Here is a 144,179-nt window from a genome sequence, read left to right on the forward strand (position 1 = left end):
GCTCTACACTGGCTGGACACGCCACCATCTGCATAAGTGTTGAAGGACCATGCTGGTGCTTTTCCATATTTTTTGCCCATAAACTATAAATGGCCTACTTACTGCCAACCGTTCTCCAAACCAAAGCATATGCTTGTAGATTGATTTCCTACCTTCCAGGCAGCCGGTGAACTGTGCCGAGTTTCAGAGCATCGACAGTGAGCTAAGAGGAAATGTTGGGATCTGGAGGCTCTGCTGGGCACTAAAACAGAATCATTATGCTTGATTGTTTTTGAGATTCTCATATTGAGAAGCCTCCCCCCCAGCTTCCTTATTGCTTTGCACATATCCATCAGGTTTCTTTAGTGTATGCTCTTTGATATGATGTTTTAATAGTGCAACCATTAAACAGGTGTAATCAAGTATGCGTTCATTCTGTCTTTTTTTCACATTAAGTGTTTTAATACATGGCTTTTGTATTTTCCTCTTTTGTTATTCCACTTTTTCTAGTTAAATTATAATAATTTAACACATTCTTACCAAACCCTAAACTCTAATGCTAAACTAATTTCAGTTTGATCCCCTAATCCTCACTCTAAATCCAAATCCTAATCTTGAACTAAACCCTTTAAAATGTGAGGAGTGTTTTCAAACTGGTCCTCACAAGGATGGAAAAACAAGAAACACACACACACACACACACACACACACACACACACACACACACACACACACACACACACACACACACAAACTGTCAAGCACAGACGGTTGTTACTGAATAAAACATTTGAAACACGAGTAAACTGACTTTTTCTCGCCAGCTGAAGCCGGGCTGCGGGAGCGGCGTGAGCCTTGATGTGCAGATGTGTCGGGGAGTTGAATGAACAGCTGGAGACCTTCCTCTCCCAGTTCACGCAGTCAGATACGTTGCCTGTCTCACCACACATGGTACCTGTGAGACGGCGGCTGGTTGGACCGGGATTTTGGTTGCATGCAGGTAAACAATCTGTGTGGAGAGAAAAAGAGGTGGCATGCATTGATTGAAATGCCACCAGGCGGCAACTTCCGGTTCTGCCAAGTGAAGCCGATGTGGCCAAGTGAAGCCGATGTGGAAGTGTCTTAAAAGTTGCATTCTCTCTACTGACCAGTAGGGGGCGACTCCTCTGGTTGAAAAAAGAAGTCTGATTGTATTTTCTCCCTAACCCTCACTTGATTTATTCTCTCAGTAAATGTGAGATATGGTCTCAATCTCTAGTTTCAAGTCTACTTCAATACAGCATGATGTTCATTTAGTAAATTCAGTGGTGGGCCGTGCATTTTATACCTGGGCCTTCTGTGCTGTCCGACTACAGTTGAACCACCTCCTAATAACATCATTATGACGCCACACCTATGGTTATTATTTGTTTCTAGGGGTGTAACGTATTTGTATTAAATCGTTCGGTACGAGGCTTACGACAATACGTTTGAATAATACTAGTGCATTTGGAAAATGTAGAAGCTTAAATTGTGGGAAATATAATGTTTTCAGTGGAGCCACTGCGCTCAAACTGGCAACCCACATGACGTAACAGACAGCAAATCAACGTAATTAACACAATGACAAGAACAAACTCACACGAACCAGTCACATATTCATATGACAACAAAGCATGATACATCACTCCAGCAACACTGCAGCGCTAAAACACACATTCCGACACTGAAGAGCACGAGCCATTCAAATATTATTCACATTAGAGGGAACAATATTAACCATATCATAAAAACGACACGATAGACAAATGAACACAGTAATAACGCTACTGTAGATGTAAAAACAAAGCACTTCACTTACCAAAGCTGCTGTTCACTTAAGGACGAAGTATATCCCCTTTCAACAAAGAACAAACAAAAAGTGAAGAAAGAGTTAAATACCGCGGTTGTACAGAACATCAGTGTGGTTCAGTTCCAGCCAGAGGTCCTCCTGCAAACGTGTTCGTTGAGTTGTAGAGCCACTTGGGTCTCAGCAGAAGTGTTCAAAAGCACCGTACCTTGTAAGTGTCCTGCCGTGCTATGGTGTCGTGTAGTTGCCTTGGTTAGCTTAGCGTAGCTCCAAATACCAAGAGCTCAGTTGCAAATAAAACGCATTCTTAGCCATAAAATGTGCAACACTTCTCCAACGCTGTCAGAAATACCGTTCGTTACAAATCCTTGTCCTGGCTGGGTCAGGGCTGCTAGCTGTGGGGTTAGCCGACCCTTTGATGTCCAGCTTTTCCTGAAATGTCCTTCTTGAGAAAGCTATTTCTCCTCCTTCAACCATTGGGTGTTAAAAAAACAAAGCTAGATAAAAAAAAAAATCTAAACCAAGCAAAACGCTAAAAATGTCATAACTTCTTACATATCTTTCAACTTCAACTGTTACTACCAATATTAACTACTGATAGCTGCTTCAGGCTCAAGACAGTCACGCTAGCCCACTGACCACGCAGCACGTTAATGCTGGACGTTAATGTTCTTCTTACCTAGAGACAGCATAGGGGTAAAATCTGATTAGATAAAAGCTCTACTTAAAACAAGCTGCACTGGAAACAGCGCTGCAGGCTGCAGCTTGTTTTAGAGCAACTGAGGAGGACAGTAGGTCTACAATGAGAAAATTAGCTAATGGGGAAAAAAATTATAATATATGTAGTGTATTTATGAAAAATTATTGAATTATAAAATAGCTATAGAGTCAAATAAACCATAAAGCAGAGTATGCTTTAGAGCAGGCTTTCTGTGATTAACAGGTCGCTGCCACTACCAGAGCCGTATACGGCGTCTCTACGTCTCTCCTCCGCATTCCAAATATGGCCACTTCTGTTCATTGGTTGCCAAAATCAACAACCACGGCGACGGTAGTAATCCAAGATGGTGACAGCAAAATATCCGAACTCCAGGCTTTAAAACGGCAGTCCACAAACCAATGGGTGACGTCATCATGGCTTCGTCCACTTCTTATAGTCTATAATTGGTAACCGATTCTTAACCCATTTAACCCATCTTCTGAGATGATTTGGTTTGGGTTTTTTTGCAAAAAAATAAACTGTTAACTGACTGTAAATTGGCTACTTTTGAAACAATCCAGTTGTAGACATCGTCTTTCAACTCCAATTCGTGTTATCCGTCATTTGGATATTCAAGGCATTCAAGACAACACTTTAGAGACGAAATATCTACAATTTAATTTTTTTAAATAGTTTTCCCCCGCTGTTGGTCTTGCTAGGGCAAACTAGCCTACAGCAAACCAGGGATGTGTGGTCAGGGGAGGCAGGTGAGTCTGAGCCTCACCTGTCATCATGACAAGTAAAAAACAAATAATGCTAAAATAAAATAAATATTAATATTTCTCTACTGATCTGTGCTATAAATGTTATTTCTGTATGATTCCAATCATTTCAAGCATTTTTATAATCAAACTCGCTGAATTAGCGCATGTCCTGTTCAAACAGAGGAAACACGTGAGGTGAGGCAGTGACGAGCTGTGCCTCACCTCAGATTGCGCAATCCCTCACAAACTGGGTTGAGCGCGTGTCTTTTGCTTTGTCATTGTTTGTCACCACTGTAATGTTTGTAGACACTTTTATTATATGTCCTTTCTTTACATAGAATAGGTAATGTATTTCACGTATGTGTAGAACATATTTAGTGTTGCTGATCTGACAGAAACCGCAGTGAAAAAGCACACAGGGGAGGCAAACACTACCTCTGCCTCAAAGAAGAGGGTGAGCGAGAGCCCACTGGTCGGGTTTATGCTTGTTCTGTCGTTGCTCTTCTTCTACTCTTCTCTTCTTCTTCTTATATTTTGCTTTGACCACAAAAATGTAAGATTCTATATCCAAGCTTAAAAATGTCTCAAAAATAAAGAAATATGAACAAATCAACAGTAATTCAACGTCGGACAGGTAAATCAAATATGTATCTTACCTATGTGTGTGTAAAGAATGCTGATATGAAAAACCACCAGTAGTCAATGTGCAAGCTGCCAATTGAATGGTGATTTAAGCTTCTCTATTGGGTTCATGTATTTGTAAATCTGACTTATGTAGTGTCAGTGCCTCACCAGCCACGAACCTCACCGCACGTCACTGCAGCAAACATGGGGATTTACCAAAATGCCCGACTCGTCTTTCAAGGATCTACAGCCTAACCATATGACTCAATCAGGGATGTAATATTTTAGATACAAAATTCAAAATGTATCTTTTCAACATATTGAAACTAACGATATCCATCTTTCTTTCTCTGTTCCGGCTTCTAACAGATGAGCATTTATGTGTGTGTGTGTGTGTGTGTGTGTGTGTGTGTGTGTGTGTGTGTGTGTGTGTGTGTGGTGCAGCAGGAGTGTGTGGAAGCCAGGCCAGACACACACAGGTGGAGAAAAGACAGAGACGGCCTGTAACTAAAACAAATAGCTCAGCTGAAAATCAAAGTCAGCGGTACGGCAGCGTTTTGCTTTCCCTATAAGTTACTGTATAATGCAGCTTTTTGCTGTCTGAAAAAATAATGTTTGTGACGCTGACAAAGCAGCAGTCTAAAGCAGTACTTTATCCTGTGACAAGCAGAACAACACACGTGGCAGTGCATAGAGAAAAAACTCCTCTTTGTGGTGAAGGTTAGGCGACGTCCTCAAACTTCAGCCCTCTTCTGTGTAAACTCACCAAATTGCACTAGTAAATGTTTTATTTATTTATTTGAGAAGATTGGCCATTTTTATATTGTAATTCTTAAAAGGTAGAGTTGGTAGTCTCTTGGGGTTTTTTTTGTCGAAATGTGTCATTACATCTTGTCAGCAATTTATGAATCAAATGCTCTGACAAAAAAAGAAAAACATCTGGTATGTGGCTGATACAGGGCTGTAATAAGCCAGTACAATCATTTAATTCTGTTGAAATGAAGGGCCGATATAAGTCGCCAAGTAGTGTTGTCTACTTGCTAGATTTAACAACTTTTGGAGCTAGTTCTGCTAGTTACTTTCATTGGAAAATAGTTGTTCGGTTTGATGATTTTTTAAATCTAGCACACTAGAAAATCTAGTTTCTCACAATTACTAACCTTGACTTGTTATTGGTGCCACCAAGTCAGACTCCAACGAAATCATGCAAGTTAACCAGAAACTTCTTCAGCTCAGACTCCAGCAGGCCTTCAGCAGTGACCTGCCCTCTACAGACATTCCATATGATATGCCTTCACTGCGACCTGCAGTAGGAACTCCGGTGGGAGGAGGAGAGCTCCGCCCCCAGCAGCAGCAGCTCCTTCTCCACCCAGGAGCAGAGCTTTGCCTCGCTGCTCCCAAATTCGAGGTTTTCTATAGGGACTGGTGCTCGAGTAAACTACTTATTTTGTCAACAGGGACTGCCAAAATCAATAAAAAATTTGCTTCCTCGTCGCTTTAAGTGTATTAGATACTCAATAATGATGCAAGTTCAAACTTAGTCAGGCTTTATAAGGTTGAATAGACCTAATATTAGTTTTAGAAAGAATGCTACAAAGAAGGTGGATAGTGTGCACGTCCGACCTCAGATGAATAAAGGGGCAGTACAAAAGCAAAGCAGCATGCTGTATAGAGAGGTCTATGTCAGATCAATATCAATGTGAACAAAAATCAAGTTATATGTACAAACAAACAATGACGACTCCATCTACAATAAGCATGTGAAAGAGGCGGGGTTTGTAGCTAACAGCATATGCATCAACTTATTCAGAACAGAATATTTGAAATCAGATGAAACTGTTGATTCCTGTTGCAAGAATGTGCTCATTGCAACAGTAAAAAGTAGAAAGTAACATCAACAAAACCTAAATGAGTGCTTTTTAAATAGGAACATTTATAAGCACAATTATCATGTTTTATAAATGAAGTAGCATAGAATGTAAGAAAAATAATGGATTACTGAATTTTTCTGTCTATTTCTTATAAAATGAATTTAACATAACAACATTCATTCATCACGTTAGTTATAAACTGTAATGCTGTTGCTTCAACTGTTGATGAAGAAGACATTTGTGTAACATAAATAGAAAATAGAAAACTTGACGAAAGGTGTATTAGACTAAAATGTTCTGAGAATAATTTACTGAAGGCAGAATTGTAGAGTGAAGAGAATCTTCAAGCTGGTCACAGTGTACTTTTTATTGGTTAATTTAACCATTGCATCTATGCAAGTATTTTAGTTCACAGGGTGAGCTCATGTTCCCCAGAGCTGGTGAAGGAATGAGCACAGTCTGAATGTATTACTGTATTTATGTCTAAACCAACGAGAATAATGTCTAGGTATTTTAGTGTAATTGATATGGGAATGGGAATTTTATGCATTACTGATATATTTATATATCTATGTGGTGTTTTGTCAGAAACCTTGTTGCAAGTAGCAAGTTAGTGCTGGTCATGGTCTTCTTATTTGTAAAGCAACACTCTGTACATTTTGCTTCCAAAATATGTCTTCTTTCAAACATTCAAAACACACATTTAGTTGTTTATTTTATTACTTTGTCTATTTGCATCTGTAGGTTTAATTCACTAAAAGTTAGCATTAGATAATGTCTCATTTGCATATTTAAACATAACCTTGTAATAAAAAAAATGTATTTCTGTAAGTAATAAACTGGGTAAGTTTGATGGTGATATTTATTAATAATTTTCTTTACCCTCTTAACCTGTAGCATCTCTGCTAAGCAATCCGTTTCTCTTCAATGATTGCCAATTTGCGCACTGACTGCTTTTCTCCAAGGATGGAGTCACCGCTTCAAGAACCTCGTCAGTGCCGACATGTATTGGCCTTTTCGCGGGGAATGGATCTTCACAACACATACTTCAAGTGCCTCTGCAAAGACCATGCAGAGAGAGTGGTGTTCAGAAGCCACAGGTCTGCCCCGCCTGCCAAGCGCTGCCCAAGATTCAATGCAGTGGTGGGATTATTTCCAATGCTTCGATGTGATGCTCTGCTGTAGGGAGGACCAACCCTAACCCTGCCGTTAAATTATGTAAAGACGTGGATTGGTCTCTCTGGAGACCGTGTTCACATGGCGTGCAACATGGCAGACTCCGTGAAAAAGGGACCCCAATCTAGATATAAATGGCCTTTTCAGATCTACCAAAAACACAACAATTCTTATTTTTCGGTCACTTATGAAAATATATTTATGAATATTATTCTCCATTTTATCTAGTAAATCCCCTACATTTTACACACTGTTCCTTTAACTAAAAGTGAAAAAGCATAAGCGTAGGTTAATCTAAATCTGCAAAGCAACTAGTAACTAAAGCTGTCAGATACGATGATGGTGGCTAAGTGGAGAGCAGGGCCGTCCTTCAATCAGAGCCCTCGGCTCCGGCTCCACTAGTCGCATGTCAATGTGTCCTTGAGCAAGACACTTAACCCCAAAATTGCTCCCGTAGCTGCGCCTATGGTATGATAGAATCTGAATTGTAAGTAATGTAATAAATGTAATGGACTAAAAAAGTACAATATTTGCCTCTGAACTGTAGTAGAAGTTGTGTAAAATGGAAATACTCATGAGTACACCTCCACATTCTACAGTGCAGTACTTGAGTAAATGTACTAGTTACATTCCACCACTTAAAACGCAAAATTCTTTGAAACATCTATTACTTTTAAGTTCTAATACTTTTTTTCCAATCATACATTCAGTCCTTACAACAAAAATATATTTTCTTCAACCCATACATCTGGAATGGGTACAAAGTAAATGGATTTTGGTTGATATCAATACAATCAAAGTGTTATATTTGGGAGATTTTTTAAAATTCTAATTCAGGAATTGAATTATCGCAAATAGTAGTGAGATCATTATTCTTAACATATATTTTGCATAAACTGTGGTTCATTAAGCTCTCAGCAGTTTTCCTACCGCAGGGGAAACAGACATGATCCAACACTGACACCTTGTGGAATTGTACTTACTGTGATGGTTTAAAGTCACGTGTCGGTTTCTTTTTGTATGCAGAAAACCCTTTTTTTGTCAAGTTTATTATTGGTGGTTTTCTATGGACTCTTGCATGAAAGCTTCTATGGTGGTGTGATTATATTAAAAATGTATGAGTCAATAACAGTCTCCACAAAAGGTCACAGTATGACTTTTGTGGAGACTGTTAGTATAATGTTACACTGACTCCTTAAATTTTGTTCCCTCTCGTTTACCATTATATCTTTACATATTTGTATTTTTTTATATTTACTTTTTTATATTATTTGTTTTATAACATTTTCCATCCTCTGCTTTTAGATTTATTTTCACTTTACTGGATTTAATCTAGTTGGTTAAGTTCAAATTTCAATCAGGTGAGGCATGATATTATTCAGATTACAAGCCATTTTCAAATAAATACTATCCCTGTGCTCAACCATCTGTAGATGATAAAGATGAATATTAAAAATACAAACTATTCTAAAATTCTAATTAACACATTGCAATTTAAAAAACTTGGCAGTGCTGGCAGCAGCTTTACCACAGGTCCTACAACTTCAGATACAAATTAAATTAGGTCTGCGAAAAAGCTGACTAAAACACTGCAAGATGGGAAAAAACTTTATTTACCACTAACTGTTGCTGCATCCTGGCACCAGCTGTAAAAGTACCACCTGGTATGTCCTCTGACACTGGCCGACTGGAGTACTGGTAGATGGAAGTCAGGGGCATCTCGAACCACCTTGAGTCTTTTTTTTGGCTCTGCCCTCTCCCTGTTTTACAGAGTGCACTATCACAAAATTATATATAATTATTCTTTTAAATTCCAAATTAATGACACTGTAGACATGGAAAAACATGAGAAAATTACATTTGAGGAATACTTACGCATATAATTTATTAGCACTTAGACTTTTTTTCTTGTTTTGTACACATTTGCCATATTGCCTTTGGTCGTAAGCAGCCATTAAACTCCCCATAACCGTCCATTATTAGCTGCTCCGCTGCAGAGAAGGATGGAGTTTTTCTTCAGCCAATTTTGCTGTCCTGTGAGACGGATCATCATGATTTCCTCTTTCTACTTATAAACCCTTTTGTTAAAGAAAGGTGTGTGCAGTAATCAGGGACACAGCAGTCCAGGTTTGATAAATCAATCCTCCAATTGCTTTCAAAAAAACAAATAGCCAGATCCAAATGATGACGCCATGATGCTCCACGTGCCCCTCTGAAGTCAGTTTTTCGTTTGCAGGTCCACCATAGTAATTATGACGGGAGTAAAGGAGGAAGTCAGGTGACGTAGTATAAAGACCGACAAAGACAAACAAAGGACTTTTAACAAAGGGGGCTGCTGTTAATGTCCTTTGTGAAAGTAGAAGTCAACATTGACTTATTTTAACATTGTTAGAGAACAAACTTAACTAACGTCATGAAAGTAAACCTAAAGGGGTACCCAGTGTGCTAGAAAGGGACACCACGGTTTCTGAGCAAGCGTCCGTCTGTAACAAGTTAGGTGTGAAAACAGGTTGCCCTACCAGTGCTACCCCGGAGGCAGGTGTCCCAACCAACCAGCAGGGTCAGCAACAAGGATGAAAACCCTAACTGGCTTCGCACCCTCAAACAAACCATTTTGTCTCCTCGATAGATAAACTGAGCTGGAGATTCAATGGTGGAAGTGAATCATGAGGCAGGAACTACACCTTTGCGCCATCACTCCAGTTTGTAATTTATTGTATGTAAAACTAACTTGCCTGGTTAAAGAAAGTACATATAAAAACTATGTATTGCATTTCATGTGATGCCTGCATAACTGATTAAATGACATGTTCATTCTTCACAGTAAAGTAAACTGAATTGAAAATGTATTTTAAGTTCCAATTTGCGACTGTAGGATGTATTGCAGGAGAAGTACTGTTCATAATAGTAGAGCCTCTGATTGCCTCATGAATTGTTTAACATAGGGCGTATGTGTGTAGCCATAAGCACCGCCAACCTGTCTTGAAACGGATGTGAGACTGGTGTGGGATCATGCTCTGTACTGTGCTCTAGTGTCTGTAAGGAACCGGCCATCTATTAACATTACTAATGGAGGAGATGTTAAACCGTATGCTGTTGGCTAGGTTGCATAATTGCTGGTGGTGATACAGTTGTGTGTAATCAACTTGCAGTAACTGTAATGTTGTTACAGAGTTGGAATAGCCATCAGAAGCTTTGATGCTGTTGTATAGTCTGGTGTTAAGCGAACTGTATAATTGTGACTGTATTGTTCCATTGTGTTGCCACCTAGCTTGTTGCTGACCATTAATAATCTCAAAAGAAATATGATTGAACTCTTGTTATTGTAGTTAGTTATTTTTTTACAAAGTTACTATGTACTTCAATACGAAAAGTAATTTCCTTCTTGGGACAAAAAGCCTAACTATCAAGTAACCTAACCTATCTATATGATATTTTTCAAATAAAGTGTGGACCAAATTAAAGGAGACGGAAAAGAACTGTGACAAGCCTGAGATTTATCCTATTCATCTCCCATGGTCTCTCCAAATAATTCCTGAGTGAAAATCAGTTTCTCTGCATCAAAAAATCTGTTTCTGTTTTTATCCTTCTGTACTAACCAACATATTGCTTTGAAACCAGTAAAAAAGAACAGCAGAAAAGAAAATCAAACAATTTTTCTTCATAATTGAGAGGACACACGTGCGCTAATGTAACACAATAGGGGTGTTTCAGTCCCAGTGTGTAATGCAAATCTATGTTCAGACTTTTAGTTTAAAACATTCAAAAAAAGAACAATTATAATCAACAGAATGTGTTGACTTTATTTTAAACAAATCCATGTATTGTATTGCAGATATATCTACTGAAATGAGCATGCTAACCAGCTATCCCGACCCCTCCTGTCTTGTAATACCACTTGTACCTGGAGGGGGGGCATAGTGAGTCACAGTAGCCTCCAGTCTGCCCTACAAAGAAGTAGAGCTGTCCTGAGGCTTTGTTGCCACTAGGGGACTACTTTGTTGGGAGGAGGGCGGGCTGCAGCTCCATGAGATGGACCTTAAGGTAGCTGGTTGCTCGAATTCAGCAAGGGCAAACCCCAGCAACGGGGGTCTTATCCCGCTTTTCGGTGTGAGGGTTTGGTCTTAACAGCTGTGAGTACTAACAGTAGCCATGTTAGTTAATTAAGCTCATAATTTTGATCATTTGGAGGCTTTGGAGGCAGACCTGAAGGAAGGGGCTGTCAGTGTTGCCAACTAGGTAACTTTAGGAGTGACTGCTGCTCACTACTTTCATTGGAAACTAGTTGGAAACACTATGCTGGGTTTTTCGGTTGGATATTTTTTCTAATCAAGCATTCTCCTGCTAGTTTCTCAAGATTGCCTACTCTATCTTTAAATCATCAAAACAAAACATAATTAATTAAAAACTGACTTGACTTGCCAAGCTGCATTTGTTTTCCACTAGCTGTTTGTCATGGTATGTGTTTTGTGTTAAGGCTTATATGGAACACATTTTTATTAGACTACCTGTAATACTTTTTCAGTTTTAAACTAGCCCTCCATACATCTTCCAGGGTCCACTGGTTAGTCTCCTTGAGGCTACTTTTGTTACAGAGTCGACCCAGTTCCTGTGAGTATTTTTTCTTTTTGCTAACATTTGAACTGAATGCGCGCCGAGGAGGTGGCCTACAGTGAGAGCTGACCGTGAAGGCGGCGCGGTGTCAAGTGTAATTTGCTAGCCAATAGTGGGCTCCAGGTGCGGCCTGGGGGGGCTACAGAGTGGCGTCACCGTCCGAGCGAACACAACACCGTTGGAGACGATGGAAAGCAAGCAGAGCCAGGTAACCTGTTCACTTTACGTTGTTTGTGTTCCATTATGTATTTATTTATTCATTTTTTAATGTGGCTGCTTTTAAAGTAAACAAAAAATGGCCTGTTTGAAGAAAATCGAATGTTGGCCTGGGGCATTTGAGCAAAAGCTCCACTTTTGTCGGCGCGAGGCGGTTCCGCTTTGATTTGACAAACTAGTTAGTTTGTTTCGCGCTCCGCCGTCTGTTTTTAAACACGCACGCATGGTTGGCTACATTGTGGTAAGTGTCCTCCCAGGTCTCGTGCTCAGTAATGTCACTTGTTTGTCGTGTTTTCTTGTGGAAACCATTGTTTTGTTGTTTTTCGTGTCTTTTCTTTTTGCCGCTTAGTTGAGCCCCACCTGCCGCTCATTACATTGATAAAGAGCCCCCCAATGTTTTTCCAAATATTTTGTGGATTGTTTTTCTAGAAAGGACAGAGATATAACCAAAAGTAAACCGTTGTGTTTTAAGATATTTGAAATGGTTTACCAACTTGGAGTTAGCTATGTTTCCCCTCCACTTAAGTTTCGTGTGTGTCTGAACCGTAGTTCTGTAAAAGCGCCATTGCTTCTGGTCATACACATGATTCTCACAGCAGCAACTTTGACAGCAATACTGGAGCACATTTAAGTCAATGTAGGAGATTTGTTTAGTTCTGCAGAGAAATGAATAGTTCACCTCAATGGCTACTTTCAGAAATCATTAACACTATATCATGCCTTTGGAAATGGTCAGTTCAGCCAACTGAGTGATTTTGTCTTAATCGATTGTGAGAAATAGTTTTTATGTAAAAATATATCAAGGCAAAACATAACGTTTTCATGCACAGGTCAATTTTGAGATTTTTGTCTCATTAACTTGTCTTCTTTTACACTAGTAGAACGAAAACATCCAAATGAGATTATAGCTGTTAATTCTGCTACTTAGTCTATGTGCGTCTGTAGATTTTCTCCTTAATTTACCAAAAGTTACCATCAGATAATGATGTTTAAACAACATACAAGCTTAATTGTTTTAATCTAAGTAATCAACTGAGAAAGTAATGGGGATGTCTATTAGTTGTTGTTTTTTAAACTATTCGCCTGTAGTCTTTTAAATTTAATTTTACAAAAGCTCACACACATCTGTTTTCTCAAAATTAGTTTTTCTTCAGTAGAAGTCTTAAATTGTGAATGTTTTTACTGAGAGCTTTGTTCAGAGATCATTCGTAGCCTGACTTATAGAACTTTTTTTTACTAAAAGCTATTATCTGGTTTATGAATTGATACAACGCCTTTGACTCAGAGATAGCATTGGCAACATAAATAAAATAAGAATTAAACCAGGCTTTGTCCACTCTTCAGTTTTCTGTCCTGGAAATGTATGCAAATTAACACATTTAATAAGATAGAGATACGAATGTCACACTACTTGTAATACCAAAATAATTATATAGTAATAATAATGTTAGAAATCAACTAGTGAAATTTCATGGCGCTATCTATTTTTTACCCTATTTATCCAGAATGTCTCCCCAACAGAAAAAATCAAGATGATGTTGTTTTGTTGAAAGAGCTCCACACATTAGGCCTGTAATAATCTCAACATGTCCAAATGCTTATGAAACTTCATGGTTTGTTTTTAAACTGTTCTTTATTCTGGTGTTTGAATATATATTTTTTTACACAGAGTAAATACAATATTAGAAGCATCTTACTTTTACCATTGCCTACTTATTGGTAATGTTTTGTGCTATGAAATAAATTGTTACAAGCCATAAATGTGTCAATAAACAATTTAATGATCAATTAACGGTCAGTATTTAAATCCTCTCCACAAACGAGTGAGCTCTACATGTAAGAGTAGTGTTTTCCAGCAGCTGCACTGAGCGGTGGTGTTCTGAGCTCACCGGGGCACAACTGGTTAATGATGATCATACAAATCATAAAAACACATGACTGTTTCTGTCCGTTTCATTTTTTTTAAGGATTGTTTTTCTCAAAATGATTTCTAAAAGCTATAATGAATTGATGTTGACAATGTCAGACATATGATCGTCCTAGCAGTCTCATGCAGAAGGCTGTGTTTCATCATGAAGTGATAACCATCTCCAGAGGTTCTGCAATAGATTGGGGATGGTATCATGAGGGTTTTATACTCCTTCTCAGTTCTGTTTATCGATACTCTTGTCAGTTCTTCATTATTAAAAAATAGCTTTTTCACATGATATAAACAAGTTTATGAATTCAGAAACCGGATTAGAATTGAATTATTTTGAAATGGAACTAAATGATATTTGCCTGCGGGTACAGCAGAAGTTTACACAAATTTGTTGATTTTTTTTTTTAAGGTGTGTGTGTGTGTGTGTGTGTGTGTGTGTGTGTGTGTGTGTGTGTGTGTGTGTGTGTGTGTTAATTAGGGCTGGGCAAGTTAACGTGTTATTATCGCGTTAATGCATTAATTAATTAATGGCAAAAATTATTTTATCGCACATTTTGTATTATTATTAAGTGGACATTTTGAACACACCCGATCCGTAACCCTCCTACACTCCGTCACCGTCGGTCCCTCCTGTCTCACACACGCATGTGCGATTGTCTCGTTACAGGATCAAAATACATATTGTCGTGTTTTTAATTAAACCTATAAGCGAAGAACGGCAACGTTTTATTAGCATAACTTCCCAGGTTCCCATGCGTCACCTACTTTCCCCGGGGTCCTAAGTCCCTCCTTGTACATCTTCTTATCACCCTCTATTTGCCAATGTACATTTATAACTAATACCACACATATTACACGGTAATCAGCTTTGCATATGTGTCTGACCAAAACGTATTTAAAGTTTTTTTTTGTTTGGAATATGTATAATAAGCATATTATTTAGCTTTTGCTAAAATTTACAAACAGTAGATAGGTTTGCAATTTTCAAGGTGTATATTTCAAATTGCATCTATTACACACATGAAAATAAAGCTGAATATCTATTATCAGAATAATTTTAACTGCTTCTGTGTAAAGGGAATACTGCTGTTAAAAAGCACCTTATTTGTTTAAAGTACACTCAACACTGTTACTCTTCAGATAATGAACAGCAGCAGTCGGTTCTTGTCCTTCATATTTATAGTGATATTAGCCAGCTTTAGTAGCCTAATGTGCTGCTGAAAATGAAGCCATGCCATAATCTGACCAATGTCAAAGGCTTTCTGTTTATGGTCCATAAGGGTAAATAATGTGTGTGTGGTCACCACATTTCTAAAGGCATCAATTGCTCAATTCACTCAGTGTAGTAATACGTTTGGAAAATGGAACCAGTTCTCTGTCCTGGACAACAATATTTAAGCTGTCACACAATATAAAATGTCCAAGAATCAGGGTGAACTAACTGTTTAATCTACTGGAGTATACTTGATTTTTTTTAATAAATGGGCACAGAGATATACGCTGATTTATCCCACTTTACCCCCCTCCCCCCAGGTGCTGAACCTCGAGCGGGTGCAGGCGCTGGAAACATGGCTGAAAACAACCAATACAAAGCTGACTCAAGTTAATGGCCAGAGGAAGTATGGAGGACCACCCGAGGGTGAGGGAGGCGTTATAGCATTAGCTCCGTGGAGAAACTGAGAGATGCAAACATGTGGAATATAAGATGAGTTTCAGTCAGGGCTGCACAGTAAATCCTTTCAGCATCGACATTGCAATCGCAGGACGTTCAGTGTCGGCACATTAGTTACATTACGTCAGGCTACAACTTTTGCTGCTTAATACAAAAGGAAAACGCCAACGGTTCTGATTTCCATTAATTACCTACAGATGCAGCCACCTAGACTCCCCTCCTCATTCTAGATTCCTCCGACAACACTTTCAGACTTACAGTAGTTGCTGGAACTTCAATGAAGTTTGCAGTTCAGTTTTCAATAGTTATTATTCACCTATTTTTAACTGCATAAACCCTGATTTTCTGTGGTGGAATATAACTACGTAATAAGTACATTTGCTCATTATATAAATATGAAATACAATAACAGATATTGCATATGTTAAAACTTTAGTTAGTATTTACTTCAGTTTATTTATATTTTCTATCAATAGATAATATATTGTAATAGCTTAGGCCCTGCCTTTACCAGCTGCAACATTATAGTGAACACAATAATTATAATTGAATAATCTCCGTAAAGGGATATTATCCATAATGGACACTGTAGTATTACTCGGCCTACTTTACTCAAGTAGGATATCTGAATACTTCCAACACTGCTAATTTTTATTTCACCTTAATGACTTTTAAGTTCACAAAAAGAAACGATACTCTGACAGTATCTCAATGATTAATTTAATAAAATGTTTCATTTAACTAGCTATTTGCCTTGATGATACCTAGACAGATTCAAGTAGGATCAGTGACCTCTGTAAATGTCTAAAAATGCTTGACTTTAAACTACACTTGCTGTGTTTGTTGTAACTGAAAGAGACAAACTGACTTACTAAATCTTGCCATTTATCCCAAAATGCTCAGTCTTCAGAATACACCCACCTCTTATTAACACAATGTACCAACATGTTAAGTTACACATCTTGCTAATTGAAATGTAGCCGAAGCTACTTTAAAATAGGATAAAATGTTAGATTTTTCATTCAACATGATGAAACGTGTTAATGTATCAAACAATCGGGTAACATCACCAACTCCCCTCTCCTCTCCATTGTGCTGTCAGTGTGGGATGGCCCCCCCCCAGAATCCCGCTGTGAGGTCTTCATCAGCCAGATCCCTCGGGACACCTACGAGGATCTGCTGATCCCTCTGTTCAGCTCCGTGGGGCCCCTCTGGGAGTTCCGGCTCATGATGAACTTTAGCGGCCAGAATCGAGGCTTTGCCTACGGCAAATACGGCTTGCCAGCTGCGGCTAACGAAGCCATCCGCCTGCTGCACGGTCACATGCTGGAGCCCGGCTCCCACCTCAGCGTCCGCCGCAGCACAGAGAAGAGACACCTCTGTATCGGAGACCTGCCAGCCACCACCAGGCAGGAGGACCTACTGAAGGTACAGTTCTGGGACTCGACTTTTGTCTTAGAAATATGTTTTTTTTTTTTTTTAGCTGAAGTGGAATAAAATTATTTTGAATTCACTGCCATCTGAAAAAACCCCAACAAAGATCATTTACCACTGCCATAAAGAGCTGAAGTCCTGTCATCACCTCCAGGTGAGCCTCTGATAAACTTACTTGTGTGTGTGTGACTGTTTTCCCTCTAAATCCATCTATTTATCCATATTCGAAGACAAACAAGTAGTACTTGGTGTTAAAATGAGAACCCCTTTGTGAGGTCAGGTTTTAAAGGATGGTACGCAATGTTTGAAGCGGGTGTTGTATGAGTTACCTATCTATAGTCAATGTGTTGCCTACTGGTCGGCACACCCCAGTTTGGACGGGAGCCAAGGGGGGGCAGCAGCAAAATCTATTTTATCCACCTCAAAGAAAGGTCCACCAAAATCAATATCAGTTTATATTTTCACTGCTGTACATTGTCATCAGACAGCTATTCCTGACATGGAACTGAAGCCATTATATCCATCTATGCTCTGCTCAAGCCACTAGACTTTATTTTGTCTCACAAAATGCAGAAGTTGCTGATGTTGAAGCAGCTGCAGTTCCCTGTCAGAAAGGGCTGTATGGCGGCAAGGTAAAGCGGTGAACATATTCTATGTATGGCGTACAGAGGAATAGTTTGGCTGTTTTGAAGTGGGATTGTATGAGGTACTTAGCCATAGTAAGTGTATTGCCTCCAGGAGATGGTGACCAGTTTGTAGAAACAGGCAGGAGTGTCAGCACAGCAGCAAAGCTATGTAATGCTGTGAAGGGGGGAGCAGCAATACGTTAAAAGGCTCAACTTAAATTTAAAATTCCTTTAAGAATTATATTTGCGCTCTTCTTTTTTCTAAATAATGCATACATATAAACTGGAACTGTTTATTTTTTTTTGGTGGGCCTTTCTTTATGGTGGTGCGGCCGTCCACAGCAGTACATTGTTTTGCTCCTGTCTCTTTCTCCAAACTGGGGACGTGCCAACTGTCATCTAACATAGGTGATACCCCAACTACAACCATGCTTTAAAAAATCCAAACTATCCCTTTAAGTTAAAGGACAATTCATTTAATAGCATACTACAGTGCAAAGTACTGTATTATAACTTTTTAGTCTGTACTGTGTAAAAAAACAAACATAGACATCCTTCAGTCTCCTTCCCTGTCCTGGATTGTGCATACATTCATACCAGCTCTGACCACTCCACTGGCTTCTTAGGTTGAACTGGTAACATTTAACCCACGAAGGTCTGCAGCTTATTGGAAGTGGTTCCTGCTGTGTTTGGGTTATTGTCTTTGTGTCTGACGTTTGCTCCTAGGTGCTGCATGTGCTAGCCGATGGAGTTGAGAGACTGTCCCTGAAGGCTGGGCCTGGTATAGAGGGGGTGTCTGCTATAGTGGCCTTCTCATCCCACCATGCTGCTTCTATGGCCAAGAAGATGCTGGTGGAAGGTATGGTGATGGACTGATACATGGGATCAGTGTATGTCTATAAATGGTCCCATTTGTTGTCAAACAATGACATAATGCAGATGCAAGAAGTCAATCGGTGGACTTGTGACAATTTGTACAGCTATTCCAATCTAATGCACACTTGATACTATTCTTTTAGGTTTTTTTGTTGCTATTTATCATTGATATATCTTTGTAGCTCTGGCCATGTGAGACTTGACTTGACTGCAGAAAGCTAAGGAGATTGGACTTGGCGACCCAGACATTCTGAAAAGTGCTCCACTGAACCTAATTTGTAGCTCTGCCAAACTGTCACGAATAATAACATTACTAGGATGCATTGTCTCACACTTTCAGTTGCAGCTGCTGGCACCCGAATTAAATGGAGAAAGCTCTAAATTCAGATGAGAGGAATGAATCTTTTATTATAAAATGAGACCATATACGTAAATGAGTAGCTCAATAATAGTTTCCCTCCTTTCCAGCATATCGCCTATTTTCCTCCCTGTAGCCATGGAAATCACTGTGTTAGTTCCTGCTATTGGTCATTAAAAAAAGTAATTTTCATATTTGTGAAATATTTAGGATGAATATGTTTAAGGAAGAACAGTCACATAATGTCAGTGTAACTAAGCAAAGCTATTAAAAGACAACTTGGTTGATTGTGTGTGTGTGTGTGTGTGTGTGTGTGTGTGTGTGTGTGTGTGTGTGTGTGTGTGTGTGTATGTATGTGTGTGTGTGTGTGTGTGTGTGTGTGTGTGTGTGTGTGTGTGTGTGTATGTGTATATATATATATATATATATATATATATCACACATTAGGCCTATGTATACTATAAAAGCAAAATATTGAATTAAAACCAGTTGTACACAGGTAAAGAGCCTAAATAAATTACTGTAACGAGACATTTTGTCCACCTGGCCAACTGTAGAATGTATGCAATAATAAAACTAAGAATACTTTCATAATATGCCTTTTTAAATAAAATAAATTGGATATTTAATGTTTTTTAGTTTTTTTAACAAAAGGACATCTACTGTCATAGCTGGCTAACTGTGAACTATATTATCTGCCAGTAATTGATATGACATTATGACATTCACATTGAGAAGATACAGCATAACTTGTAATACAGTGCAAGATTAGATGGTCAGACGTCTCTTGATAAGGTTATCGTGAACATACAATCTCCCTCTTCCTATAGCTTTTATTTATTTATTTATTTTGATTTTATTTAAATCAAATACAAATTACAAAATACTCAAAAGTAATTGAAATACGTATTTCAAATACAAGTAATAGAAATACTGCCCTTCTCTGCCTACAGAGAAGTTTTAAGGGAGGAGAAGTCTCGTTGTGAAACCTGACAGGTGACCTGCTGCCTGAAGACAACAGTGGAAATGTGAGAGTTGGAGAAAAGAGTGCCAGGAAGAGTTTTTTGTGTTGAGTACAACAAGCGTAGCATAGTGTTATCTAAAACGTTTACCAATGTCATGGCTGAATATCTGGAGAAGAGTGGGACCTGCTGCTGCCCGATATTCAGGTTTCACAACGAGACTCCTCCTCGAGCAGGACTTGGACACAATAACAAACAGACCGGATCAAGCGAAAGGTAAAGAAAGAGGGGTTTTTTGTATTCCTTTGTAGGATCTTTTACTTGACATTGTCAGACACTTTATGAATCAGTAGCAGCAAAGAGAAGGCAGCCATTCAACTTGTACCTAAATAAGTTAACATCAATTAGGCTTCGAACCCTCATGTTATCTGAACTCAGACACAATATCCCTAGCAATGCATGAACAACTAAAACATACAAGATGGTTGGAGCAGCTAGTACTTAGTCACTTTATTTAGGGAGTTAACGTTTCAAATTGATCTAATCAACTTAGTCTTACAGGTAACTCATTCCATATAACTGCTGCTGAATATAAAAAATACTTCCCATACAACTTTCAAGTCCGCATGGCACAAAATCAGCGGAGCTCCCTCTAGAGCAGGGGTGTCAAACTCATTTTCACTCTGGGCCACATCAGCATCATGGTTGCCCTCAAAGGGCTGGTTGTAAATGTAAGACTGTATAACTAACTACTCCCTAACATATTGTTAAATAACTGTCTCTGCATTTGATTATTGTTTATTCAAGTGTAAAAAGACTGTACATGCAGTTATATAAATGTAAAATTATATTTAAGCACATTTCTGTTATTATAACATAAATCCTTTTAATTTAGGGTTAAGAAACCCATATTACTCATTACAAATTTTTAAGGAAAATAACAAAGACAAATATCAAGCACAACTTGATATTTAGCATTAACTACGTTCAAAGCTATTTTTGTCACCTCTGCATTAAAAATGCCCCTCCCCGCCATCGTCCCGTGAATGGGAGCGACATCCAAGAGCTCCTCGATGGCGGTCTAGTCTGCCTTCAGCCTCTTATAAACATTGATAGATGATGTATGTTGTATCCGTGTTGTCTGTGCTTTCATCAACAGCTAATGAAGAAGACAACTGCTTCGTCTCTCCGGCTAGCTGTGTTGTTAGAATGCATGCTAGTTTCTGAACTCGGTCTGATTTGTAAAAGTCTGTATCTGGTCGGAGCTCACCTGCTCACATACCTTTAAGCATGCACTGGGCTGTAGCTTTTGTAAATATATTCTGCTGCGATTGCAGTCTGCCCTTTAATTTTTCTGACAATTTTATGTTTTTCTTGGAGTCTAAATTTAGCTCAGTGTTTGAGCTATTCCTTCATCACAGACACTTTCCTCATGGCACAGAAGACAGACCGTTTTGAAGCTTGAAGCACAAACATGTATTACCTTTTCCATCTTTCATAACATTTTCTTCCCTCTGCATCAATTTTTCTCTTCGTGGACATTTTGGGATTATTTGTCGATCATTTTCAACTCAATCACTTGTTGGAAAACCGCTTTACCGTTGCCTCTCCTGTCCACCTGTTGTGATAGTTTTAATGTTGGCACACAGACAACATGTCATCTCATAATTTCGACCATGGGGATATTTTGATTTTCAAGTCTAACTTTTAAATTTATTTTATTTTTTTGCTGGCGGATTCGTTGGCCACATAAAATGACGTGGTGGGCCGGATTCGACCCACCGGCCTTGAGTTGTGGGAAGACTTTGGACATCACTAACCGGAGAAAAATACATAAATACAACAATATTGACGAAACATTTTAATATATTGTCTCATCCACTCTGAGCAACTTCAGGCTAGAATAAGCAGGGAGATGTGTTTAGGCATAGAGTTTACAAATCAACCCCACTAGTTTGTTATGAGAGGTCTCAAACTTATTTTGAAAGCTCTTTGAATAAAATACTGTATTGCGATATGTATCGTAATATATATATCATACAATGACAAGTGAATGGAGATTGTTATGGTATTGTGAGGTGCTTGCCAATACACAGCCTTAGTATTTAGACTATCACATTTCCCCTTCTCTGTGACGACTGGCTTTTCTTTCCACCTGCAAGTGTGACCGGTTGTACCAGCTACTTTGCCACTTTTGATTGGAGTGTAGGCAGTAAGATTCAGTTCTTTTGTAGCATAATTCAACCCTTATCTGCACCTTGAAAATGACCTCTTGGAGGTGTTTTCTTTGACTAATTATCTATTTCTAGTTACTGAAAAAACAACCTATTTTTTGTTTATTTTCTTCGGGGAAGAAAGGATTACTCATTCTCAGCTTCTTTAGAAAACAGCTGTGGGCCTTACTAATGTACTTATATTCTTCTTGTGTCCAGCATTCAAGAAGCAGTTTGCATTGAACATCTCAATCAAATGGCAGTCCACGGTGAAGCCGAGCTTGGACGAGCAACTGTCTCCACACAAACCGTCTAAGAGCCTCCTGCCGTCAACCCTGAAACCGCCGTGCCACATCCTGAGCTCTCCGCAGACCTCGGCCCCGCCCTCTCGCATGGTCCGCCCTCCATCTGTCCCCCTGGGTTTCTGCAGGGCAGTGGGGGGACCCACTGTCCCCCAGCACCCTCCCCCTCCCAGATCCTCCACCTCTTCCTCCCAGGGTCACTTTGTGTCCACAGTGTCCCCGACATCCTCCGTGGTGCTCTTGTGTAAGCTGTGTGAGGCAACCGGTGTTGGTCAGCCACTCTATGAGATGTACTACAGCCATGCGGTGCCTGATGGATTCCTCTACTTCACCTATAAGGTGTGCATGCCCGGGATAACCACGGTCTTCAAAGGGCTGGTCATGATCTTGCCGGGACCCACAGCCACCGCCACGCTGGAAGAAGCTCGGCAGGCTGCAGCCCAGCAGGTCCTGCAGAGGCTGTACAGTAATCAGCTCGCCCACTGACGAGCCTATCAGATAATATACAGTACGCCTACCTGCATTGTTTGTTTTGTTAATGTTATATCTAAAAAAAGATGTTTAATCTTATATGTAGTTAGTTGATTTATGCATGCTTTTATAAGTAGTATTAGTAGACTCGTTTGTCTTGTTTCATTTTGCATTGTTTGTTTTATGCATGTTTTTTTTAATGTGTGTTACTGTTTGATTGGTTCCTCATTTTAATTAAATGAGATTTGAAAAGAAAATATGAAGTTGGTGTTACTTTATATAAATGTTTAATTTTGTGGTCATTGTCATGTAACTCTTATTTCTGTGTTGTTAAAACCACATCATTTTGTAAATAGATTTTTGTAATGTGATTTGTGTTTTTTTTTTAAATTACTATTTGGACTGATTGGTCCAGCTTTGGGTCACACCTTATAGGCTCATTGTGGTCTTGATCCCAAAAATAACTTTGATTATTAGGGATTGACAGTCAATTGATTTAGATGTGGTATTTGTTGAAAGGAGGAATAAGTACCCAGCATTCCTTCCCCTTGCTGCACGGTCTAGACTCTGGAGAGAACCATCAGAGTGCCCCAAAAGGAGCTCCAACCACCAAGGACAATTCCCATTGTATAGTATAACAGATGAGTCAGAGTATAGTATATGTAAAAAATCATAGTTTACGTCATTTAAGTCATTGCACAGTATGTAAAACAAGTCAAAGTATGGTCGGTCTAAAACGTCCTAGTATATAGTATGTCAAAAAAAGTCATAAAAACCATAGTATGTCAAAGAAGTAATATGCCAAAAAGTCATGAAAGTGTAGTGTAGTATGTGACAAATAAATTACAAGTCATAGTATAGTATGCCCAAAGTCATAAAAATCATGAAATCATATAACAGAACTACAAAAAGTCATAACATGTGGAGTATAATATGTCCTTAAAAATACACATTGAACAATGTAAAAAAAGTCATAGTATAATTTGTCAAAAATGCTAATGTTTTTAAAAACATTAAGAAAAAAGTAAGTCATAAAAATATAAAAGAGTCATAGTATAGTATGTCATGAAACAATTATTTAAAATTATGACAGTCATACATTATGAAAAACATAGTTTATCACAAAAAATCTTAGTGTAGTCATAAAAGGTCATCAAAACAGGTCATAGTATTGTATGTCACACAATTCATAATATCGTGTATCATATAAAATGTCATAGTATACTAAAAAGTTAGTATTGTATGTCGTAAGTCGTACTAAAATATGTTTTAAATAGTAATTGTATAGTATGTTAAAAACAGTCATAAAGAAATCGGTATATGTTGAAAAAAGTCGTACTATAGTATGTCGTAAAAGAAAATCATAATAAAAAAATCCACAGTATAGGTTCAGTGTTGAGTGGCTCAGAGCGGGAAGAGTACAAACGCCAGAGCAAATCAATACAAGTCCAGGTGCGAAAAACAAATCAGTCTTTTTGTGTTATCCAAAAGAGAAGGTTGCATTTTATTTTTATCAAACCTCACGTTAGACTATTTTTACTGATGGGAAGAGAAGCAGCTCCCTCTTGTGGCAGAAAGTGACAGCACTGAGGGTAACAGTGCTGATCTGGGACCTGGTTCATCTTTCAGGTAAAACAAAATAGAACAGAAGGCAAAGCCAGGGTCACATGACTTTATTCCTCATTCATCCAGTGATATGTAGAACTTACACAACAAACAATACTTAGAACACACACACACTACTACCTGCTTTTTAAAATCTCAACAGAAAGGGCCTAACTCACCAAAACTACTCTGGTGTTTAGAGCGAATCCAACGTTTAATCATGTTTGATCCAAACACCATGACCAACTGAAGAAATACTTCATCTTGAACCTTTAGTTCTGAGTGAAAGTACATATTTTGTCCTCATCTTAAAAGGGGATTCCTGTCAATGAGCACACTGAATTGTGGCCACTTATGGTTAAACACCAGATTATCTCTGCACGCAGATGCAGCCAACCATACCAGGTTTCTGTGAAATTACATCCTGGCTGGCACTAACAAGCAGTTTCAAGGTGAGCTAATCAAGCTCTTTTTAATGGATCTATTTTTATGTAAGGCTCTGGTCAGAAATGGAGAGTTTGGCAAATCTGTCCACAGGCTGACACCTATCAGTCAACTGAACACAGAATCAATGCATTGAAGGAGAAAACAACAGATTTTTTTTTTGTGTAAAAACACGTCTTATCTGCACTGCACATGTGCTCAAATGGCAATATGTTTAGTCTTTTGAGATTACGTTTTGTGTTCAGTCTTTAGAGGCTGGGCATCAGAGTGGTGGCTTGTTGCTCTGTGTCTCATTCACTGATGTGATACACCTCTGGTTGCAGCCTTTCGCAGGCCAAGGGAGGGGCACCTTCAAGCCCCGACACTGATAACTAATAACTTCAGTTCATTCACGTACACTGTAAATTAGAAAGCAACCTTAAAAACACACATTAGACTGAATTCATTCCACAGCAGAGGATTGGGGCAGCGAGTGACATCTGAGCTCTCTTTAAACTATCCGATTCCCTCTTCAGTTAACGGAGCTCTACGGACACACACATCATCAGTAGCAGCAGCAGCAGCAGCTGTCACTCAGGGACAGGAACACCAACTCATCGTCATTCAGCCGGAGCGGATGAGACAGTCGTCAGGGTTAAAGTGCAGCGTTAGATGTTTGCAGTGTTGCACTGTGGGTACTAGTGATGCGCGGGTGTGTCCACCCGACATGTTACGAGAGTCAATCTGCAGAAATGTACATGAATCAACCACCCGACCCGCAAACCGCCAAATGTATGCATTATAGTAGCACAATCGTCACAATTCGAGACAAGTGGACTTGAGGAGTGTGTGTGTTTGAGAGAGAGATCTATACGTTTTTAATAATTTAACGCTGCTTTGTCACTCTTTGACCCACCCGCCCAAACCCGTGACATTTTCTGGTAAGTTAAGCCCGAAACCCGCCCGACCCGCGGGTTGTGGGTCGACCCGCACATCACTAGTTCGTACTGTACTCTCAGGTTGCTTCCTGTTTTTCTAACCCAGACCATGGAAGAGAGCAAGAAAACCCTTCCCAAGAGGTACTAAATGACCCTGTGTGCTGTTTGAGATGTCCTGTCAGTGTTCTGTGGGGAAAACAGAGGATGTTTGCATTGCAGTCTTGTAGTTGGCCGCTGGGATAGAACTGGCAGCAGGTCTGACTCTGCCACACCGTATCAAGGTCTATGAATAAATCCATGACCTAGACACGCCACTTTAGCTGAGAGCAGAACAGACAGGCTTATAGGCGTTTACCACACATCAGCTCTGCAGCCTTTAACAACACACAGACAGGCACAGTAGTGACAAACAGCAGCAGATGGGCAGCGTGAGGTTATTTTAACTCATGAGGCACTTGAGTGTGGAGACATTTGTCGGAGTAGCTACTGAGTGCTCCTCATGGCGAGGGTTGTTGTTTCCTCAACACGTAATCATCTAACGGGTGGAGCAAATAAAAACTTTTTATAACAAAAAAAAGAACAAAAACCATATCATAGTTTATGTTGAAGGTTTTCCCTTTAAATGTACCTTAATCTTGAAAACGTAATTTCTTCAAAATAAAACTGTAGTGATTATAGCACAATAACAGAACCACAGTGTTGTTAACCTGACAGGCTTTGGCCTCACAAGTGTTCTGCGTCCTGGTCTTCTGCGATCTGATCCAATGCATGATTAGTACCAAACCTGCCCTCCAGATGACAGCAAATACAGCTTTACACTTGTGAGATGTGCCATCGTTATCTGAGGATGTGACTGGGTTGAGGTGGGGGGGGGGGGGTCCTACAGCTCCTCGCTCTCATACAGAGGGGCGGTGTGCTGGGTGGGGCTCTCCGCGGTCAGGGCGGGCACGTGGCTCAGAGAGGACAGCAGCTTCAGCGTCTTGGAGCCGGGGGGCGCTGTTTTCATGGGCGGTGCTGTGCGAGCTGCAGGTGCAGAGAAGAGGGGTAGGGGGGGTCAGTTAAAATGAGCCTTTATTCATCAATGACACATTTCTGACAGCAAGCACTTTGAAACGTAGAAAAACAACTGTGCAGTGATTATTACCAACAATATTATCATTTTATTCCAGTATGACCTGTTGTAATTTAAAAGCCATGCCTAATATTAATTTACATTTAGAACTAATTGAAAACTTTAGGTGCAAAGCTAAAGTTTTCAATCTAGGAGATTACTTCAATGTACAACTGGTTTTCTGATATTATAAGTACATAAAATACTTGAGAGTGAAGCTGTAATGCTCCACTATGGGGTGAAAAATACTTTTTTTATTAATACAGACCTGCATCCTTTTATATTATATTTATATTAATAATAAGGAATAACACTACTGGATCTTACTGGTGGAAAACTGGCTTATCATTCCTTTCATGCCAGGTGTCTGAAAATAGCTCTTCTGCCCTGCACCCCACAGCACGGGACAGCCCAGCACGGCTCAATGCCAGATATGGAACCAGCACACTGGTTAGTGAGCTCCACGGATGTGTGAAGTCCTCTGGAGAGAGTCATGCTTCAGAGTTATACTGTATGGTTGTCGCTGCAAGTACTAATTGTACTTACCAATAAAGTGCCATTGTTTTCACTCATTTTGAATTGTGTGGCTGCTTACTCTGCAGGCGCTTGAGGGAAGTTTTCTATTTTTATTATTACACCAACTAAAAGTCCTTAGTGTTCATGTTAAAAATGTTAAGTAATTCCTCATCTTGCATTGTTACGTGGTGCTGTATGGAGTGGTCTGGTTGCTGAGGTGCACTGTCCAGCTCAGGTGGTTTGTGGGTCCTCTCACTCAGCTCCCTGTCCACACAGCAGCTGGCGTGTCATGTGATCGAGCAGAAACCTGATAGCTGTGGTGTACTTTCCTCCAGTGAGCTCTCATCAATGGATGCTCTCCATACGCATCGCTCTGACTCAGTGATTACTGCAGTATTCTTCAGGAAAGCTCCATGCGTTCATCAAGTTTCCGCTCGATCACATAACACAACATTTGTTTGGCGCGTTGCAGGCTGCAGAGCTGGATTCACTGTAGCGTGGAGCGCTCAGCGTTCTCCATATGCTGTTTGATTTTACTGCCTGTGCTACTATGGTAACCAGATAACACACACGCTTTACTTACTGCCGACATCCAGCCTGGCGTTGCATGTGGACATGCCGGCTTCATTGATGGCGGATAGAGTGTACCAACCGGCATCGGACTTCATCAGCCTCTCCAGCAGCAAGCACTGGCGGCCTGAACCGTCCTGATACAGACTGTGGAGACACAAAGAGCTCATTTCATCACAAGTTATTAGTACATGGTGGTTTAAGTGGACTGACGCAGGCTGAGCATTCAGACAAAAAAAGCCCAATTTAAAAAAACAATGGCACCAATAATATGATGATTTAGTGCAGATTACATATAGTTTCCCATGTGAGATGATTTTGAAAACTGTGCAGTAGGAACTAGAGACTGTATAAACTGTTGAAGTGCAGTTATCTATTAAAAGTATAGCTGTGACCTGCCATCAGGAATCATTGTCAATAACATTAAAGCTCACTGTGCACATCATTCTACCTGTGCACATTGCCCATAAATACAAAGGCACCCTTTCATGGGGATTATTTGTCATGGCAAACGGACCTCGGAGGCAGCAGAAACAAGTTGTGATCACTAACGTTCTCTTTTTAAGTAGATATTGGAACAGTTGCTTATTTACACATCCAGCACACATGGAGCAACGTTCATTTGGAGTTCTGATCTGATGAATGCAGGTCCAATACCCACTCTCTTTTGGCTCTGTTTTTGGTCTCTACTAGCTGCTCCACTATGTTACACCAGCTAGTAGCAGACTGTGTCTGTCTGTCAGTTGGTGCTGGGCAGGTAGCGAGCAGGTTTTTGAAGTACCTCATTCTGTTGGGATCGATGCGCAACATGTCTTTATCTTTCTTCCAGAAGAGCTGTGGGGGAGGGGAAGCGTCCACTTTGCACTCTAACCGAACTGTGTCGCCCTCTAGAGCTCTGGAGTTGGACATCTTCTGGACGAAGGTGGGAGGACGGAGAGCCTCCTGGGCTGCAGAGAGAAGGATGCACAGCTCAGGGGTTCAATTCTCTTCCACCGCCAAGAAACACTTTACAAAGCACGACTGGCATAGTTTAATAAATCAATCCCAATCATTATTAAGCTACACTTTGATGATACAATTCCATTATAAAAAGACACTACACTGTACTGTAGTGACATTTTTTACCTAACACATCAAGCCTCATGGTAAATCTGCTCTCCCCTGCTCGGTTCCTGGCCACACACTCATAGACGCCGGCGTGGTGCACTGTGACGATCTCTATGAGGAACGAGTGCATCCCTTTTTCACACACCAACATCTTATGGAAGTCGTCTGGACGAATGGCTTTACCGTCCAGGTACCAGCACACGTCTGGTGTGGGGAGGCCTCCGACCTGGATTGAGAACACGACCGCACCATAATTGCATTGATTCTTTTGGTATTAGCTATACTAACATGAGCTTGTTTTAATACAGGCTTGAGTGTTCACCTTGAAGTCAATCCTACAGAAGCGTCCCTCCTCTACAGTGAGGTCTGCAGGGATCTGCATGAAGCGAGGAGCGTAACATTTCTCCTGGATAGCTGAGCCCTCGTTTCCCCTCTCATCTGTCCCTGTGTGGCGCCTCCCCCTGCAGGGAGAGGGAGAATATTTAACCAAAACTTCACCTTACCTCACTCTCAATGACAACCAGTGACGGAACAGGAATCAGCATCAATATGGTTGCTTGTGTGTGAGAGAGCACAGGCTGAAATGATCCTATTTCTACCTTGAATGCCATAGAAATGGTGGAATGTTGCAAAATGATTAATTCCATGCTTGGGTTGTATTTCAACCGGTGACTCCTACAGTGCAAAAATCTCATTTCATCATTTAGTTTGGCTTTAAAGGGACAGTTCACCCCTAAATAAAAAAATAGTATTTTCTTCTCACTTGTGCTATTTATCAATCTAGATCGTTTCTGTATGAGTTGCTGAGTGTTGGAGATATCGGCTGAAATAATGTCTGCGACTAGAAGATATCACACAGTTTTAAAACTAAAACATGAAATCACTGTTTACATGATTCTGTGATATAAGCTGCAAAGTATCATACATGACTGTTTAGAGCAACGGGCAGCACACTCAAATGTGTCAAATACTCAGGAGCTGGACAAATGACTAATATAGATCATAATCCACTTATTTTTAAAGATTGATTTTGTTTTACAACTGGATGGAGTGAAACACTGCTGGATCGGAGTAAAATGTTATGAGCAACATTTGTACATAAGTTATATTTATTTACCAGAGTCCACCTGTGTGTCTTCCTTCTGGTGAATCTGGCTGCAACAGAAAACAGACTCATATAAGCAGAGGTAATCACAGGTTTGTCAAAATGCCAGGAGGGTAACTCCCTGTGTATGTGTGTGTGTCTGTGTGTGTTCTGACACAATAGTCCTGTTGTCACCAGTGAAAGGGGCTCGTTCTCAGAAAGCAGGCAAGAAATAGCAGCTGACAAATCTGTGTGTGTGTGTACATGCACGTGTTGTGTGTTTGTGTTGTGTGTGCAAGAGAGAGAATAGATGGTGCAAAGCCCTGTGAGCGACAAGAGACTTTTCTGACAGAACAATCCTGCACATGCACACACACACACAAACACGCACGCACGCACGCACGCACACACACACACACACACACACACACACACACACACACACACACACACACACACACACTCAAAATTTCCAGAGACCCATCAGGAGGCCCTGAGAGGGAGGCGGGCTCCCTGTGCAGCCATTCAAACCCAAGTGACTGTACTAATGTGTGCTCTTTACTTAATAGATAAATGACAGCTAATGGGCTTTGGACCAGAGCCAACATAAATGTCTGTGCAGCACAGTCAGCACCACAACACACATCAGTACAATGCGCTGTTAGAGGGCTTTGAGATGGAAGGGTTTCTGTAGTAATCATGAAGTCCACTCACTAAATGAAGAAGGTTGTTGTCGTACCTGGTCGGGTTGGGAGTCTGAGAGACTGTCTTGGTCCAACATGTAGTTGGCGTTGTCTGGACCCAGCAGCCTACGAGCCATGCGTTCCTCGTAGGACAGTTTCTGTTTGAAAATCAAGCTGTAGCTGGAGTTAAATTGTCATTTTTCTCGCACAGACATTGCGTTTGTTTTGGTAAACTATTTTAATTATGTATTTTTTATGTTAAAAAAGGCACACAATGTGCTGTAGTGTGTGTGTTGGTGGAAGGAATGTTTTCTATTATTTTGTATTCTTGCCCTTCCAACACAGTCTGCAGAACACACACACACACACACACACACACACATACACACACCTGGCTGTTTCTCCTCCGGGCCTCCTTTGAACGCAGCTTCTTCTCCAGATCCTGCATGAGGGCGTCTTTGGAGCCCTGGATGTCTTCGTCGGTGGAGCGAGAGGAAGATGGCCGAGGAGCTACAGACTTCTTCAGAATGGGCTTGGGAAGGCTGAGGGAGGAAAGATAAAAAGGAGGGAGAAACAGAAGTTAGATAGATTAACATAAGGAAGTAAAGATGAAAAAAGAAACTAAAGGCACTAAAGAACTTTAATTTAAACAAACTTGTATCCACCCCTTCTGAAAATAAGCCCTTGTCTGAGCTGACCAGTTTAAACCTGCAATGACCTGTGCAGATGAACATCTGGGTGAACTTTTTTATGATGCTATTAAATGCATTTTATTTATTTTTTATCCAAAGCGACTTACAATTCAGTATCTATCTACCGTAGACGCAGCTACGGGAGCAATTTTGGGGTTAAGTGTCTTGCTCAAGGACACATTGACATGAGACATGAGACTGGGGATCGAACCGCCGACCCTCTGATTGAAAGGCGGCCCTGCTCTCCACTTAGCCACGGTCACCCATTCCCACCCACTCCCCAGATTTTTTTTAGTGTGGATGCCCAATTGCCGTATACTTTGACTCACATGCTTGGTGCTGCCTTGTAGCTGGCAGGCAAGGAGACCACAGCAGGAGGTACTCTGTTCTGACCGTTGGGAGTGGTGGGCTGAGAGGAGAAGGAGGAGGGTGAGAGAGGGGAACGAGGGAGGGACGGTGACACTGGGAGAGGCTGCTGGGCACTCATGGGGAGGAGAGGGCTGCAGGGGGCGGGTGGGAAGCAGGAGGGGGAGAGGTGGGGACGGTTGGAGTTGGGAGACAGCTTGGAGGAGGAAAAAGGGGAGAAGGCGGACGGGGAGGGCAGCACCGAGCAGAGGTAGGCAGCAGGCGCCGACATGGCGTCCTGATTGGCTGGCAGGGTGGCGCTGCCGAGGCCGGTGGCACTGGGGATGCTGGGGGTGAGGGTGATGGTGGAGCGCATGGTGGTGCGGGGGAGAGAGGCTGAGGAGGCCAGGATGGTGGGGGCAGAGGGACTCAGCATGGGGGCAGTGGAGGACGGAGGAGGGGCAGAAGAGGAGGCCGGGGTGGAAATGGGAGAGCTGAGACTTGAAGAGGAGGGGGAGGACTTGCCCGTGCCGTTGGCGTGGGTCTGGATCGGGACATGGGTCTGGGCCTGGGTCTGGGCGACAGATTGGGTCTGGATCTGGGTCTGGGTCTGGGTCTGGGCCTGGGTCTGGACCTGGGTCTGGGCGACAGACTGGGTCTGGCTCTGACTGAGGCTTAGGGACTGAAACTGTGCCTGGGTCTGTGACAAAGACTTGGACACTGACTGAGTGTGAGAAAAAGACTGACTTTGAGTGGACGTCATCTTAGCTTGACTCTGTGTCTCTGTGACGTTCGGACTACTTTGGGACCGCCCGAGGTTCTGCTGGGAGTGGTTCTGGTTCTCCTGGGCCTCCTTCAGAACGCTGTCGTAGCTGGGGGCCTGAAAGGCCGGCTGCGATTGGATGAAATGCCGCGGTCGCTCATAGTTGAAGGCGCTGGGGGGGAAGACGCTGGGAGTGAAGGTCGGCAGGTCGGACAGGTTCATGTTGGGGCCTCCTGGCTGGGAGGTCTGGGAGGGCTGGGAGGGAGAAGACACACACATTCATAAAAACTGATTAAAGGTCTGATGAAGAAAGGACATTCACACATTTCAATTCGCTGGAATGAAGCTACTTAACATGCTTCTTGAATCCTATTTAACCTGTTAAGTCCCACTGTGTTTCAGCTTGGTGGCAGCTATTACCAAGTGTAGCAAAGGGTTCTCCAGAGAGCACACAGCTGTGTGTAAGGCATGTTCTTACAGTGAAGCTGAGCTTGGATGGGGTGAACAGCTTGGCTGTTTGGGCTTTCTCCTTGACCTGGGTTGGTGGTGGAGGTGAGGGTGGAGGTGGAGGGCTGGGCGTATAGGCTCGGGCGGGGAACCCTGGTGACCTTTGGCCCCCTGAGCTCAGGGCGCGCTCCTCCTCGCTGCAACCAAAGGGTTCTTCAGAGGAGTGGTCGGCCGGCTGAGGCTCGGGAAAACTGACAAAATGAAAGTAAAGATTTGAATTTATTCCTAAAAAGTACCGGCTCTGTGATGAGCAACAAAGAGAGCATTTAAGTTCAACTGTTCAATTGTTCAATTGTTACATTTCTTTAGAAGGAATTATAATGCATGATATGGTCAAATGTGTTTGTCTCTGTCTGTTTATGACATGGTAAACACAGACTGAGGAAATTATTTCTGTTTTATTTCCATAATGTCACGTTTGTTTCTTATCAATTCCCACAGAAAGTTTCCCCCTTTCATCTCTCTGTATCTCACCGAGGAGTTGGCAACCTCGGTGAGATACAGAATTCCTAAAGCTAAGCGGGATTTCATCTGTGAATGATCTCCAGGTAGTTCAGACCTAGTGTCAGAAATATGAAGAAATACCAAAATATCAAGATCCTCAGATGCTCTAACAATCTCCTATTATATATTCAACGTCTGTTGCAGATTTCAGTTTAAAATCACTTATTTAAGAGTTTCTATTTAACCTAGGTTTTTTCGGAGAAACAAAACGGTTGCTCCTAAATACAGCGCAGAATCCAAATGGACAAAAGAGGAGTGATTGCATGGAGGACTAGAACGAGATGCAGGGTCGTCTTATAGGTAGATTCAAGTTACAAATAAAGCTTCAGCAGGTTCACTTTTAGGAACTCTGACTAAGATGAGTTCCTGTACTGTTGTTTACCTCTATGGCTGCCATCACACTATAGGGACTGTCTAATGACAGTATCACATATCAATAGTTTTATTCCTTGCCAAACCTGGCTGGTTCCCTACTTTTATTCCAGGAAAGAATGTTTTTCCCATGACTACCATGTAGTCTGGGCACTCATTTAATTACCCACAATGCTTTTCTGCATTTCTCCTGGTCCCCTGAGGGCACAAGCCAGCATCAGCTGACTCAGAGTCTGAAAGAAATACACCGACCTGACGAGGGGTTTCTAAATGTGTGTGGTTGGAAGTGGCCTTCATGGACGGATACATGTTAGATCAAGCTGTCCACAAAATAAGATTTTGGATTCTATTCCATGCAAATAATGAGCAAAATGTGGAGCGTCTGAGTTGCCAAAAGTCAAAAAGACACATGGAAACCTAAAACCTACTTTATGAGATGGACAGATTATGTTGGCTGATATTCTTCTTTTTTTCACAGTCAGTATGAGTCAATCTTACATACACAGAAACCAGAGTGTTTATCAGTTTGTGTTGTACTTAATGTTCTTTAAATACTACTATAATAATAATAATACATTTCATTTTTATAGCACTTTAAAAGGTACTCAAAGGTAATTTACATGGTAAAAACCGAAACAATAAAAGCGAGAGAGATGGCATTATCTGTTTCATTAAGAAATGAAACAGAAACATACATCACAGGTTAAAAGCAGATTTAAACAGGAGAGTTTTAAGTGCAGTGTTGAAAGTGGCGAGTGACGGAGAATGTATGAGGTGCTGGGGGAGAGAGTTCCAGAGGGAGGGGGCAGCAATGGAGAAGACCCTGTCCCCCCAAGTCCAATGCTTGTACAGAGTGGGGGGTAAAGAGGCTGGCATCGGCAGGAGGTCTAAAGGTATGAAGGGGTTCAAGGTTATGAAGGGCTTTGTGTGTGATGAGGAGAATCTGGGAGTGGATTCTTTGCTGTGGAGCCAGTGGAGGTTCTGAAGGACTGGGGTGATGTGATCTCTGGTGGAGGAGTGGGAGAGCAGACTGTGTGTGTGTGTGTGTGTGTGTGTGTGTGTGTGTGTGTGTGTGTGTGTGTGTGTGTGTGTGTGTGTGATATTTAGTATGGTGATGGTATACAGTATGTGTATTTGTGTTTGTATGATTAAGTGGGCAAAGCTATATTGGTCTTGGAATTCGGACATCAGCTGGCAGGTGCAGACACTCTACTGGTGACCCAATCCTTTTAAAACACACACACACACACACACACACACACACACACACACACAAGATCTGCATGGCATTGTGGGTAGGAGAATGCTAAGCTACCCTAAGTCCTCTGTATGACCGGCGAAAAACAGGAGGGACAACACCGTGAATACTGAAACAGAATCTGGTAAACTTTAAAAATATAAAAGTCTGTGCTGGATTGTGAAACGCTGTAGTGAGAGACGTTATTCATACTGGGTGAGAGATCTAATATATAATTCTCACCAAAAGACAGATTGAGATTGTATACAAATGAAGCATCTCACTATGTTTCAGAATAGTACCCAACAAGGTTAGACAAATACAAACAGCGGTAAGTTACCATCAACTAGCAATATATGGATTTTATAACAATATCATGAAATGAGACTATACATTGTGTTAGATTTTGGATATTGTAATATCATAATATGGCATACGTGTTGTAGTTTCCTTTTTTTAAAGGCTGCATTACAATAAAGTGATGTCATTTAAAGTGTCTGTTAGCTGTTCTATTATTTGACTTTACCCACTTAGTCATTATATCCACGTTCTTATGATTGTTGAATAAAAATGTCTTTCTGTAAATATTTTGTGAGAGCACCAATGGTCAACCCTACAATATCAATATTGACGTAAAAATATCACAATGATTTTCTCCGTACTGTACTCTAAAGCCTATATGTCTCCAATAAACTGATCAATCAGGCTGAATAACTTTTTTAAGACCATTTTTTGGTGAAAGACAGTTAGAGTTCCTTAGATGTGCCAAACATGCCATACGAAATGCCTCCAAGAAAGTTTGTTTTCACAGCTGACGTAACCTTTAAACGACAACAATAACTGTCAACACCTTCTCGTCAGACATCATTATTTTTGGGACAACGTCCAAACCAACAGCTTCACTCTACAGACAGTCTTCCTTGTGTAATAATTAAGTCAATACAACAGAGAAGCTCAAAGTGACCTTAAAGGTCTGAGCGGTGTTGAACTGAGGAAGGGGCTTTGTGAAGGACGCCGATGCCATATGTAGCTCTTCACATGAGATCACAGCTCTGGACACATCACACAAACATCCTCATGTAACACCATGACACACTCACGGGTTACCATTAAAGACACACTCGCTGGACTTAATCAAACAGCAATGACACAAAAAGCTCAAGAGATAAAGTATGACCTAATATTAAGTATCATCCGTGGAATTTACATGTGCTGTGATATTAATGCACTGTTGGTGGGATAGTTTTGAATATCATATCCAGTTTTTCTAACAAGCTGATAATTTAACTGCAAAAAATACCATTGTATTCAAAAGCTTGTGTCTGATTATATGCCTGCACGTGAATGCAATTCAATTCAATTTATTTTTGTATAGCCCAAAATCACAAATTCTCCTCAGAGGGCTTTACAATCTGTACACATGCGACACCCTCTGTCCCGGGACCCTCACATCGGAACAGGAAGAACTCCCCCAAAAACCCCTTTAACGGGGAGAAACGAGGAAGAGACAGAGGAGGATCGCTCTATCAGGATTGACAGACGTGTGATAGATGCCATGTGTACAGAATGAACAACATAACAGAGTTACAACACATTCAATGCATATGACAGTTATGATTCATAATGCACCATTCCAGCAGACTAGTTTATCTAACTGTTTTCACTATTTCCCTTACACTAAATACAAAAAGAAAAGCACTTAGCTAAATGATGTGCTGTCTGCTATGCTGCAAACACAACTCCACAGCACAATAAAGACCTGAAGCAGCGCCACAACATCCCAAAGAGAGAGAGAGAGAGAGAGAGAGAGAGAGAGAGAGAGAGAGAGAGAGAGAGAGAGAGAGAAAGAGAGAGCGAGAGAGAGAGAATATCATATTTCAGCTGTAACGTTACGTTACATTAGATGTATCAGTAAGTTACCAACAGGCGTCGGATTTACTGCCGCTTGATATAACAAAACAACGTAAAACTTGCTTCTTTTGACAAATACACGTGTTGAATAAAAACAGGACTACCGTCAGACCGTCATTGTGTCCCGTTAGCTTCATTAGAACGACGTGACACTAACGCGGTGTCCTCCTCGCTGGTTAAGATGACACAAAGCCCCAGAATAGACTGAAGTCCACTTCACTAATGCTCTAAACATAGTTCGACCTTTTCAGGAGGACAAAGCTAACGTATTACTTTTCCATGATATAAACAAGTAAGCAAACAAGTACAAATTAGCTTGTTTAAACACTAAAGTTAATGTAGAAGTACACTACAGAGGTTAAAACTATGACTCCAAATAACAGAAGTTCCCGGTAGGTTGGAACGGGACGATATTTCCCGAGACGATATTTTCTTACCTTGTTTCTGCGCCACTTTCCTTTAGGTTCAGTACTGGATAAATAAAGTGCACTTTCCCCGCGTGAAGAGGAATCCCGACACCGGTTAGAAAGTGGGAGGCTGGATTGTAACAGGTGACACCGCACGCTCACGAGGCATAGAGGCGACAGGGTCGCGCGGGTCCCGCTGATTGGGTAACTCTTTTCCAAAAACTCAGACTCGTCATCATCACAACTGCTTGCATGGGAGCTCAGTGGTTCAGTATACACATAGCTCCTCTCTAACCGGCACGCACCTTTTTAAAATGTTTTCCTTTTTATTATTACATTTAGTTTGACATCAATTTGTATTTTTACAGCCCTTCTCAAAAGCTGCATTTATTTTTCACATGAATACGCCTAATCAATACACTGTACTAATTATTATTATTAAGATCTCACTTGCTCCCATTAGGTTTGTCTCGTGAAAGAAAGAAAAACAGACAAAGAAGGATGAACTTGAAAATGGTCTTGTTCTTCAATTTTAGAATGATATAACAGCGACCTCGTCTGGAATTAAAGAGGAACTACAACAGTTTTTACATTTCTTTGAAACGTGTGCTCCTGAACCACTTACTGAAAGTAAATAGACACTACATTGTAACAAAAAAAGTGTGTGAATGAATGAATAAATGAATACGCTTATAGGCCTGTTCCATAAACTGAAACGATACTTTGTGTTTCCTATAGATACAATAAAGCCAATACAATTGACCATCATTTGCAGTAATGACAAGACTGACTGCAATAAACTATTAATAATAAGGTCAGGGCATGTGGGGAATGAGTGCAGGTAAAATAAAGGATTGTTTTTTTACTCCACAATAAGACAATTGTAGAGCAAGTTGGAGCACCACATGCACAATACCATACATAAGGATTAGCGCCACAAAAGAAGCAGCACATTGCTGGTATAAAAATAACAGTTTGTGCATAAACACTGGGGTCAGTGAATAATGTTCATAGACTGATTGACGGTGTGTGTTTTACATGTGTGTGCCATCTACTCACTCTGCAACAGGCATGTTATCCTCTACAGGGCTGTCGGGCCACTCAGGAGGGGGGAGGGTCATGGAGTCGGGCAGCTCAGATGGAAAGTCCATGTCCTGTTGGAACATTGCCTCCTCTTCCTGACGGAGAGAAACCGCTTCCTGCTGACCAGCGGCCTCCACCTCTAGCTGCTCCTCCAGGTCTGCATGACGGGGTGCAGAGCAAGAGATGACTTACTCTATAAGCTGATCACTTCTAATGTTGTACAGTGAGCTACAGTGCTGTATGAATGAGCCATCTGACCATTGTAAACTTCCAGGAGCGCTGAGCAGGAGACCGTGCCAAAGGAGTTGAGGGCCACGCATTTAAACAGGCCAGAGTCTTCTGGAAAGGCCTCCGTGATCACCAGGGTGCACAGCTCCTCTGCAGCCGGGCGACACCACAACATAAATGTCGTTTTTTAATAATTAAATGAAAAGTGCACACGGGATGAAAGCTGCAAGTCTTTGTTGAATGTTTGCTTCTAGAGCCAGAGGCGACAAATCAAAATATGAATTCTCTCTCGATGAATAAAGAGAATGCAACATTTACCAATGATTTTTTTGTCCCTTATTCCGTGATACACTTACGGAATTGTACATGACTGCATGATAATTGAAGTTAAAGCTGTTTTCAAGTTGTTCCTTCTGGCTTCCACACGGAGCCGCCAGCGTGCCAAGCGGCAGAGTTCTCAACATCTACAGTCCTGTTATGAAATATATGTGTGCAACAGTTTACTTACTATTGGTATAAGTATTATGTTTGGGGATATGTTTGGTATATTCTACATGACATGATGTGATTGGATCCAGTTCATCCCCCCTGACACTAATTATGAGCACTAAACTTAAAAATGTAAATGTAAAATATGAAATCATATACCATTCAAATAGCTTTATACCAGAGGTATACCCTCTTTAGCATGGGACCCCTTTAAATGAAGCAATATATATATATATATATATATATATATAAACCCCTTATCACACGAATGGCCTTAGCCTGGACATGAGTTGTGAGCTGTTCAACCAGAGATCATGTTTTCATAAACAATTTCCTTTATAACAATTATTGAACAATCAATACTCTACCTGGCACTGATGCAGAGCTGGCCTCTGGGAAAACAAGAAGAGAGAAAAGTATTTTCCTTGTGAAGTGAATTCATCACTATTGATATAAATCAAAGCTGCTATACGTCTGAAATGGATCACGCTTTACCTTTATCCTATAACATTGCCGGATATAGAGTTGTCATATAATGCAGAAGTTACTGCTTCAAAAAATACTTTTGATTCGGTTATTGGAGCTATAATCATGTCCAAGTGACCCCCCCAGCCCAATGCCAAGCTCACTCTTGCGCAGTATCCTGAAATCGTCCGAGTCCAGCACTTGCTCGTCCTCTCTGTACCACATGACCTGCAGGGGGGGGGTTCCCCTCAGCCTGCACTCCAGGACCACCAGCTGACCATTCACCGTGGACACATCATGGAGGCACTGGCAGAGGAGGACAGAGAGAGGATAGAGGAAGAGAAGGACCAGTGTTAGAGGAACCATTGTGATCAGTAACCTTTCATGTATATGTCATACGAACATTCTCTTGATTTTCATCATAATTTTTGCTTTATACTAATTTACAGTTTATACATATAAGACATGAGACACTTTATCATCATTCAACAAAATTAGGTTTGTTAACTTTCAGTGACCAGCAGCAACAGAGAACAAGACAAAAACCAGATCATAAAATAAAATATATGATAAAGATGTGGTGCATAAGATAGATCTTTATAATAAAGTGCTGGGTTGCATTAGCATTGTATGTGTACGTAGATTAAAGTGTGTTTCACCTTGACAAAAGTAGGGGCCACTCCATTCCCTGAATACTGTTGATTGTAAATGGGACTCTGAGTCTGGGAATGGAAAACAATACATTTAATTCAACTTGTGTAACAATCATTTCACAAAACGCGCGTTTTGAATCAGCTAACTACATGTTGAGCCATTGTTTCATCGACAAGTTAAGTCCATCCATCATCGTGTCCATCAAACGAGGGGATTTATTGGAGCTGGATGCAGTTACCCTCTGAGGGCTGACACACAGAGGCTGCACCAGGCTGGAGTGTCTCTGGGCCAGGACAGTGGAGGAGGAACTGGAGGGACAGGAGGGGAGCCCTCGAGAGGAGGATGCAGAGGAGGAAGAGGAGATGGTCAGGGACATGGTGCTGGTCTTCTTCTGCACCCTCTGGATGCTGCACAGTCACACATCGCCACAGGATACATATCAGCAGCGAACAGGAAACCATTATATCTGCTTATGCTTTCTGCTTTCTTTTGCACTTCATGTTGTATCTCTTAATTTTGTTATTCTAACAAAAGGCAAAAAAAAATACTGGAAATTACTTTTAAATTGAACCAGTCTGCCAGAAAGTGTGTCTCTCTGTGTGTGTGTGTGTGTGTGTGTGTGTGTGTGTGTGTGTGTGTGTGTGTGTGTGTGTGTGTGCAGGTGTAACTCACTGAGCCATGTTTCAGGCGTTCCAGGAGGAGTGACGGAGGTTGTTCTCTAGAAGCAGAGAGACAGACATGTTACTCGCTCTCCTCCCCTCAGTTTTCATCACAGTGTTGTGGAAACCTGTGCTGCTGCCGACACCCAGGTGTGAATACATTTAGCTATTTAAATATTAAGTAGTGTCCAGAGAGCATGCATGGTCAGCTGAATCCCTCCTTGGATACTAAAAGTTTTGTTTTGCTTTTTAACTGCAGAGGTGTTGGGACATAGCAGCTGCATGATGCAGGAGTTCTCTGCACACACAAAAGGCACCGTTGAGAAAGGGAGTGAGACCTCAATGTCCCCCCCAGTGGCTGACATTACATGACACTGCAGGCTCTATGAGTGAAAGTGTTCATGGAGGTGAACAGGTGTGCAGCAAGTAGACCCCGACGAAGAGCATACATGAGCTGCATGGGATAACATCTACAGTGTGTGTTCAGTCTAAGTAAAGCAGTCCATTACAACGCCAGATTACCGCCTTATAAGAACCAGAGTTAAATCATCACCCTTCTGAAAAAAAACAAAAAGAAAAACATTTTAAGGTTCACAACGGTCTGATTTATTGCAGTGTCTACAGAGATATATTTGTGCCTCACTTCTGAGAAAAGAAAGAATGTTTTGGAAGCACAGAAATTAAAAAAAGAGAAGAATTCAAATAATTTAATTTCAATTTTGGAGTAGGTAAGGTCTTGATTGGCTGTTTTGTCTCCAGTGCGATTGTTAGTGCTATTGTTGGTCACAGTAGGGAAGCAACAGAAAGGTAATGGAAAGTTAATTCAAGCAAGTTTCTGAGGGCTCGAGATCCCACAGATCAGGGAGTATAAGAATACAACCGAGTTAGAGGTTAGTATTGTGCACTGATGTGATTATTAGAGCAGAGAACCGCTCTAATTTAGGTTTTCTTTGCAGAATAATAATTTCTCTCCAAAAAAACAACAATTTATGTGCATGCATAAATATGCAATATACAAGCCATAGCCTGCACTATGCTCACTGAGATGCTAATCTCTATCCTATTGCTGTTAGATGTATTGTTGGCAAAATGCTAGTGTGAAAACTTTATACAGTGCATGTTTGTAGATTTTATGGTTAACACTAAACTAAAAGAACTAGGAGAGACTATAGCTCTTTGTTGTACCTTTGTATATTCTGTAGTAGCCATCTAACAAAGGCTGATATGAAGCAATGTGGTTAATTGATTGACAAACTAGATTTTGTTCCTGAGATTAATATACTTGCAGTGTGAATTTGAACAATACACCGAGTGGCAGAAATCCTCAAAATCTGAAGCCTGCAAAATTACAGTTGACTTTTTCTGTACCTGTCCATCATTAAAATGAATGCAGCGCTAAAAATATTCACCAAATCCTGCTGTCACCACAGTCTGCTCCTTCTGAAGTGTTTCAGAGCTTAGCGGAACAGTTATAGTGCAAGAAAAAAAAAAAAAGCTTGTCTGCTATTCTATGGGACATCCCTGTGGGAGCAAACACATTCCAACAGATGTTCTGGAGAGAACACCAGGTGGTCGATTTCATTTGATTCTGTAATTATAAATATGTAACACACCAAATATTCATGACACAAAGTAAAAAAAACAGAAAACACAGATTGAATCGAAAACGGACATATGAAGACAAAACATGTACAATTCAATTAAATAAATCAAATTATGAACAGCATGCACAAGGTACAGACACAGGATAGAAACACTATAAGTATATATTTCTGTGGTACTTCTGATTTGACTTTTCAGCTTAAGTCTAATATCTGCAATTACACAATGTGTTACGAGTGAAGAAGAATATATACATATATTCATACATATGTGCATGTATCCAGTCCAACCCAGATGTGCGCTTTAACAAGCATGCGCGCACGCACACACACACACACACACACACACACACACACACACACACACACACACACACACACACACAGAATGTCGCAGTTATATCAACTTTCAGGTCAGGAGGGGGAGTGAACCATTCAGATCTAAACGTGGAATGTATGATGATGAGGGGTCTAGGATACTAGGATTCACTAGGATAGTGAATGGAGAATGGATTTGTATAGCAACCACTCAAAGCTGCCCAAAATTGCCCATCAGGACCGTGTGAGCGGGTCCACCCCCATCAGGACGAACCGCTCTCCCTCTGAGCCACAGCCTTTCCCTGGCGGCTCTCAGTCTTGCAAGATGTTGATCGTCAGCTGATGAACCTGAGGCCCGGTGTGGTTTTGGCTCTAAATGCTCACTACTTTAACATGGGCCTCTTTTCATTGGCTGACACCTGGGTGCTGTTTTGGTTTTGTGTGTTTCAGACATTTTCACACACATTACTGATTATTGACGTTCCACATTTGTTCTGTGCTTTTGATGTACTTTGTAAGTTAATGTGTTTAGCAGCGTTTGAGTCTGCCTGTAACATAAGGGCTCTCGTCCAAGATCCCAACCTGTTGTCTGAATACCTAAGAGATCTGAAAATCTAAGAGATCCCTGCTCCTAAATGCTTAGGATGGGTTAAACGTAGAGGTCAAATGTTATGTATGTATATGACAAATCATGGTTTAACTTTGTTTAGCAACAGTTTGAGCGATTGCAGCTAATCGTTCATTTCACACCCATAACACCCCCACATATCCCAGCCTGCATGCAGCCCTCTGGGGCTCTGCCCTGGGCCCAGAGAAGGAGCTGACAGAGGAGGCACCGGTTCAGGTTTCTAGGCTAAATTAAACTCCGCCACCTCCTGAGCACAGCAGAGTCTCTCTGACCTGAGATAAATCCGCATCCACATCAACAAGACACACACAGACAAGTAGCGGAGGGTAAACCTCTCCTTCACACCAGGTCTTTAACCTCCTCCATTTTAATTTTCCCTCTGTCTGTCTGTCTGTTATACACTAAAGGGATCGCAACACTGACATCCACCCAGACTAAACACTGTCTAAACCGGAGCATCACAGCTTAAGAAGAAATAGCCGCAGCTTGTGGACGTCCAGGTTCCCCCTCAGATAATCACTCAGCAGGTCTGCGTGTACCTCGGTTGAAGCCTCCTGTTGATAAAACAACAGCCGCAGCTGAACCCCTCGTATCAATTGTCTCTCCGTTACATAACCAAAGGATTTATAGCAGCGGCACCAAGCTGACAATCGAAGCAGCAGCAGAGATATCCTGACTTTTAGTGACTGATCGCATACCGATCAGAACCGGCAACTGTTCAGCTGATGGGCCATGACCGTTTACACAACTAACTTAGTTAACCTAATCAGACACTTATTATACTGTAACACATTCCCATGCATGCTGCTCAGAATAATCTCTCATTGGCACTGTCCTTTATTTTAACGGAGCTAACAGCTAACAGTTAACGAAGGTTGCATTGACTTGCACTATAATGCGTATAATGCGTACTGTAAATTTGTATTGAGCGAAGGTAAATTAAAACATTATCACAATGTGTTCAAATGTATCTAGTAAAACGTAGTTTTTGGTGAGAAACTAAATTCCAGTTGATTGAAGGAGATGTTTTCACAGCAATATAAAATACATGTTAGAGAGAATTTAATGACCTGTTTCACTTGCAAATACTGGCTCTAAGCAGCTTAGAATAAATACGATAACTTATTTCCTAATCATTTCAATTGTTCTTATGCAAATAACCACTATAGATGACGATAAAGAAGTAAAAAGATAATGTGGCATGACTTTGGGACGGTGGTGATAAAAGTTTGTCCGGAGACTTGCTGTAAATTATGGTTCATTGAGAGAAAATTGGAATTGTAAAAATCCTGAATAGGCAGGTGGGACTCTCCACTAGAGACCCTCTCGAACTGATTAACACCCATGTGTTTCACAGGGGGGTGAATTGCGTATTTCATGATCTATTAACCACGTAACTACTGTTTTATGGTGTCATCCATGTGTGAAATCTAATGCAGAATTGGCATATTATCAATTAAGATTTCATAAAGTAAATATGATTCATCTTATTTACAACAAGTACATCAGGTTTTGGTCAATTGAGAGGTGGACGATATTGGCTGAACCAGATCTGTCATTTTGTTTTTTAAAAGACCAGTATTACTATTACTATTATACCCACACCTTAATACATCAGTACAAGCCCACTCTGCATCTGTGGAGGGACTAAATTAAGTGTACTACGGTCCCTGACTGACCCAATAAACTCCACCAGTGACCTTAAGTCATGTGTAAAGCTGCCGTCTGCTTTTGGATCTTGATCCCTAATTTAAGATACACATTGTACAAACAGATTGACACCACAAATAGCTCTTAACATACCCTCCTGCAGGGTTTATATTTGCCTGGATGGTTACAGCAGCTGTAATTGTTACAATATAATCTATAATTGACTCATTTTAGACTTAGTATTAAATGAGTGTGACCTTTGTGTTGTTGTTTATAGTAGACGAGTCAGAAATGAAAAAATTTAGTTTTAATTGACTTCAGTTTACGTTCTTAAATATTACATCTGCCTGTAAAGGTGGATAACGATAACACAACAAACAGCTGTTCTGCTATTGCAGAGCTTTTGGCTGGTGTTTTTAACACTGGGTATCCTCCTGGTACGATGTTCATCATCCCACATATTCTGCTACAAAGGCTGCACTTTCTCTGACATTTGGAGTTGCATATCACTGCCACCTGTTCCTCACCAGACGAGAGAGAGTTAGACGTTCAGTGTGAGTCACGATGGGGAACTTTGTCATTCAGTTTCCTCTATGCCCGGTAAAGTGTTCACAATCTGGCAGTATATGTGGGTAGAAAGACAGAGGAAAACACTGCAAGGTGATTCACGTGTCAGCTGTTGCCATGGAAATATCCTCTTGGCTGCATCATTTTTGGCTTGTGCAATGGACTCTATACTAACAGTCACATGAATTCCCTGTATTTCCAAATCTACACATTACAAAACACAACATGCACTGTACTTCTTAATTTAGATGTCTGCATTGTTATTATTCATTACAGAAAGATGAACTGTGCTGACTTCTACTGACAGATTTCAGGGGAAAAAAGGAGGATACCAACATGAACGCCTACCCACAATCCACCTTGTTAAATTGAAACAAACCACCCATGGGTAATTCTAGCCTTCCAGCCCCAACAGCTCTCGGCTGTGGACAGAGCAACAGCATATTCCAGCGCCAGAGCAGGATGAGTGTTGAAATCTAGCAGTGAGCAATCATTACGTAAGTCTGTGGGGTCTTCTTTGATTGACAGGGCATCAAAATCTATGGAACAACAAAATCAGATTCTGCAGGTGGGCTTGCATCCAGTGACCAAACAAGAGTCAAAAGCATAAGAACTGTGCATATATAAATATGCACAGTGTAAAACTGCTGTGCACCCTTCATGCATGCATATACTGTACATACATCACTGTGAATCTAAACAGTACACAACAGTAGCAGAGCTACAGCAATTTGCATGGTAGGGGTGTAAGTTGGGAAAATACTATACTGACTGTATTATAATGGGTGACATTCTGGATTGTTGTCAGCACAAACTGTTGCTTTACTCAATGCAAATGTAACAAAACTAGTGTTTCGTGGTACATATATATATATATATATATATTTTTTTTTTATTATTCAGTTTTTTGGGATTTTGAAACCTCAAATGAAACCCTTTGTTAAATTAAACCAGACGGAATAAATTGCGACTGAATCGTTGTGATAAAAACAATGATTTTATGTAGGAAAATGTATATTTTGAGCATAGAGGGCAGCAAATTGCAAATCATTATATTTATGCAACTTCCTCATCATTTTAGTTTCCTTGCAAAGAATTCTGTAATTTAGTACTAGTTATCGGTAAAGTTGAGATTTATCTTGAATAAAAATTGTTTAAAGTAAATATTAATTCATTCTCAATCTCTTATTGTAATTTTAATTCTCCATATAGGTCTAATCGCACACTCAATGACAAGTTTTTACATGTGACCTGCTCTGCATTGACTGAAATAATCTCTGGGTGGCACTAAATTGGAATAATATATATAACATATAACATATATACACAATATACTGTATATATATACTGTTTTAAATAACCGCTATTCCGGCAAGACCAATTTTGAGAGGGGACCGTGTGGGATTAATGTAAACTTTAATTTATATAAACTTTATTTCAATCATCATATACATACATGACATTTGACCTCTTCGTTTAACCCATGTAGGGGGTGAAGTTTAAAGTAACAGAAATAACATAAAAAAACTAACTCTACACTCCTCTAACAAGTTGACTGCTCTGCTAGCAGCTCTGTCAGGCTGTATCATGGACTGAATAAAATGGGCTTTGAGCTAAATGCTAACATGTAAATGACAATGACAACATGCTGATGTTTAGCAATAGTGTGTATCATTTTCATCATCTTAGTTTTTTTTCAGCATACTAACCATTGCTAAGCAGCTTACAGTTGATGAGTATGGGAATTATATTAGTTTTGCAGGTATTTGGCCATAAACCAAAGAATTGTAGGAATTCAAACTTTTATCTTATGATGCGTTAGATGAATGGGATCACTAAAGTCATTAGGGTTCACCGTCTGGAAACCATGACTCTCTGTACAAAATTGTTGTCCATCGAATAAGATACTTGATTGGATATGTTCAAACTTTGACCTGTTGGCGGCACCTTCACCATACAGGCCCCACTTTCTCATTTGCATTATTCTGAAAAAAGCTCTTCACCCTCCACCATCTCTCCAATTCTCCTAACTCAACTTGTCTGCCAACGGGACCGATTTAGCCCAGACGGGATCAGCTGATCTCTCTGTCGACCAACCAAGGCTCAGCAGCTGAACACTGCGTCACACTGGCATGCCAGGCTCGCACTGTGAGCCCCCCCGCTCACTCAGCTGTGGCTGGGATGTCTTGTGTTGCCTCACTCTGCTGGCTATATAACTGACACACTTTTTTCACTTCTACCCTTTTAACGGATGTAACAGATTGACGGAGGGGGACACATATCAACACACATCGATACATATCAACACATATCGATACATATCGACACATCGATACATATTGACACATATCGATACATATAAATACATATCGACATATCGATACATATTGACACATATCAATACATATTGACACATATCAACACATATCGATACATATTGACACATATCGATACATATAAATACATATCGACACATCGATACATATCAACACATATCGATACATATAAATACATATCGACACATCGATACATATTGACACATATCAATACATATAAATACATATCGACACATATCGATACATATAAATACATATCGACACATCGATACATATCGACACATATCGATACATATAAATACATATCGACACATCGATACATATCGACACATATCGATACATATAAATACATATCGACACATCGATACATATTGACACATATCGATACATATAAATACATATCAACACATATAAATACATATCGACACATCAATACATATTGACACATATCGATACATATAAATACATATCGACACATCGATACATATTGACACATATCGATACATATAAATACATATCGACACATCGATACATATTGACACATATCGATACATATAAATACATATCGACACATCGATACATATTGACACATATCGATACATATAAATACATATCGACACATATCGATACATATTGACACATATCGATACATATAAATACATATCGACACATCGATACATATTGACACATATCGATACATATTGACACATATCGATACATATAAATACATATCGACACATATAAATACATATCGACACATCGATACATATTGACACATATCGATACATATAAATACATATCGACACATATAAATACATATCGACACATATAAATACATATCGACACATCGATACATATTGACACATATCGATACATATAAATACATATTGACACATCGATACATATCGAGACATATAAATACATATCGACACATCGATACATATTGACACACATCGATACATATTGACACATATCGATACATATTGACACATATCGATACATATAAATACATATCAACACATATAAATACATATCGACACATCGATACATATTGACACATATCGAGACATATAAATACATATTGACACATCGATACATATCGACACACATCGATACATATTGACACATATCGATACATATAAATACATATCGACACATCGATACATATCAACACATATCAATACATATAAATACATATAAATACATATCGACACATATCGATACATATTGACACATATCGATACATATAAATACATATCGACACATCGATACATATTGACACATAGACACATATCGATACATATTGACACATATCGATACATATAAATACATATAGATACACATCGATACATATAAATACATATCGACACACATCGATACATATCGACACATATCGAGACATATAAATACATATCGACATATCGATACATATTGACACATATCGAGACATATAAATACATATCGACACATCGATACATATTGACACATATCGACACATATCGATACATATAAATACATATCGACACATCGATACATATCGACACATATCAATACATATAAATACATATCGACACATATCGATACATATTGACACATATCGATACATATAAATACATATCAACACATCGATACATATAAATACATATAGATACACATCGATACATATAAATACATATAGATACACATAGATACATATAGATACATATCGACACACATCGATACATATCGACACATATCGAGACATATAAATACATATCGATACATATTGACACATATCGAGACATATAAATACATATCGACACATCGATACATATTGACACATATCGACACATATCGACACATATCGATACATATTGACACATATCGACACATATCGATACATATAAATACATATTGACACATCGATACATATCGACACATATCAATACATATAAATACATATCGACACATATCGATACATATTGACATATCAATACATATAAATACATATCGACACATATCGATACATATTGACACATATCGATACATATAAATACATATCAACACATCGATACATATTGACACATATCGACACATATCGACACACATCGACACATATCGATACATATTGACACATATCGATACATATAAATACATATAGATACACATCGATACATATAGATACACATAGATACATATAGATACATACCGATATGTATAAATACATATAGATACATATAGATACACATCGACACATATCGATACATATAAATACATATAGATACAGTACATATAAATGATAGACAGACAGACAGACAGACAGACAGACAGACAGATAGACAGATAGATAGATAGATAGATAGATAGATAGATAGATAGATAGATATATGGACACATGACACAGCATATAAATTTAGCTCCAAACAGATCATCCCAGCTGTCCTCTTCTCTCTGACTTCAAACTCATTCACCACATTCAATCCAACACTTGCCCGCAGTATCAATAACATGCAGTATCAGGAACATGGCCCCTGACCAAGTGAATTACAACATCTGATCATCAGATTACCGGAGCAGTATCTATCACAACAGAACCATGACACAGAACTTTCCTTCATTGAATTTTTCACCCTTGCCAGAACTTGTTGTTCGTACTCTGGTTAATGTGCAACAAAAAAAAACAAGCAAACATCTGGTGTGTCAACTGGATCAGACCGGTGCCTCCACTCTGCAGTGAAAGGATCTCGGTATGATTGTATCTGACAGTTGTGTTGCACTTCTAGTATCAATCCAACCATGCGCAGAACAGCGAAACAGGCCCAGCTGCACCTTCAACACACAGTTCTATCCCAATATGTGGACAACTTTAACAAAATGTTCTCCTGCTTACCTGTCTGGCCTTTTCCCAGCACGCTAAAAAAAAATAAAAAAATGTATTGATCCAAAAGGAAAGTGTGAACCATCCAAAAGCAAAATGCCAAAGGGCTAAGTGACTGTGTGTCTGCCAGTCATGGCCTGGTCGCCGGACTTTCCCTACTCTGGGAGAGCTGACACACACATTTGCACACAAACACACAGACAGGGGCATGTGTGCGTGGAAGGGGGGGTGGGGTGGGGTGGGGGGGTGGGGGGGTGCAGTGGGGGAATCTGAGGCTGGTGAGAGGAGGGCAGGAGGGGTTCAGTGGGAGGGGCATCAGATTCAGAGCAGAGTGTGGTGACAAAACTGGAGTGAAGCTCAGATCTGCTCCAACAAGTCCTTCCAGAGAGGGATCATTCGTTGCACGGATCACGAAAATCAGTGGATTTCAAAAGATGACAATGTGGCCGATATGTGGCAGCTGGAGGCTCAGTGATCCTAACTTCATCCAAGAGTGTGAGACAGGAGCCAGGAAACCTGTAACTGGTGCCAGCGAGTCTTCAGGGGACACGTGAGATGAGACCTTTGGAAATGAGAGATTCAAGAGACCGAAAGAGACCTTCTTTAAAACGCTATCTTAAACACAGAGAACCACCAACACAAACAGAACCATTAGAGTGTAGTGGAAGGTATAGTGATAGTAATATTTCATTTAGTGCCATGTCCTACTCATAACTGATGCCTGACCCTGACCCAGATCTCAAGCTAACCCCAATGAAGGCAGAAACCAATTGAGTTAGTGCTGAATGCACCTGCAGTGCAGTGGAACACATAACAAAATATCAGAAACAACTAGAAAAGGCATTACCTGAAATGATATTGCAAACCCCTTAGAGGTTACTGACCCATACAAATCTGAAAGTGCATGAGAAGCTGTGAACTTACAGTAAAATAAGACAGAAATAAAAAGACAGAAACAATGACAGACAGAGAGAAGGAAAAGAAGTAAACTCAATGAGATTGTATTTTAAAAGTTTTCAGCGCTCCAGAAGCCTACCTGTACGGTCTGAGAGCTTTTATTTTGAAACTCCTGCCTACTAAAGAGACCCCCAGTAAGCTCCTGTTACCGGGTGGAGACTCATAAGCTCCACCCGGTAAGCTAAATAGCATACTTATTCTTTTTTCTTTCAGTACATACTGCAGCTGCCCTACACAAAGTACGCACTGTTGAGCCAATCCCGAAGTGCCTTTAAACCTGCATTCTCTCTAAAGTCCATCAGGGGGCGACTTCTCTGGTTGTATAGAAGTCTATGAGAAAAGGACTCTACTTGTCACTTGATTTATTACCTCAGTAAACATTGTAAACATCAGTTTATGGTCTCAATCTCTAGTTTCAAGTCTTCTTCGATACAGCATGATGTTCATTTAGTACATTATGGTCCATTTAGAGTCAAACAGCCCATAAAGCAGGGGATGCTTTAGGGCAGGCTTACTGTGATTGACAGGTCTCTACCAGAGCCGTATACGGCGTCTCTACGTCACTCCTCCTCAGTCTAGATATGGTCACTTATGTTTACTGGTGCAAAAAACCAAGATGGCAATGAGCAAAATGCCAAACTTGAGGCTTCAAAGCCGTATGGTTGACGTCACCACGAATACGTCCACTTCATATATACAGTCTATGAGTAGAACATCCTGGTCTTTTTTTGAGACTGCGTTTTACATAATATGTATCAGGTCATACTAAATCTTTCTCCAGCATACTAAATAGTATGGTAGTATGGGTATTAGAACACAATTCCCATAATTCAGTGCTGGTCAAAGCCCATTTGGTCTGATAGCTAATGTTTAGCCAGTGGTCCTAACGCAAACAATGTAACTCTTGGTCTCGTTTTATGTTAATTTCCACTTGCAGAACTCATGGCAAATGTACATTCAGCAGCATTTTAATCCAAATCATGATTGGCCATCATGAGTTTGAAGGTGTTGGGTCCCAAATCACTTAGTGGGTAGAAAGTCTGATCAAAGTAATAGAAAACTACAATTCCCTCCATAGAAATCCTTGAGGATGGACGATGAAGAAATATGTTTAATATGCAGTTTTCCTTACAATATGTAATCACACTGTAAAGTATTATTTGTACTGGCAGAATGATAACAGGTAGCTTTGAAGAGACCATTTCACAGAAAAAGTACAGCGTGTTATCATAAGGAAATCTAAATAACAAATGCTTCTGCTGTTGCATCAACAAGGTCAATCCTTTGTCACAATGACAGATGCTGGGTTCAGCAGACCACTGTGTTTCAGAAGGTGACTGGATTTAAGGTTTCCGTATATTGAAATAAAGATGCAGGAAGCAATAAACTACAACAGCACACCGCTTATCATATTTATTGTTGTCTCACCGTCTCTCATCTCAAAGCAGGAGGGGTACAGTACACGATGCATCAAACAGAGGTCCAGTGCACAGAATAAAAACACAGTATGCAAGAAATGATATGGTCAAGGGGAATATAAACTCTTAAATATATATTTGTCAATACAATATTTGGTGTCTTTAGAATTTACAACTTAATAAGAACACAACTGTGTGTCGAATGGCTTGAAAACTCCATATTGCAGAGCTGCAAATGTGCAGTTTGGCGCCCTCTGGTGAAGAGCAGGCCCATCTGTTAGCAGGTTAAATGAATTGCTTCTTTTCCCCCCACCGTTTTCTTAAATTGAGCTTTCGATGAGGATCGTTTGAGGCTAAAGCAAAGAACTAATCAATAAAAAATATTCAAAGCAACCTCCATGTTCCTTCTGTGAACCGACACTTGACTCAAGCCACCGACTACCTCCTCTAACTCTGCCCTTCCTTCCCCTGCAGACTGAATTTACTGCTTGCTGAACACCTGTTCCCATCTACATCACACCCTCCCACGCAAACACACACACACACACACTTTCTTCAGAACTGCACAGCTCATCCAGACATTTGTTCGTACACAGGCTGAAAACAATAACAGCAGTAGCGCAGAACGATCTCTCAAAAGCAGAAATAACGCTTTTTTCCTCTAATTAATAAGAAAATTGACACACTGGATTCCTTTACAATACTCAGGTATTTTGTCTCCTTACCTGGTCTGGTATGACCAGAGGATTATGGTGGCCAATGGTAGCTAATGTTAGCAAGCTTCACATAGCCATTTCATTTATGAGTCTTTTTTACTTGTGCCACGATTATGCTGTTCGTCTTGAAGTCACAGTTCAGCCAAAGTTACATTGTCTTGCTTTAACACATAATTGCGGACGTTGTACCTCAAATTCAAGCTGCTTCGTGTTAGCGTTTTATCTGCATCGCTCTTCATCCCACCAATCAGGAAAAACCAGAGTTGGGCCAATTCTGTGGTCTGATTTAACACTGTTGATACTTTTAAGTTGGTAATCGATGGAATATAGATGGGTAATGGTATGTTTCACATGGAAGAATTGAAATGAATGTTCAGAATGTTTTAACAGGGCTGGTGGTGGATGGAGAGAAAGAGAGACAATGGACAGCCATAGAGAGAGTGAGACACAAGGAAAACACAAAAACATGTCATTGTGTCTCCACGTGGACTAACCCACATGCATAACGCATCGCTGGGCTCGCGATAGTGGCGTGGGACAGAACTGATTTCCATGTTGTTTCTTAAAGCAGGATGAAGAACGAAGCAGAGGAAACATGAACGAAAAGCTGGCACATTTAGATTATGGGCTTTTAAGTGAAACAATGTAGAGAAAATCAACTTACAAATCAAACAATGTAACATTTGTTCTCAGCTTAAACTCCATAGTATAAGGACAACAACCTGTTTTTCAAAATTCATATACTTTCATGTATCACTCATTACAAGACTGAATTCATGAATTTGCCAAATGATACCTCATCTGATGGTAGCTATATAACTGCATAACCATTGGTGCTCAAACATTTACATTGCTGCTATAGAAAGCAGGGAGATGGAATCAGACTGTGACAACACTCGCACAAATTTGGACTTTGTGATGAAAAAGTTAAATCAAAAGGCTGATTAATGAAAGGACAAATTTGTGCAAACATGTACTGTTGACCACCAGACATCTGGGAGAGAGCGTGTTAGATAGTGGAGTGCAGCACATACAGGCTAGCTACTGTACATTGTCTGTGTAAATGTAAGCTAGAACTGAACACAAGGTGGAACCACTGTGGTAGTTTAGTTTCCGGTCCTGTCTGGACTATCATGGCCAGGGTCTTGGGTCAGGAACCTGGCCAAACCTGTCTGTGCTGAGCTGACCCCAAGCTAGCACAGTGTCTGATATCATTCACAAGATATCGGAATGCATTTATGTGAGGATTTTATAATAACAATTTCAACACTTGTGTCTTTAGTGACTTTCACTCAAAATGTATTTTGAGTGGTAAAAATGTATTTTAATCACATTTAACTGCAGTTGCGGTCAGCTGCACATATGGATAAATTCCCTTCCATCATCCCAAAAATATGTTTGAAATCAATGTATTTGGAAAAATATCTTTTGCCATCTGACATATCTTCAATTACGGTGTTTGAAATACAGTTGTGTCAAATTGTACACACAGACAAGCAACTGCGTATAAAGAGAGAAAGTATTTTGTTGCAGCTAGCCAAACCTCTCTACTATCTTAGCCATGTTAGCTAGCAAAGTTAGCTAGCATGTAAGCTAGCTTGCTTGGTTCTGAAATGTTTAGCCCCTGTTAGCTATCAAGTTTAGGTCTGCTAGCCTGTTAACATTAGTTTGCCCTTTCCATGCTCTGTAGCCATGCTAATGATCTATCTGCTCTGGTTTCTCACTTTCCCACCATCAACGAACACTGTGTGAAATTTGGTAATAACAGAAAGTTCATTGTCCAGTTTAAAATATGCTCACAGAACCAGCTGCAATATTTCTATCAAGTTCGTAGAAAAAAACTCAAAGTATCACTGAATATAAAACATTTGGCACAAACATTCAAGAGTAAATATGAGATATGAGGATAATGTGACATAAAACATAACGAAGATGAACAAAATCTGATGGATGAAACAGTAAAATGAAAATGGATCAGAAATGGACAAGTTGCAAATTCACATTTGAAGGTAAAACCTATTATTTCTTCACTGCAGCCCTCTCTAATGCATACATGCAAGCTATTAAATATATGAACAAGAGCAACATTAAATTGCATATATTTTTGTTGTGATGTAGCGAGACCCATCGTTGTGTCTGATGTGTTGGTCTAGTTGGCATCTTTTGTATAGTGTATATTAATATATACATTGAACTTTCGAAATGGATCGAAATCAGTCAGTTGTGATTTGTTACACGGTTGGATTCAAGGGAGCAAATATATCAAAGCCTTTATCTTGGTTCTCTTGCTTTGACGCTCTTTGTGTAACAGAAACAAACTATACAACAGGCCCAGATCATTGCATCTCATCACATCCAGGCTAAACTACAAAGTGTGGGAGTCCCATGTTGGGTAGTGTAAGAAATACTAATCCAAAGGCTATCAGTTATATCTTCAATACTGAATACAGAATGGCTTGAACTGTTTCCACTTTAACCCCCCCCCCCCAAAAAAAAAGTAATTTCAAAAGAGGATATGTTACAGAAAACATGTACAATGTGGCCAGTGTGCAAAGAGCCAGACAGAAATTTATATGATACATGACCTGATCTTCAAGTTCACCATCAACAGCTCATGTTCATGTTCACAACCTCTTCTGTTGTTTTCATAGGTCGTAAAAACAACATTTTAGGGATGGATGGAGTTTCACATTCATAAGCACTGATCATAATTCTGTACACATACCTAAAGATGGCTTGTCAATTATAAAATATTTCGAAAACAGTGCATCTTACAAGAATATAGACATCCAAAGCTGTACAAAATAGATGCAGAAAATAATTCTAAGCCTGTTACGGTGGAGCTGAGTTGTATCTCTACTTGTGTCCTTATGATGGAACAATACAAAATAAAATGGTCCAGATGTGTGGTGGACAGAATTATCAAACTGGGACTGGTGAGGTACTGTTTTAAGATTATGTTACAAAAACACCTACTCAAATCATTTTAATGCAAAGTGTGCAATGCAGCAAGTATCCCAAGAAATCATTTAGGCCTAACTGCCAACTGATTTCAGGCTCGACATGGAGAAAAATGGACTTCCGGGATGACATCATGAATAGCCTAGTGATTCAATTCTGACATTTTGCCTTATTATAAGGCTCACGTGGAAGGTATAGTGACAGTTAAACATAACTGACTGAATCTAACCTCAGTCAAGAAAAAAGGGAACTCTTCTCTCAATAATATAACATTTGATAGAGAATATCATAACACGGTCTAATAATATATGGAAATCAACCGAATAAAGATTCAGTATAGTGACTGACTAATCTGTTTGGGTCCTTGATGTCTGCTTGTAGCAGTGAAGAAGAAAACACTGCTGAAGGCCTTCATGAATAACACTGCTGAGGTATTGCAGACACGGGTGGTTCATGGATATGGAAATTGATTAAAGAATCATTAGGGAAGAAATGGCATGCAGTTACAACGACATGTGGAATGACATGGAGTAGTTGTCCTTCTTGGTCCACATTTAGGTCTCGACCCAGTTCTGGAAATGCCCAGATGATGTCCATGGAGCAAATGAAGGACTTGTGTTCCTCTGCTTTTTTGAATTTGAACACATTTTGCTTACATGAAGACAAACCAGCTGGACAGCTCTGGTCTGTACTGGGAGAACAAGACTTCATCAGATGATTCAGTTGATCGAGTAACACACCACTGCCAGGCCTTGTTAAAGCTAATATAATTTAAGAACTGACATTAATAGCTGAGCAACTGATTTTCTTTAGAGAAAAGAAAAAAAGAGGGTTAAGTGATCCGGGAGAGATGTGAGCTGAATGTGGAACAAACTGAACTGTGGACTCCAGTGCTCACAGATGAGAGTAGGAGGGATGGGATCTTGAGTCCAGATGTTCACTGGCGTTCATTAGAAGTCGCCACGCAATCAACTCAATCGTTTTTTGCTTCCAGGTCGATATGGATGAAACAGGACATGGTAGGAGTCTTTACTTCTGCCACGCTGGTGGTGGTGATGGTTTTGCATCCTGAATCCTGCCGGGAAAAACTCCGGGGTAACTATGGAGATCAGGCATGAGAACATTCCTCTGTACGGACGCTGACACTGCTAGATGTACCCACTAGTGCTTGTGTGGATGGTTGAGGCGGCAGTGAACTTCAGGGTCCAGGTTTTGGTGTCGCTGCAGTATTCAAGGATAAAGAGATGGATTCAAGCTGGAGTTGTGATCAACTCATCTGTGGGATCCAGGAATATTTCATTGATCTTTGTTTGGGGTCAAGCATCCACGGAGATGAGCATCAGACGGCGCAAATATAAAAAGGCATCGCCAGGAAAACCCCCGAATGATGAAGCCAGACACCACCAGTTGATCCCAGAGTAACAGGTCCAGTCGTTACCAGTTGAACAGTGAGTTCTGTCCCAGAGTCATGAAGTAAATCTGACTGCTGCCCCCTGACTGCACAGAGGCAAAGAAGACCTGCAACCGAAGAGATACACAGGTTCAGGAATTATGTTACACGTTTTATATTAATACAGCTGTGCATTTAAACTGATATTTAAAGACTTGAACTCCTACTTTGTCATTCCTTTCACAGAGAAACTTTAGTTTCTGGGCCTTTTTGTGCATGAAAACTCCCTCCAGGTTCCCTGTGTTGGCCGACCTCAGCTCTATGGCCTTTTCTCCCCAACCCATCACCTGGTTAGACTGAAGGTAGGCTGGAGACAGACAGACAGACAGACAGACAGACAGACAGACAGACAGACAGACAGACAGACACACACACACACACAGAATCACTATTATTGTATTTTTAGCCCACCATGTCCCAAATCCATCGTCACAGAATCTGGTTCAGGGTAGGTTGTCAGTGCTCGGGAGAGCTGCTGATCTAGAATCAGTAAGTTACAACGATGAGTGACCCTTACCGACCGACGCAGGCATCTCCCCCCACTGCAGCACTGTGTCCTTGGTGATGCGGCCATAGGTGTCGATGTAGACGCCCTCATCCTCATAGCAAACTAGCACCTCTGTTCCAGCGCTGTTTGGCAGAATGATGATGGCGTGGGGGCGAATGGAACCCTGGATCTACAAAACAAACGCACAAAATCAACACTATTTCAAACTTCCCAATAAAAAAAGTAATAAAGAAATCAATCAAATGAGTGCAAACCCAAACAGTTAAGTGTGTTTCAATCTTTGGACACTACTATCTGGAATTTCAGAACAACCCTTGTTATTAATGACACTGGTGGCTGTTCAGTGAATTGCAGCATCCTGTTGTTCCCACTCTCACTCCATTGACCCATTGAAGTTACAGCTAGCTGGCTAACCTTAGCTTAGGTAACATTTAGCTAGTTAGTTGACCCTGCCTTCCATCACTCTTGGCTAGTAGAAAGCAATTATTAGTTATATACTTTTGCTTTGTACCGTTACATAATTTATTGTTGGCTGAAATCAACACCATTTGTCATAAAACATAAATTAGTTAAATGTAATATGTTAGCTGTTGAAGTGAATTGGCAAGCTAGCCATTGAAAAACATATCCACTTAGCAAGCTAAGGTTAGCCAGCTAGCTGTACACGCACGCACGCACGCACGCACACTATAGCGGAGCTGAAGAGCCACAAAACACTCTATAAACATCTGTCGGAGAACGTCTCAGTTTTTAAGTTACGTTATAATCCGTTCACACATCGGCAATACAAAGTGATAAATACATTTACATTTGTAAAGAAAAGAAATACAAAAAAGTTCAGAGAGGGATGGATTGGATTTTCCTGAAATGCAATGACATACACTTTTCTGAGTAGATAGAAAAAGAGTGACATGTGGTTCTGCTGAACAAATATGAGATTTAATAAGAACTAAAATGAAGTTTCTGACTGAAGCCCAAAGGTCACTTGTATATGAATTTCAATGATATCCTGAAGGAGGTGACTAAAACTCTCCTACTGCTAGTTTATTATTAGGAAATGCAAGTCTTTTGCATTGAAGCATGGCAACACTCATCTGAGATTTCATCCAACAGCCACTATCAAACATGTCTCTAACCAGTTCACAAACATGTCTCTAACCAGTTCACAAACATGTCTCTAAACAGTTCACAAACATGTATCTAACCAGTTCACAAACATGTCTCTAACCAGCTCACAAACATGTCTCTAACCAGTTCACAAACATGTCTCTAACCAGTTCACAAACATGTCTCTAACCAGTTCACAAACATGTCTCTAACCAGTTCACAAACATGTCTCTAACCAGTTCACAAACATGTCTCTAACCAGTTCACAAACATGTCTCTAACCAGCTCACAAACATGTCTCTAACCAGCTCACAAACATGTCTCTAACCAGTTCACAAACATGTCTCTAACCAGTTCACAAACATGTATATAACCAGTTCACAAACATGTCTCTAACCAGTTCACAAACATGTCTCTAACCAGTTCACAAACATGTCTCTAACCAGCTCACAAACATGTCTCTAACCAGTTCACAAACATGTCTATAACCAGTTCACAAACATGTATCTAACCAGTTCACAAACATGTCTCTAACCAGCTCACAAACATGTCTCTAACCAGTTCACAAACATGTCTCTAACCAGTTCACAAACATGTCTCTAACCAGTTCACAAACATGTCTCTAACCAGTTCACAAACATGTCATTAACCAGTTCACAAACATGTCTATAACCAGTTCACAAACATGTCTCTAACCAGTTCACAAACATGTCTCTAACCAGTTCACAAACATGTCTCTAACCAGCTCACAAACATTTTTCTAACCAGCTCACAAACATGTCTCTAACCAGTTCACAAACATGTCTCTAACCAGTTCACAAACATGTCATTAACCAGTTCACAAACATGTCTCTAACCAGCTCACAAACATGTCATTAACCAGTTCACAAACATGTCTCTAACCAGTTCACAAACATGTCTCTAACCAGTTCACAAACATGTCATTAACCAGTTCACAAACATGTCTCTAACCAGTTCACAAACATGTCTATAACCAGTTCACAAACATGTCTCTAACCAGTTCACAAACATGTCTCTAACCAGTTCACAAACATGTCTCTAACCAGCTCACAAACATTTTTCTAACCAGCTCACAAACATGTCTCTAACCAGCTCACAAACATTTCTCTAACCAGTTCACAAACATTTCTCTAACCAGTTCACAAACATGTCTCTAACCAGCTCACAAACATGTCTCTAACCAGTTCACAAACATGTCTCTAACCAGCTCACAAACATGTCTCTAACCAGCTCACAAACATTTCTCAGCTCCTCCAGTTTGGTTATGTTCCATAAAGTGGATGAATAGAGTTGATGTGAGCGTGTTTCATACTGTACCAGAGTGTGAGCCACCACAATCCTGAGCATCAGAACAGGCATCCACAGACGCAGCGCGATCTTAATCCTTTGCCTTGGAATAAGCATTGTTACATAGCTCGCAGGCGACTGTGGAAGATGTGTGAGTGTGTGTGCTTCTTCAAGTGTTGGGTGAGTGTTGCATTGTGTTTTTGAGTAGGTGAATCGCCTTCAGCAGCGATTAGGAAGTAGAAATCAGAGTTGTGAGTGAATACTGTTGTTGTAGGTGTGTGTGTGTGTGTGTGTGTGTGTGTGTGTGTGTGTGTGTGGAAAGATGGGTGCATAAGAAGAGAAAATGTGTGTGTGTGTGTCTGAGTATGGATATACAGCTACCAAGAAGGTGTGAAGTGTCCTCAAGAGTGCACACATAAAGTGAACTACAGTATGAAGATGTCTGGGTGTAAGTGAGTGGGTTTAAAAGCACCCGGAGTGTGTGTGTGTGTGTGTGTGTGTGTGTAAGAAAGAGAGTTGAAAGCTTGGATGTATATGTAAGAGAGAAATGGAAAAAGGGAGGCTGAAGAGCTGAAATGATATCGCAAACAGCAGCAGTATAAGGCACCGGTGTAGAAGGGAGCGGTGAGCACACTGGCTTAATATACCAGAGAAGAGGTGAGAGAGAAAAAAAAACAAAAAAGAAAGAGGTCAGGACACACTCAGTTAATGATGGCGAGAGAAGGAGGACAGGAGGGATGTATTTTTGTCTTTTCATATGTAAGTCCCCCCCCCCCCCCACCATGCTCCAACTCCCTATGTGAATAAATAGCACACATTAAGAGTGTCTGGGGCAGTGTGTGTGTGTGTGTGTGTGTGTGTGTGTGTGTGTGTGTGTGTGTGTGAGAGAGTGTCGATGAGCAAGAGAAAGGTGTTGAGAGCATGAATGAGAGACAGAGAAGGCAATAAAACCCTTCCACAGCGCAACAATGTTGGAGAGGCAAGAAACACATGTAGAAGAAATCTCCTTCATCCAAGTTAATAGTAAGGAGTATTTTTTAAATTGTGGATGTAATTTCCCCCAAAGAACTCCATCACTTTCAGTCTAGTCAGTCACAAAAGTCATCAGGTTGACCTCTGTGTCTTGAACTATGGCTGAGACCCAAATTGGGAAAATTGCTTCATCGCCACGTTTTCATAAAATGATTGAAAGTTGAGGCAAATCTTTAAATAAAGCATTAAACCATAGAAACCAGAGGAACCCTGCTCTCTGCTGCAGCCGCCCACTCAACACCATGGGTATGCACAGCACTATGTGGTACAGCACATGAACTGACTGTATGAAAAAACAGGCTCAAGAAAAGGGTTTCAAAATGTCAGTTTAAATACTCAAAGTTAAAAGCCTCAAACTTTCCTAGTTCTTTAAAAACAAACAAACATATTTTATCAGATGTGTCAGAATGTGACTCACCAGAGGCTACAGCTAGATTTACTTGCCCACATACAAATGAAAAAAGACCTGCTCCATCTCTAATTGTACAGGCAGTGGGCGATTTGTTCAAATTTAAAGACACAAATTCACTTTGCACAAACCTCTTTTTGGAGGTAGAGATGGAAAACGCTTCACAGACTCAAGGAAGTTTAAATCTAAGAAAAACATTTCACACATATTACCAACATGAAATGCTTGCCATGTTTAGCCACAAAGTATTCACGAACTTTCTTATTATTTGTGAGTAATGGAGAAACTAGAAATGGAGACGACGTATTGAAGTGAGTACCAGCACGTCGTACTGTGATTACAGACTGATGTTGGCAGCTCTGGTGTTAAGCCCATTGGTAATTACTGCGGGTCTGCTATAAATATACTGCTATAGATACTGAAGTTATAATGATGGATGAAAACTCTCATACTAGTATAAACTCTGTAATTCATTTTAGGCTGCCGCATGCTAATTTTTCACAACTCTAAACTTTAAATATCATTTTAGATGTCAGCCTGGACGGACCTCTCCGCTAGACGTTAGCATGCTTAGGTTAGCACACTAACATGCCAACATGCTGGTGTTTAGCGGGTATTACATTTAAATTACATTTTCCTGCTGCTAGTATTGCAGCCCGCCCTGTGTAGCTGGTTGAGTCAGAGATGATTGGTTAAGGTTAGGCATTGACCTCCAGTAGTTAGGATCCGGGTAGCTCACCGGTCAGGGAATAGGACCCTAAAAAATCAGGTAACCAGTACTTGGCCAAATTAAATAATATTAAGATGGCCCGAAAGGAAAGGTTGACAAGTCAACGAAGTCATTAAGTCTCATACTCTGGTAAATATAATGGGAATCCATCCAACAGTTGATGAGATATTCTAATCTGGACCTTTGTAGTGGACTGACTGTCCAACTGACTCGACCAACAGGCCAACGTTGCCATGCTGTGAGCCATGCCAGTAGTTTAGCTAATAATCAATTAATAAATGAACAAACCAACCAGATCAGGTCTTTGTGTTATTGTTAAGTTTTATGTTGTTGTCTATGGAAAGATTGTGTTTTTTCACGTCTCAGGATTACAGTAAGTCGTCCAAAATCAATCAACCATCTACAATATCTACAGAAGAGCAGCATGCACGCACCCAGGCTTTCACTGATCCATCTCTACAGTTTTAACCGAAAGATCAAAATGCCATACTAGTGGTAAAAAAAAAAAAAGACAACGTCTGAATGGAAATGTGAACATGAGTCACAACATTCTGCCGCCAGTCAGCTCTACCTGCACACAGACAGAACACACACACACACACACACACACACACACACACACACACACACAGAGACAGAGAGAGAGAGAGAGAGAGAGAGAGAAATGAAGCTAAAGAGAAGATCAAAATGAGGAGAAAAACGAGCAAACAAACTATGCCACGCTGGCCGACAGAGTGGGAGGAAAAGAGGAGGAGACTGAACGAGAGGGAGAGAAGTGTTTGACAGCTATAGGACGAGTGGGAGGAGGAGAGAGGGAAACAGGAGAGCAATGACTGACATCTAGAGACTGCGAGTGGGAGGAAGAGGGGGAGGAAAAGTGCATCCTGGGAGTGGAGTGAGGTGATACGGTTGAATAGAGAGATCCCGGGCGATGATGGAAAGACAAAGTAACAGTCAGCTATAATAGAGAGAATACGATCTATATCATGTACAACCTCAGAGGTCTCCATACTCTATGATCTATAAATATCTAATGTCACAGTATCCACTATTTATTGTCTATGTGAGCTTTTCTACGGAGGCCCAGAGAGGCAAGTGAAAAAAAAAAGATCATCGTAGCTCAAGCCTGATTGGCTGCCACAGGGTTCTCCGTGTGAAAATACGTAACGTTTTTTTACTCCGACACAACCAGCCACCAAGAGAAATAAACTATTTCCAGCAGCTGTATATCTATGAGTGGCGACTGATGCTCGTAAAGATAAGGAGGTTCTCTCCATCTCTTGTCTGTCTGTCAGTGTGTGTAAGCGTTACGGGTGAGAGATTGATACAGTTGGCCTACAGTGAGCCGGCCTGTATGTTTTGGTGATACATTTTCTGTTACGTAAGGAGTAAGCTGCAGGGATGACATATTTTAGAGTAGTACTGGTTCCCTCAAATAAAAGCCAATGGGAGTCTTCAAATGGATTATGGATTATTGCTGTAAAAAAAACTCTGTTGCAACGATACATGTTTTGTTCAGCGAGATAATCTCCACGAATTGTTTGATTTTTAAAGCATGAGTGCAGTCATCAGAAGTAAAAAACGAACAAATGTGAGAGTGAATACACACAACGAGGCTGTAAAGGCAGACTAGTCTGCTTGATGACATTTTGTAGATTAATTTAGCCACTTGTTAGCAACCGCCTTCTTTAAGACACGTGAAAGCTTCAAAATGTTTATACTGACATATATTATATTGCAGAACAAAACCTTAAAACCTGTTAAGCTTGTGTTAACCACAGACCTTATTTCAGGCATCTAACCAAAACCCCATTCACAAAACCCATCGACTTCAAGACGAGGTCACATTTAATCATGCCAGGGTGTAAGGACTCACTCCTGCACTACAGTGTAACCACATGCCCTCTTTTGAAGCTTTGAATATTGTCAAATATTTCTCAACGAAGCTTCGAAAACCCCCAAAATGGTTTTCATGACACCCCTAGTAGACTTCAATTGTACGTTTCTCTGTTTGAGAGAGAAACATAAAATCACAGAACAAGCACTTACACATACATATACAAATAACCCTGAACACGTATTCTTCAGACAGACAAGCAGACAGACGAGCTGAACGTGAAACATATTGAGCAGACTCTCACATGTGTGGGCAGGTAGAGGTCGTACGGCGTTCCAGAGTCCACATCGATGGCGTGGAAACCAGACAAGGAGCCGTAGATGACCTTTAACCTCTGACCTTCCTCTACTGTCAGGTCAACAGACAGTGGTTTTTGAGGCAGGGACCTGAATGACTGGGGTAGACATGTGTACACACACACACACACACACACACACACACACACACACACACACACACACACACACACACACACACACACACACACACACACACACACACACACACACCAAAACAAGTTAGTAAGGATGGTCTGAGCACTTTGAGTAAACATTCCAATCATAACTGTTGATTCTGAAAATAAAGTGTAAAACCAGTAATCTACATTGCATTAATAATTAATCAACAAGTGACTCTGACAATATGACGAGCAGTTGCATCACATCCTAAGACAGTCGAGCTAGTACTTCTACAAGGTGGTTTATTCTGGGCCTCTTCTGAGGGGAGAGGGTTAAACTACGTGGAAGAACAAACCAGCTCAGGCCACCATGGACAAAAAGAAATGGGACACAGCTCTGCTGAGAGTGTGTGTGTGTGACTCTCACAGCCAGGATGTGTCAGGTCTGTGTGTATGTGCATGTGTCTGGCTGTGATAGTGACCCTATTACATGTCTTTTATCAATGTTTTGTCCTAGATGTGCAAAGATGTGGCAAGGACAGAAAAGACAATGGAGGACAGTATTGCTAACTTGTTGGTGGTGGTTTAACCCTTTAATAAAGACACTAGCTGAGCAGGTTGAAGTTTGCATGTAACTCCATGTGCTCGATTAGGATCTTCCCTCAAGGGACTAAACTCCATGTCAATCCATCTAGTATTTCAGATATTTCACTGGTGACCAAAGTGTTGGACAGGACAGACCAATAGGTCCACATCTCCATCCCTTATAAGCCCTGCAGCTAATGTGACTAAAAGATGTGAAACTCACACCGTGGTATTCACAGTATACGTTGCTTGCATTGTCTTTCCTAACTCTATTCTGTTACACTGGCTACGTTTACATGCACAAGATATTCAGCTTTCTGTCCGTATTCTGAAAAAGACAATATTCCTACTAAGCTGTATACATGGCTGATGAAAATGAATAAGTGTTTCTCCTTCCGACCAGAAATGTGGGCTTTTCTTTTGAGCGTGCATCCCTGCAAACAGTTTACAACCATGTGTGCAAAACCCAATTGAGACGCATATTCCAAATGCACTCTATACATGAGATTTAATCAGCATATCCCACATGTCTTCATCGGAAAAATGCTATATTCAGAATAAGGCCTAATTCTGAATATCTGCACAAAAATATGTCGTTTACAGGACGCATATCACATTCTGAGTATTGTCATATTTCGGAGCAATAGTGGAATATTAGCATGCATGTTAACGTAGCAAGTGACATTTCATTTAAATGTTACCGACCTTAAAAGCCATGAACTTGTGGTAGGGTTTGGGGGCCCAGGCGTAGACCTCCACAGCATTCTTCAATGCTATCACGAGGAACTTTATCTTGTCGTAGCGCACTGAAGAAACCAGATGGAAAAAGAAGAAGTTAATTACTCTAACTCTGTACGTGTGGCTCACATAGACGTCTAATAAAACAAAACAATTGTGGTTTATTTTTACTAGTTTGCAGCTTGGAAATAATCAAACCCTACCATTCAGTGTTCCCTTGGCAGCGTGTACTTACCCACTTTGTAGTGTACACAGCCCTCCAGGTCACCTACCGAGGTCCAACCCTGTCTCTTCTCCACCTCTGGGTCGTTGTGAAGGATTTTATTCCTTAACCAGGACAGGTAGTACAGACGGAGCTTGTTCTTCTTACCTGCAGACACAGAGGGAGAGATAAGTGCTTCTAGAGCTACAGCTTTCCAGTATATGACCGCTCAGTACTGCGTGCATGCATTCATTGCATGTGAGCGTTTTGAATACTTGACCCTCTAGTACGAGTACCTGATATAGTGATCAGTACGTTGAGTCCTTCCAGCACGTCCATCTGCTGAAACCTGCGTCTGCTGATGAGGGAGTAGACTTTCCCCTGACCGCTTCGATCCAGCAGCCACAGGCCGTTCTCTGTCCCCACCAGCAGATTCACACCTACAGGACACAGCGGACACCAAGCTTAAAGCCCACAGCCAACCTGCAGACAGCAGTAAATCTGTACAATGCAATATATGGAGTCTGCACACTGTCAGGTAAAAGACTGTGTCCAGAAAACAATAAATTGTGTTTGCCTTGGAAGAATAAATTAAAAGACACACTGTGAACATTAAGACATGCTTTCCAAAAAAGCAAAACAAGCAAAATAAAACTACAAACCCCACAGTCCAGCACAGAGAACCTCAGTGTTGAACTTCTTCTTGTACTTGCGGATCTCCGGAGTGTCGCTCTGCGGTCGGATATTGGTTGGGTTCACGTTCACCACAGAGCCCTTCCTGTGGTTTTCCCTCTTGATTTGCTCACCTTTACTGCCCACTGTGTGGAGACAAAACCACAACGTCAACAATGCATGGTGTTACATGAGCACAGCATCGTTTACGAGACTCTCTCTCATGCAAATTACTTTATAGAAAAAACAATGTATTCATTGCATACAAGAGTGCCTTTATTTACACACAGATGAATATGTCCATATGTGTGAGTGTGTGTAAACTGTGTGTGTGTGTGTGTGTAAATGTACTTGCCAGGGCTCTGAGGTGGCGATGACATGGGGATCAATCTTGGATCGATGAACGACAGGAAGGATGAAGAGGAGGAGGTGTTTTTACTGGTAGGACTGCTGACGGCCTGATGATGTGCATCAAGAAAGAAAGAAAAACTGTTTATTCCACACCTTCCTTTTTATTGTTTGGTTTTGGCTCCATACCCAATATCACAAAATCCTTTATGCCAACATTACCATGGACTCTTTATCTTTATTTTATTCCGCTCTCTAAACATCATTACTACAAGGTTCTAAAAGTGGTACCTGTGCACCTCAACTGTGCCACCACCTCCCTCTGCTGGACAAATGTAACTAAAGCAACAAGTCACATATTCCTCGAGTGAAACACCTGAGGATATGGACAATATACAGCCTGCGATTATTAAAATAATGTCATGGTAATATCAAGACTCCTTTAAAAAAAGCTGATTAGTTCAAAACAAGTAATCTTATCCCACTGAAACTTGATGATTTCCCACCATGAACTTTATTAATGTATGTATGTATGTATGTATGTATGTATGTGTATGTATGTATATATATATATTTCTATTTTATTTATTATGTATTTATTTTGTATTATTCTTATCTTTTATTTCATTCATTTCTTAGTTTATTTTGAACGTATCCAACGGTCTCACTAAGCTTTCTATTGTTGATATTATTGCCTTGTTTTTGCTGCTTTGACTATCAAAGTACTTTGTGAACTCTGTCTTTAAAGGTGGTATATAAATAAAGTTCTTATTATTATAATGTACTGATTCAATACATTACTGAATCTCTCTGACTACACATCTCCCTCCTAACAAACTCACATGCAGCTCCTGGTGTGTGGGGGATCGAGGGGCTGTGGGCAACTGCGAGTAGCTGAGCTCGTGTGTTCGCTGCTGCTGGCCCAGTGCATTGTGGGTAGGACTGTTGGAGGAAGATGTTTTCTGCAGAAGGTCCGGTAGCAGGTAGGTGTCATCCGAACCTATCCGAGAGATCTGTAGGACACCGTTAGAGCAAAGTATGAAGAGAGGGGGTCTGTTGTCATCTCTCTCTAACAGTATGGATGTTGCACCCTCTAGCGAGTAACGTGTGTGTGTGTGTGTGTGTGTGTGTGTGTGTGTGTTTATGTGTGTGTGCAGGGCACCTGGTTGAGATTGTGATGAGGTTGCAGTACGATGCCATTGGGTATTCCTCTGAAGTATCTCCCCTTTCCATTGGACAGGCCAGACCTTGAAATGTACAGACAGGCGGAGATTATAGACCAGAGCCTGACTGCAGGTACTGCATTAATTAGTCAGAGACGAGATCAATACGTCCTCAAAATCGATGGCAACGGAAACCAGGCTGATCAACCTCCTGGGATCATAACTGTAATTTTATTATACCCTCACCATAAGCAGACATGAATGCTTTGTATCACAGTAAAACACAATCAGCTTTAATGTAACGTTTGCGGGAATGTGAAATGTAAACAGATGACAGATTTGGCTTGATTTTCAAGGTTTCTTTCAGATGGTCCTGAATTAAGAGAGGGGGACTTTGAGGTTGCATTTGAACATGTGCAGTTTCTTAAGCTTGTGTTTTGGGTGTAGCTTAGCATTGGTAGCCCTGGTTCTCAGTGGATGCGGCAGAATTCTCAGTAAGCATAGCGCCCTTTTACTCAAATTCTTATATTGGTTTCACAATTGGTACAAAGAATCTTGCAACAGGCCTTGTTTCAAAATTGTGAAACTAAGAATGACGCAATTAAACGTCACAACAGTTAGTCCCTGCCAATGTGATTTTCAGTTCTTTGGCTTAATAGGAAAGAGGGTGAAATGCATGGTGTATTTAAAATCAGGAACATTTTGAACAATGTATTAGGCACAATGCCATTATTATACTGACGAAGATCTCACCTGTTGCTCTCTTCGTCGTCACTGCTGCCGAGCTCGTCGCTGGATGAAGAGTATTCTGTGGCCTTGTTAAGCCGACCCAGAGCGGACCGTACGGCCTGCATGACAGAGGAGAGGAGCCATATGAGTGGATGAGGTCAGGTGAGTCAGAAACTAAAAAAATAGACTTCTGTTTCATGTGGTACAGATGAAGGTAACTACACAAAACTACTTCTACATCTAGATGAGGAACTTAATCTGAGGTAATTTCATGTTTAACGTAAAAGGGGAATTTTATGTGTTTTGTGACAAAACCAATATCAACGTAGCTCAGCTGATTTTCTGATTGTGTTACTGTCTACATGTAGTGTGGAGCAGAACAGCACAGTTTGGTCGTAGCCGTGAACATTTTCAGGAAAAGGAATCATTTACTTGTGTATGTCCACTCGTCGCGTTCTCTTGCGTCCTCCTGTGCTGCTGTCGACAGTGCTGCAGAAGAGGACTCTCTAGCTTGAAGTAGCCTACCACACACATTAGTTACATCACATTAGCAGCAGCTCTGCAGGGTGTTCATAGCAGCAGGGTGGTGTTAAGCAAACCACTGAACCCCTACAAGACTAACATTAGTGGTGAGAGGTTTAATTACCACGGACAAATGAGGCCATTGTCAGAAACACGGCTGCCTTTGCGGCACTCTACATGGAACCACTACATGGGATGACTGTATACCATGGGGCTGAGAAGGAAGTGTGCATTGGCTTTATAGAGCTTTTTCAGCATCCAGTCAAGTTGTGGAGCGGAAAACTAAAACAAGGAGCGACCGATTTGCGACCACTTTCTACAAGCCCTTTTGAATTACATGCAGTCATTTGCCCAAATGTTACACAGAAAATATTGATTAGAGCAGCTTCAGTGTATTAAAAAGTGGTGGTCACAGTCATGGGTGTGTTGGGGAACACGTTGCCAAACAATGGCAGCAGAATGACTGACTGTTGCCGCCGCTACACAGGGTTCAAAACCTTTTTTGAGAACAAAAATGTTGGTCACTGTCCATCCACCACATAACAAGAGTTTCTGGAAAATAATTATATGGAGCAACACAACTTCCCTTGTTACATGACTCAAAGGGGTTCATGGGAAATGCAGTCCTTTTTTGAGAAACACTAGCACCACTAGTGCTACTCGTGATAGACCGGCTGTTTTTATGGTAATAAACAAAAGGTAGCATAATCAATCTCTATTGAAATATATCAGTGCTACGAATACCCTTTACACAACAGTATGGTTCAAAGGGGAAAGCAGCTTTTGTCACAGTCACATCAGGAGCAGATAAAAAGCTGTTTACTATATGAGTCTCTAGGAGAATCTATGATCTGCGGCTCCGAAACAAAGAAAGGCCGAGGCCCGCAGCCAAACTGAGTGGGAGGCATCATCCCTCCCAACTCCACACAGAGGGGAAACTCGAAAATACACAACGTACTTTCCTCATCTTCTTTCTATCCCTCACAGCCACAGCAAGAGCATCCTAGCTGCCATGCACGGAGAACGCAGAGATGATGAGTTGTGTGTTTCACTCTAGACACAGGTAGAGAGCTTTGAACTCACAGCTCTGTGTTGTGTGCTCTCGTTCCTTTACAGTACTGTCTGTGGTGGGCTTGGTGTGGCTGCCTGTCTATGAGGACGGTCTTTTGTGTGTAAACCGGCTTGGCATGTGTGTGTCTGGGCTGCGTGGTAGTACACACACACACACACACACACACACACACACACACACACACACACACACACACACCATTAGTTCACACCAGGGACACATCTGTGTGAAAACAAGAGCTGAGCTGAAATGAAACTGTGGCCGACCACAACAGTCGTCATTTGGGTCGAGAACAAAAGCAACCAATTTCCAGCTAATCGCCGCGATGATAGCACTTACATTATTACTTTAACATCTTCAGTCTTTAATCATAGAAAAGCAAACCCTATCAGCTGTGAGAAAAATAAATAAATCTGAGTCTGATGTAAATAGTTTTCTCTCCTGTGTTTATGACTTAAGAACACGTTAAAAAAAAGTTTTTGCCAGGTAATATTTCTTTCATTCTCATATTTCTTAAGCGTTTGCTTTAAAACCCATTTCAGCCACAAGAGGCCGAAGTACACTACTTCCTCGTGTTCTAAATAGCACTGAAAGCATTCATTTTTTCCTCCAGGTGAGTTGTAATTTCTCCATGCACTCTAAACACAAGGTACATATTTTTGTTATGTAAAATAATACTCACCGGGAAGGAAAACGAATGTGTTAGTCCTGAACATGGGGTAGTGTACTTCAGCCTCTTGTAGCCGAAATAAGAATTACAACAAAAAACAAAAAAAAAGTTTTTTCACATGGGAATAAAAACCCCACCTGTTTCACAGATATTTTTTTCACCTGGCTAAACTGTTTTCCCACACAATTTCTTTTTTTTATGAACTTAAAAAGATCATCCTGACAGAATCCTTTTTTTCACCAGAATCCTTTTTTTCACCTGTTTCACCTGTTCTTAAGTCGTAAACAGAGGGGAGAAAACTATTTAGATCAGACTTAGAAAATGGATCACCAGATTTCTTTTTTTCTCACTTGCCTCTCAGGGCTGCTGTGCATCAGTGCACATCGAAAGTCAAAACAATGTAGGAACCCGAGCAGAGAAATACGTCTCATTAAAACAAACTACGTAATTTCAGACAGAACTACTCATTTTATATCTACGAGCAGATTTGACGAAGCTGCATTGTATTGCTCATACAGCTGGTAACAGCATGAGGCTGAGCTCAGCGGTTGGCACAGACCTTGGTTGCTGCTGCTGCTGGAGGACACTCCATGAGACACAGACCGTCCACTCTTATCGGCCACAGACACCGGACTGCCACTAGATGGAGAAAGAGACACACATACAGAGAGAGGATTGTACAGTATACACTTCTGTATGTTCTAATCTTCAGTATATCCTTCATGCTGCCAATGCAGTGACCCAATTTCCTCGCCATTAGTTTCGTCTAAACGAAAATAATCATCCGAGCTAAACTAATCAGATCCTCCCATGACCGATTGTTCTCTAATAGTGAAAGGCAGTATGCTGAATTGTAGTGTTGTATAAACACTCACAATAAAATAGGTTCACTCTAGCTGGAAGGATAAGGGTAAAGAACTGCCCTGCTCACAGCATGGCTGCAATACCAATTACATTAGGAATAAAGAATGCTTATTCACATTGTATTTGAGACTAAGACTTCTCTTGTATCCAACTGAAGGACAGACAGATGCATTGTATCTTTATGCTGCTAAGCAATGACCACATATTTGGTCAGCTGATACTACAGCTACACTGGCTTGAGGGTAAAACACCTCATTGGTATAACTCTACTTTGCAGGTAGGTATAAGAGACACAATATGAGCTGGAGCACATACTGCCTTATTAACAGATCAGCGATAGACCATTTAGATGGAGGAGTACATGTTGTAAGTGAACCTATGTGATTAGTCTGAAGCTGACAGGTTATTATGTCATCCATTTGTCATGAACTAGATTGATTTCTTTCCTTTATGCAGTTTATCAAAAACAGAGCAATGACTGAACGAATGGCTAGCTAGAAACAAAACTTGGTGTTTAAAGGGTATTAATTGATTTTCTGCTATTATGAGTCAGTGTAACAACCTCTAAACAGAACCATATTGATACTGCATTAAGCCGTCCTGGCTAACATGTTAGCGAACACTTGCCTATATACCCACCAGTAGGCCTGTGGCAATACTTCACTCTCATTTTAGCTCTGTTTTGGTCTCCACAAACTCCTGATGGAAATATCTGTCTCCTGAGCTACTAAATGCTCCACTATGTTCACTAGGTAGGCGCTAACCTTGCCTGTTTGTCATTTGTTTGAAAGAGCTGACTGCTGCATTCGGAAACAGGATTGTTGTAAGCTGTGATAATGAACAAAAACAGTGACGTTGTGGACTGTAGAACCAAAACAATGGTCTGAAATGTGCTAAAAACCATCTGTAGAGCTAAGAGTGACTACAGACTCGGCTGATGGTTCAGTTTGAACCAGCGTCAACATAAAATATATTTATGATTCTATAACTTCTTAAGCTAAAGGGACATGAGGTCATTGGCTCACGTACAGACCTTCATAAAGGACACATATGTCCATGTTTACTGTGCATTCAGCGTAGCTGTGCTCTACCTTGAGGCGGCCCTCTTGTGTCCCATCACCAGCTCTCGGCAGTAGAACTTAGAGGTGGTGCGCTCTGGGACCTGGACAGAGAGCAGAAGAAGAGTCAATTAAGACAGACTTAACACAAACACATAAGTAGTCTCCTGGTGGTCCTGATTGTTTCACTCTGCATAGGTTTGGGAGGGCTCTCGTCTTTACGAGGATCTTGCGTCCAGCCAAGCAAGGGTTTCAGCTTATTATGGGAAGGTTGCTGCGGTTTATGAACCTTCTATGTACAGCAACCCCTAAAGTGCCTGAAAGGGTGTCGAGCAGAGTGCAGTAAAAGTCTATAATAAGCCACCGGGACATATTTATTTCTGAGAATCTAATTAGACCATTTGGCTTTGCCGATTCTTCACATTTCAATGTTGCTCCTTTTAAACTCCAAATGTCCAAATCTCCCACGCGGTGGGGAAACACTATCTGACTCAGGGACATTTCCTAACCTTTCTTTTAAACTGCGTTGCAGTCATGATATGACAAGAACAGCGTTGCAAAATCGGTTACCGGATCAGAGTGTGTAAAGTACTGCCTTTTTAAATGGGATCTTTCAACATTTCATTCTTCTCAAACTCTCAGTCGTACCAACCAGCTGGTGACCCTTTGACCTCTTGTCTCCTGGGGTCAATTGGCCCGGTTTTGGAGGAGGAAGACACACCCAGCAGAGCAGGAAGTGAACTGTGGGAATACCTATCATCCTTCTGACAAGTTGCCCACATCCTGCATCTGGCTCTCACACACACTCTCACACTCTCTCACACACACACACACACACACACACTCTCACACACACACACACACACGCACAGTCGGTGTCTGTTGTTTCCTGTCTACTATTGAGACATAATTCAAAATAAGAGCCTACAGTCTGATAAGTAGTTAGAGTTTAAGACTTTTTAAGCTCATGTGAGAACATTTTAATTTAGACAGTCGTAAATCATTACAATGCCTGGATCTCTGGATCTACTGGCGAACCCTAGGTGCCCGAAAAGTTAGCAGTGTTTTAAAGCAGATCCAGGCAACACACTGCGATTACATGAGGGAGCGCAGAGTTAGTAACTGCTCTACCGACTCCATATGGCCTCCCGTTAGAGCCACAACATGACACAGCAAACAGACCGATTCATTATTCTGTCTAGTACTTATTCGTTGTTCTATCAACTCCATATGTTTGTATGCCTAACAGCATATTGTGCATGGAAAACACCTAGCAGGGGAGCGGCGCAGAGTGAATGTTGTGTTTTTAGTTAAAAGTGCTTCACAACCAGCCTTGAGGTAAAGCCCAACCCCTCTGCTCCCCAAACACACACCCACAGCGTGCCAACCTGAACCTCGTGCTGCGTGCAGTGCTTCCTTAGCTTGGTGTGACCGGAAAACAAGATGCTTAGCACACGTCGACACATAATGCCAACCTCATGTGACTGCACCCGCCGCCTGGCATGACCATAACAACATCTTCCTCTTTCGGTCACTCCAAGGTTTCTGTCAGTCATCTAAACCGGCTGGCGTGTAAACTTTCAGTGTCATCCGGCAGCGTATAGGACACTCGTTGCTCACCTTCGGTGGCGTCCCGGGGTCCCAGAAGACATCATCAGTCAGGGACGTGGGGTAAAACGGGGACAACGGGGAGATGGCCATGTCTGACATAGAGCTGCTGTGAGGGGCGTCTCGACTCGAGCGAAGATTGGCATTCTGGGGAAAAAGAAGTGGTATAGCCATGGTCATTTGTTACTTTTAAATTGTATTTATACATGATCACTTTTAGACACTTCACCAAGTTTAAGATCATGTGTATGAAAATATCCTAACAGTGCTTAAAGTATAAGAAAGAGAAGAGTAGGAGAGCAGTGTGTACCTGGTTGAGATGAGCTCTCTGCATGGCTGGAGTACAAGGACTAGAGCTGCTCCCAGAGCCCAGCCTGGAGTGCATCTGGCTGGGCACACCGGCAGCCAAAAGCAGCCTGGCTAGGTTTGATTCTTGGAGGTCCATCTAAAACCATAAAACACATGTAAGACCCGTGTGTGTGTGTGTGTGTGTGTGTGTGTGTGTGTGTGTGTGTGTGTGTGTGGACTATTCAATCAGGTGGTCACACAGATTTATTTTTCTCACATACAGTACAAGCTGTACTCAACTATACTACACATGTATACATAAATGCACGTTACATATATACGTGTATATATTGTGGGATACAATGAATGATCATGACAAGGGGAACATGAAGCTGTGATGCAGACCATGACACATCATCTATGGAGGCCTGCTATTGGCTGATTCAGTGCTTTGTTGTGGGTACATGATTGCAGACCACATTTTACTTTGGAGTCACTGCAGTCAGCACTTTAGAATCACTCTTAAAAACTGTGTTACTTTCAACTACTTCATATGAAACTTCTCAGTCTGACTTTAACTTAAATTATTTGAGGACATTCTTAACACCATTTTTAAAAAGCAGTGCACATACTGTACTGGCCCCAACATGAAAAGAGGGCCACTAATCGTCACAAAAAAAAACATTACAGAATAAAATGTAAACCTTAGTCAGCCATCTGACTGGCTGTTTAAAATTGTTTTCTTCTAGAAATGGCACCTTTGGTCTGTTCCCTGTGTGGTTTAGCCACCATGCTAAGAATAGAAGGTACGACGCTGAACCGCATGTCAGAACCACATTTTTGTACAAATAGTCTGCATATGCCACCATGCATAAGCATGAAAAACAAAACAAAAAACAAAACTTCATGGCAATAACTTATCAAATCACACCAAAAAAATAACAAACAAAAAAATTAAATAAAAATGTGAGAAATGAAATGAAATAATAAACTATCAAACTCAATGAAAGTGAGGGAGAGAGAGACAGACTGAAAGATGTGGGGTGTAGAGGGGATGGAGGCTAGACAGCTGAGGAAGGCAGGCTTTTACCGCTGAGCGCTGGCTGTTTGTGGGGCGGCTGGGCGAGGAAGAGGAAGAGGCAGCAGCAGCAACAGCAGCAGCAACAGCAGCAGCCGTGCTCCCACTGTTAGCCGTTAGCTTCTGGACGGTTGCCACGGGCTTCTCCCTCTGCCTCTGCCTCTCTCTCTCCCTGTGCCTGTGGTCGTGCTGCAGCGACAGGAGCTGGGTTTGGTCCTTGGGCAGCGTGCGGTGGGATCTCCGGCCCGCCGAGGGCTGCTGATGCTGAGCCAGAGGCCGGGGCTTGGCTTGCGGCTGGGAGGGCGGAGGCTGGGAGAGCGGGGCCTTGTGCTGAAGCAGCTGGTTCGGAGCCGTGGCTCTCTACGTTGCAGACATGAAAAGCACAGACAGACAGTGACGGAGCCTGGGAGTGTCTGTGTCAAATAATGTACATGTAGATTGTGTACATGCACATTTCATCAGTCAAGATTTACATCTCATTCAAGAGAGGAACTCGAGACCAAAGTCAGGAAAATGAAGCATATAATATCTGCATAAATACTGAGAGGTAGTATTAGTTTTCAACTAATTTTAGAAATTTCCTTTACTGCATCTGCGGATGATGATTTATTTGTAATTGTAAACATAATAATCTCGTCACTGATTTTCAGCTTCCAGAGAGTCAAGATGTTCTAACTTCGGAACAATAAGAGCTGATACGAGTTCTGTGGTGAATATGCAGCCTGGAGGAATGATCTAAACTTTGACCGTTCATGTATGACAAATAGTTGAATTCACTTCAATATAAATTCAACTATTTGTATGTTGTCAATGCAAATCAAATGGATGTTGTGCACATGTAGGTGGACACTCCCAGGTTGAGCAGAAAGTGACAGGACAAACCCATGGTTGTAAAACACATGCTGCATCATCCAGCCTGTCTACACACACATCAAAAGAAGCACATGAGAAAGCAGCTGATTTGATTCACTTATTTGGTGTAAAACGCAGACAAACACAAAACATCCATAAAACAGAAATCAGTCCAGCGCTGACAACAGCTGCTGCTCTGGATGGAGAATCGGATTTGTAAGCACAACTTTCTCCAGAGGAAATGCAATAAGAGCAGAAATAAAGAGGCGCGGCCGTCACAAAACGTCACAACTCATGTCTTCAGCTGCAACAGAGCCAACAGCCGGGATATGGTTCCAAACAGAAGGTGCTGCATTTTTGTCCATTTATTATCGTACTTTATGCAGATCAGCACCTTGACTGAGACTTAGATTTACCTAAACATTCCAGAGGATATAAAGTTACACAGTAGTCCTTTTTATATATATTGTTTGGGATAATTATATATATATATATATATATATATATATATCTCATTTGTGCCGGCTTATTTATTTATTTATTTTACACAGACGAGCAACACAGGGAACATTTAGAAAGGACACTCCAGGTTCCTTGATGGTCACTATAATGAGCATGTAGTTCCTCTCACACCACTAGAATTTAGAGAAACACTCGGTGTAATTGTTATTGTTTAATGGTTAACAGACAGAATACTCAACATACTGCACTAACCAACTAACAGCAGCACTGTAGCCATGGTGGAACAACTATACTATACTACAAAACACTCCACGGCAGCTGTCTGCAACGCACCATCTAAATTACCACTAAAGAATGCTGACTTGAATAAGAATGCTTCGTTGCTCTATTTGGCAACTTACAGAGCGATTAACAATAAAAAAAACAATGAAAGATGGACTAATACTCATATTAGTCTATCTGAGTCTAACGACATTTTGTGCAGCCAACAGTCCAAAAGTCTGAAGTTTTAAGTTTACCATCACAAAAGACAAACAAAAACCTGCAAATTCTCACAAGAGGGTAGATTGAAATGTTTTGACATTTTTGCTTGGGAAATGACTTAAACAATAAAGTAATCATATATATATTTAAAAAATCAAATAATAAAAGGAAAGAAAGAGTGTCCACCTGAGAGGTTAGCAGTTTGCACACACACACACACACACACACACACACACACACACACACACACACACACACACACACACATGCGCCCACATCGCAAAGTCCTATGCGTCGTGCGTTACTGCCCGGAACCAACGCATTCAGAAGCTTTCAAAAGAAACTCCACCTGGCATCCATTATGAAAAAAATGGAAGAATGGATGAGGAGTGAGTGAAAAGCGTAGAGTGAAGGTTTGTTACCTGCTCTGCGGCGGAGTCCAGAGGCCTTACTGACACATCGGCACACCGCTGTCTGCCTGCCTGGTCCTGCTGAAGACACACACACACACACACACACACACACACACACACATACAGAGGCTTACTTTAATTAAGGTACACTGAGGTCTTGAGCAGAATTCCGAGAGGTGGGAACTAAAATATTCAGAGTGTGCTAGATGGCATGGAGCTTTTAGTCGACGCCCTCGACTCTAAATATTTCATCACGACCTCTTTTTGAATTTCTCCTGGAAAATCCTTGTATGTCTAATTAGTCCCAACTGTCCCAACTTTTATATTAACAATGTTAAATATACTCTATTCAAATATTAGCTCTGTTTGTACAACTGCCTTTAAACTGTGTGTTGGGCTTGAATCTGAAGGGTCACGCTAAACAGAGCTTAAGAGCTTGATAACAAACCTAAGTGGCATTTGAACCATAATTATTGCATTCCTTGACCAAAGAACTTCTTAGTTGACTTAAATGATTTTGTTGCTTAATCAATTAGTTTAGAATTAAATCAACAGATCTGTAAAACTGAGTTCCTCCACAAGGAATTCAACAAAAGCACAACTCTAAATCGTGTGTTTATCAGAGATAAGTCATACGTTTCTTAGAAATAAGTCATTCAGCATGAAAAAACATTTCTAAAATAGTTTTGGCTTGTTATTTAAACATTTAAAAAAGGTCTCCTGTATTCAAACAATGACAAAGTCTGCGTATCTGTGCTTGACGTTATTATCCTTTCTTTAATATCCCAATCCAAATCCTATGGTTAACGTTAATTACCCTTATGGAGTGTGGAGCAGAGTCTTGACTAGGTGTCAGATCCGTGGAAAAACAGACGGCAGACTGGTTTGTAATTAATGATTTAGAAACCCACTCGTAACTGATTACCGGGGCTCAGCGGATGGACATGCCACTCCACCAGACACATCTCTAAATGCAGTGTAGGGCGCAGGGTCTCCACATTACTCTCATCATATCTCAGTTCTGAGAGTACCTTAGTTCAAATTGCCCTCATATCGGCAACGGAGAACCCAATCATCAATCATTACTTCTTTCATCGGTGCAGCTACTAGCACCATTTACCTCAAACTACAAACGTGCTACTACTCGTTACCACGTTACGAGCACCCACAGAGAAATAAGGGTTTACAGTAGACCAGCAGCTAAATACTTGATTGATTGATTTCAGTGCCAAACCCTCATGAGTTGACAAGAGACCGAAAACATCGTTGCACAGGTCAAACATTTCATAAAGTTATTTTACCACTCGGTCTTGAACATTCACTCCCAAGCTTGGCAAATAAAATCGGCCTTAAAAAAAAGCAAAGTGAAAGTTTTTCATTGTCATCGAGCCAAAAATAACTCAACATATATGGAGGTGATTTTACTTTGAAGGAAATCCTCTATGTCCTCGTATACAGGACAGTGAAACAAGATGTAAACCTCACTCTCATTCTCACCTGGCTCACAAAACAAACACAGTCCGTCTGTCCTCTGGAGTGGTGTCCAGGCCTGATGAGTGGAACTGTGCACATAGGGATCTTTGTCTTTTGTTTCAAACACACTTCACATGAAGTTTTTCACTGTAGATATTCTTTATGAGACAATAAGTTTGTAACTTTCGTTAACACCATGTATATCAGACAACCATTTGTCAAAATGTCAACCTCATCAGTAGTCAGTAGGACACATTTTTAGCCACATAACCAACCATCTGTTTACTAAATTCACTTAACTTGTTCAGAGTGACGGGAGGCGGGAGCATGTCCCAGTATGAATTGACAAAGGTTTGACCCATAGACTGTACGTAAGAAGCGGCCATCTTCACCCATTGGGTTGTGGACTGTGTTTTGAAGTTTTGAATTCAGTATTTTTGTCGTTGCCATCTAGTTTTTTTACAACCAGTGAACCAAAGTGACCATATTAGGTCGGTGGAGGAGTGACGTAGAGATGCCATATACACCTTGGGTAGCGACCTGTCCATCACAAGGTAGCCCCGCCCTAAAGCATACTCTTTATGGTCTATTTTACACTAACATCATGCTGTATTGAAGAAGACTTGAAACTAGAGATTGAGACCATAAACTCATGTTTATAATGTTTACTGAGGGAATAAATCAAGTGAGAAGTACAGTCATTTTAGACTAGACTTCTATACAATATGACTGGAGAAACACCCACTTTTTTAAAATAATACCGTGCAGTGTGACAACTCCAACCCCGCACACAGCCACATCTCTCAGCTTTAAGCCTCCGACACGCCCCTGATATACTGTGTGACGCTTGCCAAATCAATCAACGCGTGAAACGATTGGAACCGCTGCACCAAGACAAGTTCTTCATCTGACACAATACAAGACATCTCATCACGCACTCACGGAACCCGTCACATAATTAAATGCAGATGCATTAAAATGTAATGAAGCGTCAGATAGATCCATTAAGCGCGCCTGAACTTAACGACTCAGAGGCAATCTGTGTAATCAGAATCCAATACGTACAGATAGCTCTCTGCCGCACACACACACGCACACCAGATAGACATGTAATGTAAGTAGACAGGTATTAATAGCGTTGAAATACAGTGTCTTCTACATGAAGAAATCACAGTTCCTAACCTGCTCCTCGGTGTTAATATACACCTATTGAAACGCACTGGCGTGTGGGATAGATTCATTACCTCCATGTTAAAATTAATGACTAAGAAAGGGCTCTGTGATATAGTGTAGAGAGCTATCTGTCTTTCTTTAAAATGACTGGAATTGGCAGAGACACTTCACCCTCACACACGCGTCGCCACTAACACATACTTCTTCACAGTAAAGGTGATTTTTAATCTCCGAAAGATTTGTCTGATGTTGTGAATTAAGTTTTAAGAAAGTAAAATATATCTTATAGCAGCTCCATCTTCTTCAAACACAAAACTGCAGAAAAGCAAAGGATTTCCTATTCAATCTCCAACTAATTTATTAAACCTTTTGAACGAGCAGTGAAATGATGACTTCTTTTATATATATTTCATTCATCAAGTACAGATTCAAGAGGGAAGAAGCCAGTTTGATGTGAAATGTATGTAATGTATGTAAACATGTCAATGTAAATAGAGTTTTTATGAGTCAACTATTTATGACAGTCACGTGATCGCACACACCAAGTTACAAAAATTCAGAGGGCACGATGAAGCACCGCGACTACTTGCGTAGCCTACGCGCTGGCTGTGCTGTCATCATTCTCTGACACGCGTGCTAAGGATAAACTCTAAACTAAGCTAACGCTAGACTCATCAGTGTTGGGTCCAGACGCAGCATGCAACTGCTTTCAGTGTAAAGGTTCTACCTACACTACCTGCCAGCACTAAAGAGCAGACTGACAAAGTTAGCGACTAGCTAAGTTTGTCCACCAAAATCTGATCGGTTCATCTTCGAATCCACATTTGTCGCCAATTTGAAGAAATTCACACAAGGCGTTTCTAAAATCCTTGTGTTTGTGGTAATAGACCTGACGTCGGAGGAACGGACGACCCTAAAACATGATGACGCCGGTGCAGAGGCTCTAAAAATTAGCACAAACCAACTTGGTAACAATAACATCACACCAAAGCATCTACCGGACCAGAGGTATGTCTTTACCTGTCTCCTGTCGCTCCTCCTGTTTCTCTCATCCAATAAGATTCTATTGTCATGGAGATCCGACTCCTCCCCAAGCAAGATCTCTTGGAGCTCCGCCCACTGAAAGGCGCAGTCCGCCAGCTGCCGCCTCTGCTGCTGGAAACAGTAAATAGAGCCAGTAGTCACAAAAATATGGACACTGAGTCAACATCATTTAAAATATTTAGAAGTGTGAAAGGTATTGTTCTGTTTTTTTTGTGAATGAATTATATTTATAGGCATTCAGTTGACATTCTTAGCAAGAACAAACTGCAGTAACAAAGACATAGTGACAACAGTTGTTGTGGGGTCACGTGATATCATAGAAATGCTGAAGGCTCTGTGAGATCGGTTAGTAGGCAGAGTAAGTATGACGGCACGTGACACTGAAGTGCTTCTTGTTGTATTTTCTGCTTACTGATCAATTAATGCTGAGCGAACACAGAAGAAAAGTGTGAATGAGCAGCACTCACGTCCTCTAACTTCTGCCGCTGCTCGTGTTGCTGTTGGATCCTCTTCTGTCTGTCGGCCAGTAGCTGCTGCTTGTATCGCTCCTGCTCCGCTAGCTGCTGCCTGTGCTGCTGCAGCGCCTAGGCAGGAAGTATCATACGGTCATAGTTACAAACAAAATAAGGAAAACAACACAGGTTTTAAAGGTGAAATATATTACGTTAACTTGGCTTTGAAACAGGGTCAAATGGTCAGCTGGTCCAACTGTGATCTGAGCCAGTTCCACTGATCAGAGCTCAGAGTGGACACTGTGGTGGTCACCCTGCCGTTGTGACTAACGTCATGACTTTTCCCATTTGAGTTAAGGTACCTGAACTACTGTATGACCACACTATTACAACTAATAATAATAATCAGGGCTGCGATTAACAATTACAATCATCATTGATTAATCTGCCAATTATTGTCTCGATTGATAGCTAATAATTTAGTCTATCATTTGTAAAAGTAGAACAATGCCATTCACAGTTTAGTCTATGGTTTGCTTGTGATGTCCAAAACCCAAAGATTTACTGAAAATCCTCACCAGTGAATATATATTAATATATGAATATCTGAATAATGAAGTCTGATCGCCTGATTCTGATCTTTTTGAATCTTCTGTCATCCTAAGAAAGTTAATTGACAGCATATACAAACATCTTTGTAACTTTTCTTTTATTGAATATTGAAAGTCAATTGTATGTTAATCAGAAAACACTGACTATCAAATAATTTTCTCCAAAACTACACAAAGTTAGAGAACCTTCTCTCACTCAACACAACATATTGTGTGTGTGTGTGTGTGTGTGGCTGTACTGCGTGTCGCGTGCATGATGTGTGTGTGTCTAAACGAGACTGATTGGCCGGTCACTGGTCATTGTCGATCAGCTGACAACCGAACAGTTTTAACCGGTGGCCGATCGCTCGGTGCATATTTGGCATCATTGTAATTTACTGTATATAACTGCAATATCGATGAATGTGTAAAAGGTTGCACATGAACTCGACGCCTACCTGTTGTCGTTGTTGACCCCCACCTCCCCCCTGGCCTCCCTCTCTCCCCCCATCGCGGTCCTCTGTCTGTAAACGAAGAAACTCCCGTCTCAAAGTCCATTCACCCGGAACGTTCACTATGGAGCTGCAAGAGAGGGAGCAAAAGTGTCCGAGACACAATAACGGCGCTAGTTATGATAAGCAATGATAATGATACACAGGTCTTTGAGACCTTGTCTGCATGTTTATCCAGATTAATTGACCGTCAATGAGTGTGCAGTCTTCCATCAGACATCCTGTGATCAAACGCTTCATGCCTAGTGTGAAAAGGCTTTTACCTGGGCTCCCCTTCCTCCTCTGTCACCTCATCATCCTCTTCTTCACTGCCACTGTACTCGTACTCCGGACCCTCTGAGAGATAAAGAGAGAGGATATTAGTAATATTTGGTTAATATGATGTCAACAATAAACTCAAATATCTCCTCGCAAGTATTATTGGATTATTTAGATAGCTATTACTGCTGGAACAATAAGTTGATCCAAAGAAAAACTGATCTTCAACTATTATGATAATCGCAAATTGAAATATCAGATCGGATCTGAATATGTAAACATGTAGCATTTAAAGGAATGTGGGTGTGGCTCAGGGGTTAGAACGGGTAGCGGTTCGATCCCTGGCTCCTCCTGTCGAGACACTGAACCCTGGGTGCTACACAGCAGCCCACTGCTCAGAAATGCTGAGGATGGGTTAAATGAAGAGGTCAAATTGCATGTATATACGCAACAAATACATAAAAAATACATTAAGTTAAATTTGAGAAAATATTTTGCCAGCTGGATCAAAGTGTTTACAGGATATTCAACCTTTTAACCTTCGTTCCATTGTAATATTCTGTTCCAAACATTTGCCTCCATTCACTGAAGGCCTCCGGTGTGTTTGCACTGGTGCGGGTCTTCTTCTCTGGTTCCCCATTACTAGCGTCTCTGGCTTTTCTGACCCAGCCACTGTTTCATAAAAAATTCCTTCATCGTCTACCGCCGGCAGCAATTTTGTCATTATCGAAGCCACACAAAAGTACAGTGTGGGCGAACTTGGGCAACGAGAAAGTGAGGGACAGAGTTACACCACGGCTTCAAAACAGCATCGCTGACTCATCTCAATCCTGACCCAATGCATTCACCAAAAAAGTATTCTCTCTCTCTCTTTTACATGTGCCTCCTATTATGGAACACGTCTTTCCCTGCCCACACACACATCACTGATTTTAAATGTACATAACACTAATAGTTTGGATTGGGAAATTGTCAAAGTGTTGCAGAGAGTCTTTCTGCACCACAATCAGTGCACAGTTCAACACTGTCCCAGAGGGCGTGTTGTCTAAAGGCTGGATAGAGCTTAGCATGACAACATTTGGCCAACACATGGTGTGAAAGCAGCTCGGGCTAACTTGTACGTTTTACTCGACACGCCATGTGTTTCCATTAACACGCTGAAAGGTGTGTTTGTTCAAGCCCAAAAAAAAAGGACGGCCACTGACAAATTGTGCTGCTGCAGCGGACAGAGGAAATCTCTGCTCTGTTGCTATGATGTCATGCTGGAGAGTTTTGGCTCGTGTCACATCTCTTCAGAGCCAAAAGCTGCAGGAGGGAAGAGCGATTTGAGGGTTAACGCCTGCTTTCGCTGACTGAGAAGTGGCCTCCTTTTTTTGGGGGGGGTGGGGGGATTCATTCTTCAAAACATAGACAATATTTGGCCAAACTGCACTCCTGGGTATGCTGGAAATGACATGTCCCTTTTTGCATCTTGTCCCGTCATTGCCGTTGGATTTATTTATTTTATTTTCTGCAGCGGTGACTTTTTCCCACACACACTTAGACTACCGGCATTTCATTCCTCTGGAGAGGCATAGGGGTGACACACACACACACACACACACACACACACACACACACACACACACACACACACACACACACACACACCATGCAGCATGCAGAAAGTCAGTCATTAGTGTGTTTTTATAAGCTAACAGAAGATTAGAACCAGATGGCCGTTCTGTTTCCTCCTTCCTTCCCCTCTCAGCCTCTCTCTCTCTCTCTCTCTCTCTCTCTCTCTCTCTCACTCTCTCTCTCTCCCTGTGTCTCTCTCCCTGTCTCTCTCTCTCTCTCTCTCTCTCTCTCTCTCTCTCTCTCTCTCTCTCTCTCTCTCTCTCTCTCTCTCTCTCTCTCTCTCCATTGTTATCACTGTCTCTTTCTGTCTCTTGTCCCTCTGTCTTTCAGTCTGCCAAATGAAGATGAATAAACCTAACGGACAATACAAGGACGTCTCACACTGCTCGAATATCAACAAAAACAGAGAACAAAAGTGGAGCGAAGTGGTCAAATACCCCCCCCCCCCCCCCCCCACACACACACACACACACACACACACACACACACACACACACACACACACACACACACACACACACACACACACACACACACACACACACACACACACACACACACACACAGCTGTTTTTCTCACAGTTTAGCTGCCTTCACATATTCAGCACATCATCCAGAGTAGAATTCTTTTTCAGAGCAGGATGGGGATGAACTTCTGCTCCCCTCCCTCTCCATATTACTAATGTGTCTCTTGTTTCTTTGTCTCTACGTCCCTCCTCCTGTCTCTCTTCTTCCTCCTTCTACATTTCTAAGCCTGAGAAACATTTTCCCGACTGAATGCCGTAGAGAAGGAAAGGTCAATCTTATGCAGCCTTTAGGCCCGACCCAACATTCTCCCTCTTTTCGCTCTCTCGCTCGTTTTGTCTGGCCGTCTCGCTGTCGCCCTTTCCTCTGTATTCCACTCAGTTCAGATATCTGGCATAACTGGCACAGGAGGGAAACTAGTGGTGGTGTATGGACTGCATCTTTAGAGGTCTAATCATATGGACACATCAACATTTATCTTAAAAATCTTCAGAACTGAATCAGCGCTTTCTTGCCTGAAATCATATTTTTGGCTGCACTGCATCATGTTAAAAGTGGACAGGTTTATGTGTTACAAAGTCAGATTTTACTTAAGCTAAATGAATAAAGTATATTTCATGCAAAGAAGTTGTATTAATCGTGGGTAACACCAGCGCCCTAATGGAACATTTCCATTAACACAGCGCGCTATAAATTAGCTCTCTCAGATTAAGTGTGTGGATAGTTCTTCTCCCACTAAGAGCAGCATGAAACCCACCTAATGCAGAGAGTTAGTGAGACAGAATGGAGAATCTATTCTGTGAAATGGCCTATTTTTAAGATGCTCTGAAATGTCGCTAGTTATCCAAAGAATTTACTAAAATTCCTTGACTGCCCCTGTCAGAGAAATCAGCTGTCGACACCTGAATGATGCCAACAATGCAGGACAGAGATGATGACCTCACATGTGTGTGTTGAATCAGGACAGCCTTCTCCTCTGTGTTTCAAAGGTAACTAGGATTGTATGCCTGCACCAACCATGTCATGCTGCAGTTTACATCCATGTCTGTCCAAAGTGACATCACTTCATCATTAGACACTGATGTGATATTGAATTCTTGAGTTACGGCCATGTTTTGTGAAGTCACAGTGACATTTGAAAACCCAAACCTAACCAGTCCATCCTTGAGTCCAGGTGGACGTTTGTGACAAAGTAAAAGAAATTCACTCCAGGTGACATCACAAGAATGGGGCCGACAGTGACCTCAACCTTTGACCTTTGACCACCAAGTCCAAGTGGAAATGTTTTGCCAAAATTGAGGAAATTACCCTCAGATGTTTTTTTAGGATATTGTGCAGTTGGCGCAGAGGCATGAAAATCCCTGAGGATCATCATCATCATCACTGTAAGTCATAACATAAGCAGCAGCTGAATAATTCAGCTGTAAGTACAATAAGTGATTTATTACTGACTCACTGGAATCAATTGGTGTGAGTCAAGTGTTGCTGCTGTGAAGTTTGAATAAAATAAATCTGCGTACAGTTCAGGTTTTGGTCCAACTGCATTTAAAGGGACAGTTCACCCTCTCTCTACTGCGCCCTAGACGACGTCGACCAATAACAGCGGTTATCCCCACATGTCACCATCCCACCGCATGTAGATAAACAGTTGTGGTTGGCCTGTCTGAATCCAGGGCATGTAAGGGGCAAAGGTCTGTACGTGGTCGGCCTTGCCGTCGTCAAAACAACACTTCTGCTTTTAGAAATCCACAGATTCGGTGAGTGGAGACCCTTAAATGTCTGGTATCGCGAGAATTTCACAGAGACCGTTTATTTATTGAATAACCAGAAAACATCCAATATTGTGATATACATTGCGAACCAGATATGACATGTCTGTTACTGGTACATCCATTTCTCCTCACCTTTCTCTCGTTTCTTCCTGGTTCTGTCCAGGTGATCTTTGAGCATGATGCGCACTTGTCTCTCATTGGCCAGATCTCTGATGAAGGCGTGTCTCAGCAGGGCGTCCGTGGTGGGTCGATGCAGATGGTTCTTGACCAGAGAGCTATCGACGAAGGACAAGAAGCGCTTCGACCTGCAGGAAGATAAAGAGAGACGTCCAAAGAAGGAGAGCAAAAGGAAGAAACTGTTAGAGTGAAAACAGATTGAGGAAGTTGTAAAAAGTATAATCTGTGTAATGTACTACAGCTTATGTGATTGATCATAAGCCCCAAGTTAGCCTTTAACACATTCCTATAGAGTCTGTGAATAAACTTGAGTTGACAAATGAGACGTTGCTCAGTAAAAGAGTAGAAATCTGTATTACATTACAGAAGAGTTTCATCATGATAGAGGATTTTTGAAAAAAATCTACTTTGTTTTTAAGTTAAAGTCACTTTCAATTACATAATCTCGTACTTAAGGGAACCAACCCTAACCCATAACTGGAAAAAAAATATATAGAACTGTATAAAGTTATAAAGTGCCACGTCTGAGCAAACTAAAATAATGTGTAAATAAATATGCAGTCATTATGACAAGAGAGAGAACAAGGAAAAGTGAAATGTAATGGATCAATATTCAAACCAGCAGGATAGATAATCAAACCTATTTAAATCAAAGACAGCCTCTAAAACATGCCACCAAAATAAACTCACCTGTAGAATGCAAGCTAGTTATCACTTGTTGAAATGTTATCAAGGACAATCCTGTCAGAAATGTTGACGTTTTACTCGGGCAATATCTGCGGTCTGACACACTCTATGATTGTAGAGGCGTGTTGTCCGTGCTCCGATCACACAGAAATCAGGAATATGTGTTGCTGCTCTGTCTCTGGCGTGCTCGTCGCCTTCGGGACGCCCCGAGGTAAAAGGAGTGGAAAGCTCTGTGTAGCTATTAAAAGCTGTCCTACAAACTGTTTCTGATGACATTAATACTGAATGAAAGACAGCATGAGTTCAACTACCAGTTCAATCTGAAGGGCTCGTCCATTATGTATGGAGGAGAAGGAGACAGGGCGATGGCAGAGGAGAGGAAGAGAGAGACAGGTAAATAACAACTCTGATTTGAGGTTTAAAAATGGCAGCCACAACATTGTGTCCAAGTTTTATCCTGCCTGCTGAAAATGCCAGCAACTTTGAGCTCTCAGTTTCATCGTGGGAAGAAAGTGTTGTCATTTGTCTGATTGTCCGATGCAAGAAACTCACAACAAAGACCAGGAGAACACCTAAACACTGCCCTCTACTTCCTGCTGTGTGTATATAGACGTGTGAGGCTTACCATTTCTTTGATTTGAGTTTGGGTGGAGGGTTTCGTGGAATCAAAAACAGCGCTCTCATTGGATGCATGTCACACAGAGCTGCATACAAAGGAGAGAGAGATAGGAACGGCAAAAGGGAGGGGGAAATCAACCCTGAGGGGAAATACACGTCACTGCTCAAAGACATCAATACATTGTTTAACTTACGAGGGGCTCCTTCAGCCATCTCCAAAGCAGTGATGCCTAAAGACCAGAGGTCACTCTGAGAACGAGAGAGACAGGAGAAAAGGTTGAGACCGGTGCACACGTGAAGCTTAGCTCCAGTTCTCTTCATTCTCTCTTTATATTCAAACAGTTAAACCGTTTGCGAGTAGCGCGAGAGACAAGATCCAGGATGTCATTTCCAAGAGTCAAACTTCTAGTACACTACAATGATGATGAACATTCCTAAAGTTGGCCAGAAACACCCGCTGTGTCTGTGTAGTTCAGTACCCTGTAGTCATATGTGGCCTCGGGGTTCTCGTCACAGGCGATGACCTCCGGAGCCATCCAATAAGGAGTACCGATGAAGGTGTTCCTTCGACCGATCGTCTTATCCAGCTGCGCCGACACTCCAAAATCAACTGAAACACAAAAAAACAATTTAACGTCCTCGGAAACGGCCACAAGCTTTGCTTCTTTATGAGGCGTTTTTGCGTTTGTGTGACTGAAATATGTATGTATGTATGATGGTGCTTGAGAAACCACAGTGCATGTGTGGATGCGTCGTACCCAGTTTGACTTCGGCGTTCTCCGTGAGCAAAACATTCTGTCCCTTAATGTCTCTGTGGATCACATGATGGGCGTGAAGATGGGAAAGACCCTGAGAGACAAATATACACACACACACACACACACACACACACACACACACACACACACACACAGTCAGATGACCACTATCACTATAAATATAAAGGCACAATTCCTTTCACAGAGTAGAAGCATTATGTGTTTATTTTTGAGGGAATACTGAACAAAGAGAAGAATTTACTTCAACTTTGTTGCCCTGCTTTTTCCTTCCTATTGCTCAACCCTCTGACCCCCCCAAGCGGTGTCACAGCGCTTTTTGCTCCCATCACATTTGACTCTCTGTGGCCTTGATGTTCACTGGCATATAAAAGTCCTGCACCTCTATGGACACAGAATAGTCATGGCCAGAAAAAGAGGGAACTTTTTGTGCAGTATAACACAGCTACAATGTCATAAACCATAAAAAAAGACAAAAACATAAGCGGAATTACATTTTTACAAAAATTGCAAAACACTGGAATCTATATATCTAACATGTTTCAAGTGTCCACAAGTGTTACCAATGCTGGAAATAAATGGAGGCTCCAGGTGCAATATACATTGAACTATTTTTTTGATGGAAGTGTTCATCACACATGGTGTGCTCGAGGACCATTGGAAAGATGAAAATCTGACGATAATGGCATTTTTTACAGCTTCTGGCTGGGACAAACGGTGTAGTTTTGGTGATTGTAGAAAACATATGTTTAGATCCTGCTGGTGGTTCTTGGGGTTCACAGGGTTAAGGTAGGTGAGTGACCGAGTAGCACGGAGGCTGCCGATCAGTGGCACAGCTCGAACGAGTGCGCGTCTGTGTGTGTGTGCTCTCGCTTCTTCAAAGGAGGTTAAACAAACAGAGGAAGTGAGTCTTATTTCAGACAATGACCTCGCCAGCGTCTGTGTGTGTGTGTGTGTGTGTGTGTGTGTGTGTGTGTGTGTGTGTGTGTGTGTGTGTGTGTTTGTGTGTTTGTGTGCGCTGCGATGTTGAAACAATGAAGAGACAGCACTGGCAAAGTTTCTACCTCAAAAAAAAAATCTCACATTCATTCTCACCTTGATAACGTCAGCATCAGATGTGTTGGAACTGAGTTGATACATAGTTTGTGTACGAGTAGGTTTGTTACTGAAGCCACAAAAACGCGACGCAGAAAGCAGCGCAAACATTCTTTCTCAGGACCTTGTGATCTCTCATAATGATAACCATAACATCCTTATAGACATATGTTTGAAAGTGGCCTTTCAAGTTTACGAATGAAAAAATAATCATATCAGCCATTCCCTCGTGGGTCACAGCGGTAAAACATGAGAGGGTTGTTGATCCCTGAAGATGGAGAAGTGGAGAAGCATCTCCGTCGGTTTGGCTCCTTCTCTTTTAAGTTTGGGCAAAGAGTCCCACGCCGAAAGTAGCATCATGTTTCTGATACAACTGCAGCAGCTCTCATCCCGCCTGCAGTTTGCATCTCCATGCAAATTACTACCTCTGCTCTTACCGCCACTAAAAACAGGCCTCTACCATAACAACAAGTACAATTGTATAGTGTGTGCGTTTGCTGTGATGAGTGCTTACCCTGAGCACCTCCCGGCAGATGTACGCTATCCAGTCCTCCTTCAGACAGTTCCCCTTGGTCTTCTTCACCAGGTCTGTGACGGAGCCGGCTCCACAGTACTCCATCACTAGCTAGAGGGACACGTAGAGACGTCAGAACAGCCAAAACAACCGGGATTAATATGAGAACGATGAAAGAACAAACATGATAAACCCAGAAGGGTAGTAGCTATTCAATACAAACAATACATTTTTAAAAACTCAATAGCAATAACAGATAATAGTTTACAAACCCAGAGTTGGTGGTCCTGTCCAGCAGGACCTTTCTTAATAAAAGCTCCATAATAAGTAGCGATGTTCCTATGGTGGGAATAACTCTTTAACATGTTGATCTCCAGCTTGATCTCCTCTTCTTCTTCCTAAACAGCACAACAGACACAGCAGGAATCAGACTACAGGTACAGTATATTTATGAAATATTAATGGAAACATCAATGTCAGACAGTTTGATGGGCGTTTTAAGAGTGCAACTTTGTTTGTAGTCGCGCTTGGCGCCGTAGTGCGGAGGCCTTTATACTCTATGCGCTGCATTATTATCTGAAACGCCAAAGGGTGGACAAACAAAATGAACTGTGAAGAATCAAAAAGACAATGAGTGTGACTCATAGATATTCCCAAAGACTGTAGATGTAAGCCATAAATCAACCTTTCAGAGTATCTCCTCTAGAACCTCATCCTCACTTCCTGCATTTCATTCATTGGAGAATTACATTAAGTATACTATTAAATATACAATACTATATATATTAACTATACATCACAAATATGACATGTTTCATGTCCTAATCCTGCTTACACTGAGGTCCATCTATACAGGCTGAAAGGTTTGTAGAATTTAATTGCCATTTCCATAAAGTCCATACAACACAAACATGTACACATCCAGACAGACAGCATCTCCAATCACACTGTTGTGTGACCTCTACATGGCCTTTTCACTTGGCTAGTTGGCCTTAATTCAACCACTGCCATTTCTCCACAAAACAAAGGTTGGTCAATGTTATGAGACGCGAGGACCAAATAAGAGGGGAGAGGAAACAGAGAGCATGTTTTTTTTGTTTTGTCGCTATAAATCCCCAGAAATGACTTCTGCAATTCACTGAACCCCTAAGTCTACACAGGGCTGGAGGAGAGGTGGAGGAGCTGGATGTGGTTGTTCATCAGAGAAGAGGAAACAACAGAGAGCTTCTCCCAGTCACTGACCTCCTTTAAATCTCCACAGGAGGGGAGAAAATGACAAGGCAGAGTCTGAACTTTCACCTCCATCTGAAACACAAAGCCTCCTTCTTGTGTGTGTGGGTGTGTGTGTGTGTGTGTATGTGTATGTGTGTGTGTGTGTGTGTGTGTGTGTGTGTGTGTGTGTGTGTGTGCACGCGTGTGTTTGAAAAAGAGAGAAGGGAGATAATAGCCAAGCATTTCCTGCTACAGAGTTTGTCTGCAACACAGAGGATCCAGAACCCCATTAACAGGAAAGAAACCAGTGTTCCCAGTCGTGCAAGAAGCAGATTTGTAGTGAGGTGTAAAAGTGGAACGAAGCATTAAGCCTGACCAGTTTGTAACACCTGTTTTCTGAAGCAATCAACAGAAACTGATTAAAAACTACTTAAACCAGTATTGTTTACATTTTTTTCAGTTAATAATCAATAAATCATTTGTTCTATAAAATGGAGGAAATGGTGCAAAATGATCATCACAACCACAGAGTGTGTATAAGAAGTGGACGTGGACTACCGTTTTGAAGCCTTGAGTTCAGCATTTTGGCGGTCGCCATCTTATGTTTTTAAAACCATTTAACAGAAGTGACCATATTTGGACTGTGCAAGAGTGAGGTAGAGACGCCATATACGGCTCTGGTAGAGACCTGTCAATCACAATGTAGCCCCGCCTTAAAGCATACCCTGCTTTATGGTCTGTTTGACTCTAAATGGACCATAATTTACTAAATGAACATCATACTGTATCGAAGAAGACTTGAAACTAGCGATTGAGACCATAACCATTAAAATTGGCATGCTAGCATGCTAACATTTGCTAATTACCACTAGACAAAAAGTACAGACGAGGTTGTTAGAATGTCACGACTTGAACAAGTTTACATTTTAGATGAAAAGGTAAGAAGAAAAGTAAGGGATTATCAACATCCTCTGCGGACCTGTACCTATCTGTGCAACACTTCATAGAAATCCATCCAATAGTTAGGAGGAACTTCAGTGGTGGATTGATCAGAACAACCATCAAAACCAACATTTCCTTCCCTAAAAACATGAGGACAGCATGCCTAAAAATGACTTTAACTATTAATCGATTATCTAAAAAAATGTAGTTTTCAGTCGATCAATTAGTCATTAATCAATTCATTGTTTCAGCTCTACAAATTACACACATTGACAAGAATTGTCGCATTGTTGGTCCCCGCACACAGCGGTAAGACCACGAGGCAGAACACAATCAATCACCTCCCTCTTTAGCCTCAAAGTAACAGTTCAAGCTATAATCCCTCATGAATATATAACTGCAAGGTTAATCCCACTGGAAATCAGAAGACAAGATCAGAGAGATTTCTTTTTACATCCTCAAATTGATTTATGGTTTTTATTAATGTTTTATATCACATGAAAAACCCAAGACTTTGGCTTTAAAAGTTAACAGAACTTTAACATCAAGGAAATTCCCCCAGACTCTAATAAAAAACTACTTCTGGGTCAAAAACTGAAATATCGTTGGGAACTGAAAGAAAGAAGAGCATATTTCATGCAATTCAATTTAGTCAGGCGTGCGAGTGGTATATTAAAGCAGATCTCTGTTTGATCCAGGTCTGCACTGTGGGGAGGGAGTTAGGAGCGGTGGGCAGATGCATTGTAAAAGTTGCAGCGCTTCAATAACCTGCGTGAGCAGAGAGAGAATCCAATTGGGAAAAGACATAAGAGTGACAAACTTGCAGAAACTACTCATTTAGTCATGTAGTGGGTTTTAAAATGTTTACACAAGTGCAAACACCTGCAAATGCTGTGATGTGGTTTCATTTTGTTTCTACGGCAAACTGTGTGAAGGAAATACTCACATTAAAGAAAAGAAGCTACGAAACAACAGAAAGACAACTAGATACAGGATCGGTGGAGACCCGGTTACCAACTAGATTGAAATAGATGATGGATGACACAGCCGAAAGAAGAAGATGATTAGACCAAACGCCTCCTAAATGCCAGTTTCTTTAAAAGGCAGGGTTGGTAAGACATGCTGAGGTCCCATGGACGCCCTGTGTGGACGTCAAAGACCATGGGAAACGTCCACGTACGAGGATCTGAGTGTAAATGTCCTCCTACACAACAGCTTGCATTAATATTGTCACGTGTGGATCATGTATGTAAAAATGATGGTCCTGGCAATGTTGACATTAATACCACTCGATGCTTTACACTAAATAATCATAATGTGTCATTTGATGTCTTACCTCTGTGACTTCCATGACTTTGATAGCTGCCAGTTGGCCTGTCTTGACATGGCGACCCTGGTGAGACACATGAAGAGAAAGTTAACCAGTTAACACAGATGACTGACATGTAGAACAAGCATACAGTTCCTGGGATCAGTGCGTCTGGAACAAACACCCCCACATCTAAACAAAAAGAGACATTTCTTAGTTAATGCTGCTCATTCCTGACTCCAGATACAAACATTTAATATGTCGAACATTATTACCAAATAAGGATTTGTGCACAGTAATTGATGAACTCAGGACTACGGTAGTGCAAAAAAGTGAATCCTCACACACTGGGAGGCTCATGGCAATGTTCTTCACACATTCATTTTCATTACATCACAGGTGCAACTCTGTGAAAAAGTGTTTGAAGTGATCTTAATGTAAAACATAATTCAGAAACAACAAACATGACGGTGGCCTGGACACATTCGGTCTGATTAGTGTTGATTGTTAAAACCGTAACTTTAATCAGCCCGACAACTGTAACCACTCACTCACTCACTCACTCACACACTCACACACTCACACACACACTCACACACACACACACACACACACACTCTCACTACAACACCTCCTCTGGGCCAACACTTGGATTGTGATATCACTTTGGGCTCTGGACACGGCTATGTCTACATAATTTCATTTCTCTCATGAGAAGGAGACGCGAGGCGAGTTGAGAGAGGGAGTGAGCCAGAGATGTAAAGTGCAGTCAGGTGAGGAGGGGAAAATTGAAAAGCTTGTCATGAGTCAGAAAGCTGACAAGATACTAGAGGAGCTACTCCATAAGCCTTTAAGCTGTGATGTATGAAGGGGCTCTGAGCGTGTGTGTGTGTGTGTGTGTGTGTGTGTGTGTGTGTGTGTGTGTGTGTGTGTGTGTGAGTGAAATAGACTGGAGGGCATGACAAATCTCACTATACTCAATCAGTCAGCTAACATTACAGGTACAGAGAAACTGTGAGACAAAGATGGATGCAGAGCTTGAAAACAAACACTACATTCTTAATATTTGCCTATTTGTGTTTTCTTTTTCTGTGTGACTAAATCTTAGAAACACTTTCTATTACCTTTCCAAAGAAAATATTACTCACAAGATGGATTTCTGCATTATATATCATATAGACCATGGAGGATATCAAACCTGTGTGTCTAAATCAAGTATGTCCACATCAGACAAATCTTCAAGAGTTACCAAAAACCTGGTGTCTTGAACTTACATTTTGTCTCCTCTGGTTCTATAGAAAATGACTCTACTTCTCACTTGATTTATTCCCTCAGTAAACATTGTAAACATGAGTTTATGGTCTCAATCTCTAGTTTCAAGTCTTCTTCAATACAGCATGATGTTCATTTAGTAAATTATGCTCCATTTAGAGTCAACTAGACCATAAAGAAGAGTATGCTTTAAGGCGGGGCTATCTTGAGATTGACAGGTCGCTGTCGCTACCAGAGCTGTATATGCAGCTTTACGTCACTCCTCCGCAGTCCAAATATGGTCACCCCTGTCTGCTGGTTGCAAAACGACAATCAACAAACCAACGGATGACGTCACTGTGACTATGTCCACTTCTGACATACGGTCTGTGGTGAATACACTATCCTTGGGATCACCTTTTGTGTAAATGGCCTGTCCTGTTTCGACATGCATGTCATGGTAAAATAGAGGTTGACCCAATGAATCAGTGGCGATTGGACATTTTACAAACTCTGGTTGTCTGTGGAACAGCCCCCACTAGTCACAGCAGGTCATACATCACCATTTTGCATGGTGGCTCCACACACATAAAACATCCACCTGTGCTTCCTGATAATAATCTAAAAAATGGTTCAATACTCAATGAAATGGCATGACAAGGGTAGAAAAAAAATTAGTGAAAAGTTAAATGTTATGGCATGTAAGTTTATTGAAAACAATGCAGTGAAACAGACTTCTTGTCAGATAACAACCAAGCTTCTCAAATATATTACGGATGTGAGAGGTACCGTGTCGGGTTCACCAACTTCTATTCATTCCGGACTTGATTCTGTCCCCAACTAGAGGACCCTGTCTCCATAATTGCAAAGAACTGTGGCACCCAAATAGCTACTGGGCCTGACTGTGATAAATAAGGAAGTGGCCTTCCTGTCCCTTCAGACTGCTGGCTGTGCTGCCACCACAACGTACTCTCCATGAGCTTCTTATTAACAATATGCAGCGCTGACACATTCAAAGGGCTATCTGCTCTCCACCATGATTAATTGGAGGAAGCCTGTTCACTTTTTGACATTGAGGTCCGATGAATCTCACACACACTCACACACACACACACACACACACACACACACACACACACACACACACACACACACACACTATGACGCCGTACAGTGCTGGGAGTCAAACACATAGGCAAATAAATCCTGATACAAATGCCTTTTCAGTCTGTCAGTCTGTCGCTTCTCTGACACACACACACTCACTCACACAGTGGCAGAATAAGTGAGCACTACATTGTGTCAGTGAAAAGGTTACTATAATATATCCATATGTATGCTAATTAGATATGAGAGACATTTACAATGCACCGCAGAGAGCTAGGGGACAAATGAGAGAAACACTTTTACTGGATCTATCTGCGAGTCTCCCACTTCCTGTCCCACCTCTGTCTCTGTGTAACATTATGTAACTGTCTCTCTGCCTCATCTCCCTCTTCTGTCAGTGCCCCTACAGAACAGTCTGTTACTGTATTTACATATGTGTACTTTGTGCTGGGACAGACTGCATCAGCTCTCCTCACCAAACCACATGTGGGAATGGAGCTATTTAAAGGCTTCATATCTGTATCTCTGTGTGTGTGTGTGTGTGTGTGTGCGCGCTAAAGAAACAATCCCTTTTTCCCCAGTCCATTCACATGTACCCTTCACTGGCTGGCACTACGGGGTCAAAGGAGATGGACTGGTTTGACATTATACTGAGTACAATGCTGCTAAAAGCTCTATGAGAACTCATTCTGTCCCACTGTCATACGAGAGTGTGTGTGTGTGTGTGTGTGTGTGTGTGTGTGTGTGTGTGTGTGTGTGTGTGTGTGTGTGTGTGTTTGTACTGTCAGCTAGAACAAAATCTAGACCTTGAAACAGATTAAGCTTGAATTGAAGATTTCATAGATTCAATCATCATTTTCAGATGGTTACCAGGAGTACAGCTGGATGGATAAATGAGCCAGACCAATATATTGGCTGATAGTAGCTTATTGTGATTACTGTTTATTGGTATTGCAGAAAAGCCAAAATGTAACTAAGGTAATTTGAAACAATGCTGCAGTGACATTGTTTGTACATATAAGTGAAAATGTCCTTTTCTGACTATTAAACATCCCTCTAAATACATATTAAGGTCACATCAGTTGATTTTCTTTCCAAACGTCTTCATCAAATAATTGCTGCATTATACATGCAGCAGACACGGTGGAGCATTTGCATTCATTTAACTACCTTAACACTACCTGAGCTGCATTAACAGTGTCTGCTGTTTAATGTCCAATGATGACATGCACAGTGGGTTTATCACATTTTTTTTTTTGTTTCCTGATAACAGCTGAATGCTGCAGCTAAACTGGTTGACGGTTATCTGCGGGTTCCTCACAGCGTCCTGTCACACGGTAGTCAATAAGATTCATAGCTGCATTCCAGGTGTTGTGTGTTGAACTGTGACGAGTCAAAGTGTCTGCTGTGAAAAAGCTCCATTGCCAACATAAGAACATAAATGAGTGCAGCTTTAAAAGGCTGGAATACAAAAAAAGACAAGGGCGTGTAGGAGGCATGCTGGAGCTAAAGAAAACTCCCTACATGCACTAAGTTGCATTGTGGGAATTGTAGGATTGAGCAATTTCCAAGATTCGCCCATACAATCGTCTACCAGTCTGGATACCTCAGCTTCTGCTGCATTGATTTTTTTCTTCTGAGTTTTTCGGGTCTCCCAACTTTATGTACGTGTAATATAATAGAGCCCCTGTACTTTTCATCTTAGTTTTGGCTTTCAGAAAGTAGAGTAAGAAGGCAAGTTCCTCCTGTAACCAGCAGACTCCCCCGGCTCTGGGTCACACTGAGACACGCACACATACAAAGCACAGCTCCAAACCTCATGGGGGGCTACGTTCCTCTCCTCTCTCTAATTTTCATCTGTCTCTCTCCCTCTTCCTTCCTCCCCTCCTCTCTGTCTCTCTGCCTTTAACCTCTGCCTTCCTTCCATTTGCCCTCTCTCACTTTCCTCTCCCACTTTCTTTTTCTTCCACCTCTAACACACAGCTCTACAACTGGACACTATGTTGGAGGATGTTTCCTGTCTCTCTTGTTTTTTTTTCTCCCTCAGCTCAAACCCCCGCAGTGTGTAACAGTGTAAACTGAGCCCTCCATTTCTTACGAGGAACCGAATATTTCCATCACAATGAAACGGTCTTGTGTATCTTAGGTTGGCTAAGTGTTTTTTGTTTCCTTCAAAATACAACCCTTCCAGTGAGTTCTTTTGTTTGCAAATGTAAGAAACAGTTGGTCTTAATCTTGGGATAATTTTTGACGCTTTGGTCAGCAGATCAGTCAGCATGAGTAGGATAAGACTGATGACATGTGGGTCACAGAAGAGGGAAGTGACGCTCTTGAAACCAGAAGGATTTGGGGAAGTGCAAGTGATTCACTTGTATTGTATTGCAGCTGTTTTTACGGGCGTGCAGTGTGCACGGTCGGGTTCACTGAGGCGACGTTCTGGAGCAAACTGGGATGGCTCTGACCTTCTCAAACTTGACTAAAAAACACAGAGCGGTTCTCAACTCATTAACAAATGAATGTTTAGGATATTTTATTTGTTTTCTACATCCTATAGACATGATTTAACAACACAGGTCAGTCAAAACAAAATACTTTAATGAAGTTGCGGTGACCGTTATTAACAATTAAGTCCTGAAACTACTTTCAGCACAGTGTTACATTAGCAGTCATTGCAGCACTTAGCTTTAGCAGAGTTTGAGATTCTCACATTGTAACACACACACACACACACACACACACACACACACACACACACACACACACACACACACACACACACACACACACACACACACACACACACACACAGATGACTCTACAGCAGTGGCTTACAAGGAAGGGAAGTTCCTTCTGCAAATAGGGAAACGCCCTGTCTGTGTGTGTGTGTGTGTGTGTGTGTGTGTGTGTGTGTGTGTGTGTGTGTGTGTGTGTGTGTGTGTGTGTGTGTGTGTGTGTGTGTGTGTGCATGTGAGATGACTAGATGGTGAGTGAGAGGAGCATGCACAGTGCTTGTGTACTCACGGTGAAGCAGTTCTAAGAATGTCCAATAAAGCAATGTTTATTTGACAAGTTTAAGAGCTGGAATTACTACTGTGTGTCGCTTTTCAGGGACCAAAAGTCGCTCTTTGCGAGACACAAGAATCTGAATGTGCCTTCTTTCAAAACATGGGCAAGGTAAACTTTTGGTAATTCATTAAAAAAAAAAACATTCTTGTTGAGCTGTTTACTCGCTTGTTCTATAAAAGCCAGGACTCTCAGATTGTCAGGGATTTCTTTGTCCCGGTGCCCCAGAGCTACTGCAGTGCTACCGCCATGTGACTAATACCACACATAATACACTCTTTAATACTAGTGTGCATGTGTGTGTGTGTGTGTGTGTGTGTGTGTGTGTGTGTGTGTGTGTGTGTGTGTGTGTGTGTTCCGCATCAGTTGGACAGTTGATTTTGTCCTTGTGTGCACACGTTAATGAAGCCAAAGAGAAATACAGTGAAATCTGTGCATGAGTATGAGAGGAGAGGAGGGTGATTGGATTTGTCTTGTTGCGGCCGAACCACTTCCCTTTTTGGCCGCAGCAACTGTTTTTCCGTGAACCTTTTGAGGGACTGAGGGACTTTACCTGCATTTGAACTGCAGGAACCTGGATCCAGTTGTTAGTCCTTAAAAATCTCCCTGCTGCCATGGCACTGCTTTCCAGCCTGGCGAAAACTATATGGGTGGAGTTTGCAGCACTGAATGTCATGTACAGGTCAAACCCGAGTTTCATTACCGATACAAACACTTGAAATAACCTCCTATTTGGGTCGGGCCTTTTTGTTTTCAAACCTCCCTGCACTCTCCGAATCCACACTTCTCCTTTCCGACATCTATTCTAACCATCGCCCGTGTACGACAGAGAGGACTCTGTGTCGTATTGTTTCGTGCAAAAACGATGTCTCAATGTGCATGGTGGCTTCTGTTATTGCTTACGTTTATATAATCGTCTCAGATCTTAAGATGCAAAAACATCTTTTCCTCCAGCCCTCTCTGGTCTCCAGCGGACTCTCTGTTACATCTTAGCATGTCAGAAAACCCCGCCTGCTGATCAGGAGGCCGTTCCGCTGAGTTCAAATGAAAATGAGGCTAATGGGGGCTCACTTTCCCACTGACACCGGGGTTTGGGCTAATGTGATATCTGACTGCTAACCAGCAATTAGAGGATCAAAACACCAGTCACGGTCAAAATTTAGCAATCACTACAATCAACGATGCTATGCTACACATAGGCCAGCTTTAAGGCTTCAATGTAGAGCGGGACTAATTGAAGCAACATAACACGAGTGGAACTACAAACCATTTCACCAAACAACAGCAGGGACTACAACAGAACTGCACATCTCCCCCCTTCGCCTCTTCATCCTTGTGTGTTTTTGAATTTTCCTGTCTTGTTTTCCCAGCCATGTGTCCTTACTTAAGCCCTGTTTTCGCAGATGGCGCGCAAGCTCCAAGCATGCACAAAGGCGTCTATTCTCAACGCGCTGTTCGTTGCAGTATTCTAATAAACACCAGAGGCGCAACCAGGCAATCAAATGTTAATAATGGAAAAAAATTGATTCAATGTAGAAATCCAGACAGGAAGTCAGTCGTAAAGTAGCAAAGCCCGCCTCTTGCTTGATTTGATTGGCCGCCTTGGCGAGCCTCGCACTGAAAGATTACGAATTTTGTAACTTTTATGAGTGTCTAAAAACTGCTAGAAAAACACGAAGAGAGAAGCCAGGAGCGCCATACCATGAGAAAACAATGTGTTTTGCGGACGCGACGTGTTTCTAGGGACAGACTATGATCGGGGGCCATTCGGAGGGTTCGGAGGAGCACAGCAAGGCGCCGCAACCACTTGCACCACTTGGAAATGAGGCACAGGCATCATTTTCTGGCATGCGCACATTGCGCCGGCTTCACTACTGCAAGTATAAACCAAGGTTTAGTTTCGCTCTTCTGGAGATCGATCACCTGCCTGCTTGCGTTTAAGTCCTTCACACAGATGTGCATAGAGGACAGCTTTGTCCTACAAATGTACTAGAGGGTCAATGTTGATAAGACGCCAATCCCTCTTACCTGAGCCTGTTGCCTTTGACTCTTAACAAACAAATATATAACATACAAACACACAGCAAAGTTAGTTGTGACTGCACAGGTGTGCATTTCATGTAGCATTGTCTTTAAAAATACGTGTGATACATTTAGACGTGGTGATTAGTGACTGGTCTCAGTGTTTAATGTTCACGATGTCACTTTAAACATTTAGGCAAAGACAGCATTATGAGACAAATCTTTCATGATTTATATTTTAAAGGACTACAAACCCCACAGTAGTTCAGTTTTCTGTTTACCTCACGCTGCTCTGCCCAGCTCTGGTCTCCTTTAACACTCACACAATACTGTACAGAATAAATACTTTTCTGTTATCATGGTGTGATAGTGTCACACCTAACCTTCCTCTGACGTACTCTCTTATTCTGTAACTTTCCTGTTCATACCACATTACGTAATGCTAAAAATGTGAATGTAATGGAAATGCAACACACATGTAAATAAACAGAGGAAAAGCCTGTGATGCTTTGTCAGCATCTCCCGCACTCACGTCAATCCACAACTAAGTGTTTTCTTAAGGGGCTGTGTGTGTGTGTGTGTGTGTGTGTGTGTGTGTGTGTGTGTGTGTGTGTGTGTGTGTGTGTGTGTGTGTGTGTGTGTGTCATTGTTCTAAAGGCCCTATTCCTGTCCTGTTTCTGGGACTCGCTGTATGGCTGAAATGCAGAAACATAGTAGTCCACATTAAGTTCCAGTCGATTGCCTGTTAGCATCATACACTATCATTACTCCTCTGGCTATACGGCAGACATTCCTTCAGCAAGGGCTACTTTCGAATCCGAAAATAGTTGTTCACAAAGGTGAGAAGTTTAAAAAACTCAGAACCAAAGTAGCATTGACTGAGTGCCGTCTTGTTTTCGCCCGGGTAGCTAGCATCACTAAAAACAAATCTCCTGGTAGATAGCTAACTAACTTTCTCCCGCATAAAAACAAAGACAAAAACAGCAACAAAAAACACAGAACATGGTGGTGATCTCGCCGGAAATATAGCCAGCCACATCTGCGATATTATTACCCATTGGTTGTTTGTTATGGCGCTAGCGTGTCGCAGTTACAGCTAGCTATCTCCTGGCATATAACGAGCTAGCTAGCTAAAATGGCAAAACAGTAGCTACGGCAAAAACACCACAGGGTTTCACGATGCTAGCTACCCGGGAAAAAACGAGACCGATCGTTCAATGCTACTTTGGTTCCAAGGTCGTGGACCCAACCGCCCACAAAATAGTTGAAAGCCTGTAGACTCTTGTACGCCTTCATCTGGTAAGCCGTGTAGTCGGGGGTCTGGAGGACGAGGTCATTTGTAATGTCGATCAACTCTCTCTTCTTCATTTTGTAGAGATCACATCCAATATGTGTTTCTATTTTCTGTCAACCAACCCTTTTATGTATTCACTTTGCTCCATTTCCAATTTGTGCAGTATATCGGTTGTTCACTTCCTGCCCTCCATCTGAATTTCGCGCCTCATAATAGTCACGTGATTGCAAACAAGCTATTGGTTTGCGGACTGCCGTTTTAAAGCGCAATTTCGCCGTTGCCATCTTGGATTACGCCCGTTGCCATGTTGTTATATTCACAACCAATGAACGGAAGTGACCATATTTGGAATGAGGAGGAGAGACGTAGACCTGCTTTATGGTCTATTTGACTCTAAATGGATCATTATTTATTAAATGAACATCATGGTGTATTGAAGAAGACTTGAAACTATAGATTGAGACCATAAACTCATGTTCACAATGTTTACTGAGGTAATAAATAAAGAGAGAAGTACAGTAATTTTCTCATAGACTTCTATACAACCAGAGGAGTCGCCCCCTGCTGGTCAGTAGCGAGAATGCAAGTTTTGAGACACTTCCACATCGGCTTCACTCGACACAACCGAAGGTTGCTGCCTGATTTGACCTTAATTCAGATCAGAATCACTGCTGGAGGTCCCCATCAATAAAGCGGTTCCATTCATCCGTATCAGGAGGTCTCTCCCTGTTAATGCATCAATGAATGTGAGTCATCGGATGAAATTTGTGATTTTTTTTTCAGTCCTGTGTAAAAGCAGCCTGTGTGAAGCCCGACACAGGCCGTACTGTCTTGTGCATCTCTTGCAACATTTCCTCTTTCAGGAAATCAAGTGGCAGAAGAGGCACACACCCACCTTCTGTCGCACACACACGTCCACAGACACACACACAAACACACACACGTCCACAGACACACACACACACACACACTCGCGAGAAGTGTTCGTAAACCCTAACCCTTTTAACCTCAACCTCTATTCAAACTCTTGCCTTTTTAAACTATACAACACATTTTTTTGGAGACCACCTTTCAGAGTTTTTGTGCCACAAAATAATGCGTGTCTAAAAGTGACCTGAACCTGATCTGATTTGGCTCCTACATGTCTTTTGCTGCAGGAAAAATAACAGTCCTTCTTATTCAACTTTATGCATCTTGCATAATTAATTTTGGATAATGTCTATTTGTCTTTTCTTTGCAGGTAGGAATGCATACATCTTGAAGGATAGTCCAAGATTAGTTTTTTGAACAAAAAGGGCCACAAAGGGTCTCAACTCTCATTCACACCAATTCCCCCAAAGAGATCTCTGTATTTAATTGTCAAAACTGAAAGTGTTCCACATAGGTATGGTAACACACAGTTTGTGGTATTGCAGATGCACTTAAACATTATTTGCACAGAGGACACAACCATCTGCACAGACTTAAATAAGCCTTAACACCTCCTGTGACCACAAACCACTCATACACGCATACACAAACAGATATTGCGATAAGGAAGTGAGCCCCACCCAGGGCCTTTAAAAGATGCTGCAGATGCTTTACATGCTGGTGTGTGTGTGTGTGTGTGTGTGTGTGTGTGTGTGTGTGTGTGTGTGTATGGGTGTGTGGTCTGTTTGTAAGAGCTGCCGGAATATTATAGTCAACTGAGAATTGCTTCTTTTTCCTCACAACTAACTGGAAGTAGTAAGTTTTACCAGAAGCAACGTGTCGGTTACTGTTATGTACTATGTGTCTGCATGAGTGCCGCTTGTGAGGCGTTTTTTTTTTTTTAACTACAATAAGCCAATTTTTCATGATCTAACTCACTGCTATATAAACCAAGGTTTAAATGGAAACAGGACAACACGTATGTTTGTATCACTGTCACAGTTTGCAGGAGTGTTTATGTGCATGCAACAAACTCCTTAACGTCCTGCGAGCGCTCACCTTGTACACCTGACCGTAGGTTCCATTGCCAACCACCTCCACCAACTCAAAGATACCTGCCGGATCCTGTAAAAACAAAAAAGGGGTGAAGATAAAGCACGATAAGCATCAAGTTCAATGCATTAAAAATATAGAAAATGGTACATTTCAACAGAGTCATAATGCAACAGGTTCATGCTAAGCTAAGCTACGATTAAGAGCTTTATATCCTCAGTGCTATTGGCAAATAGAGAAGAACAATGCAGGGTTGTACTGGGATGTAGGTTAAGGAAGTGGGACTGTATATGGGGATAACATTGTGAGCGACAAGGAATGAGAGAATGGCTTGAAAATCACTGACATTTTAATTTTATAGGTGTTGGCTTCACTGACTCGAGACATATTATCAGCTTAAGATATATGAAATCACATTACATGACTATAAACACACTTGAGCCATTCAGGGACACTGCCATGTCCTAAAGGGATACTGATATTGATATTGATCAAAGACATGTCCATAATATAGCATAAAAACACCACAAATAGCTATAAAGTATTATAATTATGTGAAGTGGGATAGAATAATTATGTGCCACTAACTAGAGTGCATTTTAGTCCTAGTTTGTCTGTCAATGAACAAAGGCAGAACGTTTTCTTAGTGGGCTGTCACTTGTTGCAGCCAAACAACAATCCTGTGGGTGAAACGCTAGCTAGTAAAGTTACAACACAGCAAACAGGACACGGTGCACACAGTAACGTTACTCTCTAGCTACACATGCACGTTACACATCGAGGTTAGGACACGAGGAAACTTTAAAGTACATCAAGTGAGAGCCGACCATTAGACCAGGGGGAACTCAAATACGCTGCTCAAGTTGAGCTGCTGCTTGAAAATATCATTACCGTTAGGTCTCAAGCAACACCCACCACATCCTGCAATGTTTACTCAAAAAACATTTAATTAAAAAAGCAAGACAAAGTTTTCAAACTTACTCTTAAAGCAGCGAGGTCTATACTGTCCAAACTTCGAGTGGTATTTTCTCTCGACATTGCTGTCAGCAACTTTTGTCAGCGAGCTGGCATTTGTGTACAAGACATGGACGGTCACCGTTTCTCCCCGACAAAACTAACGGGTTTTCCTCTGGTCTGGTTCATTCTGAAGTTTAGCTGGCAGCGACAAAGCTAGTCAGCGTCAAACATACCATTTCCGGACACACCTTTCAAAATAAATGCCTTAAGCGGACCTGTAAACTCTTTTAAATGTACATTTCAAGTTCTGCATTGATAAAGAGACAAGATGAAACATAAATTATCAGAATATAGAGTAGAAAGTCATACATTTTATCAGACCATGCTTCACGTCTGTAAATGTGATTTTAAAAAAATCGAAATTCACGTGTGTTTGGACTTGTTTGCATAGGCTTTTTGACGTTTACTGCCCCTTTCAACACATACATAACAGACACTAGTGCTTTGTTGTTGTTGTTATTGTTATTTTACTCTGCCTTAGGCCTAAACCTTACATTGACGACCCAATGCTTAATTGTGAAAAATAACGACGTCCGGTCTCTGACTGCATTAACCTCGTTTAACTTGACGTTTTGCTCCTGGGAAGGGATTTTTTTTTCTTAAAGCGACTCGGATAACTCAACTAGTCCACACACAACGACAGAAAAAACGACAAAGGCATTGACAACTGCATAATAATTGCTTGTACGGTACATATGCAGCTGACTGAAAATAATAAATGTTACCCGACAAAATCTCTCCACGTGTATCTCCGTGTGTCTGTGTTCGTGCGGTTCGTGCGGAGTGTTTGTTTTTGTGAGGAAAAGTTCACAGTCCTCGAGTTATTCTCACGAGAATCCCACAATCATCACTATCCACTTTGCAAATACCTTTTGAAAGTGACTGTTAAGTAAAACAAATTAAGTTAATAAATTATTATACAGTGCTAAAGCTAACTAAAAGAAAAAGTACACACACACACACACACACACACACACTATCTGTACACACTCAGACTGTGACTACACGTTGACATTCAACCTTTTCTTGACATTTTGCAGGTGCTTGTCTCATTGTTGTTCCAGTATCACCTTATAGTGTTTCAGGCCCATGTGCGTTTTTACTGCATATTAATCTTTTTCATCTTGATTGGAGGCAGCTGCTAATTTTCTGTTACTTTATCTTGAACCTTTTCAACATAACATCTTGGAAACATCTGGTTAACCCAGTAAATACAGTTTCGAGCTGTAGCCTCTTTGAGCTCTTTGCAACATACATTTTTATCTGAGGTAATGAATCAAGTGAGAAGGGTCATTTCCTCATAGCGATTTCTTTAAAGCTTTCGCATCGGCTTCACTCGGCAGAACTGGAGGTTGCCACCCCGTTGTCACCTCCAGGCTCATAGTAGGCCTCTGAATCCAACTGTAACCCCAGTAAAAAACAATGTTGTTGTTTTTGCCAGGACGGCACAGAAATCAGAGAACGTGACGAGAAAGTGAAACGTCTTGCCATGTAGCAAATGTGTGATTTATTCTGTGCTAAATGACAACAACTGTTGCGGCCCATCTTTTTGTGATGTCCTGATGCAGGCATGTTTAAGTTTAAAATGTAATGACAATGTGGAGGCCTCACATGTGAGCTAAGTAGATCAAAAATGCTGTTCCTAACTCAATGCATGGTTTTCCAGTAAGTAACCCACACCATATGTGTTACATTTGAGGTGGCTTCTTACCCCAACAACCAAAAAAATGTTTTTGCGTGACCAATGTGCTAGAAATACGAACGGACCTATTGCCCACACCATATGTGTTACATTTGAGCAACCTGATGTAATGTTAGTTAACGTTAAATAAGTAACATTTGTTAAATAAGCTGGCATTAGCTAAATAAGCTAATTACCCTGCCCTGCCAATTCAAGTAAAATTACCACAACCTCCATGACTTACACATTTATTTTGTATCCATAACTGAATTACTTAAACATTGGTATACTGGGTGACAAATAGAACATTCTGCCACAATTTGGTCTTGAGAGTGGGATTTTGCAGTTGCTAGTATTAGCTAGCTAACATCACCGTTAGCTGTTTTGTGTTGTGTAACTTAAGGACATCTAAGTTATCTAGTGGCCTATGTAACCCTAAACGTAACCCAAACACACTGTCATTTAATACCAACCTCGACGGATGTGTGCTCCTTTTTTTTCTCCCAAAAATTGTGATGAAAGTTAAAGAAAAGAAAATTGAACATGAGAAAACAATGGTTTATATTAGCAATATACCTGTTTCTTAATGTTTCTTACTTTATATGCCTCTCTCACTTTAAATGCATTCTCTAAGGTCACAAATTTCAGTGCAAAAATATGCTACTAGAAAAATAAAAATGTTACTTCACCTCTGCCCACACAATAGCTCTTTATTTAAGCTTTACCTATGTATTTATGTTCTCAAGTGTAACATATATAAAAGAGATGGAGCTTAACATTCCGGTCTCCTGACCGGACCAGTGAGTCACAGTCAGCATGGTGAAATGAGGGTCATTATGTGGTGGGACGCAGTCACTGTGTGTGTGTGTGTGTGTGTGTGTGTGTGTGTGTGTGAGTGCGGGAGAATGAGAGAACGATAGCAAGTGACTCTCTTGCACCCTCTGCATGTTTGTTTGTGTGTGTAAGTGAATGTGACGAATTAAGAGTGAGGGAGGGGGGTTGGAGAAGATGGCTGTGAGTGTGTATGTGTGTGTGAGAGAGTGTGTTTGTGTCACAGTGAAGAATGGTCTCTCTGTGGTCTCACACAGTGGCCCTGTTCACATCAGGGTCAGCTGCCTACACACTCACACACACACACACACACACACACACACACACACACACACACACACACACACACACACACACACACTCATTTTCGGACTCGTATCCAACCTAAACAAGACAACATTCTGAGAAACAATTGAATAAGAAAATTCCAGAGTGATAGAGGCTACTTGTCTGTCCCTCGCCATCATTTTTTTCCATTCTGTGTACTTGCAAACATACAAGGTATTCCGAGGAAGTTGACATTCCACTTATCTCAAGCATTTCCTGAGGACGCTTGCATATTCACGCACACACACACACACACACACACACACACACACACACACACACACACACACACACACACACATGCAGGAATAAACACGTATAGGCGACAGCAGTGCCAGATATCCGTGTCAGTTCCACAGAATCAAAGAGATGGGGGTTTCTTATTTTGCTAGGCGTGGCAACCTTCACTTTATTCTTCATTCTCTATTTAAACTTATAGAATAGTTCATTTAAAAAGAATGTTAAAAAAACCCAGTAAATGTCATATTCAAGGCATCAAGAAGACCAGTTCACAGTAAGCATGCAAAAAGAACACATGCAATCAGGTGGCAGTAGTCACTGAAAGGCGACAGCAAAAATAAAAGTTACATAAAAACCAAAGGTCTGAGAGACCGAAGACAACTCAGATCATCAGGCAAGGCCGATGACGCAAGAAGGAACACAATTACTAAAAGTGCAGCTTGATCTGGGATACCAAGGTATCTTCAAGGATTCAAGGTTCAAGGATTCTTTATTGTAATTATGTAACACAGGGATGAACAACGAAATGCAGTTGTAGCCCATTTGTTGTGTTTTTACACGAGTAAAACAACAAAACAAAAACAGAAGTGCATTCACGTAGTGCATTTTTTTTATTTGCATCAGGAGAAATGTAAGCAGCACCAACAAAAACATGTTCTGGGCAATATGGCCAAAATCTTCACATTAAAAATTTGACATCAGGTAAACATTGTCCATCAACATTGACTGTGTTTGAGCACCAAGCATCATTACATTACATTACATTACATTACAGTCATTTAGCAGATGCTTTTATCCAAAGTGTAAACAGAGTCTGCCGCCTCTTGTCCCACCAGAGTCAGCCTGAATTGTTCTGCTACCGGATATTAGCCACCAGCAGATTGGGTAGTGGAGTAGCCTTAGGTCCAAGCTGGGTTAACTTAGCTTCCATCTCGGCTCTCCTCCATCAGTGGCGTTTGGTCCGGCAGGTCTAGCTAGGTGGTTGGCCTTGGGCGGTGATGGTCTCGAGGTCCGCTCCCTACAAATTAATCCAATCCCCACGCTTCCTTCTTCGATGTTGATGAGTGTATCTGTCATATGTCATAAGCGCTCCAGTAATAGAAACAAAAAGTGTTAAAATTTAGGAAACAAATCTAGCTAAATTCATGGGAGCTACTGGAAGCAGCATGTACATGTGGCGCCGTTGCCATAGGTATCTGGATGGGCCACTGTTACATTGTCATTTGTGCTAAGTAGGTTAAAATATATATATATATATATATATATATATATATATATATATATATATATACATTTGTGTGACATGGAATGAAAATTCAAAGAAAAAACAGCATTACGTGTCAAAATATGGTGGTTGACCACTACAAGCATCCAGAGTAGCTTCAATGTCCTTATAGATTCTCCAAGTAGACCACTAGAGGGATGAACAGCATTCCTCCAACCCATATTCCCTCATTTGGTGTTTTTATGATGGCGGTGAAGTGAGCTCAACTGAGTTAAGATCTGGTGACAGCGGAGCATGATTCGACCCTTTAAACCAGGGGTCGTCAACGTTTTTCAGGCAAAAGGACCTCCAAACTGATAGAGAGATGGACCCCCTACTATATAGTATATTGTATAAAATTGTGTTTTATATTAAACTGGGCCTAGTGCCATGTAAACATACCTTATTATTGTGCATTTAATACTAAGCTATTCAAATAATACACAGGTTCATATATTCATGTTTTTATTTTAAACATGTGCAAGGTACAGTGAGTAGGGTGGCCGTGCCACTGCCATTTAGAAACATACCTTGTCAACTGATACCAATGCCAATATCAACATTGTCTGTCAATTGCATGATAATCATGCATACAAGCTATTCAAATTGACGTTTTTATTTTAAACATAAATGTGGAAACAAAAAATTAATGATGGCCTATTAGTGCCACTGCCATGCACCACCTGTTATCTTGCATACAATACTGAACTATTAAAATAATGGACAGATTCATGTTTTTTGGTCAAGTTACAAAACAATCCATTTTCGCTCGTAACAATGTTCATACAAATGTGTGCATTTCTGACTGAAAGATAACATCTTCTGCCTCCATTTATCCATTCGCTACAATATATTGGATTCATGTTAATGTGTATTTAAAGACATTTAAAATGTTCACGACCCCCCCTGCAGTACCTTCGCGGACCCCCTAGGGGTCACGGACCCCCTGTTGAAGACCTCTGTTTTAAACCATTCAGAGACCCACAGTGACTCAGTGTTGTCATCCAGGGATCTTACATTTTCCTTCAATTCGTCCCTTCAACGCCCAAACTGAAATCAGTCCACAACCCTTTGGTCAGTAAGCATTGTGGGGGGTTATTAACCAAAAGTTAAGACTGAGTTTTTTCGTCATTGTACAGTGAAGATGAGATGGATAGACTCTCTTGACACAAGGTAGCTCAAATGGCTGGGCTCCACAGTCCAATTCCAGCGCACTGGCTTGCTTGACTGCTGCCAGACTTGTGGTGAATGACAAGATCACCAGTTTCATTCTGGATCCTAACAATGATCCAAAGTTAGCTTTAGCACTGCCAAAGTGGAGCTTCTTGTCAGACCAAAAAGGCCCACCCCAAAAAGTAAAATGTGGAATGCTGGGAGCTTTGTCCACCTCGACTAGATGCCAGATGGTCAGCTGACCCTCGGACACATCTGTCTTGAAGGGGGATTTGGGGATTAAAAGTGTTTGTAAAAGACACAACCAAAGACACACGCACACACACACACACACACACACACACACACACACACACACACACACACACACACACACACACACACACACACACACACAGTTTTGCTTGCAAAAAACCCACACATCATTCAGAGGCTCATGCTGATGTGATTTTCATTGACATCTCTTTATCTGCCATTCTGTCATGGCAGACACCTGACAGTTTCAAACTCTTATAGACACACAAATGCAAATGCCGTTAAAGTCACAGTCTCTCATTTCCTACCACACAAGGTATGTATGTTTTCTCATTTGCCAATGAACCACAAGGGAGCGCTGTTGCTCATGTTTCACTAACGTGACATCTGACATTACTCATGCACATGTAGATGACAGAAAAAAAAACCAGAAGTGTAAGACAGGGCTGCTTTTAGATCTCTGTGAAGTCGTATCAGGAAGTGGCTTTTAGAAAAACTTGTGTTTGATTGTAGAGTCTCCCTCTACATGCATTTGTCTGTCTGTCAGTTCTACAAGCTACATGGATTCCTGTTGCTTTTGTAATCAGGTTGAATTTAGTAGAGATTTGCAAAACTTGATTCTTCAAACACCCATCTTTGATTTTTGTCTGTATTCTGATGAGGAAACACTGTATTTTAGTATTTTTTTATATTCTGCCTGTCAAGGTGTTCTCAGGAAGAACAGATCTTTGTTTGAATCAAAAGCACTGTGTAAACCCACAGTTTAATCAGCCACAATGCTGCTTTAGTTATTGTTGATAAGGATGATGAAGAAGAGGGGAGACAAAGAGGGAGACCAAGACCAAGAAAAAACATATCAGGAAATAGCTGTTTATGCGTCTCACTGTTGAAAGATTGATAAGGAAGAGAAGACAGAGTAATAACGCCTCCTTCTAAGTCTGCTGTATCAACAATTTGGACGTGATCAAACATGCATTTCACATACACAAGGCTCGTTTAACAACTCACTGACGTTTATATCTATAATATATATTAGAATGTATTGATTATTGTGCAAGAAAAGAGGGAAAATATAAAAGATCCAGAAGTGTTCTGCAAACAATAATATTGTTTTGAGTCTTAAAATTAACGTTGTAATAATTTATATTTTATTTACCTGGAGATGGTGCGCGATGGAAAGTTAAGAGACCACCAAAGTTATTATAATATATTTTAAAATTTGATGGCAATCCATCCAATAATTAGCAGACATTTCACACTGAACAATTTTCACATTTCATTAAAACACATCCTCTGGGGACCATCAATGTGTATAAAATTGTATGGCATTTAATTTTACTAATGTCAAGACATTTCACACAAAACCCAAAAAACAACTGCATAATGGAGGATCAATAAAGTCAGCAGGATTCATCCTTTACGGGACAATACATGTTTGTACAAAATTTCATGGTAATCACATTCAGTAGTTGAGATATTTTAGTATGGACCAAAGTGGTGAACTGACTGATTGACGGACTGTCATTGCCACAGCCACGCTACGAGAGTAGCTAAAAAGATTTATTCATAACGATGATGGTAGACTAAATATTAGAAACAACTCTCAGTATAGCAAAATGCAATTCAACAGCGCCACAAACTGGAACACATTCAAATGACCATAAAGTTGATCAAACTCTACATTCTCAAACACAGTTTCATCAAAATGAACAGTATAACTTCAGAGTGTATTTTCTATCGTTTTCTGTTGAAGCCTACTTGCAAAATCATATTTGCGTACACTGGACAAATGTGTCTATTAAAGAAATAGACAGAAATTAATTTTGTGCTTATTGTCGTCAAATCGACATTTACCTTCATGCCATTAAGGTTACTTCAGAAAAAGAATAGTTAAATTATATTCTACATAGGAGTAGACAACTCCATTGGTTTACATCCTAAAATCTTGAAATTATTGACATCTTTACAATCATTTGTACAATCTGGACAAAAAACATTATTTGTACAAACACCTTAGATATAAACATACTGTATTTTGCTCAGCTTAAAAAATACACGTCTATCCCACCAGCTCTGTTGTTTTGGTATCAAAAGTCCAGACCATACTTCAAAGATAAAGGCAGTAAAATATGATATATATATATATATATATATATATATATATATATATATATATATATATATATATATATATATCAGAGTATTGTTGTGCAGGGCTTTAAAAACAGTCATAGGTAGTTTTTAAGGCACATTCAGAAGTGTTAACAGCCATCTTGAGATTGATATACTCCCCATACTTGTGAAAGCTGGTTGGAGTTCTGCAGTATTGTTGTTATGACTGAGGTCCAGTAACATTTGCTTGCCAGATAAGGCACATATCCCCGAAATAAATCATCACGAGGAGGATCCGTCAGTTCGATTCCCAAATGCCTCATGCACAGTCCCACATAGACATCTTCAATATAAACAGCTTTAACATGTGCAGACGCCTCCAGTATCCTCTTGGGTAAATCCAGTGAGAACACATAGCCCAGTCCCAGGGCATACGGTGGGTATGTAGACTCAGGGAAGACCGAAACAGGCAGAAACCACTTTGATGTGGAGTCTCGAAGAACAGGAGCACCCCTCGCCACCATTCCCGTCATGTAGAGGTGTCGGGGGGCTTTCAAAAGCATGTCAACCAGGTTGTGGACATTAAGGAACATGTCCGAGTCGACTTTCATGGCGTAGGAGGTGTTGGGGCAATGGGAGCTAAGCCATTCGAACATGACCATGGTTTTAATGGTGAGGTTATTATAGCTGTCCAAAAAGTCACTCTGGAGAATATCGTGATGTCTCTGGCTTTCCTGTAACACCTACAGAGGGGGAGATAGCAGACAGAGGTTATAGCAATAGTTAATCAGTTTCTGAGCCACTTACGGGGTAGCTGAAACAAGCTAGCAACCAGTTGCTTATTTACATGTCCAGCGGCTACAAAGCAACAATAGCATTCATTTAGAGTCATGTTTGTGGTGACCTGGCGAATGTATATCAAATATTCCCTCTCCTTTCAGTTCTGATCTTCTGGTCGGATCGTCAGCAAACTCTTGAGGAAAATACCTGGCTCATCAGCGCTAACCGCTACACAATGCTGTCGTATCGATATATCTTACGAAAAGTTGCTCCTCATTTTTTTTATGTTTTCCTATAAAAGTCAGCAGCATGTGTCAATTTGGAAACAATTGTTAAACTACTTAGTTAGGTTTATGCAACAAAACTACTTAGTTAGGTTTAGGAAAAGATCGTAGTTTGCGTTAAAAAAAACACAAAAGTCCCGCAACTACATTACGCAAGTTTCATGAAAAATATATCAATGAACAGTGGCCTTTTAACTGAAAGATCACTGGTTGTTAAACCCATCCACCTCGCCTCCTACCCACCCGGCGCATGCTTTTGCGGTCTGTATACTTCCTCGTTCACGATTACGTGGTTAACATACAGAATAATTCCATGGGATATCTACGAATTGTGGCGCATTATTTTTTTGTAGGTATAATTGCGAATGCTGGATGAGACCAGCCTGACCAGCGAGTCGCTAACTTTATCTGTCGGTTGCTGCTGGGCAGGTTGCTTTAAATGGGTTGCCTGCTGCTGCTACAAACAGGGTCGATGAGAGCGGTGGGACTGAACCTGGATGGCAAACCAAAACTGAAAGACAATAAAAAGTGTAGACCATGTGGGCTATTGTGGGAAACCAATGGGGTGATATATCTCTTTGAGTTTGTAACTTAGAGTGACTGCTGTCACATTACACATCATCATTTGAGCCATTGTTAAGATCTAAATATTGTGCAGCGTTAATGTTTCAGTGCCTTAAGAGACAGTGTCAAAAGCAATCTAAGAAGTTGTTCACTGTTGTCCTCACATCTCAACATACACAGAAACCAGTTTAGCTCTCTGTAATGACATGTGTTTGGATGCAGCTTTGCAGTAACCTGGCATCTCCACCTTCTTTTCTTTCTTTGCTCTGATTCCCCTGTGACTTTTGCGTTCTCTGAAGCACTCGCTGTAGCTCACTTGTGTTGGACTATTCATTTTGCAAATAGTAAGAACAAAAATGCGCTTTGGAATTCAGCAACTTGTAATAGATCAACTCACCTGCTCTTGGATGGTTGCTGTCCCATCTTCCTCTTTTGACTTCCCCAGGAGGAAGTAATGGCTGATCACTCTGCCCAGCACTGTTGTTTCTTTGCCCCACGTGTTGCGGATTGTGTCGCGGGCTTCTCTGTTGTGGGGTGCGACCGGTATCATAACAACCAAGAATGGTCTTTCTTGCCAACATCTATGTGGTTCGTCCACTATGACACCGTACTGGCGCGGGTACACCACAAAGTACATTGAAGGGCCATCTGGTGAGATCTATGCAAACAGATAAGGTTTGTGTTTTTTGGTGAAGCGCCTCAAGGATTTATCTTTTTTTTTAATTATTGTTAATTACACTAATATTAGTTTTATGTTGAAAGACAAAACATGGAGCTATCAAGATGTTTTCAGATTAAGGGTAAAGGGAGTGTTTGCCTTTGCTTTATTTGTGCAAATTTGACTGTTGGTTCAGTCTGTGTTTAAACCAAAACTGCCAATGTAGCGACTGTACAGACGTTACCTTTAGCTAGCTAGCAACATTCGGGTGTTTACACATCCTATAGCTAAATCATTTCTATTCAAGCCCACTTGACTTTGCTTGCAATTGTGTTGATTCTAAAATTTGGTATGCGTTCTGTTTGAACACACCATTTGATAAAATCTTCCGTATCGGTATTAATTAGCAACTTGTTAGAATTTGCGCATAATAAGCTCATTACAAAGCTCATTTTACTGTCTGAATTTTAAACAGATGAAATTTAAAACCTGAATTTTAAACAGTCTGTCTTGAACATGAAAACGTATTGCTTGACTCAAACACATTGCTATGGCAGCAGCATGATGAAATACTGCATGTTAACAGTGACGTATTACTGCTAATGACTCGTCTGAATCAGATAAACAGGAAAAAAATATTATGACTTTTTCTTTGCTTTGGTCATTTTGACAGCTGACTTTGTTTCAAGATGACATCAAATACACTTACATCCTGCACTGAAGTAGTTATATTGTGGTAAGATTTGCTTGACGATGACCTTGTCGTCCAAAACTTCAAAGGCAATGACACTTTGAGGCTTGAAATGTAGAAAGTGAACATGAACGTTCCAATCGTGAGGGACAGCATCAAAAAACACAACCATCGTCTCGCTCTTGTCCATGGAGTCTTTTCACTGTCAAGACAAAAGTGAAAGTTATATCTTTAACACCTCATAACCTCACATCAGGAGCACTTTACTATCCATTACCCGATTGGAATTAGGAAGCACTTTGCTAATATTGCATTCCTTTGACCGCGGTCCTCGTTAGTTGTGATTTATGTGTAGCTGTTTAGAGCAAAAGAAGGAGTCTCCATTAAGATCTGCGTCCATCAGAAACCACCACAACCGCGAGCTGCGCTGGGCTTACTGCAAGCTCTAAAACATTTGCAGAGAAGCATTCTATGTATGTTAACACATTATACATATTGATTTTTTTTTATTTTAACCTTTATTTAAACAGATAATCTTATTGAGACACAGGGTCTTATTCTCAAGAGAGACCTACTGGACGTGCTTTACAAGCTTCTCTATAGACTGGACATATTCTAATTAATAATAGCCCTCATGTAACATACTGCACACAGCAATCAATCAACAGAAACAAGAAGCTCCAAAATCACATTACTGACAGGCTGAATGTGACCCCCTTTTCACCTTGCATTATAATGTGTTTTGGGTGATCTGATTGCAATCGGATAGCGCTTGATCACATGAATGCACCGGCAGCCATGAGCCAGTAAGAGAGCTAAGCGAGAGAAGGCAGCAAGAAAGCTTGTCAAAAATAAATATTCAAGACACTGGTGTCTGCTTTCTGTTTGGTCCAATGAACGTACGCAAGCAAAAACATGGCCATTCGTATCACAACCGAGCCATTTATGAAGCAATGGTTGGTGCAAATGGTGGAGAACTGCTAAAACAGGTCCTGGCTCAACGCAGAAGAAAAGGGCATGTGACCTTTGATTGTTTGAGCTGGACAAAGAGATCAGATCTCAGTGGGATATCAGTGTGGACACTGGAGACTTGTATTAATACCAGGGGTAAATGTAATCAGCTTAAATAATATCTAGATACAAGTTTTTAAATGCATGGTGTAAACCCACAGAACAAACAGCATTTTGCTCCAGATTGAAACATACTGAAACATACTGAAACATACTGAAATCGTATTCAAACTGAAACTGTAGGAAACGCTACAACATTTGACAACTAACTCAAATTGCCCTCTTTAAAACAAAGACGCTCACTTTCCTGTCACATGTTGCAAAACACAAGAGGCAGGTTTCGCAGACCTGTGATGTAAAAACAGCCAAGTAATGTGTGTTTCACTTTCATTAAAATCTACAGTATTAACTCTCACTGTTTCAAAGGCATACACGATGCACACTCAAATATTCTGGCAAAAATGAACTGCACCCCACCCTGTTGTGGTTTTGCTTGTGCGACATCATAAGCAACATGTTTTAACAAGCAGGCATGCAAGGGCTTATTTGTGTCATTACGGTATGATGTCTGAGGGTTCACATGAGAGAAGCTGCACAATGATTTAAGCAATAACCTCATGAACTGGGAAAATCACTGGGAAAATCTTATGGGTGCTATTCTGACATATATTTAGGGGAAATGACTATGGGTTTATCTGAGTCAGTGAAGTTTGCAAAGGCATTTATTTGTATATAAGTGTACAGATTCAACTGAGGAAAACATGTCTTCACTTTTTAAAAATGTGATTATTTTTAAATAAATGGGAAATGTGAATGTGACAAAATAAATTTCCCCTGTGGAAACCAAGGGGGTGGGGTGTTTGAATGGTATAATTTATTATTAGAGATTTGCTTTTCTTGTTGCATACTAGATTACAGATTTCAACCACAAAGTCACTAATGATACATTTATACATTAGACATTAGCTCCAGTGTTTGAAGGGAGTGGAGACTCTACTGCAATCAATCGGACTGATCTCTTTTAACAATAGCCAGACACTATTTCTAAACAAAGCCTGCTCAGCAAGCACGACGAGCCTTGGACTTCACCGTACGACCATTTAAAGTCAATACATTTTAAATAAACTGAATCAAAATCTGGACTCACCATTTGGAAACAGAGCTCTCCAGCATTTTTGACAGACAAAGATTTCCTACGGCAGTGACAGCTTCAGCGAGCTACCATGCAGACAGCAGGTAAAAATGAGGATGTTGCTGTAGATGTGTCGTCTACCAAATGCATTGTGGTTTGTAGTAGCGGTGTGTGAGTGTAGCAGACAAGTGCACAGGGCCTTCTTCTTAGTAGACACTGACAGCAACACAATGCGGGACAAATGCTGGTGTTGGATATGCCTTGGCTTATAATAACGTGCAAAGAACTTGATGAGTGTGTTGTGAGTGGAAGCATCAACATGACTCAACATGCATCTTTATAACTTTGAAACGTTGTTGCGTCATTACATTTACCAGAAAACATGACAGCTCTCCCTATTTGTATCCAGCGTAATCTTTATCTCTCTTATTGATTTTAATATTCGCTGCAAGTTTCATAAAAGGTAAAGTCTATTTTCTCTACTTTTGCATTTAATGTAGCTCAACTTTCTGTCACTTTCTGTGACATTTTAATAACTTAAAATTAAAAATGTAGTAAAAAGTAAAAATGTAGTCAGTACACCAATGTTTCACAGCACTTCCTGCGAAAAGTTTCACAATGTTCCACAATTAGGAGTAAAATTTGTACAGCATGAGGAATATCTGACGTCCTGATTAAGTTTGGTTTTAGTCTGTGCATTGAAAATGCCTAGAGTGAATGTTGAATATTGCTGTGTTTTTTCCGCTTCTGATCTGCACTAAAAAGAGATAGAAATGCAACTGCGTTCATTATGACATAAAGTGAAGTTTATCACAGCATTACTGATAAGATAAAATGTGGTCATTGGAAGCCGTTTTCACAAACGTTCTGAGAATACTCTCAGAGAGCTCCTAACTTAGCCTAGCAAGGAGTCTTAGCATAGGAGTCATTCAGCAAACTGCTAAGAGCAAGTGTAATTGGTTAACCCCCCCCCCCCCCCCAAAAAAATGCAGTATTTAGAAATACCCTACAAAATATTTGAAAACAAAGTTCTACTTGCGCAGTAGCCTGTTAACATGATGATGATTGTTATATTAAATTGCTGACGTTAATTTACCACGCTGGTAATTTTTGCAAAAAATGGCTCAGCTTTCATCAGTTTCTGTGAATCTTTGATTGCTGGCCATAAGTAGAGGTTTAGCATGTAAATCTGTAAACCAGCGAACACTGCTGCAATTATCTATTTGCCAAATATCTTAGCGTTGTAACCACGTTCATTTCTGGTATTGTAGTGTTACAGTGTTGTGTCTAAACTGTACAGCTTTTCCGTAACTCTGTTATCAGAGGGAAGCATGAAGAAGAGGGAAAAAAAAGAAAAGAAAAAAACTCTCAGAGCGGACTGAGGAGAGCCTGCAAAACATGCGGGAAGACAGCAGAGCAGAGAAGAGCAGAGAGAAGAGAAGAGGAGGGGGAGATCCCAGGAGAGACCTGGATTATACATCATTGCAAATCAGTGAAAACTGATTAAAGGGGAAAAAAAACATTTAGAGTAGGAGTGTTAGAATTAGTTATTGTGGCACAGAGACTGTTTCATTGAATTGAAATTGTTGTATGTGATTTTTGTGTAAAAAACTTTAATAAAACCATAGCCTTACCATTTGTAAGTGACTGGACCCAAACTAGAGACTCTGTTTTTTTTAGAACGATTTGACCCTCATCCGTGTGATACAGAGGTGACGACCAACTGTACCAGAGGAGCTTAACTTAAGGTACGTTCCCTGGGTGAAGACTTGGCAGAATTAGTCATAAATGGTGAGAATGTTCACAATAGGCGATTGAGAGGATAGGGCGTAGCCGTACAAGATTCTCAGGAAGACAATTAATCCGAAATCCTAACAATTCAGCTATGGGGTGAGATATAAGGCCGAAGGTATTGTTCCGACACATCCAGGAGGAACGTATATCCTTGCAGGTGGGACAGCCGACAGAGTTACCACCGTGCTGGGTGCGCAAGCCTGCCCCGCTTTCCCAGGGGGGGGAGCTATTCACGCTACAGAAACTTCATGAATACGTCCCTAGTTCTCTAGTAACTTCATATTAGTGACTTTCTGGATATAAAGCTGTATGAAGAGAGTTTTGGTTCTAAAATAATAATACAAAATACCTCTAAAACCTCTGTGCAAAGTTGATCAAATATCCAGTGTATGAGGGAAGTGAATGTTATCTTCTCTTATGCAGGCTATTTATTTTTCTTGCCTCTGACATTTCATGTCTCAAAAACATTAGGCTCATATTACAGAAGTACATGCATTTGGCAGGTGCATAAGAGAGGGTTTATTGTTCATTTGAAGTACTAGTATCAGGTGAGTCATTGAACCCTTGGTTAATGCTGTCATAGAGCATTTTTGTTTATTTTGTCTAGGTACTAGGATTAAAGCTAATGGAACTTTTGCCAAACGAGTTCACACAATGCTGTTTGGGCCCATAGCTGCCATGGAAAACTCTCTGTAATTCATAGCAAGGGTTGTAGTATCAGGTGTCTGTGGCATACTCCTAGCTGCTGCTCCGTCGCTATGGTCCATCCCATATAGAAATTACTCTCACTACCAAAGGAGGCAGATAAAAGCACTCCAGCTTTAAGGAATTTTAAACTGAAGTAAAAAAGAATAAACAACAATTTTGACAAAGTAACTAAGAAGGAGGAGCTCACACTTTCACATCCCTGTCTCCTAGAAATTCAGTTTATACCCTACAGCGCTCACTTGCAATGATAATTATGTTTTGGTATGTCCCCCTTTGGTCTAGACTGCCATATCACTGTTGGGGATAGCTATTACATTTTGTGCAAACATTCATGATCCCCAGATGATGAACCCTAATGACTTTGGTGATCCACTAACTTTTCCTCTAGTGCCACCAAGAGATTGGTTTCAGTTGAATTGTCTGAATAAATGTCGGATGGATTGCCATGACAGTTGATACATACATTCACGTTGCCCAGCCTGTCCTCATTTATTCATTCTAATGACGATTACCACTTTGCAGTTCGTGAATGTCAACAGAAACTGTTGATGGCTGTGATAATTCAGCCGAATGGAAACCAATCAACCACAGCGTACATTTACTTCTGTATGTGGGAATGTGAGGGTTTAAGTAATTGTAATAATAAGGTAAACATTTTACCTTTTATATATATATTTAGGAAAATAGTGCAAAATATTTAATAAATAAGCTTTTTTGCTTCCTTTTTGAGAGTGAAATGTAAAATATGATACCGCTTTCCTAAGTATGGAGGTAAAACCGGGAGCTTAGACTAGTTTACTAAAAACCGGATGCAGCATTATGCAACATTATGTTTAATTATTACTTTATTATCAGGCTACAGAATGCATATTTCTTTATAAATACAAAAAGTGATTTGGTTTGATGACATGCGGTTTATGTTTTAAATGCCTTTCATTGGTTTCTAAGTTTGACAATGCCAGCTCAACATAGCTCAGCTGCTATTTCATTTACGTAACCTTAGTTCAGCTCAGATTAGCGCAACAGAGTGTGAAACTGGTTTTAGTATGTAAAAGCGTGAGTCTGTTTCTCTTAATCAGAACAGAAGGTTTAACAATGCCATCAATACGACCATCAGAATTGTAAGGCAGTCAAAAATGACTGGGAGAAGAGGAAGTGGGCTGGCAGTCAGGTAAATATCAAAGAGAAAGAGCGTGAGAGGAAGAAAGTATGAGGAAACAGCTTGCAGAGTGTTTGGTTAAGCTAGAACCTGAAAATGAAATCAGACAAGGGGAAATTGGGGAAGCTGTAGAAGAACAAAAAAATAAAAGTTGTGTCATACGACAGGCATCCAAGATGTATAAAACAACTCCTATATTTTTTATTTGCTCTCAGTTAAATTATTTCAACCAATATATCCAAAGAATAGTCAAACAAATGAGCAGAGATCAAAAGACAACCACGATACTGTATATTGCCATCGAATATAACTCAAATAATTAATAATTGTATCAAACAATCTCAAATATCCAGAATTCATTGGTTCAAATAAGACAATGACAGTTCCTTGTGTAAATTCAAAACATTATCCACTTTGCTTAAATATTATGGTAATAATCTTGGTTTCTTAAAGCTCACAAAGAAGAATGTGGTCTGGTTCAGCTTGGAGTCCGGCTAGGTATGCAGTGAAGCCCCCTTTGGCTGACTGGTAGTGGTCTCGATTCCAGAGTGACAGGTTCAAAACATCAGTCCGTTAGCAGGGTTGCACTACCGTGAGCACCCATCCATCCATCCATCCATCCATCCATCCACATGGCCATCTATTCATCCATCCATCTATCCACATATCCATCCATCCACCTATCTACCCACTAATGAAAAGATGAACAGAATGAAAGCAAAAAGAGGCTCTGAGTCTCACACAAAATGTAAGAGTTACAACTCTCACAAATAACAGAAATTCTAGAGAACAAATCACTGTTGTGTATAGGTCTATGCATAAGTTATGGAAGCTGTACAGAGACTATTGTAACAAACATTAAAAACAGACTGGTTATAATGCTCACCAACCTTCTAAAAGCAGACAATTCTGAAATAAAACAACAGAAAATAAACATGTTTTTGGAAGGACATCTCCTTTTTTTCCCCTTTATCAGTTTTTATCATTTCTTAATGGCCGGACAGAAAACAAATATACTTCATCAACAAAAGACGTTTCTTCTCCTCCATATTAAAAGAGGCAGCGAGAAATGATTGTGTCATTTACTCTTTTATCTATATTTATTTGATTATTTTTTTTATCTAAATGGGTGGTCATGCAAATAGAAAAAGCCAAGTCCTTCATGATTTTAGCTCGGTGACCAGCTCACCTCTTGATGAGTTGTCTAGTTGCTGATTACTTGGTTACAAGGTGAGCTGGCTTGTTTGCAGTCTCTCGGTGCCTATTAGCTCAAGAAGTAACGCCTTTTAGTCAGCTAGTCTTAAAAACTAGCTACATCTCCATATACAGCAGCTAACTGTGCTTTCTCAGTAATTAAGATCAGCAATTGCTTCACACATCACTTATTATCTTGATATTCTTGCCATTTATTTTAAGTCAACCATTTTAGCTTCTAAGAACCAAACCAGGAATTGTATTTCAAGAGGTTGACTTGTTGTTTTAAGGTGGACTGGTATTCCAAAACTCATTGCTTGAAGTCTGCCTCGTTTACTGACAAGCCACCTAGTCCACAGGTAGATGGATACATCGAGAACTCAGCTAGGTAGAAGGTCGACTGGCATTCCGAGATTACGCTACTTTTGTTTTCCGGTTGACTGCTATTTCCGAGTAGTTAAGCAGCTGACAAATCAATTTGTTTTCCGGGGTGCACAGCTGGTGTGTGACGGCAATTCAAGATACTTGCTTCTTTTTGTGCTCCGAGGTCCAGCTTGGTAGCTTATTCGACAGACGGAGCACTCCTGTTTGTGCATACTTACCCACTCATTGTTAAAGTATCCTGGACCTTTTCATTGACTTGTCTTCAGACTCTCTGCACCAGGCAAATGTGTATGACCAGTCATGTTGTATCATAGCGCTCCTTTCCAATGGCCATGGCTGCACAGCTTACATACCAGTTTGTCTCAGTCTGTACCCAGTTGCTATGTCCAAAACCAGCATACGATCAGTTTTACAATCTGAATCTGTTTTTGTATGCAGCCTATCCAATCGTTGGGCTTATACAGTCTTAAAGCAATCCTTAGTTCAATCTGCAGGCAGTCCACAAGTCAAGCAGTCCCTCCTGAAAACCAAGGCTGTACACCGTCCAAAACCCCATTGAAACCCAGTCGACCAACCAATCCATCCCATTTCCAAAGCCGGTGTAAAAACAGTCTGTGAACTGGTTTGTAATCCAATACCAGTTGAGCAGTCCTTCTACCAGATGTCAGAGCTTAGTTCTCTGCTGGTGAGCGGTACAAAGGTGCTGTTCAGGTGGAGTTCTGGCTTCTTCCCAAGCGTACTGCTCTGAGGCACCTGGAAAAAACACAGCACAACAGTGATCAGAAGGAACCCTCCCCCAAACCACTACTCCAAGCAAGAAATCTATAGTTAAAAAGAGAAAACAGGGTCTGTAATTCTACAGTATATACAGTACTATTGCATGCCAATAGTGCACCATGCCTCATATATGTGACAACTATACTGTATGTGACAGCTATTTCCCAGTCTGTGAAAATCAATACATATTTTAGATTGGATAATATGAAGATACTTTTTTAATTCTACATTTTCTTTTATCCAAACAGACCTCTTGTTCCCCAGTGATCTGCTCTGAACCCCTGGGGAGAAAAGAGGGGTTTTAATTTTTAATGTGATTAAACTCTGAGTACATGCACATAAACAACAGCATGGGAATTTAATGAAAGGATACACTGTTGTTGGATGCTAGAAACTATCTAGGAACTGCAAAAAACTAAAAAACAAAAAACAACATGAAGTGGTCCAGTCTTTTTTTCCTCACCTGTCCATTCAGCAGTGTCATAGGGATGTTGCAATAGACGTGGCGCCCTCCGGGGCCCAGAGTGGAGAACTGCACGGTGGAGGGAGGTGGGAGGGGAGGCGACAGGGAGGAAGGCTGTGGGGGAAGCTGGAATTCGTAGCTGCGGCAGAAATGCCTCATTTGGGCTGCTGTGGCAGTGTGGCCCCCTCCCAGCGGCAACGTCATCTGGTTGTAGTCGGGGATCTCTGTCGCTAAGGCAACCTGTAGTGAGACAACATGACTTTCTGTAAACACTTACAGAGTATTATTCCAAGAGGCAATTCAACTTTAGGTCTTTATGCCAATACTATCATTTCTGGATGAACTGTGAAAGCCAATAATCGTCTTTGGATCCAGTCTGGTTGAATAATTGTGGTTCTTTTAAATGGCAATGGTGGAGATACAGGCAGTGCAGCCAATTTGCACTAGGACTCGTTTTCTAATGGGGCCCAAACATGGGCCATCAGGGTAATCATGCACACAATGTACTCAAGGACAGAGGAACCTAAGTGGGCCGGTCTCTTTAAAATGTATTTTGACGAAAGCACTTTAAAATATGCGAACCTATGTGTGTCATTGTTACATTTGTATTACATTTCAAATTACATGCCACTAGTCTGCATAAATGCCATTTTCTTTTCTTTTGCTTTTTAGATATACAGGAGGTGAGAAAGTTATTTTTGATGGGATGGGGGTGTTCAGATTTGCCACCAACCTGTGATAACACCCCTGATACACACACCACACCATGTCCTGAAATGCTTCTGTGAAACCTTGACCTATCAAATCCAAGATCTGTGTGTAATACTGTGTTTGTGCGATGCGTGCATGACTGTGCGCACATCTCAGACGTAAAAAACTTTTGTACTGGTGTCTGTCATTACTACCTGACACAACTAGTTTATAGAAACACCAAGCCTAAGTAAAACATTTGTTTGAAGTAAGACAGCAGCTGACCTGATGATGTCCATGGCGACTCTCATTGGGGGGCGCCAAGGAGGCGGAGGTGGTTGTCATGGCAATGGTGGAGACAGTGGTCTGTAGGTCACCAAAGAGGCCCTGTTCACCGGAGTCCATCACCTGTTACCATAGAAACACAGTTACATCATTTATACAAATGTTTTAAGTAGTCAAGGAGATTTTATCTTGTAGACGTTACCACAGTGATAGGAAACTTTGGTGGGTTATGTTTAAAGATAAGACACATGATATTCTATGTTCTACGTCACCAACAAAATTACCACTTGTATATCAATTATACCGGTGAGCCATGGAGCTCCATTGTTGTCCAAAAAATGTTCAAAACACATAAATTAAAAAAAACTGTGACCAGCCTGTTTTGGAAATCATTCGGGTGCATTTTTTAAGGAGCGCTTGAGGCTTCGTACCAGAGACAGGATATGGAAAGTCAAAAACTAAAATAAGGAATAGCAAATCATGGCCTTATTATTTAAATGGCTTCAGAAATTTTGTATCAAGGTTCAAGTTCCCTGTGAAGTATTTTTTACTCTTTATACAATATACCATATTTCTTGAATGTTAGTCTTCAAACAACAGTTGCTACATGTCTTATGGTGTACTTCATATCAGTACCAGTCATACTACGTGTACAGACAACAACTTTGAGAGAAATATGATTGCAGATTAAAGCCAGAGGTTCCGAAAATACAAGGATGAAATCATAGACTTTGTTTGTTTCCTTTGGTCTGAAACTATCTTGCGAAAGTTCACTCTGTTGCATTTATGTATTTAGTTCATTTCAGTTAACGCTATCCATGTCCAAGTGAACTAGGACAGGAAAATAAACATCACATGGATTCAGGCAGTCCATAAAATGTCATCTTCCAACATTGCGGTGGCGACGAGGGGGGTCAAAACACAGCTGACTGCCATTCAGTGTATGCTGCTGAGCATCATGGATTACATGAATTCTTCAGAGTTCTTGCGCCATTTTTCAAGAAGTTAGGAAACGTTCCTCGGCATAGACAACTGCAGACTATCAGATGCCAATGTTTAAGTCACAAAGCCATGAAAGTTAGGCTGTTTTTTTTTGTGTGGTGAGTTACAATGGCACTGTTCTCACCTGGCCTGATGAACAGAACCAAAGGTGTGAGCATCCCATCTGTTCCACTCATATAGTTCACTCTGTATTTGCTTCTCAGTGATTATTCTCCAGCGCCAAGCAGAAGCAGAACATTTCTTTGCTAATCAGGGCATACACCACCTGAGGTGTTAACACATGGTAAACATGTACACATTGTTTCCCCATTGTGACTCCAATTTTCATATATTACCTGTATTTAGCAGACATTTCAAAGGCCAGCTGTTTGTTGTGAGTGTATGCGCCCTCAGGGGAGCATAAGTAAATGTGCTGACATAATTTCCAGTTAATTTTTTATTTTATTTTTAGTTGGCTCCTAGACATGCCATGGAGATTTTCTGCCTTTAAACCTGTAGCTATACACTCTCTATTTGGTCCATGAGTAGAAGGAAAAGGGTGTCAGTGCTTATATGCAAATTCAACTGTTCTCTCAAACTATGTGTTAGCAAAAAATAAATGTTGCTCTTTTGTACTAGGTAGTTAATGTAAAGGTCTGAGGTTGTATATGACAATTTTCGACTTCCGTTTACGGCAGTATACCTGGCGTCTGGACAATGTCTCTCTGCGTTTAGCAGGCATCTCGTAGACCACCTGTTTCCAAAACTTAGACGACAGCTCATTGCTCTTAGGACCCCTCCACTTGATGATGGATAGAACCTGAGGAGAGTAGAATAGATCATTTAGTTGTCTTATTGCTTCTAGTCTCCCGGTGTCTAACGACAGCCCTCAGATCGCACCCATCTTCTATTCATCCCTCTCTCTTATACCTTGATCGTATGTTTAAGTGCTTCCACCTCTTGGTAGTTGATGACATTCTTCAGGTCTGCACACTCTATCATGATCACCTGGACGCACAGAAGAGGGTTTTAAGAAGGGAGAACAGAGCAGCTTTTCAAGCATCTCTCCGTATTGTACTTCACATTTCCCGTTCACTTCCCCAATCATCACCTTGATCTCCCCGGTAACCAGCATGGAGTGGAGGCGCGTCTCAATCTGGAAGATACTCCACCCTCTCTTGGCGACAAATTCCGGAGTCAAAACGATGATCAAACGTCTGCTCTGCTCCACGCTACGAGCCAAGTCCTCAATGTAGGCTGGGAGAGAGAGAGGCATGGAGGCAAAGTTAGAGCGAAATAGAGCATGCAGAGAGTTAGAGAGGGGCCTCATTTAAGATGATGTGAACATCAAAATATGGTCTTCAATTTTTCTTTAAAAATAAATAAATACATATATGAAACAAAAAACAGTTCCAAACAAAATCTATGGAAAGTGAATGTGTTCCTATTATTTTTTTCTATTTTTCTTTACATATATTTCTCAAAATGCTTCAGCTATTCCTTTAGTCGTGCATTTGTTCCTCAAAAATAACAAGAACATAATAAGACTTAAAAACCCAGTGTGTCATTTATTACAAAAGGAAAAAGCAGAGAAAAATAACATTGGGGAAACATCCCTGTATAGTATCTGCCCTGATTTTGCTGGCGCCGTCCTTCCACTCATTTTGTTTAGAAATGAGTGAAATGACTGACAGGAGTGTATAGTAGACTGACAGAAATGCTTGTGCAAGAGCTTTGGGTCTGGCACAGCGCAGTGGAATCAGCTCTTAAAGGGGGATCAGAGTTGTGCTGATACACCAACATCAGCTTTCACTTATAAGTTATGGAGGGAAAAGTGAACTTAAGTTGGTGAATCTGCAGGTGATAAATGCTTCTTTTCATCCTCACCATGGTGTCTTTGCTTCACACCGAGCCCAGCGCAAACTCATCCTCCCAAACTGTCCCTTTTCATATTATTCGTTTGTGACATTCTCAAAGTTTTTTGTAACGCAAGTCATTATTTCTTTTTTTTCCTTTTCTTTTTTTTTTCTTTCCAGTTAGTGAAAACTGTGTTCTGTGATAAAACAGATTGCCTCTCTTTGTATGTCTCTCTCCTCCTACCATCTCTTCGCCTGCTAACTAAATTAATGACAGAGACTTTCCAACAACACATTGCAATTTCACGCTCAATTTGAGGGGCACAAATAGAACATACCAAAAATTCAGTCCCTTTCTTTCTCTGTGCTGCTCTGCTGTTCCATCTCTCTCTTTTCCTCCCAGTTAACCTCCCCCTCCTCCCTCCTGCCCCTCACTTCCTCTTCCTGCTCTCTATTTTTGAGGATTATGTAAATCAATTAATGAAATAACACAAACCAATGACCCCGTCCCCACCTCTCCCTGTTCCCGTTGTTTGTTTCTTGCTCCCTTGTTCATTTCGGAGGGCTAATGGAGTGGATAATTGAATGGTGTATTTTAGGTCGATTGCCATGTTGCTCTGCCAATGGCTTTGGTGAGCATTGAAAAGGCACCTCTCTCTGTGTGATTCACTCATTCATTTTCACACTGCGTAACCTTTAGTTTGTACCCAGCTCAGAGAGTGTGCGGTTGTACACGGTGGACATTTGTTTTTAGGATGTTTTCAGGGCACAGAGAGGGAGCCTCATTTTTGGAGGAAATATGACTTTCTCATCTGTGTGCTTGTGTCGTGACTGTGTGTTGGGAGGAGGCATAATTTTGCCAAAGGACAATTTATTATGAACCATTTTTAAGTAAATGTATTTATGTATTTCAGGAGAAAATGTTAAATAGTGCAAAGAACACACATTAGTGTGTTACTTTATAGCCAAATTATGAAGTTATTTTCAGCGGCTACATTCTTTTTTGGACAAGCTGAATTAGGGGTTATGAAATGCTAATGCACAGGGGAGGATGGCTCAAGATTTTATTAAATGCATTAGTTTGATACTTCAGTTGAAGTAACCAGGGGCCTCGGCGACTACTGAATGAGCTTTATGTTGTTTTTTTAAAACAATGAGCAGGTATATTTCATAATCACTCTCTTAAAACTATGGTTATATTACATGTGTTTTCTTGTTGACCACTTGACTAAAGGTCAGGACTGTGCTGTTGTTTTACTTTGGATTTGAATATTAACCAAATCAGTTCTCAAAATAAAAGTGCAACATTTTTTTTTTACAGCGATACAGCATTTGCATGTAGAATACATATGTGTGTGCTTGCTGTCTGTGAAGTGGCAGTCAAGAACAAAGACAACAAGATGGGCCTACTGAACGTAATGTAAGCTCATGAATGCAAGTTCAAAAGCATATGACTGGTTGACACTTCACTGCATTGGAGCGTTGAAATAGTTTCGACCAGCTAATAGAAAAGATAAGAAGATCAGGTATACTCTTAATATCTCTGTAGGGACATTTGTTCTGGACTCCATCCTGCAGTTCCATAGTACATAAAAAAACATACAACAACACAAAGCTTCCATGTGACAGTTTGAACATAAACACCTTCTGAATTGTATGGAAAAAAAAGTTAGATGTCATCATTTCATATTTTTATCTAACAAATATCTGTCTTCAGTCCATATTTGCTGCCGTTTAGCCTTTCATAAACATTTACACTGCAGCCAAAAAACAGTTTGTTCTCACCCTTGCCACGGCGCACACAAAGGGAGGCAAGCAGCATAAAAATATTCATTATTGCAACTTAATTAATCCTCCCAATTGTATAAATAACCAGAAAAGCAGTTCATATGTGCATAGGCACAGATACCTTTAACAATTTTGAGTTTATGTGAAACAGGCCTGCAGCTAGCAAGGCCAGAGATGAGTTTAACAATGATGGATGTGTGTGTGTGTGTGTGTGTGTGTGCGCTGGGAATATTGACAAATCTGTTTATTATAGTATATCTGCCTTTTTTTACTCACTGTTCAGTGTGTGTCAAAAATGGAATTGCGTGTCTGCGTGCACTTGTGTGTGTGTGTATGTGTATCTATGTGTGTGTTAGGTCAGAGCTTTGACAGATAGAGCAATACCAGTCATATTTCCCCCTCCAGTTGGACAGAGAGTAACGCATAACCCTACAAATGATGACAAACGGTGTGTACTTGTGGGGTGTGTGTGTATGTGTGTGTCTACTGTGTAGACTCAATACATCCTGTGCTGTATGTAGACATGTGAAAGGCACATATTGTGTGCGATAGTTTCAAAAGGAAGTGAAAACAGGAACGTGTCTGTGGTAGAGCAACACTGTTATGTTCCTGTGTGTGTGTGTGTGTGTGTGTGTGTGCGTGGGGTGGTTGAGTGTACGCATACACAGATGTGTGTCTCTTTGTAAGTGTGTTATGATGAAGATCAGCATATGTTCTTATTTATTCTGACAGAGTGATGGATTCTGGGTGTTGGGGGCTATAATGGAGGAGGAGAAGAGAGGCTAGAGAGACGGATAGATAGATGGATACTTACTACTGCTGGGTATTAGATCTCTGTCTGGTATAAACAGCTTGTATCCATAATGTTTCTCTAAAACGTCCGGCAGGATCTCCAAAGCAAATGTTTCCTCATCGCTGCTCGACCTGCCGGGGAAGAGAACAACAATTACGGCTCCAGATTCAAAATAAACTAGTCAAAACCTTAATTTTTCTTTTTTTATTGTGTGTTTTTCTTATGTAGCAAAATGGGACAGCAAACTGCATTTCGAGTTGCCTGGTTTTGGAGATAGAGATGTCTGCCTTTACTTGAATATAATGGGACTATATGCCCCAAATACATTTGAAAAACTCGACAACAATGTATCTTTCCAGGAAACATGACCTGGTTAGTCAAGATAATCCACAGACCTTGTTGTGAGCAGTTTGATGTTGGAAATTTTTTTCTTTCAATCATAGATCTGATGCTTTGTGCACCACAAGCTGAGGGCCATATAGTCCCTTTATATTTGAGAGAATGCAGACAATATATGTGCTAAATATGCTCATTAAAAATAAAGTGTAAATATATGATGGATTTTTGTTATTGGGAATTTATGAAAGATTAAGAATGCCTACAAAGTCTTTTATGATGCAAGACATTTAACGTCTTTGCTTCTAAAGGCCTGCAGTGAACAGCAGTAACGGTGAACTCATTTGTAACTTTAGTACAGTAGTAAGGTGTAACATGCACCCAAAGCAAGAGAAGGGAAACAATGGCTGAATCCTGATGGTGGTGCTAGCCTAAAGTGTGATCATTAAAAAGAACAACTTTCACTTGATTTTTAGAACATAATTATGCAATTCTGTTTTTTTTTTAATTTTTTTGAAGTTTTTATTCATTTATATATATGATTTTTATATACATACTGTATATTTACATACAGACACAATGCTACCAAACCTGGCAATGTCACTGTAATGATGCCATGCAAAAATCATTGCGCTTGGCTTTTGTTTGCCAATAAATAGTTCCAGCAAGTAATGCCCTCTAAAACCTTGTGCATGGATAACAAAAAACAATATCTAACGTGTTAATTAATGAGCTCTGGAGAGAACCAGGCTGGCTTTTTCCCCCTGCTTTCCCCCTAAGCTAGGCTAACCCCGTCATGACTGTGGGTATTTTTAATCAATACAATCATTAAATGTCCAAAGCACGTGATTGTGAGTTTGAGAGCCAGTGTTGTTAGCTTGATATTAAAGCATTGTTAAATATACATGTGTACAGCAGAAACTGACCTGCCCAAACAGTCTAGTTCCACTTTAGTGTAGGACAGATAGGCGTCGTACTCCTTATTATCTGTGAAGAGAGACACAGAGTGAGTGAGAGAACACAATAAAGGGCAGGTAGACATCTTATAGAAATCAGTCAGTTTGAATGATTTTAGGCATTTGCATCACAATTATCACATGATTTTTTCATTTCAGAAATAACTTTGTTGATCACCTTTAAAGCCAAGTTTGACCTCTGACCTCCTTACACGCCAAATAGATTCAAATGTATTACTGTATTTAAGTTTGTACTTTTTCTTGAATGTTGTGATTGTAGATAGTTTACTACATTTTAAACTTCATTAACTGACCCCATCCTGAATGATGATACTTTCTGATCATTCTTACTTCTGGACTGAGAATGAAGGGAATCAGCTGTTCATCTCTGGGGCATGAGATCTCAGGAAATCAGAATGGATCGTTTGAAATCAATGTGTGTATCTAGTTTTCTTCATGTAGCTATTATTTATTTAGATATATTGCTCTGTCAATGTCACTTTTCAAACGAGCTGTACAAAATAAAGCTCATCATTATTCCGTAAATTGATGAGTGAAAAAACAAGTCAAGTCAAATGAAAAACAAATGTTCATCGATCACTTTGATGCTTTTGTTGTTCATTGTTTTCTCTGAGTGTAGACTTGATTGAGTGTAATTATTGTGTGTTGCTATCTTTTATTCTTTATAACGCCTCACCAACATGTTTCTATCAGAACTTAATGGCCTTTCACTCATTACTCATACACACTCATCATAGAGTGAGGGTGTCTACACAGCATGGAAGCCTCTTCAACTGTATTCCCTCAAATGTTCTCTCGCTTATGTCTTCCATGTTTGTAGTTCTCTGCTCTCCCTGGTGCAATATGTCTGTTGAAATAATCCCCGATTCTGTTGTTAACACTGCCGTCGTATGGTTGTCCTGCAGTAAAAGTGAGCACATCCAGCGAGGCTTACCATCTTCAGTTTCATCACTTCCAAAGTGTCTCCTGTAGCAGAGCATGATCTCCAGGTTGTAACACTTATAAAGTGCTGTCAGGACTCCCAGAAGCAACAATATAACCCCCAGACCTCCAGCCAGCTCCAGACGATACATATCTGCAGTCAGAGAGGTACAGCAGCGAATGGAGGAGAGAAGAAATCAATGAGATCATACAGTTTATCAGTTATGTTCAAAGCATCTCTGATGCTGACGTAAAAACTAAATATGTGTGTTCTCCAATATGTCAGACTTTAAACTCTGTATGACTTTAGCTCAGTTTTGTTTGTGTAGAGTTTCTTCTGTGCTTTTTACAAACTGGTTTGCTCACATCTAAGTATATCAAGTCAATCTGCAACAATGTGACTTCAAGATATATATATATATATATACAGTATATATATATATATATATATTAAAAAAATTTAAATTACCTTAAGACTGGCAAATGTTCTAAATTGACGACTAAGACTGAAACTTGTCACTCGAACAATATATTTGTAAAATGAAAATTGACGGTCCCAAATGTTCTTTGAGAAATGTATTACAGATGTATTTAGAAGCTTTCTTAACAGTACATCCAACAACATCCAAGCTTATTAATTAGAAGCTACTTATCACCGATTGTTTCTTTCATTTGCTTGTATAGAAATTAACTTTGGACTTGTCCTCTTCTGCAGGGAGGTCAGAGGTTGAATGAGGATTGCAGTTAAACATTGAAATTAAAGCAACATAAGGCGGTGTTTTGATGTCGACTTTTGAATGACATGACTCCCTGTAATTTGAAAAGGGTCGCTAGAAGTTCCAATGCAACTGGGAATTAACGGACCACTGTGCCGCTCTGCGCAGCGTCAGCATCAAAACATGCGGTGAAGCCAAGGAGAGCCAGACCGTCCAGAGCGGAACCACCAGTGATTATAGGACTCAACGGGTGGCAAGAAGAGGTTCGAAATATCCATGGTGCTCAGTTTTCTGCTGGATATGTAAGTTTAGTGAGCAAACTGTTTGCTAACGTGTTGTCATAAGAACTTTAAACCAAGTTTATTTCAGAAAATGATCACTCATTGATGTGCTTGTTCGGCTGTTTTTCTACTCTCCTGTCATTGTTTTGTCCAGCACTGCAAAATCAAGATTTAAAGGAAGCGTAGCTCAGTAACTTCAGTTACACAGCAACATATAGCTTATTAACATTAGCTAACATTAGCCACTAAGCTACGGGTCATACCAGACTAAGTAAGACTGTAGCAACAAAGCCCCTGAGTGAATTGAGTTTATTGAATTGATGAATTGATTGGTGTATTTATTGCATATGAAAGAGGAGTGAGAGGAGAAATGCATTATGGGTTATTATTTTCCTATAAATGTGGACCCGGATGCTTACCATTGAACCATTTAGAGAAGCACTGCTTTTTATTGGAGGTGGGGAAGTTAAACAAATTCACATTTGCACAACCAATCAGTAAAACCTTATCCTTTGATATTCTTTTTGTTGTAAAAGAGAAGCACACTGTTAGAAAACTATTTTACAACAAAGGTGAGATTTATGAATTTACACTTTTGAAAGTGTTTGGGCCTCATCTTAAGTTAACTAATTGACAAAAATAGACAAAAGGCCTGCATCAATCTTCATTTTACAGAAGCCGCAGATTATAAATGGGCAAACACACAAAGTCAGTCGCAACACAGAGTAAGTTGCCTTGACTGAGAGAGACAGAGGACCTCATGTTAACATGTTAAACACACACACACACACACACACACACACACACACACACACACACACACACACACACATGGTTTCAGATTGTGTGTGTGTGTGTGTGTGTGTGTGTGTGTGTGTGTGATAGTGCTATCATAGGCAATACGAGTGTATGGAAGATTAATTGAACATGGCTGGTGAATGACACCATGGGAAATATGATCTATTACTATCTCACTGACACACACAAATACACACACACACGCACGCACGCACGCACACACACACACGCACGCACGCACGCACGCACGCACACACACACACACACATATATACTGTATATATACTGTAGGTCACATAGGCAGTTCCTTTCCTCTTTTCTGGTTGTATTGTCAAACTGAGTGACATAAGATGGACATAAGGACAGAACTTACAATGTAGTTGAAATGGCTTCATATTCATCTTATTTTTCTCTGAAATGATCTCCCACAATGCATCTTTTTACAGTCCATAATCCGTCTGAAGTTACCACATTTCACCAGTAGACGTCTCCCCAACTCTACTCTGAGCTGCTGCACCACTTTATTTTATACACGAAACCACTGAAGAGGTGAGACAGCGACAGAGTTGGGGATAGGGAGGAAGGGAGGAAGGAATGGAAGGGGGGGGTAGAATGAAATTGAACTAATTACCAAATATTTGCTCTGTGGTAAAAATAACTCAAATTGTGTCCATTAGTAATGAGTCACATTTAGAGACCCCCCCCCCCCCGTGTTCCTCTCTCTGTCCCTCCCCCGTCACTCCATCACCACTCCCTCCTCCATCTAACTTCCTCAGATATTTTCCATTAGTAAGGAGTCACTTGCGGTCTCCCGATATCATTGCACGGGAAAATAGGAGAAGAATTTGAATGCTGAAGTTTAATTATGCTTTTAAATTATTAGGCATGAAAAGAGAAGTCAACGGTAATGGTCGGGTGTCTGCATGTGTGGGGAGGAGATGCTGAGGGAAATTTAAATGAGATTTTTTAGATAACTTTTTTCCCTGTCGTGCTCTTTGTCCTCTCTTCACAACCAAACACAGCAACACTGACACCACCTTTATTGAATTCCACACCCTTTACTCTCAATTTTCAATTCAACTCAATATGCTTTATTGGCATGAGCGTAACAAAAGCAATACTGCCAAAGCGTCAAGTGATCATGGCTTCATTAGAAGTGCATTTAGCATCTGTTGCCAAAGCAATTTTGATGATGAAATAAAAATAGCCTTAAAGTTTGTCTCCCATCGTACCATCTGTCTCATCATTCATTGGAACCATGAGAGGCTGAAAAGCCTTCAAATGCAACTTCTTTTAAGGCAGCTAAAAGTGAGTAAAAAAACTGGGAAAACTTTAACCTCTCTCCAGACTCTAGTGAACATACATTCTAAATGCTATCCCCAACATTTAATAATCTTTTCAGCCAACACAGAGAAGAAGTACTTGTCCTCACTACGCCCACACAGGTGTTCTCTGTAATTATGTGTGCATATTAACATCTCCCTCATTCTCCCCTTAGTTTTGTTGCGCCTTTGTCTTTATTATTACCTCATGGAGGTATGGACCTTGCATAATCCCAACATAGCCTCACATAACCTCAATTTGAGGAAAGGTCAAATTGGCCACAATGGACAAAACACCCGTGTCGGTGTGTGGGCCTTTAAAGTGCTCAGAGACAAAAATAGTAATTTGAACATTGACAAACATCTCCCAGTGAAGATCTTGTGATATCACCAAAAGCTCCAGAACAGCTTGGACCTGGTGTTATAATACATTTTCCCACACAAAGTTAGAAACAAGGTAGCGCACATACGTGATTCTTTCTCTCACTCAATGGCTTTATACACACTTTTAAAGTGTCTCGTATCCAGATCAGACTTAAGACACTTTATCCACATCTTTGATTGCAAATCTGACTCCATCTGTCTTGCTTCTACCAGCCTACAAGCAAAGTCACTGAAGCTCCAACTACAGTCCAGAGGGTGATAGTAGCTGCGTGATGGCTGCCATAAACGCAATGGGAACAAACGTTGCACACTGGCAATTTAGTCACAACAATTACAACACAAGACATGGGGAGAACGACTGCTAATGTCAGCATAACAGCTGTCATTATCACAGGGGACACATCCTGATAGTGGTAATTTGTACAGGCCCGCTTACTGACACAGTTACACTCGGAAGGAGTACACACTTAAGAGCGACTGATGCATTCACACCTTTTCAACATCTGACTAAAATGCGTCTTAAATCCCTTCTTGAGGTGGTTTGAGCAATCAGATGGATCATTCCTTCTTGAATGTTTCTTGGGTGCATTTTGTTTTTATTATATGTGGTCAAAGGGCAGTTTGGGGTTGTATCTCTGTTCCTCATCCCAAATCCGTCCTCACTGCACTGCCCAAATCTCTATGTTTTGCCTGTAGAAATGATTGAATGACATCATAGATTGTTACTAGTGCCTGTCGGTTATTTTCTCTCAATCCCTCCTCCTCTCCTGTCAACTCTTGCAGTTGGCCTCCCTCCCTCCATTTGTTTCACCTAGTAAGTCTCTCGTCATGGTGGCTGAAGTCAGATCTTTCTGCTCTGTCAGTCACAATAAGTGGATGCGTACGGTGTCTGTGTATTACAGGTGCGCGCGTGTGTCTGCGCGTGAGCGCCACACGGATGCATCAACCCGTTAAAATCGGCCCACTGCGGGGTGAGAGCACACCCTAATTCAATCACACACACGGCGTATGAAATCAAGCTTTGATAATTTGCGCTAACTTACGGTAGCTTGTGTTTCGTTAAGGCTGTCGTGTCGTGTTCAGGCACGCAAATGTGACCCCGTTAGCCTCAGAGGCGCTGAAACAGTCTGCTGGCTAGTTAGCCCGGCTAGTGAACTTCTAAAGAAGCAGCCTACAGGCTACTAGAGGTGGACGTTATGAATGACTTTGCACATCCAAACGGTTTTGTTCAGTTCAATTCAAAGGTCAACAGTCACTGACTGTATATTTAGATCATATACATCGCTGTTAAACACAGCGTGACCGTCTTTAGTTCAGTCTCTTAAACTTAAAGTTCAGTCTGTTGCTGGTTCAACAGTTTTGTTCTGAAAACTTGGCCCCGTATGCGGACTGCTTCTTTGTTTAAATACTCAGCTCCCCCAAAAGAAATGTCTCATTGTGACTGTCTGTGACTTTTTGTGGTCTTTCAATAAGCTTTTGACCAGGAAGTGTATCACGACTGAGCTAACAGCGGTGCTTTTAAGTCAACAGTGAGGGCGAGCTCCTCTGCTAAAAGTTCCTGATTGAGTCAATGACATTGCTGATGCATTGTACTCAATTCATCTCAATATGTCTTTGTCCATTCACACAGCGCACGCCTCTAGCCTACAGTACACATTTGTAAGTTTGTTAGTGAACTTTTAAGAGGTGAGAACAACAACAACAAAAAAATCCCAATAAAGTAAATTGCTCATGTGGTCCTTTTGAATGCTTTCACTTAACATATATATTTGATCCATTGTTATTTTAAAAAATGACTATTGCTGAAAGATGTAACACAATGGTGATTGATGCTGTGGCCAACTAATGAAATTATTGCAATATTTATATATTTGCAGTACTACAAACTGGGTTTCTGTGGAGAGATTCCCTGAAAAATAACACCCCCCCCCCCTCCACACACACACACCTCAATACCAGACAATATAATTTACAGCTAAAAGCTTTAAATATGTTATATTAAAATATCCCTGAACTTCCAATCAAAATCATGGTCAATGTAATTTTTTGTTTTAATGAAATCCTCTTCAGCTGGCGCTCCAAAAGAGTAATGATTAGTCAAAAAATGAGCCGTACATTTTTAAAGCTATCGCATGAACCGTTGTGTGAAGATTCATCTCATTTGAGCAGCTACACACAGAAAAGTGCTGCTGTAGCTAATAGGGATACTTTGAACATGAGTAGACGTACGCACTGTATGTGCATGTAGTAAAGTGCACTCAAACACAGGAAGTGTGCTTTTTAAATGTTACACTTGTGAGGAGAGTGTGTGTGTGTGTGTGTGTGTGTGTGTGTGTGTGTGTGTGTGTGGCACATACACACTCCTATGTTCATCCTGGTAATTACCATGTGAAGTAATGACGACCCCACAGTTCCCATCCTGACCCACTGTGAAGGTGTGTGTCTGTGTGATCCCATGTGTGTGCTTGTCTTTGTGAGAGTCCCTTGGGTGCTAGTTAAGTATAGTAAGATAGATTTGACACCCAAGGCATTCAGCAGCAGTCTTGACGGGGAGGGTTTCTAGTCCTCCTCTCTCCTCTTTTTTTATTTTCTCTTCACTTAGACTCCAAATATTCTCACACACCCTTCAGCCTCCCCGTCTTTATCTCTCCATCGGCATCTATTATTTCTCTCTTGTTCTCCATTTCCTCGCCTCGTTCTGTCTCCCACCGTTTCTGTGCCTGTTTATCTCTTTCCACATTCCCCAAAATTCCCCCTGTCTCTGCTCTTCTGCATCACCTACATTTATTTTTATTTCATATAGAGGACATTCACACGGTCCTCTTTTCCGCCCAAAATTTGAGGTAACAGAGACAATTCATCTCCTCCTCCGGCGCTGTTTCTCTGTTCCGCTTTGTCTCTCTAGGTTTCTCTCTCTTTCTCCGGGTCGTGGCCTCAGACTCAAACAGGCCCCGTTCTCTCTGCTCATCAGATGGAAAGCACGATACCGCAGGACTGCTGCAAAATGTTTTACAAAGGGAGCTGTGCCCTCATGCATTTTTCAGCAGAATATTTAAAGCTGTGACTACGAGATCCTGTTCTTTTCTATTGTCTCCATCTGTGTTGCTCAGCACTGTCTGCTGTGGTGTTTTTGTCACCACATTTTCGAGAGAACAACGTTCAATCAAACTCTTACAGTGTCCAGTGCTGTAAGATCTTTTCTCTTGGATTTCCTGTTGGTCAGTCTGAGAGTCTACATATGTGATATGTGATACTGTGTTCTTCTTGTCTTCAGGACAGCTACCCAAATGTTTGAAATGCATCTTCGAAAAAAAGCTTTTATATATCTTTTCATGTTGAAAGCACACTTTAAAGTGCTCATCATCTTGGATGCTGTTGCCATCCATATACATATTTGCTGGGCAATTGAAGAACCTTCAGTTCCTGATCTGGAGGGGTTTTCCTTGTTAACAGAATCATAAAAAAAAATGGATTATGTCCCAGGTAACTAGAGCAGATACAGTGTCATATTTAGCATGTCAGGGTTCAAATGAAAGCACTGCATTTTGGGACAACAAACTGTGAAAGCTTTAAATGCAGAACTTGACTTGGCTACTTGTTTACAATCTATTTGACAGTATGAATATAAATGAAGATTCCTTAATGTTTAACCTGATTAGAGGAATAGTTTGACATTTTGGGAAATTTGCTTATTTGCTCTCTTGGCAAGAGATGAATGAAAACATTGAAACCACTCATATCTTTGCACTTAGTGCCAAGAGGGGATAAGCTTAGTTTACCATAGCATAAAGACTGGAAGCAGGGGGAAACCGATAGTCCAGATCTATCTTATGTTCAAAAAGACATCTATATATCTAAAGCTAGACTGATTAACATGCTGTAACATGTTTATTTAATGTATACACAAACAGAAATATCTATCGGCTTACTTTTTCCTGGTAATCAGCAGCTTGGTGGAGTGACTTTGTCATTTTTACTTTTACAGTTTGTTAATTAGTGAACTCTAGAGGTACTAGCTATCCTTGGTTTCATAATTACCTCATTGACATGAGGGATCAATACATTTGTCAAAGTCTCAGAAAGAAAGCAAATTAGGGTGTTTCTCATGATTTTTTAACATTGATTATTATTTATTAATACATACTTACGTTTTTTGGCTAGAAAAAACACTAGACTTCAACATGGTATCAGACTTCACAGCATCAGTGAGTCTTTAGCACAATGGTTTGGTTCTTAATTTTTAATTTGTTACAGGTAATAAATGTAATTATAAGGATAACATGGGGATGAGCTACATGCTGTCAATAATAATTTAGAAAGTCTTCCCCAAAGAATGTGCTCTAAAGTCTACATTGTGGTAAATTGTGAATGAGTCTGTCATTCATTTTATCTGTCACTCACGTTTCTCTACATCTGATGCACTTCTTTGATTCTGTCTCACTGAAACTAGAGTAAGGGTAGGAAAGGGAAAGAGATGGTAGTCTACCTTTCTT

The 144,179-nt window shown here is 40.8% G+C and overlaps 5 protein-coding genes across 9 annotated transcripts in view; 1 reads left to right on the plus strand and 4 right to left on the minus strand.

The window, feature by feature from the left end:
- The first annotated feature begins 10,966 nt into the window (after window positions 1–10,966).
- dnd1 (DND microRNA-mediated repression inhibitor 1) lies at window positions 10,967–22,780 on the plus strand. Of its 3 annotated transcripts, none has more exons than XM_068715349.1 (6): window positions 10,967–11,075; window positions 11,605–11,764; window positions 15,227–15,332; window positions 16,468–16,793; window positions 18,152–18,284; window positions 22,054–22,780. In XM_068715349.1, exons 2-6 carry the CDS (start codon window positions 11,744–11,746, stop codon window positions 22,620–22,622), a joined length of 1,155 nt encoding a protein of 384 aa, XP_068571450.1. In that variant the 5' UTR covers window positions 10,967–11,075; window positions 11,605–11,743; the 3' UTR covers window positions 22,623–22,780. The 3 variants fall into 3 exon arrangements, with proteins under 3 accessions (XP_068571450.1, XP_068571449.1, XP_068571451.1); XM_068715350.1 differs by lacking the exon at window positions 10,967–11,075 and adding an exon at window positions 11,530–11,553 and having other exon boundaries at window positions 11,650–11,764; XM_068715348.1 differs by having other exon boundaries at window positions 10,967–11,764.
- Window positions 22,781–24,265: 1,485 nt separating this feature from the next.
- myot (myotilin) lies at window positions 24,266–51,066 on the minus strand. Its single transcript, XM_068714204.1, has 18 exons — window positions 50,930–51,066; window positions 40,974–41,019; window positions 40,540–40,708; window positions 40,307–40,369; window positions 39,812–39,953; window positions 39,551–39,574; window positions 38,724–38,843; window positions 38,442–38,622; window positions 32,923–33,142; window positions 31,666–32,699; window positions 31,036–31,186; window positions 30,701–30,802; window positions 29,995–30,032; window positions 29,200–29,338; window positions 28,896–29,103; window positions 28,552–28,717; window positions 27,784–27,917; window positions 24,266–26,596 (listed from the first exon to the last, which is right to left on the minus strand). The coding sequence occupies exons 2-18, from the start codon at window positions 40,979–40,981 to the stop codon at window positions 26,454–26,456; spliced, it is 3,042 nt and encodes a 1,013-aa protein (XP_068570305.1). The 5' UTR covers window positions 40,982–41,019; window positions 50,930–51,066; the 3' UTR covers window positions 24,266–26,453.
- A 2,206-nt stretch (window positions 51,067–53,272) lies between these two features.
- On the minus strand, window positions 53,273–108,181 carry si:zfos-2326c3.2 (mitogen-activated protein kinase kinase kinase kinase 4). 2 transcript variants are annotated; one of them, XM_068714206.1, is made up of 33 exons: window positions 108,041–108,181; window positions 107,066–107,131; window positions 96,388–96,444; window positions 93,170–93,295; window positions 92,898–93,008; window positions 91,271–91,361; window positions 90,992–91,122; window positions 90,707–90,761; window positions 90,520–90,598; window positions 89,163–89,335; window positions 85,122–85,194; window positions 84,805–84,928; window positions 83,772–83,888; window positions 83,281–83,415; window positions 79,624–79,689; window positions 77,417–77,764; window positions 76,349–76,483; window positions 76,051–76,185; window positions 74,464–74,534; window positions 73,068–73,147; window positions 70,677–70,765; window positions 70,269–70,363; window positions 69,515–69,599; window positions 69,195–69,365; window positions 68,360–68,462; window positions 67,995–68,150; window positions 67,629–67,772; window positions 67,366–67,500; window positions 67,098–67,198; window positions 65,655–65,804; window positions 58,937–59,096; window positions 58,587–58,726; window positions 53,273–58,487 (listed from the first exon to the last, which is right to left on the minus strand). In XM_068714206.1, the coding sequence occupies exons 1-33, from the start codon at window positions 108,095–108,097 to the stop codon at window positions 58,404–58,406; spliced, it is 3,843 nt and encodes a 1,280-aa protein (XP_068570307.1). In that variant the 5' UTR covers window positions 108,098–108,181; the 3' UTR covers window positions 53,273–58,403. The 2 variants fall into 2 exon arrangements, with proteins under 2 accessions (XP_068570307.1, XP_068570306.1); XM_068714205.1 differs by having other exon boundaries at window positions 79,624–79,692.
- A 7,868-nt stretch (window positions 108,182–116,049) lies between these two features.
- Window positions 116,050–121,262, minus strand: LOC137875841 (beta-1,3-galactosyltransferase 1-like). Its single transcript, XM_068715351.1, has 4 exons — window positions 121,095–121,262; window positions 118,955–119,138; window positions 117,985–118,245; window positions 116,050–116,702 (listed from the first exon to the last, which is right to left on the minus strand). The coding sequence occupies exons 1-4, from the start codon at window positions 121,118–121,120 to the stop codon at window positions 116,109–116,111; spliced, it is 1,065 nt and encodes a 354-aa protein (XP_068571452.1). The 5' UTR covers window positions 121,121–121,262; the 3' UTR covers window positions 116,050–116,108.
- Window positions 121,263–124,935: 3,673 nt separating this feature from the next.
- Window positions 124,936–144,179, minus strand: part of il1rapl2 (interleukin 1 receptor accessory protein-like 2) — a 374,577-nt gene continuing 355,333 nt past the window's right edge. The window contains exons 9-19 of one of the 2 annotated variants that reach the window (XM_068714207.1): window positions 144,173–144,179; window positions 136,199–136,339; window positions 135,214–135,274; window positions 133,973–134,082; window positions 130,626–130,771; window positions 130,445–130,522; window positions 130,218–130,334; window positions 128,534–128,656; window positions 127,559–127,798; window positions 127,346–127,376; window positions 124,936–127,071 (exon numbers count right to left, since the gene is read on the minus strand). The exon at window positions 144,173–144,179 is cut by the window's right edge and continues 139 nt beyond it. In XM_068714207.1, coding sequence (XP_068570308.1) covers window positions 126,983–127,071; window positions 127,346–127,376; window positions 127,559–127,798; window positions 128,534–128,656; window positions 130,218–130,334; window positions 130,445–130,522; window positions 130,626–130,771; window positions 133,973–134,082; window positions 135,214–135,274; window positions 136,199–136,339; window positions 144,173–144,179 — 1,143 coding nt within the window. In that variant the 3' untranslated portion in view covers window positions 124,936–126,982. The remainder of the gene's footprint in view (window positions 127,072–127,345; window positions 127,377–127,558; window positions 127,799–128,533; window positions 128,657–130,217; window positions 130,335–130,444; window positions 130,523–130,625; window positions 130,772–133,972; window positions 134,083–135,213; window positions 135,275–136,198; window positions 136,340–144,172) is intronic. The other variant, XM_068714208.1, reaches the window with a different exon arrangement.

Source organism: Cebidichthys violaceus, unplaced genomic scaffold, assembly GCF_023349555.1.
Source record: "Cebidichthys violaceus isolate CVI_PGR_0920_01 unplaced genomic scaffold, fCebVio1.0.p SCAF_2, whole genome shotgun sequence".
Lineage (NCBI taxonomy): Eukaryota > Metazoa > Chordata > Actinopteri > Perciformes > Stichaeidae > Cebidichthys > Cebidichthys violaceus.

What these genes read in the sequence shown, in the direction of transcription:
- dnd1 (XM_068715348.1), top strand. Translation starts at nt 11,744, where the DNA reads ATGGAAAGCAAGCAGAGCCAG. An exon ending in TGGAAAGCAAGCAGAGCCAG is followed by an intron (nt 11,765 to 15,226) that starts GTAACCTGTTCA and finishes CCCTCCCCCCAG; the next exon opens with GTGCTGAACCTCGAGCGGGT. An exon ending in GGCAGGAGGACCTACTGAAG is followed by an intron (nt 16,794 to 18,151) that starts GTACAGTTCTGG and finishes GTTTGCTCCTAG; the next exon opens with GTGCTGCATGTGCTAGCCGA.
- myot (XM_068714204.1), bottom strand. An exon ending in TTTCAGGATACTGCGCAAGA is followed by an intron (nt 39,575 to 39,811) that starts GTGAGCTTGGCA and finishes TTGTTTTCCCAG; the next exon opens with AGGCCAGCTCTGCATCAGTG. An exon ending in GCTCCTGGAAGTTTACAATG is followed by an intron (nt 38,623 to 38,723) that starts GTCAGATGGCTC and finishes CCCGTCATGCAG; the next exon opens with ACCTGGAGGAGCAGCTAGAG.
- si:zfos-2326c3.2 (XM_068714205.1), bottom strand. Translation starts at nt 108,097, where the DNA reads ATGTCGAGAGAAAATACCACTCGAAGTTTGGACAGTATAGACCTCGCT. An exon ending in CAGCAGCAGCAGCAACCAAG is followed by an intron (nt 70,766 to 73,067) that starts GTCTGTGCCAAC and finishes TGTGTGTGGTAG; the next exon opens with GCTACTTCAAGCTAGAGAGT. An exon ending in CGACGAGTGGACATACACAA is followed by an intron (nt 70,364 to 70,676) that starts GTAAATGATTCC and finishes TCTGTCATGCAG; the next exon opens with GCCGTACGGTCCGCTCTGGG.
- LOC137875841 (XM_068715351.1), bottom strand. Translation starts at nt 121,120, where the DNA reads ATGCTGGAGAGCTCTGTTTCCAAATG. An exon ending in GAGAGCTCTGTTTCCAAATG is followed by an intron (nt 119,139 to 121,094) that starts GTGAGTCCAGAT and finishes TTGTCTTGACAG; the next exon opens with TGAAAAGACTCCATGGACAA. An exon ending in CAGCAACCATCCAAGAGCAG is followed by an intron (nt 116,703 to 117,984) that starts GTGAGTTGATCT and finishes CCCCCTCTGTAG; the next exon opens with GTGTTACAGGAAAGCCAGAG.